Source organism: Oryzias latipes, chromosome 7, assembly GCF_053564925.1.
Source record: "Oryzias latipes strain Hd-rR chromosome 7, Olatipes_Hd-rR_3.1".
NCBI classification, from domain to species: domain Eukaryota; kingdom Metazoa; phylum Chordata; class Actinopteri; order Beloniformes; family Adrianichthyidae; genus Oryzias; species Oryzias latipes.
The window spans coordinates 10,992,076-11,136,254 of NC_136243.1; the positions used below are offsets into that span (position 1 = coordinate 10,992,076).

Consider the following 144,179-nt stretch of genomic DNA (forward strand, 5'->3'; position numbering starts at 1 on the left):
AATAAAAACCCTCTACAGCAAACAGAGAATTGTCCTATGATGTCAGAATATTGCTGTTAAATTTCTATATTTTCCTTCTTTTCAGCACTAAAATCTACTTTATTTGCTCTTAAAGGAGACAGCCTGCCGTTGAACAGACTCTCTTCCTAACTCGAGGGTATCCCAATGTAAACGTGCTATTTTGGTTGGCCTCCGTTTATGTAACATCTGCGGCTCATTGTGATGCTGCTCTCCTTTAACGTGTGCGCCTGCAATCTCCTCACTGTATACCAATTAAAGATCTGAGCCAGCGATGTGTGCACACAAAGTTCAGCCTCTCTTTCGACGCCATGCATTTCAAATCAACTTTTGTGTTTCATTTACATCTTTATTAGACAGCCTCGGCTCCCAATCACTCGTGGCTCTGGGCTGCTGTGTAACACCGGAGTCAAACAAAGGGAGACATCCTGAGCATCGGAGTGAAACCGGCCACAAAGAGATCTTCTGTTCTACACACTCTGCAAATTCTCCACATGGTAAAACTGCAACTTTGCTGTTGTGTTTACAACCATTATATGATTTTTGTAATGAAATCACTGTATGTTTTCCGCACCAGTGGACTCTTTTAATGGGACCGGCCAGCTCGCCTTTTTTTTCCATTTCAAGGTGTCCTCTAATGCAGCTTATATATCTGTAGCCGCAGCATTGACTGCAGCCAGCACTTGTGAAACGAAAATGCTTATTAGTCAAGCAGTCCCCATCGGAATAATGCCACGGTCAGCCGCTGGTGAGGGATAACTCTGCGCCGATGACACTCTGGTGCTTGTTCTTCAGGGGATCTGCTTTAGTGCGGCGCGCACAAACATGATGTATGGACACACAAGCAGAGAAGCATCATGGGACCTCGCCGTGGAGGAGATGAGTTACGGTTGCAGGAGCTCCGGCCTGCATGCGATGTACACCTCAAAACAATGACAGTGTGTTCTAGTTTCTGTTTAATGATCCGTTTGCCCCCCTCAACCTTGATCAAAACCAGCCAAAATAAAGCAAATAGAGACATACTAGGGTTTCCACCAACCAAATGTAATCCGGAAATCAATCTTAGTGTCTCTTAAATGCTGCCAAACATTCATAAAGTTAATTTTTATTGAATGTGCAACAGAAAACAATGGGTTTGCGGCCCTTCCAGTAAAAACAATAGGATCCAATACCCCAACCGTGGGGTTTGACATGAAAATGATTCAAAACTTATTCATTATTATTAATCACGCTATTTTTATTAACCATTTAACACCGGAGATGGTGCCAGCGACACCTAAATAATACACGCTCTTTGACATACCGTAACTCTTCGACCATTCTTGCAATCGACGCAAATCAGCTGGAGAAAAGTAGCCGTGCACCAACACTTTACAACTTTACCAACGTAAAGTGTTGCATGATCGCACTAAGCAGCTTAAGTTAAATGGCGTTGACTGTTAAAATGTTACGCTAGTCAAAAAAATGTCAACACTGAAATACAAGCTTTGGTGTTAAAGAGTTAAATAGCTGCTGTTGACCAACACTTTTGTGCCATAACCATGCTATCATTTCTTTTCCCAAATTTTGGAGCCACCAAGTCCCTGATGTTGCAGTTCCATTATTGGCCACCAGAGACTGGTTTTGACTACAATGTTAAAAAAAGTCAACACGTTCACAAAAAAGTCCCCCTCCGATTAAAATCGTGTTTTGCATTTTGCATTTCTGAGTTTTTCTCCTTTTGAAACGCTGTCAATCAAGCTCCTGCAAAAACACTTGGTTTGAATTAAAGTAACAGAAGTAGCGCATTGCGCAAGCTCCCTGATCTGCCCCGTCCAGCGTGCACAGCAGCTTATGTGCGGGAGATGAGAAGATGGCGCATTCCTGCATTCCTCTGTCGCGGTTTTAGTTTCTTACTTTTACTTTCTGGTTGTCTTTTGTTTTTTCATGTTTTGAGTTCACTTCCTGTTTTATTTTGTAGGGTTTCCTGTGTTATGTCGTGATTTCGAGTTTTACTTTTGGTCCCCATCTGCCCTCATTGTTTCCACCTGTGTCTCGTCAGTCCTGTATGTATTAAAGTCCCGTCTTGTCTTCCTCCTGTGCTTCTCCATAGTATTAGGTCTCCCCAGTCCTTTTGTATTTGGAATGTTTCTAGTTTCGAGTTGTCTTGCCAGCTCTGTAGTGGATTTTAGTTTCAGTATTTCTAGTTTTGTTTAAGTCAGAGGTGGGCACTGAGGGCCGCATTCCTGCATGTTTTCCAGCATACCCTGCTCTGGCATGTTTCAATTGGCTGGACACACCTGAACCAGGTAATCAAACTTGAGTAGGGCAAGATTATTGGCTGGACACACCTGAACCAGGTAATCAGCCATGAGTAGGGCAAGGATGTCTGGAAATCATGCAGACACACCGGCCCTCGAGGCCTGGAATTGCCCACCCCTGGTTTAAGTCATTAAAGACCCTTGTTCACCTGGAATTCCTGCCTCCTGCTCCTCTCTGCACCTGGGTACTTCCTTAACCCCCCTTTGTAACATCCTCGCACATATTTTAAGTGCGTCCAAGGCTGGATTTTATTGTTGGCCGCACAAATTTAAAATGAAACTTAAACTTAGAGTCTCAAAAGTAAAGTTCAGGCCCGAACCGGCTGTCCCCCCCATCACGCAGCGGGTCTCTGTCTGGCCCCCAGCTCACCTCGTGGGCATAGTGATCGCAATAACTGCAGCTCCATGGCGAGAGACTGTCCAGGGTCCACCCGCCTTCGCCCAACATTAGGGGCGATTCTGTTCAGACAGGTACCAATCTGCGGCACGCCCCTCTAATTGCGCTGCTGCCAGGCCGTGGCTTAAATCGCACTTCTGGACCTCAGATTGCGTCTGCACCATTGACTTAACATTGAATCGCGTTTGGAGTGAACGCAGCTTAACCGTGACCAATAATCCTAACCTTAACCTTCCTCGCGGTTCGTGCGGCCAAGAAAAAAGTTCAGCACTGGCCGCTAGGGGTATTACAAAAAATCGATTTGGCAATATATCGCAATAGTTAATTTGCCGATACTTGTATCGATTCAAAATGCTGTCAGGACGATATTTATTTAATTATTTCTGAGCGTCCTTCAGTGTCTGACTCTTGTTTTCCACTTCAACCTCCGACCACTAGCTGGCAGCAGAGAACACAGAGCCTCTTTGAGCAGCTCTACATGCATAAAACAAAAGGAAGACCTCAGCTAAAGGCAGCTTTTTTTGTTCCGATGAGACATGAACTACTTCGTTTTTACTTGGGATGGGTACCAAACAGAAACTCTGTGCCATGTTGATGCCAGCAACATATAAAAATACAGATTGCAGGGATTTTTAGAGGCTCAGATAAGAACCAGTGAAGCACTGCTGCTGAACAGCGGCTAATGCACTTAGCATCAGCCAAAATGCAAGGCAAGGCGGGCCAAAGTTCTGCAAAACCTCCAAGAGTTAAGCAGAGAGTCTAGATTCTAGTTTAGCGCCCCGATTGATCAGACTGATGTGCACAACGCTCTGAAAAAAGGCAGACATCGTGCGATGTCCGTTACTAGTTTACTTCCCCGTATGAGAGAGCGAGGCTGCAACAGTGCAGAGCAGACTGTCATTTAAACAAAGCATCTTTGCCACATTAATGCGCTCTCCTTCATCCTGCAGCTGCCTCATCATCACACTTTATTGTTTCTGGAAAGAATTTGTGGTTTTTTTTATTTTTTAAGCACCATTTAAGCACCATTCAGGCTTAAAAAAAGGCAAGACAAGGAACTTTTTAAAAGTACTGGAGAAGCTACATTAAGCAATATTGAAAGTAAACAGCACTTTATTAACTTAATCATACTTTTAGAACCTTATTGGTTAAAGAACATTCATTCCATTTTTTTTCTGAAACTGAAATACATTTTGTTGTAAAAATCAGACAATGTTGACAGATCCCTTTCTATATTTTAACTTACCAAAATAAAAGCACTATTAATTTGTTTGGGTAAAAGCATATGAGGTACAGTTGGAGTGCTTAACATTGTGATCATTAAATGAACTGAATTTGACAATTTTACTACAATGAAAGACGTATTGAAATTCAGGTAGAGATTTTTTCTAAATCATATTTTAAAAAAAAGAAGAAAGAAAATGTGTTCCGGTACAATATCAGGATACGTATCGTATCGCAAGACCCTTGCCAAAACACACTCCTACTGGCCGCATATATTTGGAAAATTACGTGTGAATAGTCACTTTCTTTCTGGCATTTCATTTCATTTGCTGTGCAAGTGAATTCATCAATCTGCTCGCTGGTGCAATGTAGCTTAAATTCTAATTTCATTCAAAGCATTTTCATGAACTTATCAAAGTTGTTTTTCATGTGTAACTTTCGTAACCCTAGTGCTATCCTAGACACTCTAACATTGGGAGTTGGGTCATCTAGACCCACTAGACAGTGCTCTGAACCTTTTTTCTTCAATGATTTGTGAACCTCACTGGTGTCCATGGATTACATGAAATCTTTCCACCTTTATCCGCCTTTGTCATGGTAGGGAGAACACGTCAATGCAAGGGTGGGGTCATCTAAGATAGTACAAGGGTTAAACAGCAGGATCTGGTCCAAACATTTGTTTTGCCGTTCCACACATTGTTCCAAAAGTCTCGATATAGAGCCAAAAATATTTCACTTTTCACCGTGTCTTCATCACTAAAAGATCAACTTTTGAGAATAGAGACTGTCAGTCGGTGTTGTTTGCTTTTCTCCCTGGCATTTTTCAAAGCAAATGCTAAGTAGTCATTTTTTTAACTCAATGGGACTGAAAAAAAACTACAATTTAAGGTTCAGATACACAAGAGCATGTTGTAGTTGTTTGGCTGCTGCTTACACCCGGGTTTGCCACAGCAAAGCATTTTGAACAGGGATTAGGCCGAGCTTTGACCATACGATACGAACAGAAGGTAGTGATGGAAACTGCAACATGAAAGGAAAAAATCCAAATATTCATTTAACATCTATCTATCTATCTATCTATCTATCTATCTATCTATCTGTCTGTCTGTCTGTCTGTCTGTCTGTCTGTCTGTCTGTCTGTCTGTCTGTCTGTCTGTCTGTCTGTCTGTCTGTCTGTCTGTCTGTCTGTCTGTCTGTCTGTCTGTCTGTCTGTCTGTCTGTCTGTCTGTCTGTCTGTCTGTCTGTCTGTCTGTCTGTCTGTCTGTCTGTCTGTCTGTCTGTCTGTCTGTCTGTCTGTCTGTCTGTCTGTCTGTCTGTCTGTCTGTCTGTCCCTTTATGTTTTCGTCACAGCTGTGTCGTTTTTGTTGCTCTTTCTGTATTGTACTACACAAACTTGTGCCAGATCAGCCTATATTCTGTAAATTCTTGTATGATTCTCCCCTAAAATCTTTTTCTTTTTACAGTGAATTTTTTGTCATTTCCCAAAACTTCATGTTGATGCAAAACCAACCGAAAGGCTGGTAGACTAGTAAGAACACAATTGGCTCACGTTTCTTCTTTCTTTGCAAAAAATAGTAAACTGCAGAACTAGAAGATGGCACAAATTCCAGTGGACTCAGAAAAACAAAATCTGGACTAAGCGTTACTGCGATGCAGGTGTTCCGGACGGAGCCGGCCCCAACACAGTTATATTTAGCCTGACTTTCATTGCCAAGGCCTTTCAAGTTCAATACAAATAGGTTTGTCAAAGCATCATATATTTCTGCGGAACGTTTGCTGCGTATGGGGAAGAGAAAAATCAATTTCCCACCTCCCCTGATAATTGATTTTTTTTTCTAGGTGTACAAGAAAGATGAAAAGGCAAGTCTGTTATGTGTCTGTCTGTCTGTCTTTCTATCTGTCTTTCTATCTGTCTGTCTGTCCATCCGTCCATCTGTCTATCTATTTGTGCATCCATCCGGTCATCTGTCCCAGTATGAATGGTTTCATCCAACCATCCATCCCTGTAAGTATGCATTCATCCATCCATCTATTCATCCATCCCTATATGTACTGTATGCATCCATTTGTCCGTCCCTTATGTATCATACATCTGTCTGTCCATGTATGTATGTATCCATCCATCCCTCCGTTTGTCTGTCACTGTATGCATGTATTCATCCATCCAGCCATCCATCCTTCCGGCTGTCCATTCCTTTCTATGTATGTATCCATCTGTCCATCTCTATAGGTTCGTTTATCTGTCCACGTATGAATGTATCTGTCCATCCATTTGTCCGTCCCTCTGTCTGTCTGTCTGTCTGTCTGTCTGTCTGTCTGTCTGTCTACTGTTAATTTCTCTCTCTCTCTGTCTTAGGATGTTATTCATCAGCCCTTAAACTTTCTCAGAATAAATCCAAAGTGGTAAACGTACCTCTGAAGGAATCTGATCCTTTAAAAAAGTGACAGCCACTGACCTTGAGATTTATTTTTGTCACACCCGAAACTGTCTCCCTCAGCAACGGGAGATGTGCTGCCTGTCCAGATGGTTTTGTGTGGCATCGTCTTGCTAATTGTCAGTGATGCCATCAAAGGGATGTAGCAGACCTGACAAGCTAGCTGATGAGCAATGAGCAGAGCATGAGGGGGGAAATTAAGAGTCAAAAAACATGTGACAGTTGTTGTTTTTTTGTTTTTTGTCTGCACTGTCTGTGCTTTTAGGCACGTTAAATTGTTTGGTTTCTTTTGCCTCCTGCAGTCCAGCCAAGAATAGAGTAGAACAGAGGTTCTGATATTATTAACATAACAGTAGGGGGTTCAGGACTGTCGTTTTGGTGTAATTATGACATTGAACTGCATTTAGCTGGGTGGACGCAAAGAAAAAAACAACAAAAAAGCCATCGCAGTTGTGTTGCGCAGCGATCATGTCGCGGCCTGCAGCTGGTGACTGTAAAACATGCAAGACAAAACATATGACACGAGGGATGATCCTGACCCCAGACTGACATGTGCTAAAGTGCATTATAGTCATTGCCAGGATAAAGGTCACATTGACTCCTGCTATAAATTAGACGGGACAGCTCCAGCATACGCAGAGTGTGAGGAGCACTGAAAGAAAAAAAAACTAACCAGCAGCACCTTAAAACAGGAGGTTCATCAACTTCATGTGCGTAGAAGTTTCAACGGTGGGGATCAGAGAATCGATTTCTATTCCTACGATCCAACCAGATTGATGTGTCTGAAGCAAGTTGTTCACCGAATTGAAATCGACCTAAACCATTGAAAAAATTATTTCTAAATGAGTTAAATCGATTACATCGTTTGGATTGAGACATGGTAGGTTTATTTTACTATAGCGTAAAAACAACCAAATGATCGGTCCATCATTCCTGTCCAATGTGTGTAAACACTTGGACTTTAGCAAAGACATGTGACCATACAGTGTGCTAGAATGTTCTAACAAAGTTCCCTTTGGATTATTTGGATGTGGAAAAGCAACAGTGGGCTGAACTTTATGAAACTAAGATAGGAATGGATTTGACATTTATTCTTGTTTACTTGTTTGTTTGCTTGTACACATATTTTCACACTTCCACTTGATTATCTTGCAAGAAATACAAGGAATCTGGGAAACTTTACCTGCATACTTCATTTATCTTTGATACTTGTTCTCACCGGGATAGATGGATTCATGGCTTCCACTGAAAATTGTATGTGAACGCGCATACGAGCGTTTCACGCTTCTACGTTCAAATATATTGTGTTCACACATCGATTCACTAGTTTTTCGGTTCATTATTGGGCTCTACGTACAAAACATGTGGCCGTTGAAGGTGTGTTGAAAGTTAAACCATTTTCACTTTGACCAATCAGGGACTCAGGTCTGGTAGTGACAAAGGAATGGTGTCCCTTTTAATTCACGGAAGTACTAACCATTTGAAAAATGATCATGGAGGAGAAATTAATCATTTTCATTTGAGCTCAGCCGGAATTCTATGACAGCAAGTCTTTTGTATATCGGAATGGAGCTGTGAAAGAAAAAGCCTGGAGCAAAATTCAAGAGATTTCTTTCTACCCCTTTTGTACCAAACTTCTTCCAAATGTAGGTACACGCACTAGTATCCGTAGCAACAGACCTGTGTGAACACCATATGTGTTCTTGAATACTGTAGCCTGACTCCCACTGGTTGAATCTTTGGTTAAAGATGTCCTGGATCGATTTGAAGTCAGTTAATCGGACTGTTCAAAACGAACCAATATCGACTATGAATTGGACCACAAATTATGATAAGAATCGAATCGTTGTTAAAATGAATCGTTACACCTCTACAAAGAGGTCTTCCTAACAAGAAAAAGGAAATTCCCACAAAGAACACAAAAGGACAGAGTGTTAAAACATCGACGCCGGTCATCAGAATGAGGCTGTTAGAAGGGATGAGAGGCCTTCCGTTAAAAAGCAAATCCAGCGTCAGCTATTCTGCAGCAGAAAAACGAAATATTAGCATATTCATCGGAGGCTTGATAGTCTTCTGACTAAGAATAACCTCTCTGGATCGACAGACAAGCACAGGAGTAGAGTTTTGCTTTGAGAAACAAAGAGGAAGCACTTGAAAGGAAATAAGCAAATGAATGCGCTGCCTCATTAGGCTGGTTTAGTTTGACCGTGGCCAATTAAAAGAGCATCTGTAATTTAAAACAGTCAACCTAAAAAAAGACTCAGCCAACGCGTCTCCCTCGTGGGACTCAATCCTTTGCCTTGTTTTCATTCAAATTGTTTTCCACCGGTGACATTTTCTGTTTGAGTGAATATAAATAATACACCGAGGACGCCGAGAGTTCAGAAATATGCAGATCGCAGCCTGCGGTAGGGGTTTGTGAGATGGGATGAAAAGTATGGGCTCCGCAGGGTTGGATGGAGGTCAAGGCTGCCCGCTGAGGTGTTTGGCCTCGCTCTCAGCCGGCTCTGCTGACTAGTTTTTTTTTCTTCCCTCTCTTGCTTTGTGATCGATATCCCTCCCTCCGTCTTAATCAACGACCCGTTGAGGCATTTGCAGACTGTTACCTTAACGGCACAAAACTTTGAAAACCGAGGCCAGACTGACAGCCGGCTGAGGCAAAAATCACACCTGAGCGCAGGCGAACGTGGCGCTCCGCACAAAACGAGAGGCAGATGCAAAATTGATGGGGAGAAGTAGTTACCAGGGCTTACACGTGAGTGATCTGCATCAAAAGGTTTGACCCGATCCAGATCTGGGCTGCTGTGGAAAAAAAAAAAGAAGAGGAACACCTGTACGGTGCACACCAGTTGTTAAGCATTGGAATAAAAATTTTGTGCAATATGCATAAGCAAATGCTGGAATAATGAGCCATCTGTATGTGTGGTCGCCTCCTTGGAGATGCCAAGAACGGCGCCATCTGTGATGCAGCTACCAGCTGTTTTCCTTCTTATTACATGTTTATTAAAAGCGCGAGTTGTCCTCTGGAAGAAGAGGAGAATGGGTGGTAATCCGATTGCATCCATCTCTATCAGAAAGAGTTCAGAGCTCTGTTTCCTGAAAAAAAAAGAGTTTGAACAGAACAGAGGGAGTGCTAATTAAATGCTCCTTCTTTTTCATCAGCAGGAAATTAGGAGAACAAACAGGAGACTGACAGGCAGCAGATCAGCAAACATGAAAGGCGACGAATGAATCAAATCCATCAGCGATGCCACTTTTACCCCACCTTCGCTCAGCCCTTTGGGTCTGCGTTTCAAAATCCCTCCGCGCGTTGCTTCCTTTCGCATTGTTTTTGAATTTTCAAAACCTATTAGCAAGATATCGATCGACCGCGATCGAGCATTTATGCACAGCAGGCAACCTACATCCTTCAAGTCAGAATCAGATCACATTTCCCGTAATGGAGGGTGGCAGAACTGCAGACCACCCTCTGCAACTGTCAACAAATTTCAGGGGCTCAAACTAAGACGCGTCAGGGATGAATCCCGCGCCGAGTGATGGACACCGAGAAGGAGAGCTGGAAACGTCCATCAGCATCCTCTGCCATGAGCTGAACAAGACAGGTCAGGTCTGAATAGACGCTGACAAACCCGGGGTGGACACACTGTCGACGCAGGCTAAAGCAATACCAAGGGACAAGTGACAGGCTGCTCTGATGCCTTACCTAACTGCGGCGTCTGCACAGGGTTAAGACGCCGCCGTCCACAAGCCGGGGCCCTGAAAACCGTACGGGATGACATCCCGAGTCGGCCCTCGTTAATGTGTTTGATTGGACGCAGTCTGAAACAGCCAAATTGATATTTTTGACAGCGCGTCCATTTCTGAGGTTTCACTCTGCTCAATGCTCAATAAAACAAACAAATGCCCTCCATTTCTATGTAAACAATTACCTGCCACGGACTGTAACCTTATTGGATCGAGTGGATGTTTGAAATAAATCATTAAAGGGCCTGACAGCGCATTTATCTTCACTCCTGCTTTAATGCTCCATGCACAACAGCAGCGGGTTGAGTCAGTCAAGGGTGCGGGAGTTTAAAAAAAATAAATGTATTCTTTCGTTTCAGGGCTGGCCCCAGTGTGCCTGAACGAGCACTGTTGCGTGTGTCAATCCTCCTGCACAGACGAAGCTCTTCATTCTGAACAGAGAAAAAGATGAAAAGCATGAATAATTAAGACATTTCACAAGACAGCTTTAGAGGTATTTTACATGGGAGGAAATAGGTCAAGCAAACGTACAAGAAACACTGTTTTAAAAAAAAAGAAAGAAAAAAAAGGTGGGGTCTTGTCCGTGCTCGCTTGCCATGCCCTGCTCCCTCTGCAGGGTGAGGGACTGCTGTAACTTTGAAGTCATTTTTTTGCAGAAAGAACAGCTTTTCGGACTTTATTTGATGGTTCAATTTGGGTTGTTTCACCGTGAAAATTAAGAATAGTACATAAATATACTAAGTGGCCCGGATAGGCTCCAGCAGCCCAGTGACCCCGAAAGGGAATAAATGGAAGAAGACAAATGATTGAATGAATGAAAGAATACATATATATATATATGTAAGGGTAAGGAATAAATGTTTCCAAATTTGTCAAATACCCCCCCATATTTTTCCCCATATTTTCCTGTAAGTTATCTTTTTTTTATAAAATCAGTGATGCTCATGTTTATTGAACAGCATTCAGATTACTGGTATAGCGATTCTTCTGTCTCACCACAAGGGGGAGATTACCTTTAGGGAGCAGGCCAGCAGAGCAGCGTCTACTGAGCCTGTTTAACGAGACACGAGACAGAAATTGACTGTGTGCTGTTTGTGTTCCAGGTAAGCAGAAATATGGTAAAAGAGAGACAGTAAATGAACCACCAGATCTAAGAGAATATAGGAAGTAGGCCGTTAATTATATTGTTTGTGTTGCTATTCGTTCGTGAGGCTTTCAAACGTTATGACCGAGATTGCTAGCACTTAGCAGCTAAGCTAACGGGCGAACAGGAACGAGTTAGCATTGGTGGAGTTGAAGTTCTGCAAAATGTGGTTAACACCATAATTACACGAGGATAAGAGGGGCATTACTGATGTTTGATTTTGTAAATAAATGTAAAAGAACTAGGCCAGCAGAGCAGCGTCTACTGAGCCTGTTTAACGAGACACGAGACAGAAATTGACTGTGTGCTGTTTGTGTTCCAGCTGCTCACTAAAGGCTAACTCTAAAAAAATCCACATTTGTCCGGGTCATCCTTTCAAGTGTGCAACAAAAACTGGTGTCAGAAGTGGGATCAGCTGTGCTGTTGAAGAGCGGAAATTGGAGGACAACACACAAAGATGGAGTTGGAGGAACTACAGGACCAGCTGAGTGAAGTTCTGCTGCAGCTAAAGTTGGACCAACTGCAAGAGGTGTGTCTCAAAGCCAAAATCTCAACTGAGAAAGAAACAAGAAAGCATACGCTGATCAGAGCCATTAGTGAAGCAGTTGATACTGCAATAGAAAATGAAGATGAGGAGGTAGCACGTGCATTTTTGGACCGCTTAATTAAACATGCAAATGAAGTGAAAGAAAGAGACAGCCAAATGAAAGTTAGTGATGAAACCAGTCAAGATGCAGCTGCCTTAACCAGTCTGAAAGAGCAGTATGCAGCTTTACAGCTGAGTTTTCAGGCTGCAAGCAAGAAATTAGAGGAAGAGGTTTCAAGGCTGACTAACAAAACATCCTCCCAAGCACAAAGCAGTCATTCAAGTTTTGACTTTACTGGTCCAACAGCAGTTATGCCACCTGAACTGACAATTCGCCGAGAGTTCAGGATTAATGGCCAAATAGGAGAACGAGGCCAAAAAGACAAACTTTCATATTCAAACTTGATCCACCAAATTAAAATGGGACTTAAGAGAAATCACAGTGAGGCTGAAATTATTGAAGCTGTCATCAGAGCCATCAGTCCTGGTTTAAGCCTCCGTGACATGCTAGAAATTAAAACGGACCTCACACTCCCACAGCTTCGTACCATCCTGCGAGGGCATTACAAGGAAGATAGTTCCACTGATCTGTATCATCGGCTGATAAATGTCACCCAAGAAAACAACGAGTCTCCACAGAACTTCCTGTTCCGTGCAATAGAACTAAAGGAGAGACTTCTAGCATTATCAAAGGAACCAGGCACAGATGAACAGTACAGTGCAGATCTGATACAGAAGAAATTCTTGCGAGCTGTTGCTACAGGCTTAATCAGTGACAACGTGAAATATCAGATTAAAAACTATCTAGATGATCCATCCATCACCGATGATGTCCTAATCACAAAGATAAATGAGGCAGCAAGTTTTGAATGGGAGAGACAACAAAAATTTAAGAAGAACAGGGAACCAAGAGTGAGAGAAGTAAAGGTTGAGACACCACCGGTCCATGAAACAACAATTGGTGCAGTCGGTGGACAAAGACAGCCATCTCCCACACCAACAAAGAGTAAAGCTGTAAAAACAAATTCAACATCAAGTCAAAAAGAAACTGCGCTTCTAGAGATCATCAGCCAGTTAAAGGGGGAAATTGCTGAAATTAAAGGAGCCATCCAGAATTCACACCGACCTTCCAGACCACGCCATGTGGTACGGAAACGAGGCTGCAGAGACTGTCAGGACAAAAACATTGGGGAACAATGTAACCATTGTTTTAAATGTGGACAGAGTGGACATCTGTCTAAAGGATGTAGAATGCAGAGGAGACCTTCAGACAGATCAGAGCAAATTGACATGCTGGCCAACACAGTGGCAGCCTGCCAGCCCACACCTGGTCAACAAAGCGAACTGCAACAATGCACCCACAAGATCCTCACAGACAGAATTAAACATTTGGAGACAAAAGTAGCATTTAATGCCCAAGATCAGATACACGGAACAGTCACTGTTAGCCTTCTCTCCCCAAAACGGAGGGCTCAGCTCCTGAACCTCATCGGAAAGAAGCACATAATTTCCTGTCTGCTTGATGGCATCGAAACAAAAGCATTGTGGGATACTGGATCACAGGTTTGCCTTATCAATGAAAAGTGGAGACAGCAAAACCTTCCACACACCAGTGTAAGACGTTTAAGTGAGATCATTGGACCTGGTGCACTAGATGGACGAGCTGTAAATCAGACTTCAATTCCTTTCTCTGGATGGGTTGAAGTCAAATTTGCGTTGCCCACAGCCAAACCTGCACCATTTGACTTATTGGTCCCAGTTCTTGTATCCTCAGAATGTGGCGTTGCAGAGGAGCCAATCATTGGATTCAATGTGATTGAACATCTGCTGGAAAAGGGAATAGAACCACCCCGTGTTGCTACAGAGGTCATCAGTGCTGCATTCTCCATCGACTGTAAGAAAGCAGAAGTCTTCCTGAAAGTGATGAAATCTGGAGATGATGGACTTGACGAGGGTGCAGTGAAGACAGGGAGAAAACCTATAAGTATCCCAGCTGGTAAGACGAGAGCTGTCAAGTGTAGTGTGAGAGCAGGCCCACTACCCACACGCCAAGATGCACTCTTTGAGCCTGACCAAACATCACAGCTGCTTGAGGGTCTGGAAGCACAGGAGGGTGTCATAAAGTTACAACAAGGTATGTGGTCCCGCATCATCCTCCCAGTCACAAATAACACAGCTCATGATGTTTTGTTGCCTCCAAGAACTGTAATTGGTCAAACTCAGAGGGTAAGAACAATTTATCCGGCAAACTCAAAAGTGGCAGAAACAAGACAGATTAAATCAAACCTCTTAACCACTGAACAGTCAAACACACAACAAGGTAACCTGGCATTTGATTCAAAAGATGTGGCAACTTTCAGCAGTGAAGACCCGTGGGATCCACCTGTCCCTCTCGACCATCTTCCCCCAGCACAGCAGCAACAGGTAAAGAAATTATTAAGGGAAGAATGTAGAGTCTTTGCTCGTGATGATCATGATGTTGGCACCATCCCTTCTCTGCAACTAAAAATCCGTCTCAACGACCCCACACCGGTGAGGCGAACCTATATGTCAGTCCCAAAACCACTTCACAAAGAGGTTAAAGAGTACCTGGAAGATTTGTTGAATCGAGGGTGGATAAAAAAATCTAAATCTCCCTACTCAAGCCCTATAGTATGTGTGCGGAAAAAGGATGGTAGTCTTCGTTTGTGCTGTGATTACAGGGAATTAAACATGAAATCCATACCTGATCGCCACCCGATTCCCCGCATACAAGATATGCTGAACACCCTGAAAGGAAGTTCCTGGTTCTCCGTCCTTGACCAAGGGAAAGCGTACCATCAGGGCTTTCTGGAGGAGTCCAGTCGCCCTCTCACCGCGTTCATCACACCATGGGGGCTTTATGAGTGGGTAAGAATCCCTTTTGGTTTAACATCAGCGCCGGCAGAGTTCCAGAGGTCAATGGAAGAGTGTCTTGTGGGACTGAGAGATGAGCTTTGTCTACCATATTTGGATGATAATCTTGTGCACTCTAAAACTTTTGAAGCCCACCTAAGTGATCTGAGAAAGGTTCTACAGCGCTATGAGAACCATGGAGTCAAGTTAACACCAAAAAAATGTGAGCTATTTAAAAAGCAGGTGAGGTTCTTAGGAAGGCTGGTAACTCCTGATGGGTACACCATGGACCCTGCTGACATCGCACCGGTTCAAGCTTTAAAACAGAGGAACCCGTCCACCATCGGGGAACTGAGGAAGTTGTTGGGATTCATCTCCTACTACCGCACCTACATTCCTAATTTCTCACGGATTGCCAAGCCCCTGTATGATCTGCTGTCCAGTGAGAAGGCTTCAAAGGTGAAAGATGGAAGGAAAAAGCTTGACAAAAAGACAAAAAACAAAGGAGGCCAGTTACCATCATCTCACCCAGTTGTGTGGTCAGCTGCACATCAACAGGTACTTTGTCAGTTAGTTGACTGTCTCACTCAGCCTCCAGTTCTGGGTTACCCTGATTTTGAGCAGCAGTTTATCCTACACTGTGATGCATCACAGGAAGGACTTGGAGCTGTCCTCTACCAAAGGCAGAGTGGGAAGCTAGTGGTTATTGCTTATGGGTCAAGGACTTTAACTGTTCCAGAAAAGAACTATCACCTCCATTCAGGAAAGTTGGAGTTCCTTGCCATGAAATGGGCCATATGTGAGAGGTTCAGAGATTACCTCTATTACTCGCCACCATTTGTTGTCTACACTGACAATAATCCACTCACATATGTACTCACAACAGCCAAGCTAAATGCCACCACACACAGATGGGTGGCTGAACTAGCTGATTTTCAGTTCACTATTAAGTATCGACCAGGGAGAGCCAACAGGGATGCTGATGGTCTGTCACGCATGCCTCTAGACATAGACCATTTCATCCAAAACTGCACCGAGACTGTGACACCGGAGGTAATGAACAGCGTGACTGAATCTTTGGCTGTCCAGCTGGTAGAAGGTGAGCCTTGGTTGTGCCCTCTGACCATCTCAACAGCAATAACAGAGATTCAGAAGGAGGCCTGGATGTCAGTGGTGGAGATTCCTAAAGCAGACCTTAGACTGGCACAGCAGGAGGATCCTGTAATTGGTGAGGTGCTCAAGTTTGTCACAACCAATGAGTGGCCAAAAGGTGGAACCCATGCTCACAACAAAGGAATAGGTGCTCTTACACGACAAAAGCAGAAGCTGTATGTGGACAAAGAAGGTCTACTGTATAGGAAAACATCCAACCGCTCACAGCTACTACTCCCTAAGAAATTTCACAAGCTTATTTACAAAGAATTACATGAGGACATGGGCCATTTAGGTGTCGAGAGAGTTCTGACCCTCATCCGAGACCGTTTTTACTGGCCTCGCATGCAGAAGGACATTGAGCACTATGTAACTCAGGGATGCAGCTGTCTGAAAAACAAGCGCCCCAATAAGCCAACCAGAGCGCCCCTCATCAACATTACCACCACCTACCCATTTGAACTGGTTTCTGTTGATTTCTTACATTTAGAGAAATGTAAGGGGGGATACGAATACATCCTGGTTGTGATGGACCACTTTACGCGGTTCGCTCAGGCTTACCCCTGCAGAAACAAGAGTGCCAAAACAGCGGCAGAAAAAATATTTGGAGATTTTGTCTTAAGATTTGGTTTTCCCACCCGCCTTCATCATGACCAGGGCAGGGAGTTCGAAAATAAGCTGTTTGAAAAATTACAACAACACAGTGGAGTCAAAGGATCGAGAACTACGCCATACCATCCTCAGGGGAACGGTCAGGTGGAGCGCTTTAATCGAACGCTGCTGGCCATGCTTCGAAACCTTCCCGAGATTGATAAAGCTGATTGGAAAGCATCGCTGGCAAAAGTTGTCCACGCTTACAATTGCACACACAATGAAGCAACCGGATATGCACCTTACTTCTTGTTGTTCGGAAGGAACGCCAGACTTCCAATTGACCTGATGTTTGACCTCACAGTGAAAGAACAAAGCCGTTCACACAGAGAATATGCTGAGAAGTGGCGAGCTCGCATGAGTGATGCTTACAGGCTGGCGTCAGAGACAGCACACAAAGAGGGAAGACGAGGAAAGATGCTCTATGACAAGAAGGTTCATGGTGCTGAGCTGGAGCCAGGATGTAGAGTGCTGGTCAGAAATCTCAATCAAAAAGGAGGACCGGGGAAACTGAGATCTTTCTGGGAAGACACTGTGTATGTAGTGACACAAAGACGACATCAGGACAGTCCAGTTTATGAGATCAAAGCTGAAAATGGAAGAGGTAGAGTCCGTGTGGTCCACAGAAACCTTCTCTTGCCGTGCAACTTCTTGCCGGTGGATGAAGAAACCTTAGAAGGAGACCAAAACAATAAGAAACCCAGACTCAACAAAGGACGATTTCCACAAACGGAGCAAGACGACAGTTCAGGGGATGATGATGACTGGACAGGAATCACGGGATGGCCAACAGATCATCAGAAGCGTCAGTGTGAAGTGGAACCTCCAACTGATCAAGGAAGCACTGCAGTTGAACATCAAGATGAGAATGAGCCACGAAATGAGGAGGGCGAGCTTCATGAGGACATTGAGATACAAGAAGACGAATGTTCTCAAGGTGCCAGTCTCAGTCAGCCTGAAATGGAAAGCAGTGATCAAGAAGAGGTCCAACCGTCACGTGCTGAGGAGAGAAAGTATCCTTTCAGAATGAAAAAGCCAAAGTTAAGGTTTACTTACCATCAGTTAGGACAGCCTGTTATGGCATCTGACTGAAATGTTCTGGTAAAGAGTTAAGATTAATGTGACAGCTAAGTTAGAATTATTTTGGTTCAGATGTTCATTTCCAGTAAGACAACAGATCCTTTTCTTTTGTAATGTTTAAGTGTTTTTTATATACACAAAATAGACAGTATGCCTTATTTTTTACAGTGGGGATGATTAAATGGTTATGTTAAGGTTACTGATCCATCTGTGAACTCGGAGGTATAAACTATGTTAAAGTGCCTTACTCAGAGGGAATACAGATACCCATGCGATTGATGGACGTAGCAGTGGACTGTCATCGTGCACAATGACACCATCTGCAAGCATATGGCAGAAAGGGGAGATACCTGTCGTGTGAAATACTGTGGAAGCAGTGACGTATTCTTACAAACGGTTGTTGAACTCTGACTCCTACATAGTTGTACCCTGTCCGAATGCAATGACAATTGCCACATGGGGTCAGATTTTGCCGTGTGGCAGGGACGCCATTTAATTTTTGAGGGGAGAGTGTAAGGGTAAGGAATAAATGTTTCCAAATTTGTCAAATACCCCCCCATATTTTTCCCCATATTTTCCTGTAAGTTATCTTTTTTTTATAAAATCAGTGATGCTCATGTTTATTGAACAGCATTCAGATTACTGGTATAGCGATTCTTCTGTCTCACCACAAGGGGGAGATTACCTTTAGGGAGCAGGCCAGCAGAGCAGCGTCTACTGAGCCTGTTTAACGAGACACGAGACAGAAATTGACTGTGTGCTGTTTGTGTTCCAGGTAAGCAGAAATATGGTAAAAGAGAGACAGTAAATGAACCACCAGATCTAAGAGAATATAGGAAGTAGGCCGTTAATTATATTGTTTGTGTTGCTATTCGTTCGTGAGGCTTTCAAACGTTATGACCGAGATTGCTAGCACTTAGCAGCTAAGCTAACGGGCGAACAGGAACGAGTTAGCATTGGTGGAGTTGAAGTTCTGCAAAATGTGGTTAACACCATAATTACACGAGGATAAGAGGGGCATTACTGATGTTTGATTTTGTAAATAAATGTAAAAGAACTAGGCCAGCAGAGCAGCGTCTACTGAGCCTGTTTAACGAGACACGAGACAGAAATTGACTGTGTGCTGTTTGTGTTCCAGCTGCTCACTAAAGGCTAACTCTAAAAAAATCCACATTTGTCCGGGTCATCCTTTCAAGTGTGCAACATATATATATATATATATATATTTATAAACAGAAAACAGAACCCCCCAAATGGAAAAGCCTGCAACAGAAGAGGAGAGGAGCAGATCATGAGCAGTAACAAAAGGCCTGCAGAGAACAGAGGCTGTGTCCGAATTACCGCCCTAACCCCTAACTACTAAAACCCTATATAGTGCGGCACTATATAGTTCTCTATATAGTTCTCTGAATTTTCAAAGCAATTCGGACACCCGTGCTCACTAGTTTTCTCTTTCGGGTGTTTTCAAATGGCGCTTGGCACGGAAACAAAGTGGCGCATTACTGCTACCACCTGGTCTGGAGGGGAACTACTTCTATTTAACGCGGAGAATGACACCCATTTGTCAAATTAAAAATATAATAAATATGAACATTTTATGAAGACTATTTATGAATCTGCTGAGTTCTGATCATGGAAAATGTGGCTGATTTATAAATAATAAAATTACAAACACATTGGTGTAGATTTTATGTATTAGTTGATAAATAAACCCCCATGTTATTACTCCATGGCAATATTTATTTTTGTGCCGCTGAACGATTTACGGGCTCTTGCGAGGAGGCATTTTTTTTCTGTAGTTTTCTCTTCTACCTTACTGAAAATAGCTTTAAATATGAATCTGTCCGTGTTCCTGGCAATAATTCAACCGTTTTTGATGGGATCAAACCAAAAACGAGCAGATATGCACCATCACAGGACGGCAAGGAGAAGCAGGCGTCTCAGAAGATTTCCTCTGGAAGCCCTGGCCAGACATGAACAACCTGTGAGTTAAACTTAAAGTTTTTTATTAGTTCAATTTAAGCATTTGTCACTAATTGTGCTCAAGGTTACACAGTCTGCTGGGTAAGAGTTTAAAATTCTTTTTCAACACTGGACTATTAACTGTATAGTCTAACTACATGAAACACTTGTGAGATCAAAGTTTAGTATTTTTTATTCAGAGTCAAACCATATAACTTGATTTAAACAAAAATACTTTAATTTTTAAATATTTATATAAAAATCCAAAAACCCAGCCAAAAAACACGCGATTTTCCAGCATTTATAAATACGTCATAAACTAAAATGTAAGACATTAGAATAAAATGTAACATTCAAAAAAATCAGATTTAATTTTCTCAATGAAATAATTATTTTTCTATTTTCCAGGGTCTTCCACGTCTCTACTGCTTTGCCAACATAAAGGTGTCTGTCGTGGCCCTTCACGCTGACGCTCAGTCCGACACAAAACCAGACCGGCAGACCTGCAGATCGGTTGACCCGCAGGACCATTGAGCATCTGGTGGAGCAGCTTCGGGTTCCTCACACTCTGGGGGGGGGGCACAGGAGACTGAGGTCCTGGTGTTTCTTTTCTGGCTGGCATGTGGCACATCTTACGGTGTGGTAACCAGGGCCTTTGACATGCCACGGTCCACTGTGAGCGACGTTGTCCACAGGACGGCAGACCGCATCCTCCAGCTGATGAGCAGGGTCACCCAGCATCCAGTGGGAATGAACTACCATAAGTCACCTCTGGTTTTATAGCAGCTTGCTTGGTCTTCCACCTTCCAAAAGGTCGTGGGGAGCATTGAGAGCTGCCACTGAAGAATAAAGGCCATAAAAGAAAATACAGCTTGTTATTTTAACAGGAAGCTTTTTTATTCCATTCAACTGCAGGCGACTCTAAGCCAAATTTAGAGATATTTTTGTTGGGAATCAAGTTCAAGGATCAGTCCACAGTTCACAGGTTCTACGTAAAAGCCCCATTTATGTAAATCAAACATTACCCACCTGAAGGATCCTTTTGGGTGATGGTGGGTATCCCTGCATTGCTCATCCCATCACGCTGCTGACACCCTACAGAGAACCCATGAGGAATGTGGTTCAGGCCCGTTACAACCAGAACCACTCCAGAACACGCTCTGTGGTGGAGAGAGCATTTGGCAAATGAGGAGGAGAGCAATATTTCTGGGGGCACTGGAAGTAAAACCAACCTTTGCAATGAAAATCATTGCCTGCAGTTCAGTTCTGCACAATCTGTGCATCAGCGAAGGGGACTGCTTAGCCACAGATGTTGAGCCACACCAGGAACCAGTAGGACGGGGAAAGTGGCGTCCGTCTGCGAGGACAAATCTCTGCATTCCTTTCAGCTCCAACTGTGACACACATGACTCTAGAAGACCAGGATTATTGTTAAGATGTATAAAAATAAATGTTAACATATAAAACGAAAATGTAAATATGTACATTTGATATTTATATGAAAATCCCTTTGAGATTGTTAAAAATGGCTCAGATTTAAATAATGCATTTAAATAATTCATTTTTGTTCATGCATTTATTAAACAAATTGCAAAAACAACGACGACGTTACATTTTTGAACAATATTTTAAACTCAGGTAAGCTTAACAGACTCTCCTGTCACTCTTTGTCCCTTCTTGCTCTTTCCTCCTCTCCTCTTTCAACAACAACCGTTACCCCAACATGACAACGATTACAGTTTAATGATAAATAAATACAAATCTGATCAAGTGTCTCTCACTCCCATCCGGCACGAGCTAGCCTGATAACAAACAGGCTTTCTCCATCCACAGATGGATCAGATTTTCCTCATCCTCGTCAGTCCCTACATATATAAACACATTTTAAAAATGTGTTAATAACTTATGACTACGGTTAGAACTCACTGCTTTTTGATGTACTATCAACAGCGTTTGTTTTTAGCCTTCAATGCTAATTCGCGCTAGCGTTAGCTTTAGCATTACCGAAATTGATGAGCTTCAAAACAATGTAGGTTATCGATTGAGGAATATAACATATTAAACAAGTCATCTTACGTATTTACAAATATATTTTACAACATATACAAGATACTTTTAAATATACTTACATTTTTAAGTCCTCTTTCTAGCGCAACCGTCCGCCATCTTTGAATAATTCAAACGCAGTGTATTGTGGGTCACACGCAATGCATTCTGGTATGAACGCAGTGCATTCTGGGCAATATTCGCCGATCGAGTGAGCATCGATCCACACTGGTTTTTCGTAGAGAATTCTGGGAAATTTCTAGTGCACATGATTTTTGAACTGTAGATTCGGACAGCACTACAAAATGGCGACCGCACTATATAGTGCACTATATAGGGGTTAGGGCGGTAATTCGGACACAGCCAGACAGAGGAACAACAGGCTGAAAGAGAAACAGCTGTAGGTGATTGAAGGAGGGGGGGGATGGGGGGCTGAAAACAAACTTAAACCAGCAAACTGAAAAGAAAAAAAAGGAGAGATGTGAACTCATCTGCTGGTTTTTTGAGGAAAAGGGGAAAAAAATCAGCATTTTTCTTCACAAAATTGGTTTTGATTTTTTTTAAACTTTCTCTTTTTAACCGTTTCAATATTTTTTTGAACTTTGTTGCTGTGTTTGCTGTTCGTTTCTTTATGGTTTATTGTATTTTCCACCAAAATGTAGCTCCATAAAATGTGCAAAATGACTAACACTTACAGGAAAAAAATATTTCAGCGGCAAAGAATGTTGGGTAATTACCCAACGAAAGAAAACACAACCACAACAAAATGTTTCAGTTAACCCTTGTGCTATCTTAGAAGACCCCACCCTTACTTTAACATGTTATTCCTACCATGACAAAGGTGGATAAAGGTGGAAAGATTTCATGTAATCCATGGACACCAGTGAAGATCACAAATCATTGAAGAAAAAAGGTTCAGAGCACTGTCTAGTGGGTCTAGATGACCCAACTCCCAATGTTAAAGTGTAACAAAGGTTATATAAATAAAAAGAAAAGCCTATTTTCTTGGCAGGGTTTGGCCTGAGCTGGTTTGCTAAACTGCAAATCTCCTCCATTTGGCATCAATCTGCTGCCATAATCGCCAAAAGCCCCGGAAACCCCTCCACCAGATTGCTCTGTTTGCAAACACTGTGATCCACACAGATCGGCTCGCTCATCTGACCATCGGTTGGCGCTCTGCTGAGGGCCTCCGGTTCTCAGCAGAAATGCAGAGTTCATCATCATCATCATCATCATCATCATCATCATCATCGTCATCTGTCAGGAAAAGAGGGGCTTGACACAGGTGGCTTAACATTAGCTGCAAACAACACAAGCGCATCACAGCACTGGCAGTGTCTGTTTTCTGTAAACGGTAAAAAGAAATCTTTGATTGATGCCAGAAGAGCTCCAACAGATCTCTGTCATGTGTTACATTCAGCCCTGAGGATAAACACTCCGAGTCCCACGAAGCTGCTTGAACTGAGCAACAACACATCGGGATGTTCAGACGGTTCCTGCACAGACTGGGACCGCTCAGAATCTTCTGAAAAAACGAAAACAAAACATCTTTTCCTCACTAAAGTTATTTCCAGGTGAAAAGGTGTTTTTTTTTTACCTGCTGGTTTTTTGTATTTCAGCGGTTTGAACTCTGTAACGTCCATGTTCTGGAGGTCAAACCTTCAGAACCATTTGGTGCAAGATGCTGTTTTTCGGTTCAGAATGAGGGAATTGCACCAAAAGGTTTGTTTCACCACGGGGGAATGGTTTGTGCTTTTTGCAAATCCTTCATTTTAGAAAAGCAGGAGATCAGAACAGAAGAAACTAAAAGATAAAAACTATGCGGAGTATGAATTGACACATAAACTCAGAGCTTTGAATGACAGACAGAAACAGCTGTAATGATGGCGATCTGGCGAGGAGGCAGGAAAACGGTAACCAAACTAAAGAATACAAAGCAAAACTGAACAAAAAGCTGGGAAAAATGTATTCGAATGAACCCCAAAAAAATCAAATTTAAATCACAGATGCTCACACACGAGTACAAATGTTTCCTTAAGCCTTTTTCTAACAAAAACAAAATGTAGATTTTATATTTCTGTGTTTTTCAACTGAATGTTGAATCATTTCTTATTATTATTTTTCATAACTGCCCCTACAGGTGGATATGGACTGTCTTCTTCTTTCGCTTTCAGCTTCCCCCATCAGGGGTCGCCACAGTGTAACAACTCTCCCTTGAGGATGAGTCGCATGTTAACTTGGCAATGTTTTTACGCCGGATGCCCTTCCTGATGCAACCCTCTCAATCCAACCGGGCTTGGGACTGGCACAGCAGCAGAGAAGGGAATAAGGAGCAGCCTGGATTTGAACCCTGGTTTCATGGATGGAAGGTGCTGCAAACCAGCACGAGCTAAACCGGCCCCCGGATATGGACTGTCTGTAAGTTAAAAAAAAGGTAAACCTGTACCTAGATGTCCATCGACTGCTCTGTGGAGTGAAAATGATAATGCACATTTTTTCCATTGGTCTGCTGCCGGCAACAGGTCACAGAGAACACCTAAACAACACACAACGGTAAGTAAGGGTGAAGTGGGTGAGACGCAGGCATGTCGTAAAGGCTTTTTCCTTTTCTTGTTGTTTCAACCCTCTCAAATTCCTTCACAAGGACCACACACAGTTATGTCTTTAACAGCACCAGTGATGAATGACATGCTGCCAGAAAATTTAGGAAATTAGTCGTTCAGAGTATAGTTTTGATTGGTATCTTCTCCCTTGTGCTATCCTAGGCACTTTAACATTGGGAGTGGGGTCATCTAGACCCACTAGACAGTGCGCTGAACCTTTTTTCTTCAATGATTTGTGAACCTCACTGGTGTCCATGGATTACATGAAATCCTCTTCACCTTTATCCACCTTTGTCATGGTAGGGAGAACACGTCAATGGTCATCTTGACCCCATAGGATAGCACAAGGGTTATGGGCAACCAATACAGGTACTTACATGTCACGTGCACACGTGCAATCAATCAGGAGCCAGTGCTCACACCTCACTGACAATTGGATTGCGGCAGAAGGGGCTCCTTACAACAGCATCAGAATATACTTTAGCCTCTCAAATACTTTCCGATAAATTTACCACTTGCATGATAATGTTGTGTTCCATTTACAACAAGCCTGAAGGGAACTGCAAAACACACCTGCCCTCCCCTTAACCAGGAGGTGTCCAAACCTTTTGGACAGAGGGCCAGATTTGGTGAGGTGGAAACGTGTGAGGGTCAACCGTTAGGCCTGCATTCTGTGAACCTTCATAATAACATTGTATCCAAATGAACTATTTAAAGAACCTGTTCTTGCAATTTGATATTTTTCATTTCCTCTCAAAGGACAGAAATCAATTTAAGTGAATGTTAACCCAAATTACTGTGAATGTCATATTTGAAGACCAGAAATAGAGAAATATAGACTGACCAAAAATATAAACGCAACACTTTTGTTATTGCTCCCATTTTTTATGGTATGAACTCAAAGATGTGAAACATTTTCCACATTTGTCACAGAATAACCAGTTCTCTGAAATATTGTTCACAAATCTGTCTAAATCTGTGACAGTGAGCACTTCACCGTTGCCAAAACAATCCATCCCACCTCACAGGTGTGCCATATCGAGATGCTGTTGAGACAGCATGATTATTGCACAGGTGTGCCTTAGACTGGCCACAAGAAAAGGCCACTCTGAAATCTTCAGTTTTGTTTTATTGAGGGGGTCAGGGGACTCAGACAACCAGTCAGTATCTGGTGCAATTGGCATGCTGATAGCAGGAATGTCCACCAGAGCTGTTGCTAGGGAATTGAATGTCCATTTCTCCACCATAAGCCGTCTCCAAAGGTGTTTCCGAGAATTTGGCAGCACATCCAACCGGCCTCACAACCGCAGACCACGTGTAACCACACCAGCCCAAGACCTCCACATCCAGCATGTCCACCTTTATATTTTTGGTCAGTGTAATTCTTTAAAGGATCAAGAAGCACTAAAGTGGGAAATTATTTTGTGACAAATGTGGAAAATGTTTCACATCTTTGAGTTCATACCATAAAAAATGGGAGCAATAACAAAAGTGTTGCGTTTATATTTTTGGTCAGTGTATATATACATATGTATGTATGTTTATATATATATATATATTTGATTTGGGACTTTAGATCCAGTAAAATTGACTACCATAACTTTTGAACCGTTTACGCAAACAACGTCGTTCCAGTGGATTCTGAAGTGGAGAAAAGCAACTTTGGGCAGAGATGCAACATTTTACAGTAGTGGGGTGATCAGGTGATTGATGTAAATCAGCTAATTCTGACGTGGTTCCTAAAGTGTTGCATATCAGTGAAAATCTGATACAGAAACCTGCCTTTCTTTGCTTCAGAATCAGCTGCTTCAGGTTGATCTTGCAGTACGTCAAAAAGCGTGTTATACAGGTGTTGCCAACAACATCTTCGGTGTTTCAGGGTTAAGGCGCATCTGCTCCTCTACAAGCCTCCATGGTTTCAGACAGCCCAACTACCTGCATGTGACTAAGGCTTCAACAACAAACCTCTTTGTTTTATTTGGGATTTCAAAACTTCCTCACATACTATCTTGCATAAAAAAACGTCAGCTGGAACATGAATGCCTCATAAGTCTGCATTTGTAAAATCAACGGCACATTTCATCTGAACATTAGCTGCAATAAGTGTTTGATGCGTTTATGTTCTCCATCCAGACTCTTTGCTTTGTGAGAAAAACCCGCAGCCATGGCGACTTTTAAAATCCGCCTAATGTTGATATTGGTTTGTGTCATCCTCTCTAACGTGTTTATTCGTCAAGGAAATTCTTTTTAAAGAGGATCTGTCCAACGACAGACAGTTTTATTTTTATCCACTTGTCAATCACACAACCGGGAATCTCAGTCAGGCTGCTGGATGTATCCGGGTGCTTTTAGAGCCGACTTAGGTGAGACTTAAAAAAAAATGGAATTTCATTTTTGGAGCAAAGACAGGTTGGAATTCCTGAGATGATCTCCTTCTCCTGACTGAAGCATTTTAATTAGACTCCCCATTGTGGAAAAAGGGTGTAACTAAATATTTCAGCTGCACAAGATGGATGAGGATGTTTTAAGGAGTTCCGATTTTACTTATGACCAGGGAGAAGGCACAAAAGGCTTAATGTTTTTGTTTAATGTTCTGGATTCGCGGACAGCTTGTAAATCTCCTAATGTGATCCGGTCTGTGAAGTCTCCGAGACGCCGCTCGTCTGACTCGGCTTTGAACTCGCTCTGCTCTCACTCATCTTTGTCAGAGAAACGCCGGCGTCTCCTGCATCGTTAGACAAATGATTGAGTCATTTCCCCCCAGGATCGTGTTTGCATAGAAAAGCATTATGTGTAAAATATGCAGATGTTGGGAAAATTACATTGAAGCCACCCAGCATGCCTTTTAATGAAACGAAACGTGGCGCTTTGGCAAATATTTAACTCCCAAGGAGAACGCCACGCTCAGATTTTTCAGAATCAAGCTTAAAGTGGTCGTCAACTTTAAAAAGCGCCAATCCAGCCAATTAGATGTGTTTAAAATGCTGGAGTGGGAGAGGACAGACGCTTGTGTCAGAGATGAAGAGGAAATAAAGACGCTTCGCTGAATCTTCTCTCAAAAACTAAGAAATGAAGGCTCGATTTCAGAGAAACCTGTCAGCAGAAATGAGGAGCGTGGAATGTTTTCACGTCTCTTTTGATTCCGAGGCTTAACTCTGATGACATTTTTGGTGATTTTTACCATGTTCTTGTGAATTTCTTTTCTGAAGATGGAGGATATATTTAAAAGAACAATTAGGATTCAAACTGAATTTTATGAGTATTTCTTCATACGAATTGTAAATCAGGAGCCAACAAAAAAAAAAGCTGTTTTAAGAAGAGGTTGTTGGGAGGACCACAAGTTTCCTGCTCTGCTCCATTCGGATTCATCCACTAGCAGACAAATAGATCCATGTTTGTCTTTGTTTTCCTCGTCTGAGCTGGAACCTGGATCAAAACTGGACAGCTGGATAGCTTTGATTGTGCTCACTATTTTGGTTGGATTGGTAATGTTAGGCTGGGGCTGTAAGCTAGCGGGAGAGCATGTAAACAGAACGCTCTCAGTAACAGAGAGGGTAAGGAGTAGCTTCACGCCAACAGTCAGTCACAACTCAGGGGTGAATCTCTAATGAAGTCCTGCCATTCTGAAGAGGCTGGATCTTAGATACCGAGACAGTTTTTCCATTTCGGCTAAAAACATCATACTATGTTTTTTTATGTATATGTTGCCTTTTTCTTTTTAATTTTAATTTTTTGCATTGTTTGGCCAGGGGTGGGACTTATAGTCAGTCTTATGTGATGTTTCAAAAATAGATAGCAACAACCGCTAGATGGCACTGTAGTATTTGATACTGACAGCAACAGAGAAGAATAAGTAAACATTGGGCGTTCTTGAACGCGCATTTGGTCCATGGTGTTCATGGCTAGCCGATCATAGCGCATGTCTGCCTGGTGCGAAATGTAAAATCTCAGCGGTGTAAATCTAATTTTTCTCAAGGTTTTTTTTCTTTCACAGCTCTGTTCTGATATATGAAAGACTTAGTGTCTTAGAATTCCAGCCGAACACAAATCGCAATTATTAATTTCTCCTTCATGATCAATTTAAAAAGAGTTGGCACTTCTCTGATTTGAAAATACGTCACTGTCAAACCGGAGTTCCTGATTGGTTAAAGTTCCTCTGGTTTAACTTTCAGCGCGCGTTTAATGGCTAGGTGTTTTGTACTCAGAGCCGGTAAACAGACTTTTAAACTTGCAAAGCGACGCATGAATGTGAGAGTTTTCAAATGCGCGCATACGTGTGTTAACATTGACTTTTCAATGGTCGCTTGAAGGAGCGTTTCTGAGCCTGGTGTGAACGTAGCATTAGGGTCAGGATGATTTTTGTTTTGCTCTCTTGTCGTGTTTGTGAATTTGGGAGAAAACTTTTGCATCAGCAAGTAAACAAATGAATGGACCCCGTTTCGTCTCTGCAGGTTTCAAATGTGCTGCAGTTTGCCTTTTGTCATCAGGAGAGCTGTTGCAACTTCACCGCTTGATTGCAATTGTGTTTCTAACAACCGCATGTCAATAGTCAGTCTCTGTTTAGTTCAGGTCTTTACCAGCTCGTGGGGGAAACGTGTGGCACTGCTGCAAGAGGCTTTCAACCTGCAAACTGTCTGCTGTGGAGTCCTAAAAAGACCTTTGGCTTGTAGAGTTTTGGTGTTTTTGCTTATACATAAATGAAGGAAACATAAAATGTGTAGGGTTCTACCATTGCACGGACTTCTTAACTGGTAAGATGGGAGGATGTGCTGTATACATTGGCGGAGCTAGAACATCGTAGATGGATGCAGGTGGGAGGCAGAGGCCTATGGAAATGAGAACAGCAGAGTGGAAGGCCATTGTCATAAAAACGTAATAAAAATATGTACACTATGTCGATGAGGGACTCGAGATTTTATTTAAAAAACATAGCTTTAGATATTTTTGTAATGTTTAAAGAATATTTTATTGATGATTTCTTAATCTGTGTCAATACCGAAACTAATCATGATTTAAAAATTGGGGCAGTATAAAACAATCTGCAGGAGAGTTAAATCTGCAAATTTTTCCACAGGAAACCCCTTGTTTTTTGCTTCTTCATTTGTTCGTTATCACATAGAATAAAACAAAACTTCCATAAATTTGAATTGATGTCAAAATATTTAGAAAAACAGACTGAGACACTAAAGGTTTATTAATAAGAAATGCATCTTTGGCACTTAAATTTACAATAAACCTATAAGGCCCTGGTTCAAATCCCAACTTGTTCCTTTCTGTGTGGAGTGTACATGTTATCCTCATGTATGTGTAGATTTTCTCTGGATACTCCGGTTTCCTCCTGCAGTCCAAAATCTTGCTTCATTGGTTATTTGCTAACTCTAAACTGTCCTAAAGATGTTAATATGAGTGGTTACATCTGTGATGGTTTGGCGTCACATCCAGGTTATACCCCACCTTTAACCAACAGTGGTTGAAGACCCTGGAAGGGGTTAAATGGCCTTACAAGACAGATGGATGGATGAAAGTGAGCCTTAAAATTCACAGGTGGTTTTGAGAGCCACACGATGCACAGTCAAAATGTTTCATTGGCTGTTATTGTGAATACGCTATCGTGGCTAACTCTTTGTGGCGAACTGTGTCTTTTCAATGTGTTCTTCAGTCACAGTACTTTTGTTTTAGGGGTATCAGTCTGTCTATTGTTTGGTTTTTTTAGATGAAACAAGGCCGGGAGATACTGGTATTGTGAAGATGTCAATGAAGCTAACGTTTCTAATGTGTAGCGGTGTCAGAAAGGGATTTTATGTGCTACCAACAAAGTTGGAAGTTACCGTATACATGGTAATTTTTGTTGTAGTGCTGTCAGCATGTTTTTTTATGTGTTGCAAACAAGGCTGGGAGAGACTGGTATTCTGAATATGCTAATTCAGCTAGCACTCCTAGCATTCCTAACGATTCGCAATGTCGGACTGTGTTTTCTTTTGTGTTACCAACAGGGTTGGGTGTTAGCGTAGTCACAGTAAGGTTTGTTTCAACGATATCAGTCTGGTTTTTCACATGTTGCTAACAAAGTTGAGTGTTGTGAATATGCTATCGTGGCAAACATGTAGCGGTGTCGAGCTGTGTTTCCTCTTTGTTATTAACAAGGTTGGGAGTTAGCTTAGTCACAGTAAGGTTTGTTTTAGCGGTATCAGTCCAATTCTTTTACATGTTGCAAACAAAGCTGAGAGTTCCGGGTATTTTGAATAAGCTTAAGTGGCTAACGTGTAGCGGCAGCAAACTTTATTTTTGTACATGTTAGTAACAAGGTTGAGTATTAGCGTAGCCACAGTAACTTTTATTTTAGCGCCATCAGTCATTTTTTTACGTGTTTCAAAAAATGTTGAGAGTTGCAGGTATTGTGAATTCACTGATGTGGTTAACGGTTCTAGCGACAAACGTGTAGCGTGTTACAGACAAGTTCTACAATTACTGACAGTCTGTCTGATGGACTTATTTGTGACTCTTGTCTTGCCTTTTGATTTGGTGTGCCGAAATTATGGTAATCCCATCCTAGCAACTGCTAAATTATAAGTGAGGTATAAAGGTAATCTGCGTGTCTGAATAAGCACAAGGTGAAAATTGGAACATATACATGTTAGGGAGATGTGGTGAATTGATGGGAGCTATTAAAAGACATGGTAGTTGAACAAGCTACTTTCATTCATTCATTCATTCATTCATTGAATCATTCATCTTCTTATCCGGTTTTGGCCCTGGACAGGTCGCCAGTCTGTCGCAGGCCTACTTGTCTTCATGCTTTTGTTAATGTCGTTGTCAAATCTCTGTGTCGCCCCCTAAGCAGTACTTTGGAAACTGCTCAGTTTTTTTCAGATGGTTTGGTCCATTTCAGACCTTGATTTGCCCCACAGAGGGCAGGAGGGGAAACAAACACAACCAAAGGAAGGGACAGAATGTACTAGCATTCAATTTCAACCTAAACTGAGTCCACAGGATCAAACAGCGACCTCAAGAATGACGTCAGACGTCTGGATTTTTTGCTACATCTGACTTGAAATGCAACAGTCTGCTAACAATGGTCTTTTGGGAAGACCTAAATCTAACTTAAATTCACACATTCTTCCCATTATCTGCTAGAGGAGCTCACAATTGAGGACTGAAGGTGGGAAATGTCCTGAAGCTCAGGGAAGAGCGTCTGGCAAACCCAAGCTGTGATGAACTGAGCATGCTCAGTGGGGTCTGAAGGATCTGGGTTGCAGATCATGCATGTTCTTTGAGAATTGAATGGTCTAACTTTAGAACTTGCCTGGTCATAAACCTGCTAACTTTTCTGTGTGTTTTCTCCAGAATTCTAACCTTTTAGCAGATTTAGGAGCTGCTTTTCTTTGTACACCACTGTTCCTGCTTTTGTTGTGTTTTGTGTTGACACACAAATTGGCCATAACGTTGTCTGGTTTTGATTTTTTTTTTAAATCCCACAGTAAAAAAAAATCACTTGTGGAAAATCTCCATCTGCGTACTTCTAAATCCACAGGGATCAGTTATGAAGGCTTCAACACAGGAAAAAAAAAGCATTTCTCTTCCTACATTTGCGTTTGTCACATCCTCTCACAGCCACAGAACACACCTAAGTGACATCTGCTAAAGTGATATCCTGGAAAATCCTCTAGCAGCCACTTGTGAGAACCACAGCAGTGAGGAAAAGCTCATCAAGACGTTTGGGGCTGACGGCCTCAACCATCTGCATGAGGACTTTGTGCATAAACGCGACGGGAGAAGTTCCCAACTCAGAAACTTTCCTCAGTTTGTGGTGTGGAAAGGCAGACGGAGCAGGGAGGAGGTTTGCGGGTTGGATCAGGTGCTGGTGTTTTGGTTGTCACCACCACACAGGGTGGTGGCGGCGGGACGGTGGGGGGGTAGCTGTCAGACAGGTGAAGTTCAGGCTCGATCTGAGCCGTGATTGATCGCTCAGGTTCAGGTGGAGTTCACAGGAGGTCTCCGGTGTCATCGGCGAGATGACTGACAGCCGCAAAACAGGGTGATGGAATATTATCAGGAAGCCATTTGTAACGCGGGCCGAGCCTGGATCTCGGAGGGGTGTTGTCCCTCTGAAATGAAGTCATCCATCACAAACGCTTCATATTTGATTAGACCGTGACGCAGTTGTGAAGTGCAAGCTGCCGTCCACAGCGCCACCAAAGACGACGGAAACAAACCCTCTGGAAAGGGTTTTCAGAGCAAACTGGAAAAGTCTGAGCAGTGACGCTAAACATTTAGTCAATTCTATTTGTTGTTGTTTTTTTGTCAAGCTTTAAGACAAACCAAAAAAAAGAAAATATATCTATAAGAATAATGTTCTACAACTGTTTATAAAAAGTCATAAAATTAGGAGAAAAAAGTTACAATGTTATTTGTGACTAAAGTCAGGAAATTAAGAGAAACACCTTATTTTAATCTATGTAATCATGAAGTTATGAGAAAAAAGTCAACATTTTATGAAAATAAAGTCATAAAACTATGAGAAAAATTGTAATACTTGAATTGTAATACGTCAAAATTGTACAACAACAAAGCAAATTTAGCCATGAAATTGCAAACAAAATCCAAAATTAGGACATACAATTATAAGAAAAACTTTAAGACTAAGAAAGTCAAAATTTTACCAAAAAAATTTTGAAAAAATAGAATATAAATATATATAAACATAAATATAAATTCGTTTTTAAAAAGTTGTAAAATTACATGATAAAAGCTGTTCTTTTTTTTAAGGAAAATTTACAAGAACAAAGTTTTACAAAAATGGGTCGTAGAATTATGACAAACAAGTCCAAATCTTACGAAAGTAAAGTAAAACAATAAATTCTAGTATTGTACGAGGATAAAGTAATACAATAATGAGAAAGAAGTAATAAAATTATGAAAATGGAGTCTAAATTTATGAATACAATAGTGTGGAAAAAATGTCAACATTTTACTGAAATGATATTGTACATTTAATGTTGAAAAATTGACAATTTTACAAAGAAAATGTTGTGCTTTTTCAAAAATAAAGGTGTAATTTCATGAAGGGTTATAAAATAAAGTCTGCAAAATAAAATAAACAGGTGATGTTTGATTGCCTGTTGAAACTTTTAAGAAGCTAAATTTAACATCTTCTTTTCTTTCTTCTTCCATTCCTTTTTATTGTTGAATTAAAAAAAAAAACAATCCTATGATTATTCCTCACAATTGTACGATTTTATTCTCACACATTTTGAACTCTTAATTGTTAAATTTATGACTGAAAATGTGGACTTTTTCCCCTCATATATGTACGGGTTTATTCTTATATATTTGTATATTTTTTTCCTTTTGACTCATTGTAGGAGTCAAATCAAATGTTTGTATTAAAAAGAAGCCAAACTTTGGTCTTCTCTGCTTCTCTTTCTATTAAGAACTACAGAATCCTGAATGAAACAAAAAGGAAAAAAAAATGTTTAAGAGAATTGTAAGAAGTTTTTTCTATAGCAAAAAGTAACCAAGTGGAAACATATTTTGAAATCACTTTAGTTTTAAAGAAGCAAACCTGTTATTTTTCTACTTTGGTTTATGTTTTCTGAGTTTTCTACTCAGGTTTGTCGTCACTTCACCTGACCACATCTAGAGAAGTTTTTATTCATTCATTTGCTCGAGGGTCCTCAAGTTCCTCAAGATTTTTTAGTTAAAGCTGTTTGGCTAAAGAGTGAAAACGCTGAAAATGCTAAAATCTCTCAAATTTCTTTAGGTGAGAAAAGTTGTGGTCTTTAGGGTGAAATGTTCACAGATGGATCACGAATAAACCACATTAAACCCACAGAAGAAGTAGGAATTAACGCCACAAAGAACACATAAATCAATGTAACAGCCAAATCTGACCCAAACCCAATGCGTAATTTTAACCTGATTTGTGCGCCATGTAAAAGTTATACATCGGTGGTAAATGCGTGAAAAGTCTGTAAGACATACGTGGAACGGTTGTGGAAAGCCACCAAACTGAAAATCACGCACAATTGCACAAGATTTCTGTTCAGTTGTGTATAAACTACGTAAAATACACACAGATAATTCTCAAGTTGAACAGCTTCAGACAGAATTCACGTAAAAACCCGAAACCCTTAACAGACATCTGCGCACATCAACCAATGACTAAAGCAAGAAACACGTATGAATTGCGTGTATCACGCATGTATCATGAACGACGAAAATGTCATACGTAGCAAATGCATAAAATGTCTGTAACCCTTGTGCTATCCTAGGCACTTTAACATTGGGAGTTTGGTCATCTAGACCCACTAGACAGTGCTCTGAACCTTTTTTCTTCAATGATTTGGAATCTTCACTGGTGTCCATGGATTACATGAAATCTTTCCACCTTTATTCACCTTTGTCATGGTAGGGAGAACACGTCAATGTAAGGGTGGGGTCATCTAAGATAGCACAAGGGTTAAATGAATTCCAATCATTTGGATGCTTGATGCCGTACATAGGACGGCGCTACTTTTGTTTCCATAGAGTTTAGAATTCAGAATACTTATGATCAATGTAAAATGTGTGGGCTGAGTGACACGGCCTAAAGATGCTTCAGAATTGAGGCTGCACTGAAAAGGAATGAAAAAGCTGAAAAATGTCCTAAGAAAAACATTCAAATCCTAACAGTCTGGAAAAAAGCAAATGTTTTGGGTTGTGTCAATCTTTTTTTTCATTTGTAGAGTTTGTGATGTTTAACGTCATCGCTAAATGATTAAATGTAGCAACAACAACAACAACAAAAAAAACACATTTCTGGACAAGAATATTCCTCCTAAGAGTTGCATTGAAATGTTTGCATCACACTATGGAGGAAATGTGACATTTTTGGAGTCAAAAAAGAAGATTTTTCTCTGCATTCCTGCTTTCTTTATATCTGTTGGCGGGAGAAAAAAAAGTTCCTGAAAGGAACAAAGCGGAAGTTGTTGAAGAAAACCACGCAAGGCTGCGTGAGCAGCGAGTGACAGAGAGCAGCTGCTGCAGTCTGGCTCCTTTTCTCTGGCCTCTGTTCCTTTAATAAACTCCTGCTTATCTAGTGTAACAAATGTCTCGCTACCATCATCAAGTCCAGCCGAGGAGGGAGGAGTTTTTAATGTTCAGTTTGTTCTCCGGATCGATGTCTGCTGGCATCGCCTCTCCTCCTTCCCTCCCGCGCCGTGCGTAATATCACCGCAACGCTCGCCTTTTTACGCGCATTTCCACTCCCGCACGCGGACACGACTGAGTGACGCGCGGCGATCAAACGTTACGCGGCGCTGATGGACGAAAACAGACGGTGAGGAGGGACGAGTGGCGCCCCGGAGCAGCAGGAGGAGCAGCGAGAGGAGGAGGAGGAAGAAGAAGAAGGAGGAGGTGAAGGAACGATCCAACATCCTGCCCGCCGCTCTCCAACCTTTCCTTGTTGGATTTTCTTGACAGAAGAAGTCGGAAGAGGCGAGAAGAAAGACTCACACTCTCTCTGTTTGCGCGCGCGCCGGGGTGCATGTGCGCGCGCGCCTCTGTGTGTGTGTGTTCATGGACTATCTCCCCGCGCCTTTCACCTGGACTCCGCGCTGATCTGCGACTCCTGAGCGGAGGAGGAGGAGGAGGAGGAGGAGGAGGAAGGAGACGGAGAAATGCCGCGGAGGAAGCAGCAGGCGCCCAGGCGGGCTGCGGGTAAGAACCTGACCCAAACCTATCTGTCTGTCTCCGCCAGAAAAAAGAATCCAATCAGTGCTTTATGTCTTTATTTCTGGGATGATCTGTAAAATTGACATTTTATTTTGAAAAGACAGAAAAAAGTTAAGTTTGAAAAGGAGGAGTTGAAGCTCCCCAGCTGCACTTTTAGAAACAAACAACAACAACAAAAACCAAAATAGTTTCTAAAAAAGGAAATGATGTAAAAAAAAAAAAATACATATATATATACACACACACAATCTGGTTGTGTAGTTTTCCCTGAATGAACCTGTGAGGAGTGGATCCCTCCAATCCCTGATCCGAAAGTTTCTTTAGGAAAAAAGCAAAGTGTTGGTTTGGAGAAGGATGTGCTGCTGCTGCTGCTGGAGGAGCCGATGAACTCTGCATGAACTCTTCATAATCTTATGGACAAATGGAGACAGGGTCACACACACACACATAAAGAAACACACACAGGTTTGTACTTCTCCTGTGCACAGCTGCAGGTCTGCGGGCCCTCCGCTTGTGTTTGGAAAGATGATCTCTGCTCTCCGAGGAGGCCCCGGCTGTGGCGCTCCAAGTGTCTTCTGACTTAACCCCATTGTTTCCTCCTTGATTTAAAAAAAAAAAAAACAGCGAATCCTTCTAGGGTGGATGTGTTGAGGATGCTCTCTGAGAAGTTATCAGTCTTTATTACGGCGGCGGATGTAGCAAGCAGATGGCAATTGTTCTCTGCCAATAATAGCGTCTCTTTATCCCCCCCCTCTCTCCGTTTAAGATACTGAGACCCTTATCTGCCCGCCACACTCTCCGTTTGCACACACAGGAGCTCACCGCCTCACAATAAACCTTCATTTTTTTTTCTTGGAAACAATACCCCCCCCCCCCCCCCCCGCCTTGTAGTTTTTTTTTTTTTTTTTCATATATTCCGAGAACTTTTGAGAAGATGCTTAAGTGATCCCTTTACACGCTCCCAGCTGCAACGCCTGCTAAATGTGTCAGCCCTGCAGAGAAATAAGCCTTCCAGAAGAGTTTCTTCATTGTTGAGGTAATTGTCTCCTCTCTGACAGGCACATTCATCAGTGGCTTAATGGTCAATCAAAAGTTGGCAGGCTGAGTGTTTTCATTCTTTCCTATCCACTACATTAGGAATACTTAATCAAAACGTCTCCCGGTAATGGCTGTGAAGAGTTCATGACTGACTGATCCGTTGTCTGCGCCGATGGAAAATTAACAGCTCGGCACCGGAGAGATGCGGGCCTGCAGATAAACAAATTGTGCATTAATATTTCATCTTCAAGACCTGGGGATGTGCTATCAAGCGGTGGAATATTCCTGTGCCGTGTTGTCATATATATATATATTTTTTCTCTCTCTTCCCTTCATCCCCCTGCTGTATTCTTGAAGGCTCTTTGCAGCTGTAACTCATTTCACTTGATGACTTTACTGGGGTTACAGAGAGTGACGACAAATTGATTACCTGGCAGAGCAAGAATAGAGCGAGGAGAGGCGCGGGCTGACAGTCATGTTATAATAATATGTTTAATGATGTGTGGAGGGGGGGAACAAGAACAGAGGACGATTGAAACAAGAGCATGCAAGATGCAAGAAAAAAAAATCTTTTTTTTTTTTTGGTTATGCAGGATTTTGCAAGATTGTTCTTTCAAAATAAAAAAGTAAAAAAAAAAAGTATGAGTAAAAAGACCCCCCCAGTTTTTTATTCAATATTAGTATTAGTATTAATATGAACCCTTTTTACTTTCTTATTATCCTCCAAACGTTTCCCTAAAAACCTATTATATATAATTTGGTAAATGTTTTCTGCCTTGTAGTTCATCATCATTCCACTAGGGGCAGTAAAACAGCTTTTCCTGCTCATTTCAAGATGGCTGCCTCCATGAAATCTCAAAAGCACTTTTGGCGGGAAAAGTTTAGCTAGTTTTCTGAACTTTATAGTGAGATTAAGTCATTTATTGTTTTTTTTTAAAAACATTACTTTCTGGATTGAAAAAACAAGAACATTTATGGATAAATATTTCTTTATTAAAGAGTTACACCATTTAAAAAATGTGCGGCTCAAATTTGAGAATGTGCATAAATAAGCTAACACGGTTGTGACAAAAAAAATTGCCAAATTGATCACAATTGATGATATCTATATCTCCTTAAAAATGGTGTTACTGTGTGGATAATTAAAAAAATAAATAAATCTTAATTCCCAAAAATATTATTTTCTGTCAATTCTTTAATGTAGTGGGTTTCACAGGGTTAAGAAAAAAACATCAGTATGAGCTTCTTGAAGTATTACAAAAATAAAAAAAAAGTAACATTTTTAAATGAAATTATTTTTTTTGCTAAGTAATATAATGTATTACAGAGACCGGCGGCACGCAGGTCTTTTCCTTGCAACAGCAAAAGGAAAATGTTCTTATTTTTGGAAAACGCATGAAGAAAAAAACTATTTGAAATAAGTATTTTATTTTTTATCCTTTCTGCTGTTCTCATTTGCCCCCCTCCTTATATAAAATGTTGTAGCTTCAGCATTGGCTGATCCTCTCCAGGGTGTATTCTGCCTCTTTGTTCACCTGAAGCGGCACCTGCAAAGGCCGGTTTCCTCTAAATTTACCTCCTTTACACACTCTTTAACAAGAAAAAAGAAGCCAATCACTCAGCGGGCCAGAATAGGGGCGCACTAAAGCTCTGCTTTATTACTGAGCAGAAATCACAAAGCCAGAGGCTATCAGGCTCCAGATTTCAGACTGGAATTTGTGTATCGGGTTTATATATGGTGTAAACAGCCAGCCCTATAAGTGCATGGGAGGCATTTTTAAGTGAAGGGAGCCATATGTTACTCTGCAGCCGTGGGAGCCTACGTCTCGTTGTATTTTTTTTTTTTTTTTTTTTACAATAGCTCTGTGCTTCAAACCGTTAGCCCAATTTGCTGTTAACAAGATAAATTGGAGAACAGACAAAGGCATTAAGTGTTGCAGTGCCAGCCAGTGACTGACAGCAGCTTGTGGGAATTGGCTAGCAAGGAATTCCTCCTAAGTGGTTTGTCCAGAAAACAACCTCCGATCAAGGCAGATGTTGTTTATCCAGTTTAGGTAAAAAGAAAAAAAAAACAAAAACATGGAAATGGGAGGAAAAAAGCAGCAAATGTCAGAGCTTCTTATCGCAGATTAGCTCTGCATGTCGCAGAATTTCATCCATCGTTCTCTTATCAAGTTTTATACGCCATTTTGGGCGATTTCTTCTGTAACAAATCACATCTGCTTCATACGTTTGTGCATTTTTTCCAACAATCCTTCATCTTTTAAGCCCATATGTGTAATTTTTAGCCTAATAAACTTAATTTATAAATAAGTAGGTGACATTTAATTGAGATACATTGACTTGTCTTTTAAAAACGGGCCTTAAATTTGGCAATTTTTCGTTTAATGTGCAAACTATAAAAAAATATTTACAGTAAATCTGAATGTCAGACGTGGAAAAGAGGATTTTTTGTCAATTTATATCTATGAAATGTGACTTTTTAAAGTTTTTGTGTCATAAATGATGTGAAAAAACTGAGTAAAATCTGCTTTTTTCTGCACTTCTGGCTATTCTGGTGCAAAGTTTGGCAGAAAAAGTGAAAAGTATGGCAACATTTATTTGTTTGTCATGAAATGGGAAGACTTCTCCGAATTCACGTGTGAGCAGAGCGAGCTTTTGGTGCAAAGCTTGCGATTTTTTATTTTTTTCCAACTCTCGAGCGTTCCCCACAGAGACAGCCTTTAATAACTTTTTCCTCATCAGCTGTTTTTTTTTTTCTTTTTTTTTCTGACTGAGTGTGGAGTCAGGTGCTTTATGCTGTGATGTCACCGTCTGCTGGCGTTGGGTCGCGGGAAGCTTTTGTTTGCCGGGGATGCAGACGGGGTGGTGCGGCAGCAGCAGCAGCAGTGGAGGTGATAAGAAAGCCAGACTCTCGCCGTGCCCTCCGGCGCAGCCATCTCGCTCCTCCTGCCTGCGTGGAAAAAAAACAAAAACCCAACCCTCAGCTCTGCTATGATGGGTCTCCAGGCGAGTGCCTGCGCAGTGTCGCACCTCTCCACAGCGGCTGTTCCTTCACCTCGCCTCCCCTCTGAGACCTGCGCCAGTTTCCCGGCAAAATGACACAATTTGATACGCCGTCGGGGTGATTCATGTGGATAATGTTTCCGTGTGATCATCACCGTCGAAAAGAGATGCTCGATCGTGTTTTTGCTCACAATCAGTGGAATCAGGGGAGGCAAAAAACATAAAAAATGTCCAAAGGTTTGGGTAGAAAACAGAGGAGAAACTGTTGTTTTTTTGCGGGGTGGAGGAGAAGTGGAGCTCCCAGCTGGTACAGTAGCAGCCGGGGCCTGCTATTGATTTCCCAGAGTCTGTGGTGGAAATCACTGCCACTCATGTGCTTTGGATTAGCGTAATGATATACACTCCCGCTAAAGTTTATGTCTTTGTAATTTATATCCTCAGCAGTTTTGTCAACACGTACGCGGCGTCCGTGGCGAGTCGAGAAGATTTAAGTGAAGACATCCATCTCGCAGTTGACCTACATGTGTAGTCAGTCAGAGGCCTACACGCCGGCCATATGGTCGGGAGGCTCAGAGGAACAATCACAGCCGGATCGGGTTAGCCTCACCGGAGATGCTTTTGAAAGAGTTTGCCATATCACGTTTTGGTTTGAAAGAGCTCCTTCGCATCTTTAAGAGTCGGTCGGCTCTGATTTCAGAGGTGGGGAGCAGCTGCTCCGCTTCCACCCAGAAAAAACACGTTTTTGTTGTTGTTTTTTTCTCACATTAATGCCAGTCATGTCACAGAGAAGAAAAAAAATCCTCTTTTTGTGAGCGTGAAGGCTGACTAAACGCTCATCTTTAGTTATCAGCGCTGTACCTGATTTGTTTCTTATCAAATTCTTAACGAGCTTCAATTAGGATTTATAATGCAAATTAACCCTCAGCTGCTGCCGACTGCAGGAGCAGCAGCTATGACAATATTGTGCTAATGGTGCGATCTGTAACAATTACAAAGGTAAACTGCCTTCACACCGCGTGCTCCTCGAGGCTCTGGGAGGTCAGGCTGCTGGAGGTTCGGGAAAACAGTTTATTAGGCGCATTAAGATTGCTGCGGGTAAGCTGCGTTCATTAGCTCCACTAACCCGCCACGGTTTCCGTCCCAGTCCGGGCGGAAAACGCTTGAAACCACCCAATCAAAACAGCTATCCGGGTCTCACAAGGTCTCCAACCGAAACAGCAATGATGATCGCCATGGTTACCACACAAGGTGAGGTTAGCTGTAGGGAGGAAAGGCGGCTGGGACGCCGGGCTCTCACAGTGTACCAAGTTGTGGACCTTGCACCTTCCGGGACTTCATTTAGCGGCCGGCTGATGGCTTTCTGACAGCTTTATAGCCCCCGTAGTTTATGAGGCTTCATGCGGCACAATTACACCCAACCTAATTTGATGAATCCAGTCAATGTTCCAACAAACTCCCTTCACCTTTGTGGCCCGCGCCGTCCGTCTCTCCTCAGGGGTCAGACGGAGGCTTTCCCACTTTGTACAAATCAGCCACACTCAGTCTGATATATATATATATATATATATATATATATATATATATATATATATATATATATATATATATATATATATATATATATATATATATATATATATATATATATACATATATAAATGAGAGTTATATACTAATAATAAAATAAAAACATGTGTCCACTATTCCGTGCTATAAATGCATTTTACATGTATGAGTCGAGTCTTTGTTGGGTCACTTGTTTCACTTAAGTCTTTTTATTACAAAACAACAATAACAAAACAAAACAATTCGAATTACTTTTTTAAGAAGTTAAAAGCTAAACTTTTCCTTAAATAAGAATTCTGGTTAAGGCAGTTCTCCTTACCCGTCGGCAGATTTTCTTTGCTTCTTTGCTTATTTTAAGACAATTATTTTCAATTTTAAGAATTTTTTACTTATTTCTACAGGGCCTGTTTTTGGAGTGTAATGTTTTGTAATAAAACAATAAATAATTAATCCTAAAATTTACACGTTTGATATTTGCAACGATTCCTGTTCTCACAATTCGGTTCAATGGTGTCACATAAGGTTCAGCTTTAAAACCAAGAATTAAGGTATCCCTAGTTTCCAGTCATCCAAATTCTTAAATGTCTGTATTTTCCTGTTCAATTCCAGCTTAAATTTACCTTTTACATTACTCAGCGTACGATAGTAATGTAATGCTTTATTAAGAATTTTTTATGGGTCAGAACCTTTGATGTCTGGTGAGTAGAAACCAGTTTCTGCAGAAAAAGGAATTTTTCAATATTATGACTGAAACTATGCCAGATAGCAAACCACAATCATGCAGGAAGATGTTCAAGGTGACCACGCAACATCTGACCCACTACAGTTAAGAAAGAGTCACATTTTCTAGCTGTCTGAGCAGCAGGAAAGATCTTATTTGGACTTTCAACTGATTTGGACCAATTCCTGCTTACTGACATCATCTGGCTCCAACATGGCGGTGTCCAATTCACGCCTTGCTCACTAACTACTAAAAAACTATATAGTGCTGGACTATGTAGGGCCCTGTAATTTAAAAGCAATTCGGACACCATGCTCACTACTTTATATTTTTAGCTGTGCATATGACGTCATCGATTTCATGAAAATCTCATTGATATGAACGTTTTGCGATGACCATTTATAAATCCAATGTGTTGTGAAGATAAAAATGTTGGTATTTTATTTAAACCATACATTTAAATCCAATTTTTTTGCCAAAATTGTTCAAACTCAATGCATTGTGGTGTAGATTCGCCAATCTAGTGAGCATCAATGCACACTGGTTCTTTGCAGTGACTTGATGGACATCTGATTTTGGTATTGTGGATCCAGACAGCACTACAAAATGGTGAACGCACAGCATAGTGCACTATGTAGTGAGTAGGGAAGAAATTTGGACACAGCCTTTATTTTGTTGGAGCCTTAAGTAAATCATTTTCTATGGGAGATGTCACTCTTACTCGCTCCAGTTCCCTAATATAGTCTATGATTGGGCAGAAGCCTCAAAGGTTCAAATCTTTCGTGACTCTCTCAGACCGACAGATGTTCGGGTGGGTTCATTTTCCTCTCAAACGTTTTATTGTCTGTGTCGCCTGTACCCTTTTTTTTGTCAATAAGTTGCTGCAACTTAAATTTCATTTCAAACAAAGAAACCGATTTCTCTTGTTTCTATGTTATTGTGTTGATTCATCACTCATGATTGATTCTAATTGTAATTCGAAGAAATCCGTGAAGCTCAAGCTCCACTTGGAAATATTCCCATTCAGCACTTGTTGCATTCCGATTGTTTCAGTTTTTATGATAAAATTGTTTTACGTAAAGTAGCAATGTTATTGGCTTTAATAAAAATAATGCGTTCTTGTGATGTATTGATTGTATACAAAACGAATACTGCAAAAGCACAAGTAAGTTCAACTTTTTGCAAGAAAAAAAAATGTTTTCTATGAAAAACGTGTTTTAGCTCCATTATTGATGAATTTCGAAATAACGTAACTCTTTAGCTGTTAACGTAATTAAGGTAAACCAAATGATTCTGATGCGGAGAAAAGCAGCTTTGCGTTGATATGCAACACCAGTGATTCTGATGTAGAGCTTTAGAATCTGCCCGAATTACGTCAATTGCATAAACGGTTGAAGAGTTACGACGTTTTTTTGTTGTCTCCGGTATTAAAGGGTTAATCTTCAGTAACTTCGGAATAAATGTCAAACTTCAACAATAAACAACAGATTTTTAAAGTTCTTTTTTGTGATTGTAGCGTTAAAATGCTAAAAAGTACATCTCTGAATTGGACACTAGGGGGCAGTAATCCAAACTAAAGGCAAAAAGCGGAAGCTAGCTTGGTTGAAAAATATAAAAGTAATAATCCTCCATTCTGATGCATCACCTCTGACAGTTGTGTTGACTCCATTCCTTGTTCGTTTTTTTGCAAATATCAAACGTGTAAATTTTAGGAATAATTATTTATTGTTTTATTACAGTACATTACAATGCTAGGTTTTACAGATGTGACGTGTTGATCTCTAACCCACCACGGCGCTGCCCACTCCTCCACAGCCTGAGGCTTGTTTCCACACAGCTGTATGTGGATAAATATCCAATCGTCTAACAATGTATTTTACCTTTACCGTGCTTTAAACAAATCCTAGAACAATGCTTAACAGGCTCCATGCATCGTTAAAGTCCTGCATGTTTTTCTCGGTGAGAAACACTCGTTTCAGAGCGCAGAACCTCCCACTTTCTAATTAGCCGGGCTTTGAGTCGTTTGATGTTTTTTGTCGCCATCAAAGCCGTCTTAATTTCAGACCAAAAGCTGAATGACAAGAACAAAGAGTTTCCTGGGGGTGGAGGAGGGGGGAGTCCAGGGGATCACAGACCACTTTTCCTCAGCTGTGTGACACTTTGAGGCTGGAAGGAGTGTGGAGCCTCGGATGCTGGGGTTTGGGGGTTCAATGTTCACCCTAAATTGCTCACTTTTGATGCATTGAGCAAACCCAACAGAGTTACATGAACCTGAAAGAACATCTTGTTTGTACTTCCCCACTTTTGCACTTTTTCCCTGCTTCATTAGACGTGAGAACAATAAGCGAAATGGATGTTGTTGGTTGCAACCATTGACTGTATATGAGAACTGGACTGAGTGAACAGGAAACAGGAAGTACCTGCTGGTTCTAAAAACCTAAAATCCAATAGACGTCTATAGAGAAATAAATAGCTGTTACTCTGTCATTCTATTTGTCAGAATAACCATTCTTGTTCTGATACCTGTTTAAACATGTTCTTGCCAACTCTATTTTTTATGATTTTATTTTCTGTAGTACAACTTATTCAAGTTTTATTCTATGATCTGGGTGAATACTCAATTCTGATTGGCTCCAGGGTGTAGATTAAAAAGTGATAATCACAGCTAAAAGAGAAATACCGGTCACATAGCCCAAATGTCCTGTACTACTGCACTGGCCTTAACAAGTTAGTAACCATAGTAACTAAGGTGAACTGATTGGATGCTATAACTTCTGATGTCTAGCATACCACTTTCCTTTGCTACTGCAGTGCAAGTTCGGTGTGGGCTCTGTAGCCGTTACCATCACAATGCGTTGTACCTTGTATGGAATAGTTCGCTATTAAACCCCAAGAAATAACAAGATTCAAGTTCTAAAAAAATGACTGAATACTTATTTTTTGTAAGTTTACTTGGTGTAGGCCATAGGTGGGCACTGAGGGCCGCATTCCTGCGTGTTGTCCAACATACCCTGCTCTGGCATGTACTGATTGGCTGGACACACCTGAGCCAGATAATCAGCCATGAGTAGGGCATAATATCTGAAAATCATGCAGACACACTAGGCCTTGAGGCCTGGAATTGCCCACCACTGGTGTTGGCCTAAGCAAGATAAAATAATGCCCTTTAAAGGCATTATTAAAGGCATTATTTTGTATTTTCAAAAATGAACTAACTTCACGGAAGCAACAGTCCTAAATTAAGCAGATGACGGTTCAGGCTTTTGAATTGTCCGATAACACACACCTTGGTAGCCGTTATCGCTTACATGAACCAACCAATTAGGTGCCTCAATAAAAGTATGTGGCGTAACACTGAATGTTTGAACCGTTTTACTGACATAGTTTGTGCAGCTAACTCTCAAGTGGTTGGAGTGTGACCTTCCACTTCCGGTTGGCTGGAATGGTAGACACAGACAGACTCGGACCAATAAGTGCTAATATGGTGATGTCCAAAATGAGAAAAGAATGGAGCTGGAAGTAAAGGCCGCGTAACACGTCATTCATGAATGTTTCTTGCGTTCGTCATTTGTCGATTTTTTCACATGGATTTGGTTTTGATGCGTTCAGAAGTTTTGATTGGCGGACAATTGCGCAGTTTTTGCATATTTTACGTAGTTTATACGCATTTGTTATGTTGATCTGTTTGAAGCAATTGTGCAGGATTTTTGGGAGATGCATATGCAAATTTGTGGTTTAACGACTGTTCCACATATGTCTTACAGATTTTTCATGTATGTATCACTGATATATAGCTTCTATTTTGAGTATACAGCGCACATATCACATTCATATCCAGTTTTCAATTAAGCACGGTTCATGTTCTACATAGATTGATAGATAGAATAGATAGATTGTTCTTTGTGTGGTTTATTGGTACCTCTTCCGTTTTAACATGGTTCATTCAATTCATGAGATAGCTGTAAAATTTTCACGTAAAGACCACAACTTCTCTCACTTTTTCCACGTATATTTATGTATGACCAATTTTCCTCCGTGCAATATGTGCAAAATGTACATAGTGGCTGTGTGACACGGCTTTAAGCTGTCATTGACGTCATTCGTTCCATTTGTCATGTACAGTCAGTGGTTACGACGGTTGCCGTGAACCCCGCCTAGCGCCTTCCCGGCTTCAGCGTTCACATCACACCTGGATTAGGGGCAGAGCCACTGTGTGTTGGGAAGCGTCTCCTCGGGGTCCGCCCTGCCTGTTTGTGTCTGCTAGAAGTGCTGAGCTAGTCTGTTGAAACAGCTTAATTGATACTCATTAAACGGCAGTGACAGCCTCGGTGTCCGTGATGAATGCAGAATAATTCTGTTGTGCTTACAGCTTGATTAGGGGGAAAGGCACAAACATGGCAGCGTTGCGGCCTGCGGCTCGGACTGGGAGTTCCCAGCAGCCACCTGGACGTCAACCTGACGTCTGCTTTTTTTCTATTTTTAAATAAAGTTTTCAAACGCTAACCTACAGAGCGTTAGCTTGAGGATTGAATCCCGCTTTTAGTGTCATTGACTTTGATGGTAATAGCCTGTGTGAGGAGTTCAACACCTTGCAGTAAAGTGCGTCTGAGAGTGAAAACTATGATTACTTTTCTTTGGGTGTGCTCAGCCACAGTATGGAGTTTTTTTTCATACAATAATAAAGCCGATGGATGTCAGGCGGATGAAAAATGCGCATCCCGCATTGTTTCAGTTAGAAATTAGAGGCAATTGAAATTGGTTTCAAATTGACTGTCTTTGTAATGAGTGCATGACAAATGGTATAATTTAGAGGAGAAAATGAATGCTGGGAACCAAAAATATTATTCTGCAGCTCTTTATGTGTCGTAATTTTCCGTGACGATGAACTAATTTCTTTAAAATAAAAAAATAAAAAAAACATTAAATGTACAAAGTTTTTTCCTCTGAAGAGTGGTTCAGACAGTAGAAGTCACAGTTGTTTCAGTGGAGGGGGGGGGGGGGGGGGTCTAAAAAGTTACTCTAAAATCCAAATTTGAAAGCTGAAGGAGGTCTGGGGAGCAGACTAAATCCCGTTCTCAGGCCTGAGAATATTTGACAGAAGGGGAATTTCCACCCAGGATGGATTTACAACTTTATCCTCACATGATTGATAATACACAGGGAGGTCTTTGTACAGGAAGCGGCATGTCTAATTATGGTCCGACTGCATCTTGACTGAGAACAAACATTATGTCAAAGGCTGGATGTGGGGTGATGTCATCCTCACTCCGGTTTGGCGGCGGAGCAGAAGTTGTAGCCTCAAACGTGAAGCCACAAGCTCGCCAAATGACTTCAAGGGACTTCTCTAGTAAATCCCGCTGCGGAAATACTTCTCTTTGTTCCAAGGTTACGCACGTCTGCACCATAATGACCTCGGCGATGATAACTACAGCTCGTCCGCGTTTGCTAAGAGCAGATGCAGATCCATCACCCTCCCTCCCTTTACAAGAATCTCAGGGACTCCGCGTCCTCCCACGCCTGTGCATCGTATATATATCTCATCCCAGACATTCAGGGGGGTTGCTGGCCCGGCCGGCCATAAGTCACGCTGTCGATCAAGGCGGGACGCCTCGATTTTCACCTGTTACTTGTAAACAGCATTTTTCAGAGGAGCTAAGTGACAGGGAGGCCTCTAAAAGCAGAGTGAAATGGAACGACATGCTACAGCCATTTTTTATGGGTTTCAGAGTGTTTGTAGGCAGATTAAGGGCCTGCACTTTAAGATACATTCACACCGGACATGTGTGGTGAGTTTAGCCAATGGTGTTCACACTGGACAAGCAGGGAGGGGCTTCTACTTCTTCTTTTTCTACTGTTTACTAGTGCATGCCCACCTATAGTTGGCGGAGAAGAAGAAGAAGTCAAAGCAGTGCAAATCTTGCTCCCGGCTTTTTTTTTCACCACTCTATTTATGAAAGACTTTGGCCGAATGCATTCCATACCCCTTTTAGGTTCTCCCTACCCCTACAATGGAAAAAATAGTGTCTTCATATTCGGATGTTACTATCGGTTGATGACGTCATCAATAGTCACCGGTCATCTAAGTTAGTGCGTAGCTGCCAGCGCTCTGAAAATACATAACATCGGTTTTATAATTCATGTAAGAACAAAAACTCAATACTTCCATTTAAATTTAAACTTCTATGCTTCAGAGCGTTTCTCCTCCTCCTCCTTCTGTTGTGACGCGGATCACCCTACCGGCGGAGGGATAGCCAACCCTAAATCTCTACTGTTCCGCCTTAGAAAAAAAACTTTCGGACACCACTACAGCTTTAAATGCCACTACAATTGGAGCAATAGGGAGGATCCAGAGGGTTAGGGAAGCAATTTGGATTTGGCCACGGTGTCATAGAATGCCGGTCAGGCCCAAAACACAGGTACTAAAGTCTGCTTCATGATCAATTTTCAAACGGTTGGCACGTCACTACCAAATCCGAGTCCCTGATTGGTCAAAGTTCAACCGGGGTTAACTTTCAACAGGTGTTCAACGTACGCGCACTTTGTATTTGCGTAGCGGAAACCTGAAACACATGTGTATGGGCATTTACATAGACTTTAAATTGGAAGTGGCCGATGAGGGCGGTGTGAAAGTAGTTTTAGGAAGTCAGGGAAATGTTTGTGTTTCTGCCCCCCCCCCTCCCCACAAGCCTAATAAAACAGAAGATTTTCCCGGCAGTTCTTTTCTCTCTTTCTCTGAGGCTGGCTTTGTGCACCTTTCTTTGAAGGATGGGGGTCTTGAAGTGTCGGCGCGCCTCCCCCCTTCTTCTCCAATGTCACTGATACAGAACAAACTGTCAAAATAAGCTGCGTTAAATCCAAAACCTCTTCAGGTGTCAAGGACACATTTCCGTCCCCTCCCCATATCCTGACAAATATTGAGTCAGCGATTGTCTGCTGCATTTTCTGCGCTGGTATCTCCTGCTAACCCTCGGGCCATTTGGAAGTTGTAGAAAGTGGTGGTTTTGCCTGTGTGTCAGGAGGAGGTCAGTGTTGTTGCAGTCAGCAAAGCTCTGCAGTTAGACGCAGAGTCTGCTGGGAACCTTAAAGACGTTTTGTTCGGGGCGGCGTGCTCTCTGTCTGTCAGGCCTCGCTCCCTCCATGCTAAAGCGTGTCGTGATCACTTCCAGATCCACCTTCTTTTTTTTTTTGTTGCTTTTTTTCTGACACACCTAAAACCACAAAGCTTTTCAAATTCTTTCATTTTGCTGGCGTGTATTATGGAAAATGTCCGTTTGCAGCCCCTCCTCCCCTCTTCTGCTTTCCCTTGTCCTTCTGTCAGAGTAGTTATTGTCGATTTTGACTCACTCTAAATATCCACCTGTCCTTCAGGTCTCAGCCTCACTCTCCATGTCACTCAGTGACATGTCCTCTCTGTATCGTGTATCCAAGGAAACAGTCGCCCGAGGCCCCTTCAGCCCTCCTCTCTAACAGAGGTCACTGACAAAGGCCTCGCATTAACACAGAGTGACCTGGCACTGCTGCTCTGGTCAGACCTGCGCTGTACTTTTTAAGTTTGCTTCTCAGAATGCAAATCATTTTTCAAAGGAGTCAGAATCTGGAAATCAGACAGAAGTTGGTGGAACCAGACCCTGTGGGCCATGATTGGAACCTGATTAGAATCATATTTAGCAAAAATATTTGACCCAAAAACTAACTGAAGTTACAATATCTCTTTAAGTTCTCTTTTTTTTTTTGTCTGAATATAATACATTTCCCAGATTCAAAGGAGTCATGAAGTATTTGCACGTGTTTCATATTTTATCCTAAGATCCTATGCAGCTTAGCTTAAGAAGTATAAAAAGTAAAACGAATGAGAGAAGACTTTTGAGGTTTGGAAACCAATTTGACCAAATGCTGGATAATAATCAAACATTTTTAGATGAAAAAAAGATGAACCCAAATTCTGCAATAAAAATCCAAGACTCTGTCAGTGTCCGATTTGAGGCTTGGTGAACATGAAGGACCCAAAATGCAGACGGTTCCACACGGTAGCTGCTCTTTTCCTCAAATAACTGGAGTCGCTCTGCTGCCACGCAGCAGTTACATACTGGCTTCCAAGCTAAACTATGCTAATTCAATGAAAACCAAACTCACTGAGGTAAACAGGCAAACAGAGCGGACAGACAGGGAAATGATGGTATGGACCAGAACAAGAGGAAGGCAGAGACAAGACTTAAATACAAACAGGACTGACAAGACACAGGTGAACATGATCAGGAGAGATTGGGACGTAACACTCAAAACCATGTCATAACAGGAAACCTTTCAAAATAAAACAGGAAGCAAAAACGAATGCAAAAAACGCAAACCATGACAGTCAGATTCAGTTTCTGCCCTCTGCAAAACCTAAATCCTAAAGGCCGTGTCACTGGATTTCCTGCATATAGCACAGATGAATACTGGTGAACATACGTGGAAAAAGTGAGAAAAGTTGTGGTCTTTACGTGAAATGCGTGATGTATACGCGATATAAAAGTCATACATCGGTGGTACAAGCGTGAAAAGCCCGTAAAACATACGTGGAAAGATTTCTGTAATAGTTGTGTAATTCTCAGCCAACCGAAATCTTTGAAAAGACATCTGTGCACATCTACGAATGACAAACGCAATAAACACTTACGTATATCACGTATGTATCACGAAAGACCGAAATTTCATACATAGAAAATGCACAAAATGTGCACATATCACACATGACTAATTTTCATTCGTGAAAATGCGTAAAATGTACATAGGAGCTGAGTCTGGCTTTTGGCTAATATTTTACACAAATGGCTACATTTTTGTGGTTTTATCTAGAAATAAAGTCTCAGTCTGCAGTTGTCTGTATCTGTTAAGAAAACGCCTTAAATCGAAGCGTCTCTCCTTAATTAACTTTAAAGTTCAGGACGTCAGCCGTCGTCTTAATGAAGCTGCTGACAGCTCCGACTCTGCCTTTAGCTCGGCGGCTAACGCCGGCACATTAGCTAATGCTGTGATGCAGGCTGACAGGACGAGCTGCTGCTCTTCTCCTTAAATAACTGGAGTCGCTCTGCAGCCACGCAGCAGTTACATACTGGCTTCCAAGCTAAACTATGCTAATTCAATGAAAATGTTGTAGTGCTGCTGTTTCAAGTTTGATGAAAACGGCTCCTGGAGTGTTGTCTGCTTACAGCTGCTTACATTCCTTATAGCTGCTTTTATGTCAAATGATGTGCACATGGCTAACCTGGTTGTTAGCAGCGTTTGTGCGGTCTGTTTCCCTTCAGAGCTGCAGCTCGGGCTTTCTTCCTGGGAAGCCTGTTATAATCCCCTAACCCTGATTGAGTTCTTGAAGTGATCCGTTGTTCTCCACCCTCAGGCGGGCTCTCCGGCTTCGCTGCTAGCTCGCCACGTCCAACCGGGTTTTGGGTTTTGAGCCTCCCACGCCACTGTGAGCCAAACTTGCGTGGCGTTTGCCCCTTCGCAGGTTGCCTCCAACAGACATGTGTGACATGTCTCTTCAGAGACCCACTCTGATGAAACTGTGTTTTGAACATGTTTTGGTGGCATTTTTCTTTTTATGAGACATTAGTTAGAACAATAAGGCACCAATTTACATTTCTATTCAAATCCTTGTGAATCAGTAGCAGACAAAAAAATGCTGTTTGAAAAAAGAGCGTAATTGTGAAAATACCCTGGGTGGGCCACAGGCTCCCTGCTCTGCTACATTCTGATGCATCCTCTTACAGACAAACACATCCATGGACGTCTTTGTTTTCCTCGTCTCAGCTGGCATTCAGCTCCCAAACTGACTGGACAGCTCTAATATTGCTTGCCATTTATGTGGCACCTCCATTGTTAGGTTGGGGGTGTGAGCTAGCTGCAGTTAACAGTGACCTCTCAGTTGTGGGTGATGGGAAAGGGGACCGGGATTGCTCAATTTCTAATGAAAAAAAAACAAAAAAAAAATGCATAATCATAATGAAAAGACTGGGAACACTTTTCAAATAACTCATAAGATGATCAGAGCAGGTTGGGGTGCTTTTATTTTGAAATTGTTGCTTTGTAGTTTATTCCGTCTGTTATCTGGGTTGATAAAATCCTTTAAAAAATACTCCATATATCCAGCCACAGGTTTTTCTGTTTATCTTCTTGTGGTGTTTTAAAATTTTTTTCCCCTGCATGTGTTTCTTACATGCTCCAGGACAGGCCTTGCGCCCTGGCAGCGACCCAGCTTAAAAAGTTCCGGTACTGTCCAGACGCATCCTTTGGGGACCTCATCAGCCCCTGAAATCCCCCCCCCCCATCCCCCCTCCCTACATCCCCGCCTGAGGGCATCCATATTCATTTCCTCCTCTGATTTTAGGGCGGGGGGGGGGGGGGGGATGATGAAAAGACTGGCCTTTTTCCCAATCTCTTATTTCCTGCCAAGGTTGCCTGCATTTCAATGCGACGTAAATCTGCAAAGACCTGCAAACTCGCATTTGAACATGACCAGCTCTGCCTAACCTACATCTCAGCCGGTCCGCAAAGAAAAAGGAAGAACAAAGTGGCAAAAACTTAGGGGTAGTTCACAGTACTGGAGGATAATCCCACTTCTGATAAATGGTGGGGAACAGTTTTTACTCCAGTCTGTATTTACTTCTCATCTCACCCACTGTTAAGTTATGAGGGCTGGATGATGGAGATAGCTGCACTGGTTTGAAATCAACCTATAATTACACTGGTGGGTGGCTATTTACTCGTACCGGAGACAGGAAATGAATGTTAATGAAAAAAGCAGTCAAATACAGCAATAACCCAACTCTGTAATTATTGGCAGCTTTGATGATGCCATGCACACACACACACACACACACACACACACACATGTGCGCCCGCTTAACCAGACCTCAGGTAGACGATTAGATCCGCCAGCGGGATCCTGCCCTCCGTGGCAGAGCGGCGCTCCAGGCGGGGACGACCGCGCCTGGAGAAGGAGCTGGGGCCTTGGCTGCCGTGGCAACGCCAAACACAGGCGTACACAAAAAAAAGAAAAAGGGAGGAACCCCCCCGCTCCATTCTCGTTGCCTCCAGAGAGGATCATTCGCACCTCTGAGCGTCGGAATGCGCTCATCCCACCCTGATCATTATTCATGACGCAGCGTTGGACTTCCAGCTGGAAGATGACGATCAGTTTTTTTTTTCTTTTGTGTTTGTGTTCAGCAGCCAAGCGCCTCCACAAAAACCACGAAACGCTGAGAGCCAAAACGCGGGTATTCCACACGACTGCGCTGACATGCATTATTTAGGAAATCTGCAGAAACTTTGCATCGGATACAGTACCTGCTGTTTCCGCCAAGGCCGGATAAAGGAATGAGCAAGGGGGGGGCTAATGCACCCCTAAATTACGTACCTACCTACCCCCCCCCCCAAATGTGATGGCCCACAAGAATACACAATAAAATAAACACACAATAAATCAAAAACAAACAAAAAAATTAAGGCAAAAAAAAATGAAAGAAAGGATGGATGGACTGAAAGACAAATAGACAGACGTAATAAAAAAGAGTGATTTTTTTGCTATTATTCCAAGAGCAAAACTCACTGTTTTAAGAATTTAAACATTTTGTCTGCTCATAAAAATTATTTGGCACTTGAAACAGAGAAATTCACTTAAAATTTCTAAATATGTGCAAACAAAACAATATTTACTTGTGAGAAATTCTCTCTCTTTTTGGACTGAAAACAGAGCACCACATTACAAATGTGTCACAAAGCCAATCACAGGCATGGACATGAAGGTGGATGCTGATTGGTCCAAAATTCTTCCATAAAGGCTTGTAGGTTGGATTAGGTTTGTGCGTGATTGGATTTCTGACCAATCAGCATCAACCCTCTGAAGAGAGAGAATTTCTCGAGTGAAAAATGTGAGTAAAATTGTTTCGTTTGCATGTAATTGTTTGTTTTTCTTTCAAGAGCTAAATAATTTTTATTAACAAAAAATGTATTAATATAAGTTTTATCCTTACAAAAAATGAATGTCGCATTTGAAATAATGGCGCAAAAATCACTCTATAGCGTTCAAGCAGACACTTTGAATATAAAGTCTATGTAAACACTCGTTTATGCGTGTTTCAGGCTTCCGTGCTCAAAACTCTCGTGTTCACGCGTCGCTACACACGTTTCTACGAATGTTTTTGGCACCTATGTACAAAACGTGCGACCGTTGGGCACGCATTGATAGTTTAACCGGGTCGAACTCTGTCCAGTCAGGGACTTGGATTTGGTAGAGACGTATGGATGGCGTCGTTTTTACATTCCCAATGTGCCAATTGTTTAAAAATTGATCACGGAGGAGGAAATTATTAATTGAGGTTTGTGTTCGGCCTGAAACCAATGACACCAAGTCTTTCATGTATCAGAATGGAGCTGTGAAAGGAAAAGATGGCGGACATGCGCAGGTAAACAGTAGGAAAACAAAAGAAGAAGGAAAAGAAGCCCCTCCCTGCTTTCTAGTGTGACCGCTATGGGGTAAACACGCGTTTAAGAATGTTTGAATGTTGCATAAAACTCAGAAGACAATTCAAATAGATAAACTGATTTGATGGTTTTCTTAAGATTTTCGGGGGTCGGATTGCAATAAACTCTCAACTCACTCCGACTTATCGCCCCCTACAATTCTTCCTGCCCCACATAGTGCAGCCGGTTGAATCAAAGGCCTTGTTTCCCCACTTAGACCCCCAAACGATCCGCCCCCCCGTCCTCTTTTACACCAGTGATTAGGCCTGCGCAATAAATCGCAAATTTATTATCGCGATATCAAGCTGTGCATATTGCAAAATACGGCGAAAATCGCATTAAACGGTAACTTAAAATGCTCTAAAACAATCTTAGGCAGCTTAAGGTATTTAGTGAGTCAAATAAATCTCTTTCTGCATTTGACCAATCGGATGGACGCCTTCACATTGTTGACTAACAGGATGGAGCTTTTATGTTAGACGTTTAACTCCCATGTAGACTTGTTTCATTTGGAGAATATTTTAAGATATGTTGACTCTTATTTAAGATAAAACTGCAGTGAAATGGAAAGGATGTTTTTTGGTTGTTTTGCTATTTGTTCATGTATGGCAAGTTATATCGCCATCGCAATATTGATCACAAACATCGCGAGTTTTCCCCATATCGTGCAGCACCTACCAGTGATTTTCTAAAACTATGAAGTTGCATTGTTTGCCTGTAAATCTGGCCCACATGTGATAACAGAATTATCCCACTCCACTGTAAGCACGCGGCCGCTCATGCGACCGTCTGTCATCCGACGTCCGCAGGATGCAAAGCAGCTCGTGGCTGCCGGCGTCCGATAGGCCTCCGTCTCGGCTTAGAGTCTGCGCCGAGCGCGCGCGGGCGTGTATCACTCTGACCCAAACATGCTTTTTTTTTTTTTTCCTTTCCTGCTGACTGCCTTCCGATCACGAGTGCAGGGTTTGCCCCCACCCGTGCATTTATATGCAGCGATTTCTGAAAATAAATGCGGCTCGTGAAGCTGCAGAGGACGATTAGTCAGGACTGTAAAGTCTGGCGGCTTTTTTCCCCCACCAGCCTCCTTCAGATCCATAAAGCTCTGAGCTCTGCAGGTCAAGTTGCACCGTAAAGGAGCTACATGTGAGGCCATCTGGAAAATTCCGTTTTTTTTCTTTTTTAAAGAGCCTGAGTAAAACTCAAACAGTGCAGGGTGCAATTCCACTAATTGTAAACAGCTGCAGGTGATATCACCCCTTCAGAGTATGGAGGGGGCATCAAGTCCAACCAACGTTACATGGAAACATCTAAATTTTCTGATCTGACAACGAATTACGTCCTCCAGGAACAAAAGCCCCTCTGTCCGTGGTCATGAGGTAGCGCCGCTTCACGCCACGGGCAGAAAATATCTGCTGAATCGCTCATTATCATCAAATGGATTTCAAATCCTGCCAAGTCTGCGCATGTGAGAAGCACGGCGGGCCGCAGAAGAGTGTCAGGGTCAAACGGGTCCTGTGGAGGCTCTGTCTGCGGCTCATGGGAAAGCGCCGAGCGGTGGAAAGGGAAGGAACACATTTAGATTGTGTCTGTTCGTCGAAAAACCGTTAAAGCAGCTGTGCAGGCGCGTCTGCACGGCAGCCGCCTGCGGCGCAGACGTAGAGGTGGGTCCTCTCAGATCTGGAGTGGGCTGAGTTATGGAGTCTGTGGGGTAAAGCGGCTGAGTGACAGCGGCGTAATTCAGCCTAAAAGTCTGCAGCGACAGCGCGACGAGCTGACTGTCCTCGCTGAATATATGGCTGCAATTTTCCAAATAGGCTTATAGCAGTTCCTGAGAGAGCTCTGTGAGATATTACTGACTTTATCACAGCAGCTGGAGCTGCACCTCTGGATCTCTATCCCTCCTCTGAGGAGCACCGGAACACGAGGAAGAGGAGGCGCTGAAGGTGCAGCGAAGGACAGGGAAAGATGTCACCCAGCAGATCCTGCACTGGGACGATGATGGGCATTAAAAACACTGATATGTTGATTGGAAATGTTGATCAATTTAGGAAAAAAAGATGCTTTTTCAGTATGATTTTGCTGTTGGGATAAATCATTTTGAATTGTGAAAATAAAAATACAGTTTTGAAATGATGCGAGGAAAAACAAATCAGCATCATCTTAAAGCGAATGACATTGGTAAATAAATGAATCAATAAATATATTTTGAAAAAAGTTTTTTTTTACTCAAAAGTACACATTAAAAGAAAGGAAAACAAATTGAAAAACTTGACACAAAAAAAAAGAAAATTAAAGAAATACTGAAAATCTAAAATTGTTACCAAATATTTTTGTTTTCCATTTTTCTATTTTGCTTTGAACTCTGCTCAGTGTCTTTGAATTTCCTGAAAGGCGCTTTTTTAAAGAAAAACAATGAATATGAAATGAAAAAAACTTTTCTTTGTAACAGCTGCTGTTTTGTAATTGTAATTTTTTTTTGTTTTTGGCCAATTTTTTCATTGATAATACTCTTCCAAAGTTTCCTAGGAGGCCACATGAGAAGAGGCGGAGCCAACAGCAGATTTTTATAATAGACGTGACGTCAGTGACGACTTTTGCATCTTCTCACTTCCGTTCAGATATTTCATGAATGTTATTTTATTTTTTTAATAATTTTTCATATATTTGCTTTCGTCTGAAATGAAATATGAAATAATTGTTTTTCAAATTTACAATTTTATTTATACTTTTTACGTTTTAATTTTTAATGTGTTTTTTTCTTTCCTTTTAAGGTGTTTCTGATTTGACCCCATACACACACTTTGATACTGAAAATACAAACCACTTTATTTATTTATTTTTTCAGTTTTTTAAAAGATCCACAGGTACCTGATAGCCTTTTTTAACTTGGGGGGGGGGGGGGGGGGGGGGGGGGGGGCGCTGTGAGTTCTGCACTCGACTTTATCAACATAAAGTAGTTAAATTTGTGTAACACAGTGAGGCTCAGGGCTTTTTTTAGAACTTTTTTTTCATTTACATTCACAATAACATGAGGTTTTACTGGATAATTTAATGAAAACATTTTGAACTTTTCACTGTATTTTACAGCGGTTTTTTTTTTATAGTATCTGGAATTAACCTTAGTTAGTGTTATGGCAAGATTTTTTTTAAGTAATCTGAAATTCCAGATTATTTTCAGAAAAAAGGACAAACTGCAAATTTTTTACAGGTAAAGATTCATTATTATTATTATTATTACAGCAAAATGTAACTTTTAACCTTTTTTTAATATATTTTTTTAATCTTTTGGATTCTATCGATCTTTGTTAATAAATATAACTTTAGGGAAAAACAGCCAAATTGAAAAGAGTGTGAATCATCTGTCATTCATGGAACTCAGTCCAACTTTTGTTGATCAGCATGAATGTGCTTCATCGCTTTCATCGTCTTCATCGTCTGTATTTATGACTGCAGGAAAAAGGAAGCAGGTGACTCCAGCTTTCATCCCCCGGGTGGCATTGAGTCCGGGGGTCGCCATGGTGACGTCACAGCTTGTGACAGAAGCAGCACTTTTTTTTTTTTATGTAAACGAGTTGCACTTTTGTTGGTGAAGGACTCAATTTCGGACAAAAGCATTTATTTGCACTTTGTATTTCAAAATGTCTGCATCAGTATCATTATTTTCTATGCAGGAAGCCTTTTTATCACCCAGAAGTGCAGAAAACCCCACACCAACAGAGTGCACAGAGTGAAGCATTTATAAAATAGTCAGTTATCAGTTTTTGCACGAAAATCAAAGTTATGAAGCCTAACCCCCCCCCCCCCCCCCCCCACACACACACACACACACACACACCTTGACAGCAACCTATTGAGATAGAGGAGATGAAAACAAACTGAAACTCAATATTAGGATTGTTAGCAGCTGCACCTTTAAACCTGATGACCTTCCTGCATTTCATTTTAGGAAGTTCTTGTTTTTGTTTTTGTTTTGTTTGTTTAAATAAAGTTTTATTGGAAATGGGAGAACTGACGTGAACCTGTGTGAATCCAACGTCCTGCACCCCGCTGAGAGTGTCCCATAAATTAATTTTGACCCAAGCTTTGAACAAAAGGAACTCTGTTGCGTTGCCATCCACGGCTGAAGCCCCTCCCCCTTTGGCTCGGCCTGAATGCTCTCCTTTAATCTTCGGGTAGTTGGCCGAGGGGGGGAAAGGGGGGAAAAAAAGGCTTTTTTTTTTCTTTTTTAGATGGTGGAGGAGAGGTGGGCAGAGCGAGGATGGGATTCCTCTGACTGGCAGCGATCAATCACTCTGTGAGGGGAAGTTAATGAAGCAGGCTTTGGTTTATTAAAGGGTTAGCAGAGAGGAGATTAGTGAGGGGCCCCGGCTTCCCAGAAGCTTGTGAAGGGAGGATCCAGGGCACCTCCAGAGGTCTGAGGCAAGTCCTAAATCAATCAAGGTGTTTACTCTGAGCTGGCTTTCAGCGTTTGGTTTGGGCGTGAATGCTTAATCTGTCATGCAAAAAAGAAATTCCTCCAAAAAATAATACAAAAATAAGCCTCCACTGAGCATGCAGACGTTTGCTGATGTCCAGCATGAGCAAGAACCTGCAGCGGAACATCCGCTAAGGGAACCACATTTTGAAGAAAAAGCCGCCAGACAAACGAGTGGCAGGGGAGTGAAAAATGCAAAGCAGATGTTTTTTTCCTCGCAGTTTTTAACGGCAGCAAGACGTCACCGATGTCATTAGAGAACTTTTTACAGCTTCTTTTAATTCCCCAGCATGCCCCAGGAGAAAGAAACCCCTGGTGGAGTTGAAGTAGCCTCTTTGCTCGACTACAACAATTTGAGCCCATTTCCTGCTCGTTTGCTTAATCTGCCATGAGCATTTTTTTCTTCCTCCCCGGTAATTATTCAGCCCTGGAATCAAAGGTAAAGAGGCATCGGCGCACACCTTATGTGTAAACATGTGGCTCGCCTCACTCTGTGTTGCCGTGACACCATCCATCCATCTTAAAACCCAATGAATACCCTTTTTGGAGTTGCTGGAGCCTATTCCAGTAAGTGTCAGTTAAAGGTGGGGTACGCCCTGGACAGGTCACCAGTCCGTTGCAGGGACACACAATCACACACATACACAATGCTCTGTTCACACCAGGCTTGTGGCGTGCCTTCATGAACGGGCTTTAGCAGTTAGAAGAGTCTTGTTGTGAAAATGGCGAAGCGGCGAAAATCTCGTAAACCGTGCTCCAGGCTTTTTTCTTTCACAGCTCTATTATAACAGGTCTTCGATTCATATAATCTCCACAAATCACAATTATTTATTTCTCCTTCACGATCGATTTTTAAACAAGTTGATGCTTCTGTGAAGACGTCACTACCAAGTGTGAGTCTCTGAATAATCATAGTTTGGCCTGGTTTAACGTTCAACGGACGCGCATTTTATATACAGGTGCGTAGCTAGCTACAATATGTGTGAACGCAAGAGTTTTGAATGAGGAATCCCGAAATGTGCAAATGCGTGTGCTTTTCCAATGTTCAAGCAACATTAGAAATTGTTGCTTGAACGTGCGTTGCATCGGGCGGTGTGAACGTATCTTATAAACCATTTAGAGTCACCTTTGAACCTATGAAGGTTGTTTTTGGACTGTGGGAGGAAACCGGAGAGCCTGAAAAAACGATCACGCGCCACATGCAAACTCAACACTGAGGCGGCAAAACATGCCACCGTGTTTTTTTTTGGCATCTTAAATTTTTCGGGTTTTCAAACAGACAATAAGGCCTTAGTCACATGGGGGGTTGACCCGTATGGGTGCTGCAGGTTTCTGGGTTGTCCAGGGCTGTAGAGGGTTGTAGACAGTAGGGAGCGCAGGCGTATCATGCAGTTCCATTAACCCTCCTGTTATGTTCATTTGTGAGGCGGGTCAATTTGACCCGGTGCATGTTTAATTATTCAAAAGATGTGTGAACCCAAAAAAATCCTAACAAGCAGTGTGAATATTTTATCACTGCGGTTTCTTGTTTCACTACTTTATTACTTTTAAAAGACCAACATATAAAATACAATAGTTTTACATAACATTGAAACATAAAATTGATTTTTTGTTTTCCATACGTTCACTGTGAACCAGAAATGTGTTTGTGTGTGTGTATGTGTGTGATTGGGGTGAAACATGTGTCACAGCTGCAAAAAAAGAAATACTCCGACATTTCTGACACCCTTGCACCTCTAGTTTGACTGCTGGGTCATATTGACCCGAACAGTATCAATGTGGTATAAACATGCAGCGGGTGGTTGCAAATATGTGAGATGAACTATTTTCATATTATTTGTTGATTACACTAATTAAGGCAAGCAGAAGAAGTTTCATACTGAAAAAATACTTTTAACTATTTTTCCTAGAATGTTCAAATTTTAAAACGAGTCAATTTCACCGGTAACATAACAGGAGGGTTAAGGGTTAAGGGGCGTCGTGAAAATGGAACGTAGAATTGTTGTGTGTGTGGTGAGAGTATTGTTAAGTAATTGTAAGGATAATGCAAGTTGAACACACTTATGGTGATGATGTCATACTGTGATCTTAAGGCACACTTTAGTCATTGGTAAGGGAGGAGTTCTGGTCCTTTGCTGACCGCATGTGTGGGGTGTCAAGGTAATTCATAACTTGCTACAGGACACCTGTAGGATGTCCAGACAAACAACACCCTGTTTGTCTAATTTCCTAAACTCTTAGTCAGGCTGCACACATGGAGCCCCGTACTTGGGCAGGTTTTGAGGGTTAACAAAATAAAATATCTGTACGACCTGCGTCTTACCTACTTTTTAACCCATATGTGTTGAATAAGTGTTCACTACAACCTGTGGCATATTTTTGCTCTACGGCTTCACTGGGCGATCTACGACCTTGATATTTCAAGCGGGCCAGCTGCGTGTTCCATTCAGATTTGCCCATTTTTCACCCGCATCCACCTCTATCTGTAATCAAATTAAACTTTATCTATATAGCACTTTTCCTATAAAACATGAGACAAAGTCCTTTATTAGCAGTTGTGACTAAGGCATAATGAGATCCAGTATCAGGGGTCAAAGTGTCTGCCTAGTCTGAGTCAGACATGTAAAGCTCAGACTCAGAGGAGGACGGCTCCATCCTACAGTTCAGCTGACTGTTTATCAACTCAACTACAGGCATGTGTGCATGTGCGTGTGTGTGTGTGTGTGTGTGTGTGAATACTCGACCCATAAATATCCACTCGAACCCCTCCGCCCCCGTCTCATCACCCTAAAGGAGCCCCTCTGCTGGTGATGGCGAGAGGATGTCGCTGTCTGGGTGATGGAGCGCGGCTGCTCCCGCCTTGGGGCCCTTGCCCGCTCCAAGAGCCTGGGATGTGGGGGGTGGGTGGTGGTGGTGGTGGTGGGGGGCATATTTGTGCACCCAACCTCTCAAAAGTCCCTGTCATCCCCATCACTCAAATATGAAACAATCAAGGCACAGTAATTAGCCTCACTTGCCGCTTTGTAATTGGGGGCAGACGGAGGTTGCCCAATCTAAACCCCTCCACCACCCGGTTTGGTAATTGCACATTGTACACCCCCCCCCCCCCCCCCCCCCCTTTTGATTTCTTTTTTCTTTATTATAAATCCTCCTAAGCTGGTTCCCATGGATACCGCTGTTGTTGTGTCTTTCATCCGTCATCAGAAGCTTCCAGAGTTTCCAGCGAGAGTTCATCTCGGAAACCCGCCGTCTCATTTCCCTTTTTGGGCTTTGGTGCCGTCGGCCTTCCCACCGGCAGATCCCCGACACTGTCCAGGTCCGTCCTACTTGGCAGGAGGCAGAGCCGCAGAGAAAGGCCGAGTTTATTTCCTGTTCTTGTGAATCATATATCAGGACAATTCCCCTCTGTGCTGTTTGGCAACGGCGGAATGACGGGTGTCATTTATCATACGGCCTGAAAGAGGCTGTGGGAAAAGGGATTTGAATTCTTCTGGAAGTGTGTGGACTCTCCTTAGCGGTGAATCATTAAACGGAGGAGTTTTTTCAGCAGGGACATGAGAACGCCACTGTCCCCCCCTCCCCCCCTGTTCCAATGGCTGGATCGCTCATTAAAAGCCTCAAAAATAAGATTTGACTGCGTGAATTGTGAAGACACACAGAAGGATTGTGTCCTGCTGAATCCATTAGGTCTGACGGGATCCGGATCCCTGTAAGAATCCCATCTAAGCCCGACTGAAAGTACAAACCTGATTAAGTTTTCACAAATCTGCGATCACAAATGCAAAACCTAAAGGCTATAGAGATGGAACCCCCACCCCAAGGATCTACCTACTGTAAACCTGCTGCAACCATTGACTGTATATGGGAACTGGACTGAGCGGATGTTACATCACCCAGAAAAAATTTATTACTTTTGGCTCCAACTAAATGACAGTTATCTTAGTCATTTCATTAGCCATTTTTTTGGTTTACGGACATCACAGTATTGGAGGCAGACATCGTGAGTAGGCAGTGATTGGTTCAAGGCGGTCTTAGTCATTGTTTTTAGGGTAACCACTTTTGCTAACCAGGACTGAGATTGTTGGAAGGCCACACCCCTTCCACTTGAAAGCAGGCTTGGGTGAATCTGTCAAACATTTCGAACGTTCGGCCTGAGACCACATACTTTTATCGAGGCATCTGATTGGTCAGCTAATAACTTGAAAAATGCGCAAAAAATGTGTGTAACTTGACAAATGGAAGGACTGAGTAATCGCTATTTATTCACTATAGAAGTCTATGGAATTTTGGCTTCTTGGAACCAGCAGGTACTGTATTTTTCGCATCACATTATAATGCGCATCGTCAATAAACGTATGTCATATATAAGGCGCACCGAACTATGAGGCGCATTAAGCGACACAAAAGAGTCCATGATAAGTCTGTCAGTTAAATTTTATTGACTGCGTTCGCAGTTACTGTTGAACTTGTCTGTAACACGCTACAGGCATGCTAGAGACGTTAGATAAGTGTATTTATATCTGTAACGCCCAACTAGGCCTGCGCAATTAATTGCAAATTTATCGTTATCGGGATTTTAAGCTGTGCAATATCCACATCGCAATAGTCGGCATAAAATGGCAACAAATGGTAAACCTTAAATGTGCTAAAACAATCTTATGGCAATTTGAACTATTTAATAAATTGGAAAAATTCCTTTATGCATTTGACCAATCAGATGGAGCCCTTCATGTTGTTGACCAATCGGATGGAGCTTTCATGTAATATGTTGCCCTCCTAATAAAACGAGGGTCATTTGAAAAATAATTTAAGGTATTTTGATTTCACCTGCTTTGTTACAGGTGGTTATAGGTTGGTGCCAGTTTTAGGCAGCATAGCTGCCATCAGTGTGTGAATTTGTTTGTACAATAGTGAATGGAAGTGTGACTGTAAAGCCCTTTTGGCCTTTTAAGAAGGTAATACCTTTTAAGAAGGTATTAAAGCGCTTTTAAAGTACACACAGTCTGATGGAGCTGCATAATTGTGGCATTGGCGTATTCACAATAACACCCAACCTTTTTTCCAACTTGTGAAAAACACACTGATACCGCTAAAGCAAATGTTACTGTGACTACGCTAACTCCTAACCTTTTTAGTAACACGTAAAAAAACCACAGTCAGACAGCGTTACACATTAGCCGCTTAGTGTATTCACAATAAAACAAACTTGCAACTTATAAAAACAAACAGATAACGCTAATGCGCTAATGCGCTGTGACCATGCTATCTTTCAACCTTGTTAGTCACAAATAAAAAAAAAACAGTCCAACACCGCTACACATGAGCTACGTTAGCGTATTCACTTTAACACCCAATCTTTTTCCAACTTGTAAAAAACGCACTGATACGTTAACTCCTAACCATTTTACTAAAATGTGAAAAAAAATAACGAGTCCAGCAAAACTACATGTCAATCTTGTTAGCTTATTTACAATAATACCCAACGGGGTTGGGTATTATTGTAAAAAAAACAACTGATAGCTAAACAAATATTACTGTGACTACGTTTACGCCCCGCCTTGTTAGTAACATATAAAAAAAAAAAACACAGTCCGACACCGATTTACAGTAGCCACATTAGCTATGTTAGCGCATATCAACGTAAAAAAAAACGCCATTTGGATAGAGTGCTGTTCTCAATCAAAAATTCAACATACATAAACACATCAAGAATAATCCATTAATAAGATGCACTGTGGTCTTTTTAATTAAATGATGGCTTTTGAGCGTGCCTTCAGTATTTCCTATTTGGAAGGCGAGGGAAGAAGAGACACACAGTCCAGTTCTCATATACAGTCAGTGGCTGCAAGTCAGTTCCCACTTTGTGAAGTTCTCCTACCCATCATGCCTACATTTCCCTCCACTTGAATTTCCTGAAACGTGTCAATAAGGGAGTGTTCGGGAGAATAGGTGCTGGTGTGTTTGAGCTGTCAGCAGCTGTTAGTTGTCTCTCATGTACGGATCACAAAGTTAAATGTGCTGTCAGCAAGTCCTCAGCTAGAAATAGACGTGTTGAGGTGAGTCTGAGCAACGGCGGCGGCGGCGCCCCACGCTGCCCAGCAAACAGCACATCCGCGTGAGCCCACGTCAAGTTTGAGGCGTAGTGAAGCGCGTAATCCAGGCTCCCGGATGTTGCAATCTGCCATCAAAACATCTTCTGGTGTTTCTGATGTTCGGCGCCACAGAAAGGGGGTTTTGGACCGCCCGCTGATGTGCGGAGTTGATGTTTTCTGAACCTACGCTCTTGGGTGTCTGACCTCTCCCGGAGTCTGATATCCTGACATGTTAGCCTGCCACCGCCTGCTAAAGAAGGGTGGGGGTGCCCCTGAGGGAAATAGGAAAAAGAAGCAAAAAAACTCTGTCCTTGCCAGCCCCGTTCACGTCTCAGCCGGGCCACAGGAGCTGGCAGGTGACACGTGTAACCAGGAGAACCGGAAGCTGCGCTCGTGGCCTACTTCTGTCCTTCCGCAGAGGCCGCAGGAGCGCAGGGGAGGGGTTCTGGTGCAAAGGCTGACCTGAAATTCAGGCTCGTCCTTTTATATCTGCAGATCTCCTTCTCTTATGTTCTGGTGTCAAATTCAAGGTGTTGAAAATACTGTTTCTCATATTTCAACATACACAATTACCTGATCACCCAGAGAGACAAAACCTTTTTTTTTTTTATTCTTCAGCTAATACAAAAAAAAACCAACAGTTTTGTCGTGGCTTTAGCTTCTTGTTTAATGTGAGGATCCTCTGTAGTTCTGGAGGATAACACTGCAGCTCACTGGGTTATTAAATCAGAGGGAATAGCAGGCCAAGTTCTGGCCATTCTAGTGATTGATGAGCCGAGCTTTATTTGCTGAGGCGGTGTGTTTGTTCCTGTGTAATTGTCTACCAGATGGCTTAGCTAACTGTTCTTAAATGCCTTCAGACCTGCAGGGGTCTCGGGTCTTAACATTTTCCCCGCTAATGACATTATGCCTGCAAACATCTCCGACTATTATCCCTCCCTTTTCTTTGCTCTCTCATCTCTGATGTTGAGGATCAAAACGGCTATTTGAGGTATTTAGTCTCCGTTATTTCCTCTCTGCGACTCTGTTTTTAATTTGTTCAAAGCAGATGTTTTTGAAGAACATTTTTTCTGAAAGTAGATCTGGAAGGAGAGCGGAGCGGGACTGCGCTCCTACCTGCGAGGAGTCAGATTGGAGGAGAAAATGGATCTAGGTGGCAGCCCGAGTCATCAATCACGGGCCCTCAAGGGGAGCTGCAGCTAAAGCTGCTCTGAAGTACTATCTGTCAGCTGCTCCCATCCTGCCGAAGGGTGGGTGGGTGGGTATGTGTGTGTGTGTGTGTGTGTGTTGGATGGGGGTTGGGGGTTGTATCGCCACCCATCAGCTCATACCGGCACACAACTGCCATGTAAACATGTGCAGGTGCAACCGTCAACACCAGCCCATGTTCTTTGTGGGGTTTTCTTAGGGATGCGAGTCCGGGGGTGTTAGCGGAGGTGGGCGGTTTATCGTGATTAAGGAACAAATGTGCCAATCGGCGCCGCTTTCCCCTTTCGCCCCTCCCAGCGCGGCCCCCGAATAAAGCCACCAAGCGCTTCTCCACACACGTCAGGCCGCATCTGTCGATTCCTCTTAAGATGGATAGTTGTTCTGCGTGCTTATTGATTGGGCCCAGGCCAGAGATATAAGTATCATTTGTCATTTCTGGAATTATTTGGAGTCCTAGTTAAAACCCAGAGTGGGAGGGTGGATGTCCATGCCTTTGGCAGGAAGGTGGTGGCAGTGGGGGGTTTAGTTTTGTGGGGGAGTAGCAACCTGTCTGGGCTTTGATGAATTGCTGCATGGGTTTTTGGTTTTTACTGCGAGCGCCTGGGCCCTTTAGCTGCTATTTGCTTTCACCACGGTCCAAGAAAAACAATGCGATGGGTCCAAGGACTGAGCAGCGCCGTCCTGTCAGGCAGGGTGGTCCGGGGGCAGAGGAGTCAAGGGGAGGGTGGGCCTCAGACGGAAAAAAAAAAAAAAAAAAGGCCCTAGCCGGTCGGAGAGCGGGCCGCTGCCGGGCGCCCCCCAGCTGACGGCCTGGAAGCACATGCGCTGAATTTGAATATGGAGGATTCCACAATGACAAACAGATTTTTGTGTTGAGTGGGAGAGCAGGGGGGATGCGGCGGGGTCGGCGCATCCCCCCTGCGGCTTTGATTATGTCCCGGTTCGGGCATGGGGCCAGCAGGCAGAGCTGGCTTCATTACTGTATGGATCATCTTTTAAGACCATTTAAGATCAACGAGAGCCATTGTCCGTTAATGACAGAGACTCCAAGGAGTTCATTATGCGCCGAGCATTTGATTCATTCAGCCAAAGAGGCGGTCAGGAGCCAACGCAGACCTTCAGATTGTTGCTCCTCCGTTTCCGGCACAGTTTCGGAGTTGTGCGAAACAAAAGTGTTTAACAGAGGAGCATGTTTAACAGCATCAAAAGAGGCAAGACGAGAACCCCCACCCCTCTGACACATGAGTGACAAGTAATTATTTCCTCTGTCCATCAAACTGTGTTTTGATGCAAGGATGCGATCAAACATGATATGAACAATTTCAAGCCTTCAAGTGAGAAGGATACTGGAATGGGGCAAAGCTGTTTTCTTTTTTCTCGCTCTCTCTATGTTGCGACATGAATCATTCATCGACATGCACACTCATGAACACGGATCGTCTCCACGAATTTCCGTTTCTGGCTGGACCTGAACAGAGCGGGGCAAGGCTGAGATCTTAAGCCTTAGTCCCAACTGCCTTAGCGGGTGGATATGGACTGTCTGTGGGTGAAAAATGGGCAAATCTGTACAAGAGCACAAAGGCGGCCCGTAAGGAAACATCAAGACCATTTGGTGAGCCAGTCGAGCGAAGATGTTCTCACACATTTTTAGTCAACCGTCTTTCCGGAGACGTTAGGTCGTAGTGGACACTTCAACAACACATAAGGGTAAATTGGGGGAAGTAGGTGAGACAAAGGCGGTTCATACAGATTTAACATCAGGAAAACGTGCACTCTGCCAAGAACCCGTTAGTGCTGTTCCCGTAATCAGTGCGTGCTCCTTGCATGCATCCTGATTTTTAAAATTCAGACATTAGACAATCAAAGCGTAGTTTGTGTGGGATTCGCACACGCATTCTGTGGGCTCTTATGCATCATGTGGGTGCAGCACTTGCACGCGGTCATCAAGGGTTCAGGACTCGCACCTTACTAACGTCTAAAGTGCAGCATAAGGGCATCATACAACAGTCTCGATCGTATGTACCCTTGACTATACATGACGATGCATTTGCCACACGCACAACAACCTTTTTCACGACGTTCGTTGAGGTGTTCGTACAAGCATGAAGGTAACTGCAGAACACACCCGGGCTCCATTTTAACCTTTAATACCAGAGGTGTCGCTGGCCACACCTAAATAACACACCCTCCTTGACATAGTGTCATTTTTGGACTGATTTTGGACGATCAACGTGAATCCATTGATTCCGCCGCAGCTTTTCATATCGGCTTCACTTGTCGCAAGGCTGCTTTTCTCCACGACAGAATCAACGGGTTTATGCTGTTTGCGTAGACACGTCACTACTGTAAAATGTTGCATATCAACGCAAGGAAACTTTTCCCTGCTTCAAAATCCGCTGGAATGATCTAAATTGCGTAAACTGTTGAAGGGTTTGTGGAAAGCATGTCATCACAGGAGCTAAAGTTCCGGTGTGAAAGCTGATCCTCTTTACGACCCTCAACTCACCTGGACAACCCAAAATCTTGCAACCCCTGTACTAGTGCATTTGACTAAAGGCCCGTTCACACCGGGACGAATATTCGCCAGGCGTTATTCGCCAGTGTTTTTCGCCACGTTTTTTGTGTTCACACCCAGGCGATTTTCGCTGACGATGAGCCGAGTGAACATGCAATTTCATTCCCTGACATTAGATGGCGCTTAATATAAAACAGAAATACTCCTGTACACAAGGTGGCGCTGCGCAACTTTACGCTTCTTAAAGTCGCTTTTCACTCAGAAGAAGAGAGCAAGTATTTACGCGCTTGTCAGAATCAAACAAAGAAAACATGAATATTTCAAGCACCAGTAGCTCCAACTGGTGCTTGGTTCGGGGATATTTTAAAATGTCCGTCATTATTTCGTCGTGGCAGTGTAGACGCTACTTGGCATTTATCTTCTTCGCTGGTATGTGTGCTCAGAAAGGCAGTTTTGTGTTTGAGCGCCCCCAAGTTGTGTTTTACTGTAACTTCAGAGGCTCCAGACATGTGTGCAAAAGCGCTGTTCTCATTGGTCGCATAGTTTTCGACGCGGCGCGTCACATTGGTGCCCTTTGTTTAGTCACGAATCGTTAAAAACGTCGGCGAAAAATCACGGGCGAAATTCGTCCCGGTGTGAACAGGCCTTAAGGCTTTAGCAGCTGTAAAGCTTCAAAGGCAGCTTTCCTCTGTACTGTGACTCACCTGCATGCTCAGGTGAGGTGAAGGGACAGGGGTTGTACCCAGAATTCTACGTAAAATCTTGTTGGCCCTTCAGTTAAATGAAGTTGAGATTGGAGGCCTCCGATGGAATAACCATAACTGAATCACACAAGCTCAACTTATTTAGTCAAAACGGCTTTATTGCCACAACAAATACTTGGTTTATAGTTTATTCTGCTTTATCCAGCACCTTTACAAACACTTTAGGTGTAAAGTGGAACTTTTTAAATAAATCAAACTGCCTGATTTAGTTTCTTTGTTGGTTGGACAAGTGTTTTGCCTTAAGTCGCTGCTCTACTGCAGGTCAGGGAGCATTAAAGTCCGTCTCCGATCATCTCTATCTATTTTCAATGCGTTTCCAGTGTTCTTTTGATCATGATTATGCCATTTTACCAAAAAACAAAACAAAAGAACAACAACCTGTGTGGTCTTCTATGACATAAAAAGTAAAATGTTCATATAATAGTTCATTTTAATTCAAATGTAATGCTAGTAAAATGATTAAAATAATTTTTCTCACACATTTTTACCTCGCCAAATTTGACCCTTGCTGCTAAAAGTTTGGACACCCCTGGTCTAAGGGCAGGCATGTTCAGTTTAGCTTAGTCTGTTTAGTGTAGTTTAGTTTAGTTTAGCCATTTCCTATTAAATTCTGTGACTTCATGGTCTTTATGGTTCATGTTTCTAACACAACTACTGGTTAGAAGCCCATTGAGACGACTATTGTTGTAATATTGGGCTATATAAATAAAAATGAATTGAATTGAAAACACGTCATTCCCGAGCGTTTCTTGCGTTGTCACTCATCGATGTCCGTCTTTTTGTGGTTTAGTCGTACTTCTTCTGTGGTTTTAATGCGGTTCATTCGTGATCCATCAGTGAAAATGTTCACATAAAGACAACTTTTCTCACATGACCAATGTTCATCCGTGCAATATGCATAAAACGTCTGTCGTGGTTGTGTGACACGGCCTTAAACAAGGTAGAAATGAGCTGCATTGCACTAAGATTTGCCTAATTGTAATGAGAAAGGACATTTCTGCATTTGCATGTTGTTTTCCAGCGATAGGGGGGGGGGGGGGCAGCCGAGGCCCCTGCTTTAATCTCCTTTGGAGAACCGGTGCATGAATTGATATATTTTCCTCTCTGCCTCTTGCTAATGTCTTTCCTAGAACTTGAACAAACAGCCTGTGCGTGTAGAACACATAAGACAGATGTTTAGGATTACTTTCACCTCATTGCTCTATTGTGTGCTCTTTGAGGGAGCTCAGCTGACGTGCGGTGCCACTCATCTGGGCTCTGTGCTCCTGCAGGGCTCCTCCTGCTTATCAAAGTGCCATCTGCACTCGAGGCAGAACAACACTATTTTCAAGAGTGGGATGTGGGAGGACGAATTCAGTTCCCTCTTTGCTGCTCTGAAAGCTTTAACAAAAACAAGGAGAAGAAAAAAAATCTCAGAACTATTGACCCTCCTTTACTGGCGCTTGCACAGATGTAGAAACAAATGAGGCAGAATGGCATTGAAGCTGTTGAGGGGGGGGGGGCATTATCTTTTCGCAGGGCTCTTATCTAATCTGGCTGCTGTTGTGAGCTGGAGGAAGCTAGCTGTGGGACATGGGCCGGGGATGCGGCATCTTTAATTACCACTGATATTGCCGAAGAGATGAGAGGGGATGGAGGAGCCGGGTGAGAGGAGGGGGAGAGGACCCCAGCTCACTTTTTAATTAAGGCTCCGTAGTGTAACTCGTCAATGTACATTATTGGAAGAATGAACGTCAATGCCATTGCTTTTTCTCCCCCTCCTTTATCTCTGTCAATGATTCAAAGACATGATTTATGGTTCGTCTCCGTCTTTCAGGATCATCCATCAAGCGCCGGCTCTGCCGCAGCGCCACCCGTTGTAAATCATTCTGAAAGCCTGTCACTCATTTCCATTAACCGTTCCTCTGTCGCCCTGGTCTCCGCCCCCCCTCCTCCTGCTTCCCGTCTCCTCCCCCCTTCCCCTCGGTGCCCAACCTACAGCCACGCTGGGTATCAGTTCCGTTCCGCTGCTTCGTCCGCCTACCTTCTTTTCAATAAATTAACCACTTTTCCCCCCACATGCGATGAATAAAAAGGCTGTGCACTCCTCTTCCATTGTGGCTGAACACCTTACAAATGTCACGGCGCCGGCTGGCGTGGAGGGTAAATGAGGATATGGGGCACGGGAAAATGTTTTAGTTGAAGCGACTTTTTTCCAGAGGCCATATTTGAACAGCTTTGATATGTTTGCTGCCGGGTGAAAGACAGACACATGCGCCACACAAACAGCACGAACGCATCAATGAGTGTGCTTTTTTTTAATTAAAAATCCTTCACCTGAACGCAACTCTGCTCTCATCTGGACCAACCGCTTTCCTGCTTATCATTAATAATCATTTCAGGTGCATCACCAACTGTTTTTTCTCTAGCTAAATAGACGTGGAACAACCAATCTTCTCACTGTGGATTAAACAGATCCATTAAATAGAAGTATACATTATGAATATCATTATTAAAAAGAAAAGCAAAAACGTATAAATTACAATATTTTCAAACATTTCTTATGTAGTTCTTAAATGCAGGAATCTCGGCTGTCAGCTTTTAAAGTGTACTTTTTTCAATTTGCAAATAGTGTTGTCTAAAATCCACGATAACTTCCAAAGGTGTTGAACAATTGATTGTCTGTTCTAGTGTTCTCAGAACTATTTCAACCTGTTCTTTCTCTTTGTAAGCTCTACTTTCTGTTAATTTTTTCAAAATTTTCTTATGCGAATGAACACAAACCAACTCACACAATATTCATTTGAAAAAAACACGGATGTGAACTTTGATTTACAGCAGATGCATTCAAATTTCTGTCTGTGTATATCTCCTTACAGTGCATGCATAATCCGGTTGATTTATTTTAAAGCGCTCTACCAAAACAACGGTGATCCCGTCTCCACGTCTCGGTTCATGAGATCATTCAGAGTCTCTCCCGGTGCGATGAGCTTCACTCCTGCTGGAAAAGCCGGTTTCCGCCACTACTTCTGTGCCTCTGTGACCCGCTTTAGTTTAAGAGGGGAAAAAGAAAAACATGACTCAAACTAAAGGATGTATTTATTATTGTCTGGATGAAAATAAGAAAAAAAATCATAATATTTAGAAGGCCGGAGAAGGCTGTTTCCCTTTCTTGCAGCAGTTCTCCTGTCCAGAATGTATCCCCCATTCGCCCAACAGTAGCCAGAACAAGTCTCTGGCAACCCAGCGCTGGTTAACCGCTATCCTAGGCACTTTAATATTGGGAGTTGGGTCATATAGACCCACTATACAGTGCTCCGAACCTTTTTTCTTCAATGATTTGTGATCTTCACTGGTGTCCATGGATTACATGAAATCTTTCCACCTTTATTCCACCTTTGTCATGGTAGGGAGAACACGTCAATGCAAGGGTGGGGTCATCTAAGATAGCACAAGGGTTAAGGAAATGGATGCAAACTGACTACCCGTGCAGACCTGTTGGTCATGTGACCCATTTAATCCGAAAAATGTGTTTCCATTGGAGTTTTGCAAAGTGTGTCCATTTCGATTTGCCTAAAAAAATCACCTCGTCCAAGCGCAACATTTTTTCCCCCGATAAATGCAAGTTTTGTTTTTGTTTTGTTTTTTATTATCGTCAATGGAAACGCAGCTATTGTGACGATGAGCACTGCGCAGTTCCAGAAGTTTGGACTTTTGAGGGATAACGACGGACCCCCTCATCATTTTGCAGATGACACTTTAATTTCCCAAAGAAATGAACGGAGATAAGAAGCTGTTTTGATGCGGTTCTCTCTTTCCTGCTGTTTGGCGCTTTGCACCCTTACCTAAACTTCCTGTGCCATCATCGTTGAGCCACTGAATCACGCTGTAGAGTCACTTGAAAAAGTGTCAATCTTCTATTAATAGAGTAAGAAAAAAAAAATAGAAACTCCCTTTGTGCTCGAGGAAGTAGAGCTGGAAGTCCTCCAGAGTGTAATGAAAGGTTCACACAGATGTAGAGTGGATGGGAAGAGTTGCTCAAAAGGCAGATTGTTTTTAGGAGGAGACATGGCGTCCTCCTCCAGCTGCTCTGTCGGAGTCGTGGAGGCCTGACCTTGATGGAGGACCCGTGTTGTTTTGCGGGCGGCCAGCGTTTAGGGTTCATGCAAAGTTTATGATGCGGGCCCTCTGCATACATCCACCGCCTCCTTAGGGGATTGGAGCACGGCTAAGTACGTGCAGCCGGCCGCCTTTGTCAAACGTGGTACGGTGAAGTTTTCAGGCACGCTTCGATGCAGAGTTTTAGACAAAGAGAAAAAAACAGAACTGAAGGATTATGCATGTGTGTATTGAAGATCATAAAGACTGTAGTGGAGTCTTTGGTTGTGAGGAAAAACAAACTGCACACGGGGGGCCATGTGCAGACGACCGCAGGCAGTCATACCTTTCACTCAGTGTCTCATAAAAGCAGCACAAAGGCCTTATGTGTTGGAGGCAGTGGCCCTTTAAACGACGTCCTCCATGCTGCCACGCAAACATTCCTGACTGACATTCAATCAGGGAAATTTGAACCGAAGCAAGATGGTCTTTTATTAGCGCCGCCCCCGTTTGCTCGACTGGTCAGCTCCAATATGCGAAACGCTTTGAGTGGCGTGCTGTTAAGATGATGGTTGGGCTCTCTGATAAGGGTGAATGAGGGGTAAACTGCTACTCTGCAGAAAGGAACTATCAGACCTCATCATGTTGTTCCTGGAGAGCCGTGTCACAGGCTCCTCAGAAACCAACTGACAGAGCAGCGCCGCTACAACCCCCCCATCACTACCTCCTTTTTTTACTCTTACCGGTTTATAAAACAAAAAACTAAGGGCACCCGGCCGTTGCTCCAGATACTTTCAGACATCCATGAGATTATCCTGAATTTTAGCCTTTTCAGGAGCAAAACAAGCCGGCTATGTCTGTCAACAAACCACACGAACGATCAAAAGTTTCTATTGAATGTTAAAACGAAACTTTTAACATTTATCATTGTTACCATCATTGCTTGTGAGGCTCTCGTATCATGTAATATCTCCAGTTTTAAAGCGTGATTCTTAATTTTTATTAAAACGAAGCTAACTGGTTGTTTTGGAGGATTTTATTTGAGAACGTTCTGTGTATTCTAACTACACCACACACGAAAGGTTATATGGGACTCAATTATAAGAACAATTCCACAGGTTTATCTTTTACCTACACTCGACAACTTTAATGTTTTGTATCTCAAAAGATTTTACTTTAGCTGAAAAAAATATGCAGTTGACCCATTGGTTCATTAAACGTTTTTTTAATTATTGGGTAAAAAAAAATGTCATCTTAATCCAAAAATTAGAGGAGCCACCCATTAGGAATGGGTACCAAAACTATGTGCCAAGTTAGTATCGACATGTACAGTGAGGCAAAAAAGTATTTAGTCAGCCACTAATTGTGCAAGTTTTCCCCCCTAAAAAGATGAGAAAGGCCTGTGATTTACATCATATGTAGATCTTAACTATGAGAGACAAAATAGGATTAAAAAAATCCAGAAAATCAGAATACGTATTTGTATATTTACTGTATGGTGGAAAATAAGTATTTGGTCAATAATAAAAGTTAAGCTCAATACTTTGTTGGCAATGACGGCAGTCAAATGTTTTCTCCAAGTTTTCACAAGGTTTTCACAAACTGTTCCTGAGATTTTGGCCCATTCCTCCATGCAGATCTCCTCTAGAGCAGTGATGTTTTGGGGCTGTCGATGGGCAACACGGACTTTCAACGCCCTCCAAAGATTTTCTACGGGGTTAAGATCTGGAGACTGGCTAGAACCTCCAGGGCCTTGAAATGCTTCTTATGAAGCCACTCCTTTGTTAACCCGGCAGTGTGTTTGGGATCAATGTCACGCTGAAAGACCCAGCCATTTTTCCTCTTCAATGCCCTTGATGATGGAAGGAGGATTTCACACAATATCTGATCATACATGGTCCCATTCATTCTTTCCTTTACACAGATCAATCGTCCTGGTCCCTTTGCTGAGAAACAGCCCCAAAGCATGATGTTTCCACCCCCGTGCTTTACAGTAGGCATGGTGTTCTTTGGATGCAACTCAGAATTCTTTCTCCTCCAAGCACAGTTCTTACCAAAAACTTTTGTTTTGGTTTCATCTGACCATAGGACATTCTCCCAATCCTCGTCAAGTAGTTTTAACTCACCTGTGGTTTGTCCCTGTGTCAGATGCAAGAGGGGGTGAGCTGGGTTGCCGTATTTTTTGTTGACCACTTTTTATCGCTTTTGTACTTTTTGTTGATTCTTTGCTTTTTTTCTCTTTTTTGATCACGTTATAATAAGTGGAATTAATGACCTTTTTCACTATTAAAAGTTCAAAATACGAACTTTGTTATGCTTCTTGATTTGTTTGAGCGCTTCATTCAATAACCGGACCCAGCGTCAGCCTCTCAGCGATTCTTTCTTTTATTTTGAAATTGAAGGCTGTTTCCCGGCTGGATTTTTTTTTTTTTTTTTTTACGAAAAGAAAGTTTCCAAATTTTTTGTTTTTTTTTGTTAACTTTGCTAGCTCGAGGCTTTCAACTTAGCGGTCGGTGCAGCCACTTTAGGAAATTTGCGGATGGATTTTTGACCGACAGACTTAGACATGTGGTCAAGTGGATGTGGTGGAGAATCCAGTAATTTTCCAAAGTAAAACTTCCTTCAGCATCAGATTATAAAGAGAACAGAAAAACTGTCCCAACTGTCCCACGGACAGCTACTGGGGGTATAGGGAACCACTGCTTTAGGTCTTTGAGAATAGAGAAATGTTGTGAGTTTTTGTCACATTCTCCTAAAAAAGTCTCGGGCCTTTCTATGATAGTCAACAGGAACGCTTGGATTGTCTCTTTGAAAGTCGATGAGAAACCCTTCAGAAGTAAGATGTCTGTTTTTCCATCTCCCATCGCGCTGTTCTGGTCTTTTATAGACTGAAGAGTCTTCAACCTCAGCAGCCTCCATTGGTGATGTCATGCAGTCATGCTCTGCAGACCGGTACAGCCACAAAAAAAAGGCAAAAGCTTTATTTTTTCTGTTTTTTACTGTTGTGCTGGTGTATGAAAATGCACCACTGGAACTCCAAGCACTGGCTGCAGTAGTTGTTTGCTTCAGTCCTCTCTGTGTTTTCAGTCCACAGAATGTTGGTTGTGAAAACATTTTTGATTAATTGCCATAATTATTGTGATCATTTTTGCCCAAATGAACAGCCAGATGGCAGGATATGGTGTCATATTTGCGATCCTCTCATATTAATCTGGCTCTCGGTCCGTCTGAGCACATTGTACCATTTGTTGTCTCCACAATCTGTCCTCGAGTAGTCCGTGCCTTCTTTGGAGCCGCGATGGTTTTTTATTTGATTATACTATTAAATATTAAAGGCGCGGCTGTAGGAAAGCGAGGCATTTATCTGCATGGATGGCTTGTGTTTAGTGAAGTACGTAATGCGCTTTAAGTAACATCGCCTTCATGCATACAAAGATTAACTGTGAGTGTTTCCATCTCTTGGTTTTGTACTCAAAACCCCAGAAAGATCTGGAAAAATCACTGGGTGGGGTTGCAGACTTCAGGGGGGGGGGGGGGGGGGGGGGGTTGTGGTTGCTTTCAACCCACCTCACATTAATCTGTGTTATTTTTGCCAGATTGTTGTACCACAGTTGATAATCTGATGCAGGGTTTTTGAAGTGGTATAATGGGTCACATGGGATCTCATGACAAACTCCTGTTTAAAGGCAAGTCAGAAACTATTTCTTTCTGCGATTTCAATTAACCCCCAGACAAATTTCATCAGGAGGAGCAGCGTTGGAGTGATCGTCTCGTCTTTACTCTGCAGTGTCCTTGGGCTCTGGGAGGCTGTTTCCTGACAGGGAACAATGAGAAGTGAGGTGTTTACAGATCTTTACAAATGGCTCCGGGGCGCCGAATGAGGTCTTCGCCGTTTTCTCAAGCGGTTGGGTTCAGAATTAACTTCAGACACGTCATCAAGGTGATCATCAGCGTGTCTGACAATGTGTCTGTTTGATCGTGACGTGCACTTCTCGCTGCGTTAGTCAGATATCGCTGTCAAATATTAAACCGGCTCATTCTAATGATAGCTCACAGATGAAATCACATCAGGGGTGACTTTTTGAAACGACACTGCGAGAAAAAAAAAAAAAAGTCTTCACAACTTTGATTAGAATGATGTTTTGCACGCCAGGTACTTTTTGACTGACATTTCACACCTATTTATAACAACAGATGAGTGTCTGTATGTACAAGCACAATTACCGAGGTGCATTTGAAAAAGAAAGAATAAAAAAAAAAAAAAAAAAAAAGAGTCAGTCTGTATGTCGATCCGGCAGGGCCTCTTTTTTTTCTCTCCTTTCGTCTTCTTCTTATGGCATAAATCCAGGAGATGAAAATGTCATGGAGCGGGTTCATTTTGCGGAGAGGTTTTGATTGCCATGTGCGTGTAATTGATTGTTCCAAGGACAGGGGGAAATCTAGAAATGTCATAACAGTCCTGCTTAGGTTGGTCCCACCGCCAGGCAATCAATGAGAAGTAAAAAGAGATATTGATTTGTGAGCTGCAAAAAGTGTAGCTTGAGACAACCGGAGAGTGGCGGCGGCGGCATTGCTGGGTGGAGGGAAGTGGCACAGACCTGTCAACGGCGCCTACGAATTACCCAATCTCCTCTGAAGATAGCGTCACCATCGGGTCCCGGCAAACTCCGGAGTCGCGGATTGCAGGCAGTCCATTTGCGGAAGCTTGGCGGGCCGCTAATTCCTTATCGGGATTAACGAAGGAAATGTTGACCTTCCAACAAATAAATGCTCTTGCCGTTCCAGAAAGTTCCTGCTGGAGGCCTTCGCAGCTGTCTGAGACAATCGGCACGTATCGAATGGCGCAGGAGGGTCCCGCGAGGATGTTAACGCTCGCGATTGAAGCATAAAGATGTTGTTATGTAAGCCTTTAGCACCATTCCAGTTGGCAAGCGCGGCCGTGAACATGATCCGCCGTTTTCTATGCCTTTGCTGAATGTAAAAAGTGTGTGTGTGTGTGTGTGGCGGGGGGGGGGGGGTCTTCTGGGCTCCAGAACGGGCCGCTGCTTCTGTAAATCCAGGCCTCGCTGTGCCAAGAGTCTGCTCCAACGGATAAAGGTTATAAACACTTCAACTGCCTGATTTATGATGGACACCTCAGGTTTTTTGACCTTTGCATATCTATGTCTAAAGAGATAAATTTGTTGTGACACCGATTGGAGGCTTTACGCCGCTTTATGACACGCTAAATCACATGCAAGACATGCCGGGTTCTTGTTTTGAATGGCGGCTCAGGGTTGGGGTTTGTCTGAATTGGTTTCCTTTTTTTCCTGTTAGTGCACAAATATGCAGTTTTGGGTGTGATGACGAGCTTGGAATGGCGGGCGCACGGTTCAGATCAGGGCCTGCCAACAGTTCAGATCAGGAGCTGGCGAAGCCCTGTTATAAATGGAGAGCGAAGCCGAGTCAGGCATGCGGGTATCTTGGAGCGATCCCTTCCAGAAGGTTAATTGGCGCCTCTGGATGTCGGCGACTTGGGGCATCTGATAGAACGGCACAGAACAGCAGGAAGGGCAGCTGTTCATCGCTGTCGGCTCCAACCTCAAATACAGAGATAAGGACAAACATTCAAATTAAAACTCATGGAACTTTAAAGGAGGACTTTTGTTTAAAACCTATACCCTTAAAGTAAAGATACACCCCATAATAACAGCTCAAAATGACCGTTTCGTCTCTTTTTCTTTTTGTTTTGTGGATTCTCTGATGGCTTACGTCAGAGTTCTACCAGATCTATGAATCTTTTACACTTTTAGACTTTTTTATCCTTTTTAAGCAAAGTTGCTGGTCCATTGTCTTGTGCTTTGTTCACACCATCCTCGGGAACGCGCGTTCAGGTGACCACTTCCAATGAAAACTTTATTTAAACTCATGTAAAGACGCATTTCAGACTTCAAAACTCTCGCATTCACACATCTCTATGCAAGTTTCTAAGATCATTTTCAAGCTCTATGTACAAAACGTGGGGCCATTGAACGCACATTGAAGGTTAAACCAGGTTGAACTTTGACCTATAAGGGACTTTGATTTGGTAGTGACTTTTGGATGGCATCATTTTTCATTCACAGACTGTTTAAAAATCAATTATAAAAGAGAAATGAATAATAGGCTCCGTGCACGAAAGTAAGGAGTTCTACTTCCGCCGCCTTGAGTGTGAGGCCGACCATTTCCGGTTTGCGACTTCTATAGCAGCGACACGGCAGATTTTGATTGCGAAAGATGGTATATTTCACCCGTTTTCTACAAGGTCTCCCGAAAATCGACGTGAACGACATCTACAGGATTGTCGACCAGTGCGTGGTTACATGGGCAAAATATCGTGTCTAAAATATATAGTGTCGAGAATACCGAAAGGAAATGAGTCCCGTTGTAAACAAACCTGTGCTGTCACATATTTATGCAACAGCTCGGTAATATACGAGGCGATCTTCCAAACGTGCTTTTATTAATTTTATGAATATTATGAAGTGCCTGTTCGCTTATCATTTTATATTTAATCCGTGTGGTCAGTGCTTTTTTTGTGGAAGAAGAACAGAAGTGAAGAACAACCCAGTGTTAGGAGAGGCTAACAACACGGGCTAACAACATTAGCCTTTTGATGGAGACAAAATCCAGGACAAACCATGCGGGAAACGCTGCAATCTGCATCCTGGCTGCACGTAAATGATCAGCCTTTATTTGTCGGGGCACAATTAGAAACATAATTCCATGTGTCGTGATTTTTTTTGAACAGTTTCTAAGGACTGAGCGGCATTTCTGCTCTAAGCTCACACACACTGTGTGCTCTGCTCTGTCCTCGCGAGCCCGGCAGCCGCTAACCCAGAGCGGCGGTTCGGCTCGCAGTCCGAATTCTCACACATAACAAAACGCACACGTAACAAAGCACCCTCCCCTCAAACACATTAATAAATCCGGCTGCTCTGCTCAGAGAGGTTCACTCGGTCCACTGGCACCGGAGCCCGAACGCAGAGCTCGGATGGCGGGTCCAGACCTCAGTCAGTGGACACGCATCCCCCCCGCATCTCCCTCGTGAGGGGTGAAAGAGAGGGGAGACCCAGCGGGGCGATAGCGGAGCGGCGCTTTTCACGGGGCGTCCGCAGAGCCGCTGGTCGGTCCTGTATGCGCTCCAAAGCTTTCTCTCAGCGAAACACCGTCTATGCATGACGTAACCCAGAGCAGTAGTGACACACGATCGGAATGACCGTTTACAGGAACAACGATCGGTATAACCCAGCTATCTCGATCGGAAAGAAATTTTGATCCGAACGAATCTGACCGGGGCAAAGTATTACGAACGGCGTGTTTACATGACGCATTTTCTTTCCGATTGCTGCAAATACGAAACACGACTCGTCTTGTTTGGGGTGAAGTCCTCCCGTCGTGCTCACCATCCATTCGGCTCTCACCGACACATATACTGGAAAGCTATGAAAGCTTATATTAGTACTGTTGTACTTTGACAAATTCGCACACGGGTACAAAACAATGTTGTGATGTCTTTGTCACGCGTTGAAACACCAAACGCCTTTCTTTTACCCGAAATCCGCTCCTATTTACTCAAAACTAGCAACTCAACAAAACTCCCCACAACAATAACACGACCAACAGGAAGTTGTCGGCCTCACACTCGAAACACGGAAGTTAACCGGAAGTTCTATCGTGCACGTAGGCTATTGCGATTATAACTATTTGAATTCTATGACACAAGTCTTGCATATATCTGAACTGTGCCGTGAAAGAAAAGTCCTGGAGCAAGATTCACGAGATTTGCACCACTTCAGCATTTCACACAAAGCATCTTCCAAATACATGCGCTGGTATCCGGTAGTGACAGACCAGTGGGAACACTCTTGTATTTTCAAAGTTAGTTTTAGACTCCATCAGAAGAATCTCTAAAACAGTAAAATGCAAAAAATCCCTTCTGTAATTTGACATCTGATAATCTAACAATTGCTTTTAGCGATAACATCACTCCATGCCAGTGCAGGACATCAATGGATGCTTAGTGGTCTCCATCACCTACCCAACCTTGGTTCTGTATTCGGATGTTCTGTCATTCCCGGATGAGTCATAGGTTTAAATTCAGTTCAGATATTTATTTATTTTTAATTCATAACATTGAACCTCCAAATTAACTGTAGAAAGTATCAAGACAAGGAATTACAATCTAGATACCAGACAGAGGAATGTTCTGAACTAAGTCAGATCAGTTCCCGTTAATTGGCGGTAGGTCGTTACGACAAAAGAAAGCTCCAAGAAAGCGGCTCTATTCCTCTTTGCCGCCCGCAATTTTCTCTCAAACAACAGTAAACGCTTTGGATATATGAAGTACCAAAAAGCTAAGTGGGACAAAAATGAACATTGTTATTGTTGATAGCTTCACCCCACATGAGCCGTGACGGTCCAACTTTGAGTAGAAATGCTCACCTGAATTGTCGGATCATTCTAAACCGAACCGAACTGTACTGCTCAGTGGAAACAAGGCTAGATTGTGTCTGAGGCCGCCTCCTCTGTTTAGGGAGGGGTTATTAACTTCTACATGTATTGCTTCTCTGACCCCTCTTTCAAACGATGTCTTCTCTGTCAAGAATCTGTACCTTTTCGTCTCAAATGAGTTCTGAAGTACCAACACAGAAGAAAGACCTCAGGACGCCACAATTCTTAGTTGAAAACCAAACTGCATGTTTTCCCCATTGAACCTAGCAGCATCCCTACAGCATACCAAGTTTCTAACGTTTAAGAAGGATTTATACTTTATTGTTTCATTACATTACACCAGGCTTAGTATGAGCCAACCAGGGGCGGGGCTACAACATTTTTTTATGGAGACGGAGGAAGAAGATTTTTGAATGGTTGCAAAACACCAGAGTGTACGGCCGTTCCAAAGGAATTGGTCAAAAATATGTATTTCTAGCAGTTTTATCATTATTATCGTTTTATTTCATTAAAATACATTTTTTAGGTTATTGTTGGTCAAAGTAGCTTGTCTTGATGATTTCTTAATCTTGAATAATGATACTAATAATGACTCAAAAGCTGCCTCCCCCATAGCTCCGCCCCTGGAGCCAACTGTAAAGTTCTTCTTTAAAGTTACTTACTTATCAGCAAATTAAAAAATGACTTTTTTTTGTTTTTTTTCTTTTCCTAATACACAAATCATATATCAAACTGAAACAACACTCTGACTCAAAAATCAAGGTTTGATCCAAATGCTTGTGTTCTTTTTCTTTTAGTCTGCACAGTCCACATGCATTCACACTGCTACCGAACCGCACCAGGAGTCACTTGCAGCTGAATATTTTCCTACTGGCAGACACATGTTTTTATCCACATCAAAGCTCCGTTCACACCTGCCAAATGAGGTTCTGTACCAAATTGGCCAGTGTGAATGCACTGACAGGAAACAGATGTCACTATTTGTCTGACAATCTGTTCTTGACTAAAAAAAGATGGATTTGATTGCTAAAAAAATACATATTTTGTGATTTTACTTTAACAGATTGTATATGTATGTGTTTTTTTTTTCACAAAGCCCTTCAGTTCACTCGTTCAGACCATCACGGCTCTCTGCTCAGGATGTTCAAAGGATCCTAAATAAAACATATCTTTGCTCCCCTCAGCATCAGAGGAATTTTGGGAGCCATCGTGTATCTCAGATGGTCAATCAAACCAAAGTCTGCATGTGTGTGCACGTGTGTGTGCGCAGGTTTTATTGGGCATGTTTGTTTGGAAAGTCCAAATTTTCCATCTCCGTCCATTAACTGGCGAGCAGTTCATCTGCTGGCTTTCTCTGGAGGCGCTTGTGAAATATTGATACGCAAAAAGTCTTCTTTTCAGGAGGCGAAAGCCGATGAAGACGCTCTACAGGCTGCCGAGTGTGGGACGCCTGAGTGCTAGGCTGCAGCCACCCACCCCCACCCCTCCACCACCACCACCCTCACGAAGTGCCTTCTATTCAGAAGAGAAATATTAACCACATGAAATGCAGAAGTGCCTGGCCTGGGCTCTTAGGTCCTATTCATATTTAACACAGAGCACATCTGCCACATCTCTCCCAAAATGCACTTTTTTCCCCCTTTTTTTCCAGCCTGACTGCGAGGTGGAAAATATCTAAAAGATATATGACAACTCTGACAAACTGCATTTATAGCAGGACATCTTCCAAAGATATAAAACCATCTGTGCTGTACTCCTGACGTGGGAAAATGATGGATGGATTTAAAATAATCTGACAGCAACGCTGTTAAAATGGTTAACAAAGGCCTGCAGCTGCATGAAATTCCTGCGATGCTGAATCAGTTTCCTCTAATTGGAAGATGGGAAATGTGTCAATTAGAAATTCTGTTGTTTAATTATCTGTTAATTGAAGCAATAATGTTTGTGCTCTGCGAGTTGAGAGAACAAACAGGTGAATAATGAGACTGTCAGGGAAAATATTATGACGTGACAGAGTGCCGCTATTATTTTGAAAGAGTCGCTGTTCCTATCAGGGTTTTCTTTATGCGTATTTACACTTTTAAACAAGTTTTAGTTATATCTTTTTTTGTTTTACCCTCTCAATTTTAATCTTAAACATTAAATTATTGCAGATTTGTAATAGCAGAAAAGCATCCTCTGCTGTCTTTTTTTTCCTTTCTAGTTCTTTCCAGATTGATTGCGGACGCGGCGATCTCCGTATTTCCTTTATTGCACTTCTCGCATGCGACTGTGTTGAATCAAAGGGCTCGCATTTTCATAGGAGTTCCCAAGCATCCGTAATCACTGTGGAATAGGTCATTTGCAATAACGCTTAACAGGCAGCAGAGGAATCAATTTCCTTTTGTCACTCAGTGACCAACGACTGTAGTAAACATCTCAACTTGAGGCCAAGAAACTCCTGCACACAGCATTAAGTCAATGGCCTGTCGTGAATCAAATTGTACTGTTAGCCCCAACAGCCCCCTGTTAGGAAAAGTCCCCAAAATATTTGCTATTCTCAAGCTTTACTCTTCGAATTAGAGACCCACTCCAATGAAAATGGTGTTTAGGTGTTTCTGATGATGGAGGACGTGTATAATGAAAATTAAGCCCTACAAATGGCATTTCTGAGTATTTTCTATTCAAATTGCTGTGAATCAGGAGCAGACGAGAAAAGGGACCTGGCTCAAAACTGTACGGCTGGATAGCTCCAATATTGCTCGCCATTTTTGTTGCACAATGTGTGGTTGGGGTTGTGAAGGGCTGTAAGCTAGCAGGAGGGAGTGTAAACAGATGGGAAGTGTGGGCAGGCTTACTCTTCGCCAATGGTCTCGCCCACAACTCACCGATGAATTTTTAATAAACTACAGCCGCTCTGCAGAAACTGTGTCCTACAAAATGAGACAGAGTTTTATAGTTTGGCTAAAGTCGGCATAATTATTATTTAAAGACCAGTGGAAACGTTTCTACTATAGATGATCAGAGAGGGTCATTAAACCAGTATACAAAGTAGTTCCTGTGTTCTAATGTCCTTTTTTTGTGTCTGTTTTCCAGTGTACGTGCCCGATGAAGACACCGCTCTGCAGGACTCCATCAACGAGGAAGATGGAGAGAATGAGCCTCAAACTGAGGAGGAATGCTTGGAAAAGACTAGTCCCAAACTATGCGAGGACAGGGAGCTGGACAACAAGAGCACCAACACCTTCAGCAACCAGAACTCGCCCGTCAGCGTCCTCTCCAATCAGGAGGCCGAGCTGGAATCGCGCCTCAGCGACAGCAGCGACCGGCTGTCCGACTTCAAGACCTCATCGCCGCCCGAGAGCCAAAGGGACGAGGAAAGCCGCAGCTCGAAGCATAAAGAGGAGACGAGCAGCAGCCTGGAGAAAATGAGGGCGGCCTATGCAAACTTTCTGTCCGATTCCTACTGGACAGGGATCGGAATGGACTTAAAAATGGGCAAAACCACCAGCAAAGCCAACTGTGACAGCACCAATGGGAGCGCCAAGAGTGAGTTTGACTGGCACCAGGATGCCCTCTCCAAAACCCTGCAGCAGACGCTCTCTCCAAAGCCTGCGTCCAAACCCAATCTGTTCAGCTCCGTGCACCTGTACAGGCAAACAACCAAACCCTGCGGCTCAGTGTTCACAGGAGCCAGCCGATTCCGCTGCAAGGACTGCAGCGCCGCCTACGACACACTGGTGGAGCTGACCGTACACATGAACAAAACAGGACACTACCAAGACAACAACCACAGCAAGCAGAGCAACTCCTCCGCCTCGTCCTCCAAGTCTCGCAAGCGAAACCTGCAGGAGATGGAGGGAAAGGAGGACGCGCAGAAAGTTTTGAAGTGCATGTTCTGCGGTCATTCCTTCGACTCGTTGCAGGATTTGAGCGTGCACATGATCAAGACGAAGCATTACCAAAAAGTGCCTTTGAAAGAGCCAATACCGGTCATAACGCCCAAATTACTGCCGCCAGCGAAAAAGCGGGCCTTTGAAAGCACGCGACCGTGCTCCCCGGACTCCACAACCGGCGTGTCCGGCTTCACGGAGGCTCAGCGGGCTGCCATTTCCAGCGCCAACAACAATCGCCACGGATATCAAAACGGAGCCAGTTACACGTGGCAGTTCGAGACGTGCAAGTCGCAGATTCTGAAGTGCATGGAGTGTGGCAGCTCCCACGACACCCTTCAGCAGCTCACCACACACATGATGGTAACTGGACACTTCATCAAGGTCACAAACTCTGCCTCCAAAAAGGGCAAACAACTGGCCCTCGACCCCCTGGCTGTAGAGAAGATCCAGGGCTTAGCTGATCCACCTACAGGTGACGCGGACGCAGAAAAGGGATCTCCAAAAACCTTGTCGCCTGGGGGCAGCGAAAAGGAAAGCCAAGGGGAACAAATGTCGGACAAACCGGAAGAAACTGACACAAAAGACGACAAGCAAGATGGCGAGGATAAAAAGGCAGGCGATGGGAATTTTAAGTATCCCTATTTACGCGAAGAAGATCTAGAGCAAGACTCTAATGGCGGAGGGGACATCCTGAAATCCTTGGCCAATACAGTAGCCTCCGCCATCAACAAAGCTCAAACAGGGACGCCGAGCTGGAGCGCCTATCCGAGCATTCACGCCGCCTACCAGCTCTCCAGCATCATCAAAAGCGCCCCTCTGTCTGCATCGCCCCCCGTTCAGCTGAAGCAGACGTTCAACCACAAGCTGCGGCCAATCGCCCCAAAGGCGAAGCTGTACCCCGATGATGATGCTCCCAACTTGGACATCAAAAAGGAAAAGGCTGGCATTAGCGATGGTAAAGAGAGTCAGAATATAAAGTTTGACCTGGCGGAGAACGATGACAGCGACTGTCAGGATGACGCCTCCACCTCTTCAAAGCTGGATGCCGACTGTGTGACTGAAGTGAGTGAGGCCATCAAAGGGAAGCTGAGCCCAGATTTCTCCGACAGAGGCAAGACGCCGAGCCCCGCTGCCAGCAACGGACGCAGCACGGCTTCAGAGCCACTCAGTGACACGTCCGATATAGTCGGCGTAAACCCCCTCAGCGCTCTGCAGTCGGTTTTGAACAATCATTTGGGCAAAGCAAATAAGCCTAATAACTCCAGAGCAGACAAACTATCGTCTCACACGCAGAACATTTTTGCCGAGATTAATCGCAGCAGCGAGAAACTGCTCGGAAGCCCCGTCAGAAAAAGACCTCCTAACAGCTTTCTCTTCGTTGGTGACGACCAGCCCATAGACCTGACCAAATCAAAGAGCAAATCGAGTTCCTTGCTGTTGCAGCCCTCTACCCCATTGCCTCATAAATACGCCCTGTCTGATATCGCAGACATGGTTAAGGTTCTTCCCAAGGCCACCACGCCAAAACCCTCTGTGCCGTCGAGGTTTCCAACCACCAAACTGGAATCGGACGTCAGGCGCTTTGAGGACGTGTCCGCTGAGGTGTACTCGGTCCACAAGCGCAAAGGCCGACAGTCAAACTGGAACCCTCGGCATCTGCTCATTCTCCAAGCTCAGTTCGCCTCCAGCCTCTTCCAAACCTCGGAGGGAAAGTACTTGCTCTCGGATCTAGGCCCTCAGGAACGGATGCACATTTCCAAATTCACCGGATTGTCTATGACCACCATAAGCCATTGGTTAGCCAACGTCAAATACCAGCTGAGAAAAACAGGCGGGACAAAATTCCTGAAAAACATGGACACGGGTCACCCCGTCTTCTACTGCAACGACTGCGCTTCCCAGTTTCGCTCTCCATCCACGTTCATTTCCCACCTGGAATCCCACCTCGGCTTCCAGATCAAAGACATGTGCAAAATGCCGGTGGAGCACCAGACAAAGGTGGAGGAGCCGGAGCTGTCGAGGCCCCTCGGCATCAGAGCCGCCGAGGCTCTGGCCGTCGAGGAGGACGTGGACTCAAAGTTCAAGTGTAAACTCTGCTGTCGGACATTTGCCAGCAACCACGCGGTGAAACTCCACCTGAGTAAAACTCACAGCAAATCCCCGGACAACCATTCACAGTATGTGGAGATGGACAAGGAGTAGCCGCCACATCATCCCCCCACTTTTTGTCTTCTTACTTTGAGTTTATCACATGGATCAGACATCGCAACCATTTCCCAACGGCGTCCCGATGACTCTGGAGAACAACAGAGACACACTGGTTCAAAGCTGTGTACGGAAACACGAAAATACTTTTGCACCCTGCTCAAAATGCACCACCAGTAATGAAATGTATTACTGCTTGAAGAAATAAAAGTGCTGATGTTTGCATGCAATAGCCTTGGCTATGACTACTATTTATTTGTATAATATGTCAAGTTTCAATTGTATTTCAAAGGCAAATTAATGAGCTAATTGAACAGCAGCCTCTGTGATGCAGAACACGTGCACTAAAGTGCAGATGTAGCCTATCATCACACACACGCACACGCACACACACACACACAGGCTTGTACAGTTTAATGCTTTGTAAAGATGTTTTGTGTTGCAATGACAGAAGAAAAAGAAGAAGAAAAATAAAAGCACTTTAATAAATGTTTAATCACCAGTTTAGATGCAGATTCTGTACATGACTCAAATAAACATTAGATGGTTTGGAAAACAAGGAGATTTCACATGTAAATAGATTTTAGGAGGATAAAAAAAGTAAGTTTCATGCAACAATGTTAACAAGACAGATGATACCTGTGATACCTGCACCATTTTTTACCTATTCAAATAAAGAGTTAACATTTATTGTTGGCTTGGATGCTTTGTGTTTTGTTCCTGGATTTCTCCTACTGATCCATTTGAAGCTAAAACCAAGAACCCATACAGAACTGGTTTATATAGAACTGCTTAGTTTGACTTCTTTCCACAATTTTCATTCTAATCTTTTTTCAGTATTTTTTTTCTTCTATCTTTTTTCTGTAGTTTTTCTTTTAATTTCTCTTTTTTTCCATATTTTTCTTTCTATAATTTTTCTGTATTTTTATGTTTACATTTTTTTCTTTTAATACTTGCAAAAACAATAAACTGCAAACTAACCTCGTCTGCTCATGAAAACTATAAGATGAGCTGCAATTACAAGTAGAAAAGCCACAAAGTGTCCGTGTCACAGACATGATATGTTTTGTTGATGTGTTTGTGACGACATCCCCGGCCTGTTCTTCCTACTTTATCCACAAACATTAAAGAATAAAACATTCGATGTAGTTTTATTGACCAGCATGAACGGTTTCTTTTTGTCTGTGGTGATGCAGAAAACGAGTTGCAGCCGGAGTTTGGCTTAAGCTGCAGAGGCAGGCAGGGACCGTCAATAAAGTAGATGAAAACACCAAACAAAAAATAGCAGTTTGTCAGTAACTCACCCTAAATAATCTCTAAAACATCACAAGAACTCAATATTGTTAAAGCAAACTCCACAGAAATCCATAATATTATTACTCGTTCTCCTAGAGCAGGGGTGTCAAACTCATTTTAACCGGGGGCCACATCAGCATAGTGGCTGTCCTCAAAGGGCCAGATATGACTAATACATGTAACTAAATGTAATGAAAACAAATGTAACTACTCCTTAATGTTAAATAACTCATTATTTATTTATTATTACTTTTTAAAGTGACAATTACAGTTGCATAGAAAACATATGTTTGCTTGTTACTTAAATGCTTTTACATTTTATTCTGTCAGGTCAGGTTATATGGATGGTGTTTAAATCCTAATGTATAGTTGCCCAATCCGATATTTCAAGTCCGATTCCCCCTAGATATGAATAAATACACACCAATTTTTAATTTTTTTATTTTAAGAAATTTAAAACTTTTATGCTTTTGAGGGCCACATAAAATGACATGGAGGGCCACATTTGTAGTAATGCATGTTGTAGACGTGTCCTTATTGCAAACTATTGAAAAAACAGAAAACATTTTCTAGAAATGTAAGAAAAAACATCTTAAAAGAAGAAAAGATTGTATCAAAGATCATTAAAGAGTATCTTGGAAAAACAGACAGTCCCACATCATGAGCATCCAGCAGGTCAACCTGCCTGATATTGTCGACAGGATTAACACAAAAACAACAGTCCATGCTGGTCAATGTTTAATACTTTCCCAGTGTTTTTAACTCTACTCTTGTGGATAAAGGAGGAAGAACAGGCCGGTGATGTTGTGACGAACACATCAACAAAAACATATCATGTCTGTGATATGTGTGTGTTTGTAGTTCCTATGCTTTTATAGCTATTATAAAAAAATTAGAACAAAAAAAAATTAGATGGCAAAACATCCTGCAAAACAGTTTTTTTTAATACACAAAAAAGTTAGAATGAAGTTTATTGTTTTTTTTTCCCAGTTGAATGGAACAGACGTGATTGAATGCGTTGGCCGTTTCCATGTTCATTCATTGTAAATAAAGGGGCTTTAGGATATGTTTTGGCCTTCACATGTTGTTAGGAGAAATTTCACTTTTTACTTTTAGATTTTTGACTATTTCTAGCCACCGGTTACTAACAAAAGGCCTGAAACCTAAGAATCAGTAGGAAGTTTAGAGGAAGTCAGTTCCACTTGTACGTTTTACTGAAATATTGATCAGGAATGAGCCGTCACTCCCAAATTTCTGAATCCAAATTTTTTTTTAAATTCAATTTGATTTTTGATTCAATTCATATTCATCTCTACTTTTTAAAAGTAATTACAAAACCCAATTTTGTTTGGCTATCAAACGTTAATTTGAAAAGTCTAAAGTTTGAAAATACAAGTATGCTTTTATTCGATCACACTAAAGCTTTACATTAAACAGGGTTATGTAAGACTCTCATCACCGATAGCGTTAGGTTGAACTTCTGCCCCAATTTCAATTCGAATCTCGTGTTAAGCTTTTTTTTTTTATATATATTATTTGCATCCAAAAGGCTTATGACTTTTCCAAAACTTTACAGAAGATTTTGTTTTTCACAAACTTTTCAAGGACCTAGAATTTGCATTTTCATTTTCCAAAACCTTTTCAGGGTTTCCATGATTTTCCATGAATTCTATGATTTCTTGCAGTAGAAAAAAAATAAAAAAAACACTTAAATCTGTTAAAGATTTCCAGTTATAAATTGGTTGTAAAATAAAGAAAATAAAAAAAGCTGGGGGTAATCAATCTTTTTGACATTACAATTATTACAAATCATAAATAGACATATTTGCAATTAGTACATGACTAATTGAATATATTAAGAGTGTTAAATAAAGTTTGATTATTTGCTTTTTTTGGTTTTCATAGGTTTTTTTGTACATAATCCAGTTCTTAAAGTTTAATAGAGTTACTACAATTTTTTTGTTCAGGTACAGAATTTCTATCAAGTAACAAAAACGTGTAAGAGGATGTTTAGTAGTGCCTATTGATTTTCTTCACAAGACAAAACATGGAGAAATCATTTCTACATGTCAGACCCCTAAAAGAGTTTAAGAAATGTCCTCAAATGTGTGGTGCCATGAACTGGTGTGATTAGAAGTTCTTTAGAGCTGACAGAAACGTTTAAACACAGCTGTTATTTTGAAATGTAACAATGCATGATGTAAACAATCTTTCTATAGATGGATGCGTGTATTTGTGGATGTGGCTGCTGTTAGTTTTGCTTTACAGGCGAGTTATTGATTTCCTTTTTTGATTCCTTTTGTCAATTTCATAAGAATATCACATTCATAACTAGGGGTGCGTATTGGCAAGAGTCTGCCGATACGATCCGTATCTCGATTCATCTTGTTTTGGTGCAATGTGAGCTGCTCAAATCTCAGTGTGCGGTGCTGCCAACTAGTGGTCAGGGGCTTGAATGGAAAACAGGACACTCAAAAATAATCAAATAAATATTGCCTAGACAACATTCTTACTTGATACAAGTATCACTAAATCACACATCGTGACATATCGCTGAATGTTTCCCTACATTCCTTTTATTAAACACACAATATGCTTTCAATGCATCTTCAAAATTGGACTTTCAAATGTTTATATTATATATATATTATATATATATGCTTTTTTACTTAATTTTAACCCTAGAACGCTTTCGCTATAAAGAGTTGCACCATCATTTTTGCCTGGTAATTTTTATCCTATATAATATACCCAACAAAAAGAACTTGTCCTAAAAAATCTAAACATGACAACACATGATACATTAGAGTGGTTTTCTTTTATTTTCAAATGTGGTCTGTGTAACAAAAACATAATTAAAAATTACAGAAAAATTAGGAATTTGAGAAAAAAAGATCCTAACAAATAATCAAATGATACTAGAAACTTTGGTCCATCCATCCCTTGGACAAGTGAGACTTTCCTGGTGAAGGAACAGACACTTTGACACACAACATATTGAAATTCATGTAAATAGTTTTGCCCGGGTGAAAATCAACCGGCAATATTGCTCTAGAGTTATTAAAAAAAACAAAATTTAAATAGGAATATAGCAAGTTTACTTCAATTTCAGTAGTCATCAATTCAGGATCATAGTGCATAAGGGACAAAATCCCTATTTCCAAATTTCTTGAGTTTTTATGAGAATATGTTATAAATATTTTTTGTTTCTTTTTTTTTTTTTTTTTAAATATTTATACAACCCTTTAAAACTTGTTGAGCATTCAACGATTAGTCTGTTTAAAGAAACAAAAGCACCTTTTTAGCCCTTACATATCTGGGTTAAACGCTAAATTATTAATCATTTATAGCTTTTCTATTTTGATTAAGACTCACAAGCTCCACTCACCCATGCACACACACATTCACACACAGATGGCGACTCAAAGAGCCAGTCTGTGACCACCAGCGTGAGTTTCCGCATTATGCTCAAGCACAGGGTGGGCGGGGCGGCTGACCGCTGCTCCACAGTTTGACGTGTCAACATAACTGAACACGTTTTTTTAACACAAAGTGATGACAACTCCTAACCTAAAAAAACATTAAACATTTCAAATTATTGTAAAAGCTTTAAGGATTTTTTTTCATAGGAAAAGTGAAAAGACAACATCGCCAAACTCTGGATGCGTGTGAAATAATCCCAATATCTGATAATAGGCTCCTCCCCCAAAAGGGGGAGATTTAGTCGTAGGTGCAAATTACTCTCATGTGCAAATTATATGTGATTAAAAAAATAAAGACATAAATATGCTTATATGTTTGCTTTTTTCCCACTAACAATCATTAGAGGGCAATGTACTTGTATGTATCAGTGTTTGCTACTGACAGCACCGAAGAAGAAGACGCACCTCTCAGTCTTAAGGGTGTGTCACACAGCCACACAACCACACTTAGCGCATTGTGCAAAGAGGAAAATTGGTCATCCGTGAATATCAGTGACGTGCAGTCAGGAGAGGCAGGTGAGGCTGTGCCTGTCATTATGGGAAGAAAAGAGAAAAAATAAATTCAATTATTATATTTAATCAGTAATTTGTGCTTTGCAGTCATTTTCCATTTAAATGTACCATTTTTGTGTGTTTTGTCTTTTCAAAATCGCTGAATTTCCGCATTTGCCGTTCAGATACTAAGTGACGTGCGATGAGGCTCCAGCCCGCTCAGCCTCACCTTGGATTGCACAATACCTATGCAGTCAGACGGTACTGCTGTCTCTCTGTATGTCACTTGTACTATATGAGCTGAGTTTACATAATTTAGCAGATGTATATGATGTACAGTGTTTGTTTTTTTATAAATAACTGTATGTGAGGGACGTGTTTCTTGTGCTGAGCGCTAAACGCCGGCAAAAAAGCTGCTGGGTGAGGCCAGCAGTTCTCGTGCCTCATGTTAGGGGGCGCCGGTGAGCCCTGAGATTATGACGCTAAAAAATACTAGAAGTAGTGATAGCAAGCCGCAAGTCATTTTCTTCAGAAGGAGCGGCGTATGGACTTTATTTACAAGTAAAGGTAAGACGATAATAACGTTTGTGCCCTTTTCTATGCTGCAGTTTGTATATGGAAAAAACATGTTGCATTGATATTTTAAACAAAACACGTTAACTGTTGTCAATCAAATGGTGAATAAGTTACTCAGTATGGTTCATATGTTTGTAAATCTGACTGATGAGGTCAGTGCCTCACCAGCCATTAACCTCACCGCACGTCACTGGTGAATATGCATGAAAAAAGTGAGAAAATAGACATTTTCGGATGTATCATGAATAAAACACATTAAAACTACAGAAATGGTACAAATAAACCACGAAAAAAAACACTTAAATACATCTAAACATCAAATCTGGACGAAATGTGTCCAACAGTTACGTAGTTTAAAGGTGGTATGTGCGCAATATGAGATATTAAAGTTATACATTGGTGCTACATCTGTTAAAAGTCTGTTAGACGTACATGGAACGGTCGTGGAAAGCCACAAATTTGTGTATCGCAAAAATCACACACAATTTGGTTAGATTTATGTAATAATTGCAAGCTGGTCAGGTTGAACATGACCTGTTTTAATTAATAAGACAATGCCTGACTCCAGAATGTTCTTGGATATTTTTAAACTCTATGATCTTCTCCCACCTGTGTTATGGAATCACCGTTTGGTCTCAATCAGACCTCAAACCTGTGGAGAGGCTTTCTAATCTGGCACTAAAGATATTTGACATAAAAAACAATTAAGTATCACCACTGTCAAATTAAAAAAACAAAAACAACATCTTAACTTTTACTGATTGTATTAATTGACGTTCTTTAAAATGATCTTCAAATGTCTCCATGACCTGGCAGCTACTCCTTTCAGGACTTTCATCTGTAAATTAGAGACTTGCAGCTGATCAAGCCGAGACTTCTCCAGTGGAAATTGTGAGAACCCTTTTTGCAAAACTTGTTTTGCTGAGACGGCCCTCTGGGTGAAAGGGGCAAGACTTTGGAACTCACTTCCCACTGATTTGAAGTCTGTGACCAGTTTTAGTCTCTTTAAAACCAAAGTCTTGGTTGCATCAGCATTTCTGCCTGCTTGTTTTCACAGGCTGATGTGGTGTTTGTTTTTTATCATTTTGATGTGATAAACTGGTTTAATGTCATTTTAACAATGACTATTTTCAGTTTTACTTACGAGATTTTATTCTCATTTTTTGTAATTGTAAAGCAAAAAAAAAAGCCCAGCTCAGGACAAATGCTGCAAACTAGCTTCTGCTGAAAGCATTATTATATGAGCATGGGATTGCTGTTTGTAGTATTTTCTTATATCTCTGTCCCTATGCAATAAATAAATTCAATTCAACACACATAAACTGCATAATTCCCAACTGACCAAAAGTTTTGAACTGCTCAAAACCGAATTCATGTAACTTTTTACTTAATAATTTATATATTTTAAAAAAGGGGGGATCACATGTTTACAGTTGACCACATATTTACAGTTGATTACTTATTTACAGTTGATCACATGTTTACAGTTGATCACATGTTTAAAGTTGATCACATGTTTACAGTGGATCACATGTTCACAGTTGATCACATGTTCACAGTTGATCACATGTTTGCAGTTGATCACATCTTTACAGTCGATCGAATTTTTACAGATGATCAAATGTTCACAGTTGATCACATGTTCACAGTTGATCACATGTTTGCAGTTGATCAAATGTTCACAGTTGATCACATGTTCACAGTTGATCACATGTTCACAGTTGATCACATGTTTGCAGTTGATCACATATTCACAGTTGATCACATGTTTAAAGTTGATCACATGTTTACAGGTGACCACATATTTACAGTTGATTACTTATTTACAGTTGATCACATGTTTACAGTTGATCACATGTTCACAGTTGATCACATGTTTGCAGTTGATCATATATTTACAGTTCATCACATGTTTACAGTTGATCACATCTTTACAGTCGATCGAATTTTTACAGATGATCAAATGTTCACAGTTGATCACATGTTTGCAGTTGATCACATATTCACAGTTGATCACATGTTTACAGTGGATCACATGTTCACAGTTGATCACATGTTTGCAGTTGATCACATGTTCACAGTTGATCACATGTTTGCAGTTGATCAAATGTTCACAGTTGATCACATGTTCACAGTTGATCACATGTTTGCAGTTGATCATATATTTACAGTTCATCACATGTTTACAGTTGATCACATCTTTACAGTCGATCGAATTTTTACAGATGATCAAATGTTCACAGTTGATCACATGTTCACAGTTGATCACATGTTTGCAGTTGATCACATATTCACAGTTGATCACATGTTTAAAGTTGATCACATGTTTACAGTGGATCACATGTTCACAGTTGATCACATGTTTGCAGTTGATCACATGTTCACAGTTGATCACATGTTTGCAGTTGATCACATGTTCACAGTTGATCACATGTTCACAGTTGATCACATGTTCACAGTTGAACACATGTTTACAGTTGATCACGTTTGCAACTGTATTTATTTAGTTTGAGTGTCATTTTTGATTTCCTTTTTGCTGTCATTTCCGAATGTCCTTCTTGCTGCATCAGATACGTGAATTTCCCCATCGTGGGATGAATAAAGTTATCTAAAAAAAGAAAAGACCCGTCAGCTGAAATCCTCACCAGACATCCAGGAATGACCAACGCAAGAAACACTTGAATTTTTATTTCTGTACGCATGTATCATGAAAGACCAAAATTTTAGACGCGGATAATGCGCAAAATTATACTCCAGTGCAACTTGGACATTTTCACTTTGTTTCTGCTCCGAATTCAACTCTGGAGCGACTTCTAGTGCGAAAAAGGTCATATTTTTATCGATTGACAGATGCATTGCATAATTCAAGTGCCTCCTTGAATTCAGTGTCGTGCCTCTTGTGTCACATGTTTCCTCTCCTGAAGGACTTGATGGTTTATGGAAAAAGGGGGGCAGATCCTTTAACAGCAGCAGTGCACGATGTCCTCTGCTCACCTTATGACTCTTAGATACAACCCAAAGATAGATCCTCCCGTCAGGCTTTTATTGCCTTCCTGCGAAACGCCGCTGCCGTTGCTGCAAGATACTATCATAACAATTAAACATATTTCCTCCAGCTCTATTATTTCAAGGCTATTAAAAATAATTGCCTCCCAAATTCATAAACATTTTATGCATTTCATCTCTTTTCAGGCAATCAAGTCCCTCAATTACCTCCACCCATCAAATCTCCGTCTTAACGGCCAAGTGACATTTGATGGTAAATGGGAAAAAGCACATGGGCACTGTGCTGATTTGAATGCTGTGACACCAACTTGCCCCCTATTGTTGGAAATGAGCAGGCAATCACGTTGTTCATCAGATGACTCCTAATGCAGTTAAAGTATTCAGCTATAATTTCTTCCTGCATTTATAATTACTGTCAAAGACCACACACCTCAGTGAGCAGATTAAAGCTATAAATTATTTAGAGCCTTTCTTCTTCGCCGACGGATCTCTGATTCGTCTGTGGGGGCCATTATGCTTTAGAGGGGGCAACTTATTTAGAGATTGTGGCGAGCTATTGTTCTTAAGCTGCAGCAGAACGCCACGCAGAGGAGAGGGTAATTTTATTTGTCCCATTTCGAAAGGGGTGGCCAAAAAAAAGATGGGGATGCAACCATTTTGTTTGACAATGGCTGTTTAATACGATGGCCCTGAAATGCAAATCATATGCAAAAACATGTTAAAGATCCTAAGGAAAACAGCAAAAAATAATAATAAAAAATAACATTACATTTTAAAAATCAAAAGAAAATTCCCCCCAAAAAATGTGGTGAGAAAGAATAATATCTACAATTAAAAATGAGATGAAAAAAAATGAAACACAATGAGGAACTGGAAAAGGTAGGTATGTGACGTCAATGGATGATGACGCTTGTTCACCTTTTCAATCATTATTTGGCATGACGATGGCCATCCCTAACTGCTCAAAAACCACATAGTGTGGGACTATCTAGTGCCCTGGATTTTAAAAGCAATTCAGACACCATGATAACTACTTTTTTTTTTTTTTAATGGCCAACATGACGTAACGGAATGTGATGAAACAAAAACTTAATAAATGCAAAAATTTTACGAAGACTGTGTTCTGATGGTGACAACATTGATGGTTTATTTAAAAAAATCTATTAAAATACGTTTTTCCCCCCAAAAAATGTTCTATGGCTAAGGCATTGTGATATGTAGTCGCACACGGGTTTTTTGCAAAGATTTCTGGGAAATTTCTAGGGCACTTGATTCTGGAATTGTAGATTCAGACAGCACTGCAAAATGGCAAACGTCCCATATGGTGCACTATATAGTGAGTAGGGAAGGAATTCAAACACAAACTTACACTTCCGACAAACAATATTTCTTTAAGCTTCTGGCCACGCCCACTGGTAAAGTCCAATGATTGCTCTATCAACTAATTACCAAAGTTTGGGTTAAACATCCCTCTGCTTTCCCTCTGCTTCAAAACCTCAGTCTCCCATCAGTGATGTCTGACAATACCTCACATTTTTTTTCTTTCTTTCTTAATTTGTTCAATTTTTGTAACATTTCAATTTGATTCTGGAAATTACCTTTGTTTTTTCTAAATGTGTTGTGTTCGCCTTGTTATTGTTTTTTAGTGCCTTTTTAATTGTAATCTTTAATTTTTTTGCATTGAGTGATTAAAAAAAGAAAAAATTTGCACTTTAGGACCACCGTAGTTGAGTGCGCTAATGTCCGTCAATTTTCACTGTTACATTTGCATCAATGTATTTTACAATTTTTATTTTCTTCTTAAAATACGTATACTTAGACCATTTTTCTTACCTCATCGCCCAAATTGTTTTTTGCTAATTTTATAAAAAATCTTTTTAACCTTTTAGAATTTTTGACTTATTTCTACAGAGCCTGTTTTTACAGTGTATGCTGACCCACCAAAAAAGAAAGTTAGTATTTGGCTATTTTTTTTTTTCTTCCAGGAGGAATCCAAACCACTTAGATTTTAAACTGTAACACATGGATTTATGATTTAAGGTTAGCATGTAGCTTTTTTTAAAGCACAAATCATTCGGCTATTTTTATCTGAATTCATGTGACTAAAGATCACTGATGATTAGTAGGAAGAAGGCCATAGATCTCTGCGCGCCTTGTATTAATTGATTTAGGATGTTTGCATATTAACACTGTTAATTGCACCGTTTATATAGCATGTCACCACTAATTACTAAACACAGCCAGCTTCCGTAGCGTGCACACATACGCAGGGATGCATGGGCGCCACGCATATCAATCCCGGGCATATGCAGCTTGGAGTAAACAGTAAGTAAATGAATGTATGGAAGGGAACAAATGTTTGCAGCCCCGTTGGCGCGGCACAGATTGCGCAATGATAAAGCCAGGCTCTGGCTGGCCTCGGTGAATTCACAGAGGCCTGCGTGCTGCACCGGGAGTGTTGACTATGTCACCAAGCGTGGCTGCAAAACGCGTATTTAATATAAAAAAAACACATATCAAAACACAAGAATGCTGAGGTCACGCTATGCAATCGAAAGAAAATCCAGCAGGACTTCAGCTGGCCTCCCCAAAACCCACGCCGACTCGCGTCTGCAAAGCCTTTGTCAATCTGTCATTAAAAATACTATCAAATAATGATAAGTGTACGCTCTTGTGCTTGCACTGGCGTGCATCTGCGTGACGCTGATGTGCTGTAATAGGGCAAATGTGCATCCGGCTTTGCCTGCTTGGATACACACAAACACATTTGCACTGAGCTTTGCTCTGCTGCGCCAGCAGAGCGCCCGTTCACTGCATCATCTGGCCTGCAACGCAGAGGTGGAGCGGGAGGCAGGGGGGGTTTCAGAGACGTTCATCACACAGCAGCAGCAGCAGCAGGGTAATGACTACTAGCTCATGTGTTTAATGAAGGGCTTTAGAACTTATAGCCATAATGACCCATATCCTCACTCCCTTTTCTATAATCTATTCTCCGCCAAAGTCCCCAGGTCATGACGGCCCTCTGAGAAACGCGTTCTCATTTTCAGCGGAACAACTGCAGGATGGGAAGGCTTTATTTTATTTACGCAGATGTGTCCGATTTTGCGTAAATTTCCGTTTCTGAAAAATAAAAATAAAATAAGAGTAACAGACAAAGAGTCCTGCACGACCGTCTGCTCTGCTGCATACATCACATCTTCCAAATAGCCCATAGTCCTCCCTTGTTAATGGTGTTGCTTTGAATATGCTAATTAAGCAAAAATAAGTGATGAATGGAATACATTTGATCAATCAAGTAGACCTAAGCCCCTGGTGCTGCATATTCATTGTACATCATGAATATGAAACCAAAGCCATTTATCAAAAATCAGTTGCACATTTGTATCTTATTAATCATAGACGCCAAAACTTCTGTCTTGTCAGGAGAGCCGAAGGTTGATGAAGCACTTGCAGGAATGATTAAAGTTGGGAAGTCGGGGTTAGCGTGTCTGGAAACTTCCAGAATCTTAAACAGACTGTCCAGGCTCGAAGCCTATCATGTGACTCTTGCCATTTGTCCTCTGACCTTTAGTTAGGTTGGATAGACTTTGATTCTTCTGAAATAGTGGAGCCGGTTATTAAAATAACCGTGCATTTTGTGGTACAAGCACCAAATTTGGCATGGTTGTAACCTTAGGATCGCATCTTTTAGAAAATTCAATTCAATTTCATTTATACAACCCAATATTTACAACAATAGTAATCTCAATGGACTTCATACCGGTAATTGTGTAATAAAGATGAATCATACAGAACATAAAGTTATAGAATTCAATGGCCGATTGCTTAACTAAACTAAACAGACTACACTAACCTTGGCATCCCCAGAAAAGCACAATAAGCACGAGAAAATCCAGGGTTTTAAATATATAATATACATATAAAGGTTTTCTGTAGGAACCCCTCAAGTTTAAAAACTCCATTATGTGCGTGAACAGCTTATTTTGTTGAGATTGGGGCAAATAGACGTTACATATGTTTCTAACAATTGAGTGTATGGCAGCCATCTTTACAAATGGTCGCCATTTTGGAATTTTCTCGTGGGTAACATGATTTTCTGATGGTACATCCATGCTATATTTGGTGCTTGTACCACCAAATTTGGACTTTGATTTGGAAATGTTTTTTTTTCAAGCAATCAAAGCAGAAATAATACAAAAACAAGATGAACGACAGAAATGTATATCTTTACAAAGATTTCAAACATAGGATAGTTAGTCATAAACTTGATAGGAAAATATACATACTTGTACCACGATTTGAAAAACAACCTTATCGGCTGCGCTAAAACTCCAAATGGTAAATGGCGGATACTTGTATAGTGCTTTCCTACCTTCCTCAGTCACAATCCCATTCACACACACATTCACACGCTGATGGCGTTGCCAAACACTGGCGCCAACGTTCCACCAGAGGCACGGTGGGGTTCGTCTAAATCTTCATGCAAAATGTAATTGAATCCATGTTTTTTCGGTGTCTTGTCATCAATGCTTGAAAGCCATAAATAGTGGAGTCAGTTATTAAAATTATTGTGCATTTTGTGCCCATGGACACTTCGACGTATGGGAGGGCAAGGCGATAATTGAACCTGCACTCTTCTAATCAGAGATCAACCACCCTCCAGTATCACTGCACTGCAGCCACCTTCAGTAAACACATGAATGTTTGACGACTTAGTTGTTTTGGATATAAGCTCAACCAACATGAAACCACTGATTTCAATGTTGTTTTCACTGATAAAATAGGTAAGAAAGTAAAATCAGCCCCATTATGCCTCTAACACAACAGCCCTCTATGGTCATTGTTCTCTGGTTAAAAACAGGTTTGCCTTTCTTTTTTCATAGTAAACATCTATACATCTCAGTGAGATGCAGGCAAGTCGTTGGATTTTTATTTTATTTTATATAATTATGTGCTCCTTGCAGGCTTCTTGTGTGAAGCAGCCCGACTATTAGAGATGAGGGCATTAGCCAAAGCGTAGTTTGTGTGGATGTTCTCTCGGTGTTCTATGTATCATCTCCAAGACCGTGCACGCAGCCTTTGTGCTCGGTCAGTAAAGAGCCAGAACTGGCATCTTTCTATGGACATTGTACGACAGCATCATCTGCATATCGTAAGTGCGGGTAACTTCCATTATCCTTTAAAAAAGTTCACAATACACTCACCACAGGTACAACAACGGGACATTCCATTTTCTTTGTGCCACAAGAGAACTGTAAAACACACCTGCACTCCACTTAAGATGCAGCTGCTCCTCTCCACAACCCTCCATGGGCCCGGACAACCCACAAACCTGCAGCACCTGTACAGGTGCATACCTGATGTGATCAAATGCAGCTGCTTTGACAACAGTTCTCTATTATTTTCTGTTTTTTTACTTTGAAAAAGCAGTAAAACCTCAATATTGAAATGAACTTTCAATCTGACAGGTTTTAACCACTAATCCTCCCTGATCAGATCAAAACAAACAGCCCGACTCCTCATTTCTGTGCCAGAAACAGATCTTTTTTTTCATTTTATAAAACTGGATTGATTTTCAACGAGGTTTTGAACTTCGAGAGATGAAACAACAGAGAAAGGTGTGAAAATTTTCCTGTCTGCCTGAAAAAAATGGATAAAGTGTTTAGTGAGGAGTTCAACAACCGTAATAGATTGAGAATTATCTATAAAACAAAACATAACTATTTTAACTAATAATTAAGAGATAACTTCACTGTAACTTCACAAGCTACATTTCCATTGACTATAAAATCAAGCAAAATGGATTTGGAATAATAAATTTGCCTTTTTAAAATAAATAAATCCAATCTACAAAAAGCCAACATCTCCTGCATGCACTGTAATGAGATATACATAGACAGAAATTTAGTGTATCAGCTGTAAAACAAAGTACTGTTCACATCTGTGTTTTTGAAGGACCAAGGTGAGTTGGTTTTTGTTTTTTCGCATAATTATGATTCAATAGAAATGGTATGATCGCAGAATTGTGTTTTTTTTTTCTTATTTCAAGAATTTTGATAAAGTTTCGGGCAATCGAGTAATTAAAACACAGCTACTGGAGGAGTAACTGAGGCCCATCAAATTTACGGCTCGGTTCTGAACAGATTCTGCAATTAGGCCCAACAGTCTAAATAACTCTGAGATGTAGAGTTCATGACAAAGTTGAACTGGATCACATTAGACTGTACAGATTTAGTTATTAAAAATCCAATTAGAATTAGGATATCATCATTTTAGTTTATTTGTGTTATTATTTCAACCTGATTCATTAGAAAAATATATTTAAAAAAAGGAAAGACATCCAATCATTTTTTGATTTGATTTGAAATGGTTTATTTCAAGCAATCAAATAGAAATAATACACAAAAAACAATCCAATCGTCAGTTATACATTCATACAATAACTAATCAAACTTAGTATAATTAGACTTATAATTAAGTATTGCTTGAAAGGGAGTGGAAGGAAGCGAATTTATATAATCCCACCCCTGTTCTACTGTAACCGTTTTATTACATGATTTATCAATATCCGGTTCCTAGAAGGCACATGACAAAGATGAAATACTTAAATTATTTTGTAAAAAATAAGGTAGGGAGCCGGTTTAGCTCGTGCTGGTTTGCGGCGCCTTCCATCTGTGAAAACCAGGGTTCGACTCCGGGCTGCTCCCTGTTCCCTTCTCTACTTCTGTGCCGGTCCCAAGCCCGGTTGCTTTGAGAAGGTTGCGTCAGGAAGGGCATCCGGCGTAAAACATTGCCAAGTTTACCATGCGACTCATTCGCTGTGGCGACCCCTGATGGGAAAAGCCAAAAGGGAAACAACATTTTGTAAAAAATAACTTTTAGAAATCAGCATGGCAATGAAGTAACCAAAATATATGCAGATTGTGTTACTTATAAAAGTCATTGATATGATTAAAAAATAATACTGTATCAGCAAAATAGACAAAACACTGTTTCAGGAATTTTCATAGAAAAATTTGGTCAAGTATCGAAAGTTAATAATATGTGCAAAATTATGTTTCATTAGGAAAAAATCATGAATCAGCTTATCAATTTGTTTGAAACAATTGAAGTAATATCATTAAAAGTCAATCAGTTTGACAATTTTCAATAAATGATTCATTGTTATGATCAAAAAAAATAATAATACTGTATCAGTAAAATAGACAAAACACTTTCAGGAATTTTCATAGAAAAATTTGGTCAAGTATCAAAAGCTAATATGTACAAAATTATGTTTCATTAGGAAAAATTCATGAATCAGCTTATCAATTTTTTTTTGAAACAAGTAATATAATTAAAATCATGAGTTTTTTGCTGTCCAGAAATTTCTTTTTCTAAATTCTTCGAGACTCATTTGGCTTGCAAACCAAGGCCATGTCTGAATTACGTCCCCAACCCTTAAAAGAGTATATGGGCTGGGACTATCTAGTGCCCTGGATTTTAACGCAATTCCGACACATTCTAACTACTTTTTCTGTAGCAACACCGAAGTAAAAACCTAATAAATATGAACATTTTACAAAGACTATTTATCATTGCACTGTGTTCTGATGATGCAAACTTGGAGGATTTATAAAAAAAACATTTACAAACATTTTTTTAATCATAAATTGTTCAAATGCAATGCATTGTGGTCTGTCTTACCAATCTAGTGAGCATCATTGCACACAGAGCTTCTGCGAATTTTTCTAGACACTGGATCTAGGAATTATAGATTCAAAAGTCCTGAAAAATGGCGAAGGCCCTCTTTAGCATACTAAGTAGTTAGAAGGACTTTGGACACAAACATTTGGTGTTTTACAATTTTTCTAACGAGTTTTATAATAGGAATCAATGAAAAAGCTAAATTCCTTAAAATGGAAAGAGTCTCAGTGGGGTACTGACTTTATAGCAATCGCAGTAGTTGATAAGATTAGTTTTCTTTTTTATAGACTGCAACATTGAAATGTGTAATAAAGCAATATCAATGTTTGCCATCTTGTGCACAGAAATGCTAAACTAAGACGCAAACCGTTCTCTAATTCCTGTAAGTGGTTACTTCAGCATACAAAAATCCCACGCTTTCCATTACAGCAGATGCTCGTGGCGAAAACAAAAATGAAAAACTGATTCATGGCAAAATAAATGAAGAAAAGATCACTGCACACATCCACTCGTCTCCCTTTCTAACTGATGTGTGTTATTAAATTAAACTAAAATGATGTCAAACCTCTGTTTAACAACGTGAGGAGGTTTTCGCCGCTGCTACTGCACGCTGGATGGGGGAACTAGCACTTGATTGCCAGCAGTTCATCAGTGAATCCTTCATATTTGTCACCCAGCCCGCCTGGAGGCAAGCGTGCTAGCTCAAATTGAAGCTGACGTCTTCCAAATATGAAAGCAACAAATCACACATTTTTATTGGGCTTAATCTCAGGCCCAGCCCCTTGCCGACGTCAGCACAATCACACGCGCTGCTCTAATTCTTGCCGACTGGCTGCTTGTGCCTCCCGAGCATCTCCGCACTGGGAGGAGAGGCGACATGGCCACACGGCAGAGACGGCGGTGACACCTCCGTCTATTAGGACGCTTAATATGTTGGTAACATGCAGCTCATTTGATCTGCTTTGAATAATCGGGGGGGAGGGGGGCTGCACATATAGGTTTTATATTTAGAAAAATTGAAGGCAAAGGGATCAGAGTCAACCATTGTATCCTATAAACAATGAAAGAAAGGCAAAAAATACGCAAAAAGAAGCAAATTTTGAGGCTCAAATCTAAAGCTACGTTCAAGAACGCACATTTAGCCCATGATATTCACACTACACAAGCAGGGAGGGGCCTCTTGTTCTTTTTCTTTTTCTACTGTTTACTAGAACGTGTCCCCCACCGATAGTTGGAGGAGGCTTTGTGTGAAACGGTGCAAATCTGGCACTGGCATCATTAATAATCATGGTTTGTGAATTTATATGAAACTAAGTCCTCAATAAATGAGCTGTGAAAGAAAAAGTTTGAAGGAGGATTTGTCTGATTTTTACCACTTTAACACGTCACACCAAGCCCCTTCCAACTGTAGGTGTGCTAGCAGAACAAAAAGAAAATGAAGAAGAAGAGGAAGCCCCTCCCTGTGTGTCCAGTGTGAACACCACGAGCTAAATGCAAGTACAAGAACACGTGTTTGGCGTGTTCTTGAACGTGTGTCACATGCCAGGTGTGACTGTAGCTTCAGATGCAAAAAAGGCTAAAAAAAAACATCTCTGATGTCAGCAAAATTAAGTTTAAAAGGACGAAACTAAAGTTTGCTGCACCAAATAATGACCAATTTGACGGATCAAAGTAGATTTTTGTTGGGTCAACACATTGGTCCACCCACCTGCCAATCAAAGAAGTTGACCTTTATTAAAAAATATTGAAGTGGTTAATCCTGCCCACCCTTATCTTAAACGAATTTAATACGGATTAGATATATTTATTTTTTAGCTTAAATTTTGACATTTGAAGCTCATGGAAAAAGCAAATTAACTCAACTTCAACTAAACTTATAGTTTACCCAATTCCTCACTGTAGTGTCCAAAAGTGCTTTTTTTCTTTTGATGCATCTAATGCACAATCAACTGAAGATTTTTTGCAACTCATTTGTGATGGTAAATAAGCCCCCCCCCCCCCTTATCTGCAGTGAAAACAGGTGCAGCAGCATCTGTGCCAAGCAGACTGAACCAGTGTTGATTAAATGATGATTTTCCAAACCTCATCCTAAAACTCAGAATCACCGACATCATTTCGCCATTTCAAGCCTGAATTCACCTCAGAAAACCGGGAGATCGCTGTTAAAAAACAAGGAGGAGGGGCCGCCACTTCTGACCTGAGACTTACAAGGTCAGCAGGTTATGGAGCTTTAGTGTCAGTAATGATGCAATGTGCTCATTAATTTCACAGATCAAAATAAGTTAGTGTGGGGTAAACAGCATTTTCATCCATGATGGGGGCAGCATGAAACAGTACATACCAGAACCGTGTTTGTTGTTTTAATGACTTCATTACTGGTTTCACTACAGCACATCATTGTAACAGATTCTTAAATTAATAAATAAACAGACGGGACCAAGTGGCATTCCATATTGAAAACAGCTCAAATAAAACTATACTCTACAGTGTGGTGTTTTAAAGTTATTTCTCTCTTCTTTAGAAAGCTGGTGTTTGTCTAAGGCCGCATTTACACTGCATGGTTCAAGTGACCCAATTACGATTTTTTTTCTCTAATGTGGCACAGATGGGATTTGACCGGTGAACGTGTAAGCAGGAAAAAAACGCATGGATTCCGATTTTCTCAGATCGGATTCAGGCCTCATTCATATGTGGAAATAAATCGGATACGAATCGGAAACGTGCTATTGATGTGATATTCCCCAGTAAATGCGAGTCGTACATCAGTGACGTCAACTCAGGACACCACCAACTGAGATCACATGACTTATTAAGGTGTTTTTGTGCGCTGATTTTGCTGTCGAGGACAACTGGAGCCCCATCAGCGTGTTACCTTTCAGCCTCAGACCTTGTTATTTCCAGTCCAGTCCCGTTCGGGACGCAAACGGTAACCGATCAAGCGGGACACCGTTGCTCTGGAACAGGCTAGAAGCCGTTTATTTCTTTGCTTGGATCAAACTGTTAGTACAGCACAACGTCTGCAAACACTTCCTCGTTCAGAGAGAGCACATAAGCCGGCCGAGCAGCCCTCCTTTTTCCTCTCCCGCGCATCCCCTCTCGTACGCCTGCCTCATCCTGGAGCGCCCAAGGCAACGCCTCCTTCCGTCGCTGCGTTGCCTCCATGACAACCGCAGTCACACAAAAGTCCGAAGGTCGTCCGCGGAAGGCGGAAATGCTGCTACGTAGTCCTCAGAATGTCTACGTTTGATATTCAGTATTGTATAGTGTAAATACAAACATCGGATACGGGTCACTTTTAAAGGATGATGTAAGCGGGTCGTCAAAAAAAATCAGATATAGTCGGAAAATCGTATTGTGCAGCCTAAAAGATGATGTGCCAGTGCAACATTATATGGCAATTGGGAACAGAGCCTTTGGACTGGCAGACCAGGATAAGATGTCCTTCTTTTTAAGAAAAAGAACCAGAGGGTCTAACCTGACTACATGGGGCATCACACCACTCTTCCTCTCTGGGAAATTCTACTCCAGGGTTCTGGAAATGAGAATTTGGCTGATAATCAACCCTTTGATTTAGAAGCTTTTGTTGCAGTCGTGGAAAGGAGGATCAGGTGACCTCACGTAAAGTGCCTGAGGTTTGCCCATCCAATCCACATGAGCTCAGTAGATTTTAAAAGAAAAACTATTGTAAGGACCAGGCTGGATGGATCAAAAACAGCAGACAGCAGACTGAGGGATTAAAATTTACTGAGAGCTTGGAGATGGGCTGAGAAGCAGACATGCAGGCAGAATCAGACAACGGTTTTTGGAGCCAACACGTCCAAATGGGTTAACTGGAGTCAGTAAGAGGATAATCTGGCACAGAGTGGCTGGAGGAACTGGACTTCTTACTGTTGCCCTGACGTGGGAAGTGGCTCCAGCTGAGAAGGGGGAGGAGCAAGAGAGTCCATCTGGACATTGTCTGACATAAGATCATTTGTGATGTAGAAAACACGTTGGGCGGACCACAAGCTCCCTGCTCCAAGCTGTAAGCGGCCAGGGAGGGGAAAAAGGGGCGGGGTTGCTCCATGTCAACAGTCCCGCAACAACAAATCAGAGGGAAATTTCTGATAAACTACTGCCAGTCTGCAGTGGTTATGGCTAAAACTGCCGTCATCATCATTAAAAGACAACAGGGAACGCTTTTACAATAATCAAAAGATGATCAGAGTGGGACTTAAAAGGGTTACATAATATTATTTTTTGACGTTCTCGGTTTCTTAGTCACAAACAAGTCAATTTAAGAAATGACCAGATTGTCCACATATACAGCTTTCTATTGGAAGGTAATGGTCTGTTTTCCCAACAGGAGCGTCTTTCCTAATTGTTCGTTTTAAAAGATTTTCTTAAGTAAATGAGCTGGTGGGGAGAAAACCACTCATAAAAAAACTTTCCAGACAGGAACACATGAAGAACCCGTAAAGGTTTTGTGTGAGAGGTCCCAGCATTTGGCAGCAATCCTCATAAATGTGAGGAACTTTGTTTTTTTATAAACGGGGCTTGCTTGTTCTGTGTTCTGGCATCAGATACCTGAATTCTTTATGTACGCAGATTAAAGCCAGGAAACAAACTTCCTGAATGTCTCACATGAGCCCAATAGGAACAGTCAGTTTTCCTCTTTATGAGCCACAAACAAAATATCATCCATGACTGATCTCACTCTGACAGCACTTTGAAACTGATCTAGCTGCTGCTCTGTGAATGCAATCAGAACAACACTGATTGGTCCAGAGGGAAATTACTCTTCAAAACAATGACACGTCTGCCGCTCAGATGGAGCTGTTACTTTGTTTTATCTAAAATGCACTTTTAGAGGACACATTTTTCTCAAACATCAGAATCATTCCTCCTTTTATCAACATTAACCCCTAGTAGTCCGGGGCCTTTTGAGCTTTTCTTTCTGTCAACGTATCGTTAAAACTGTTGTTTGTGGCAATGTTTGATACATTAAAACAACTTCAGCTTAATTTTTAACAGCTATGTTTCAATGTACTACCCAATAATTCCACAGTGAACCTCAAACTGTCCAAAAAACCCAATTCTGAGTAGGATATTTTTCATTTTTTTCCTTATTAAAAAAAATAATAAGGCTCCGCCTCTGTGGTGGGGGTCCGCTGCACGTGAGGGTGGTGGCTCCCTGGTCTTTGTCTGGCGGTGGGGCTCTTGGATGCCTGAATCAGCCGTGCTGCTGTGGCGTCTACCCCTAGCTCTGGGGTGTGGGTTGCCGGGCCTTCTGCCTTTGCTCTACCATTCAATGTGATCAAGGTACACTCTAAGAAGCACACATCCGTGCTTATTTACTTTTGCAAAAATATAGCCATGGGAACTGTTTTTACACCCCTCGTCAGGAGTATTGGTAATGTGAATCTTGTGTGCACAAAAACAACAAACACAAAAACAAAAAAAGCATGCCTCACTCCGCTTCCAAAGGGGTACTGGCTAAACTGTAGACTCCATGCCAGCGCACCGTCCTTGTGCGTGTGCAGAGAAGAAGGAAAGGAAAAGAAAATGACGTGCTTCACTGAACAAGGAAGTTGGTGGGCATGTCACAGTGCCATATCAGGAAGCAGATTGGAGGAAGAATCGAGTTAAACTACAATGCAGACGTACAAAAGAAAATTTTCTGTCATTTACAAGCTTCACGTTAAATAATGAATGAAAACGACACTATTAGGGAGGTTGATGTCACTACTACCTCATTGTAAACAGGCGATGTGATTGACAAACTCCCCGGTGAGTTCAGAGACTGCTGAACTGTTTCCCATTCCTGGTGAAGTGGAGCATTTATGTAAAAAAAAATCCAGTAAATGATGTAGGAGGAGATCTGATTATCCATGACTGTAAAGAAACGGAATGGGAAAGGAGGCCCTGCATTATTCTGGAGCCAGCACTCAAAAAGACCACATGCTTAAAGACTGGTACACGCTTTAATTTTGTTACCCCCCCCCCCCCCCCTCTTTTGGTTTCACAAGAACCAAGCGTTGTTCACACCTTCCTATTATTAGATCACTTCCTGACTTGCAGCCCTGCTGGCCCTCTAAGACAGAAAATACTTATCCCTGACTTGACTGGAATTTAATTAAGGCCATGCAGGAAGCAGTGGCCTTTCTGACAAACAATTTTACAATCTGCTGGTTCTGACCCAGTTTCAGTTCCAGCAGCCGTTCAAACGCAAAACCTTGAATGCAACACGTGAGCCAAACGCCCGTTCTCAGCAGTAAATGTTCTCGCTTTTGCCGTGTCTATCAGTCACGGAGGTGGCCAGGAGGGGGATGGGTTGATGGATGGATGGATGGAGAGTGCTGTGTGTGGGGCGGCGGATTGGGCGTTCCTCCACCTCTTGCCCTCCTCTGCGGTCATCGGTTGCCCCCCGCAGCAGTCCAGAGGTTGTTGCCGCTTTGCTCGCTTGTAATCCGTCTCACTGTCTGGCTGCCGGCTCCCGGGTCACCTGCCACTCAGTTTGACGGGAATCAGCATTGACGCCAGCAGATTTAAGCTGTTTCTCTCAGTGGGTAAACAGAGCATGAGTCCGGGGGCCTCGAGCACTGTGAAAATCAAAACGGCCCCCTCCTTCCACCTCGGTACCGCATGTCATCTAATCACCAACAAAAACACGAGAGGCTGCAAAAGAATCCCGGATAGGCATATTTTAGGGATTGAAAGGGGGGGGCTGGGGGTATTCCCCTCACTAACTGACAATCATTGATGTTAATGTGACAGGACTTCCTTCCGCTGCTCACTTTCAAGCCACAAACAGAGGAAACATTACCCCCCTACGTTCTGACAAAGCATCAAGCACTTCCAGGAAGTTCACCTGTTTTTACCCAGGCGTCCCTCCCAACACACGTCAGTCAGAGGAGGACCTATAGGCTGACCTGTGTTGTCTGTAAGTGAAGACAAAAAAACTTTTCTCTGAACATCAGAAGAGGGAAACAGAGAGGAAGCCTGGAAGCTTTTCAGGTCTTGAAGCTTATTTCCATGTTTGGTTGTCACAAAATATTCATATCAACACCTGGTTATTGTCAGGAAACACATGTCTAACATCTGTGGAATGTGTCAAGGGCTTCTGCACTATAAATAACCGCGCCTTATAATCCAGAACGCCTTATAAATGGATTTATTCTGGTCATGATTACTGGTGGTAACCCTATCCTAGGCACTTTAACATTGGGAGTTGGGTCATCTAGACCCACTAGACAGTGCACTGAACCTTTTTTCTTCAATGATTTGTGATCTTCACTGGTGTCCATGGATTACATGAAATCTTTCCACCTTTATCCACCTTTGTCATGGTAGGGAGAACACGTCAATGTAAGGGTGGGGTCATCTAAGATAGCACAAGGGTTACAGCGATTTTGGGAGGCCCACGGTGCTGGGTCAAAATGTTCGGTTGGGTGTTATTGTGTGGCTAACATGTACCGCTGTTGGACTCTATTTTTACATTTTACTAAAAAGGTTGGGAGTTAGCGTCGTCACTGTAACATTTGTATCAGTCTGGTGTTAGATTTTGTTGTAAATACACTAACGCAGCTAAAGTTTTGCGGTATTGAACTGTATTTTTTAGCATCGTCACATCAACGTTTGTTGTTGCTGGTTTTTACGTTTTGCAAACAAGATTGGGAGTTACAGCCGTAGTGAATACAAAGCAAATGTGTTACATGTTAACATGTGTTACGAACAAATTCTAGAAGCTAGAGTGAATGCCGGTAACGCCTTATAGTTTGATGTGTGACATAACTTAGAAATTAGAGCATTTGTTGACGGTGTGCGATAGTGCACCTTGTACAGAAGACACGGTCGATTCAAAAATAAACACAATGTTGACCATGTACTTTGAGGAAAATTCAATCATTTTCTAATGCACTCGGGATGGTCTTGAAGCAAAACCGCACAGAAGGTGACAAAGATTCTTAATTCAAACTAAAGGACTTAGTGTTGACATGCATCAACTTGAATATCATGTAAACCGTCCTGTATTCAGCCGTAATACGGTTTGTCTTCAGACGAAAAATGGGCAAATCTGTACAGGGCACCTAGGCGACCTCCTTAAAACATTAAGGTCGTAGACCTTGGTGAGCCTGTAGATTGATAATTCACGCTCAAGGAGCCTGTTAATGCTGGTAAGTAACTAAGAACATAAATAAATAAATAAATTCCAATAACACTGGGAATGCTTAAAATGCTGGACGTGTGCAGCCTGACTGTCAATAAATACAGTTTAAATTGAAAACACAATACTTTTACAGGTGAGCTTTGAGATCAGTTTGAACTTTAGCTTCTCTGAGAATTATGACTTTAAATGATGATATTCTTAGACTCATAATTAAAATTGTTAAGTAGTTAATAAAAGAATAAATAAATGTAGACTCCAATTTTTTGATTTGCTATGAATTTATAAACTAAGATATCGCATTTTAGTTATCAATCTAGATCTCATTGAGTTTAAAACAACTCAGATCATTTTATAAACATCAAACATGAATCATGCTGAGTGGATTAGTGAAGTGACACATGGTGACCAGTTGAGGATTATCTTGTTCTATAGCAGAAATTTGAAAAATGTGTAACAGTTTTATGTATTATGGCAAATATGCTAAAAGAAAGAGGAGAAAATTGCAATTATTCCAAAAACACATCAGGTTTAAACATCATAACATAAAAACATTTCAGAGGCTTCATTCACTTTATGAGCAAGCGTTTATGGGTTCACTTCATTCTGGGTTATTTTCAGTGGATAATTCTTTCTAAAGCTCTCCCATAAACTCCCTGATGTGACTGAGGGGTTTGATTTCAACTTTTCTGACTCAGCAGGAAGAGGACAGCCTGAGTAAAGTCTCCGCATCACTGACTGTGGGTGGAGGAATGGTGGAGCATCTGCAGGAATGGAGCGTATCTTTATGCTGCAAAAGATAAAATACCTTAAAGGAAGTGTTATCTTGTGTTCTGAATGATCGCAAACATCTTTTTTTCTTTTTTCTTTGGTGTTGTTGCCCCGCCTAAAGGAACATTTGTGTTTGAAATACCAGACAAGCAGGCGAACTCGTTAGAACAGCAAAGGGCGCATTTGATGCTGAGCAAAACTGGTCAATATTTTAGTGTCTTGATAATAAAAAATAAGCAGATAGCTATGACTTCAAATATGAATCTTGAATTTCTAGAGTCTGTCTATATCCTTTGTGCACTCTTAGATGACCCCTAACCCTTACATTGACGTGTTCTCCCTACCATGACAAAGGTGGATAAAGGTGGAAAGATTTCATGTAATCCATGGACACCAGTGAAGATCACAAATCATTGAAGAAAAAAGGTTCAGAGCACTGTCTAGTGGGTCTAGATGACCCAACTCCCAATGTTAAAGTGCCTAGGATAGCACAAGGGTTAAAAGCAGCTATGACTGCATTAAGGTTTATTTTTTTTACTTGTTGCAAATCTGCTTTATCCAAAGGCAAAGAGAGTCTGAGGATCATCTGGATAAAAGCTGTGACGTTCCGGCGAAGTGGTGGAGGTCTGAAAACCTCCAGATATGAAAACCTTTAGTTAATTGAAATAGTGACAGAGTTTTCTAAAAAAAAAAAAAAAGAAAAGAAAACAGATAATTAGGAGCGTAACGGGCAGTCGTGGTGCTGAGGTAGAGCGGCGGACCTCTGATGGGAAGATTGCTGGTTTGGTTTTAACCCGGCCCGCCCATGTGTCGAAGTGTCCTTGGGCAAGACAATGAACCCCACATGGCTTCTGGTGGTTTTAGGCTAGAATCAGAGCCTCCATCCATGTGTGAATGTGTGTGTGCATGGGACTGTGAACGTCCACTTTGGGCCTCTATAATAGTAGTAAAGTGTTGTATAAGTAAACACCATTTACTATTCCTACAAACACAGCTTTTTGCATATTTCTCCAAAAGAATATTTCTTTCCAAACAGTTTTCTTCCCATAAAGTGCTCACTTGCTCGAGTAAAAGCGTAGGTTCAAACTTAAACACCTGTAGAATGGAGGCTAAAGAAAGTATTCTACTACTTTTCAAGTCCCCATTATTTTAATTTTAAAAAGGGCATAAAATAGTTGTTTGTGCCATCAGTACAATTTCTATCAGGAAAAAAGACTTTAACAGTCACTTTAATTACTTAGAAATAATAAAATAAATAACAAAGGCTCTAAAAAAGTGGCCTAAAAAAAATCAGGCCTCCACTTTTGGTTGACTGATGATACGGTCGTGTTACACTGCCACTATGTACATTTTGACCCAAATAAATTGGTCATACGTGAAAATAAGTGGAAGAAGTGAGAAAAGTTGTGGTCTTTCCGTGAAATTTTCACAGATGTATCATGAATGAACCACGTTAAAACCAGACGTATGAAAAAAAATCACACAAAGAACACGTAAATTAACATATACATGAACCGTGCGTGATTATTGTGCTGTTTATATGCAATTTATTAGTAATTTGTGCATCACTCACATAATTTTGACGTGATATAAAATGATTGACGTGTGGGCTGTTTACGCCGTTTGAAATTTATACATCAGTGGAGGATGTGGGAAATGTCTGTTAGACACACATGGAACGGTCGTGGAAATTGAGTATGCATCTGACAAAAATCTCAATTGTGTATGAATTATGTAATAATTGCATATAAACTACACAAAAAAGGGGAAAACTGCGTAATCTTCAACCCACCCAAATTTTTAACAACTTATAACCAAATTCCCATAAAGCACATCGACAAATGAAGAACGTAAGAAACACTTTAAACATACATCATGCACAAATCATAAAAGGCCAAAATGTCTCACATGGCAAATGCACAAAATGTATCCCAGAATCCCTTGCGGTGCCGACCTAAAAGAGGTGTGACACGACCTGTAGAATTAAACATTTACTTACACATATTTAGTTTTTGTTTATTAATTTTTTTCCAATTTAAGCTTTTTTATGTTACTATTAGCTGTAGATCTTTCTGAAATTATCTTAAAAGAACCCAAAACACATGTGAGACTCATCCGTTTCTATAATCAGTTAATTTCCAAAGTGACGACAGTGACTTCCTGTTTGCATTGACATTGGGCTTTTTTCCTTTTTCAAACTACAAAAGCAGCAACATTTCATTTGTCAGAAACCTGACATCCGTTTGAAAACACTTGCTGACAGATCGCACTCTGGATGACTCACCCTGATCCACTTCAGTGTTTGGTTTCACTCTGGAGTTTGTTGTTTTTCCCCAAGAAAAACAGCAAAGCGCTTCGGTTTTCTGAGCTGGGATTAAAGGTCACTTCAAGGTCGGTGAAGGCTCCTGGAAGTGCCGCATCAAGCAGTCATTACAGTGAACAACCCTCAATTTTTTACTTTAACACCACAAAACAAATGATTAGCTTCAGAACCGATGCAACTCTGCACATTTGAAAGCACATTAGAATAGATTTTAAAGCCGTCACAGACAGCAAAGCTATTCTCTTGTTGGATTATGACCCGTCTCAGTTTTGCTGTTGGGAATAAAATCCACTTTTATCTTAAAGATTTGCAGAATTAACATGCAAAGGCAGTTTTTATTGATTCAACTGCAAATCTGAGGCTTTATTTTTCATCTAAAATGCTGTTTTGTGATTCAGAATTTGAGAATGTTTATGCAAACAATGACTTTTATGCGCTGGCGATAAGACTCCTTCAGCCTGGACTGAATGTAGGAAGGAGGTCAGAGCTGTTTCTCACTTTGATTTGGTTGGTTTAGCTGTCAAGTTCACACAGCTTCTCCCTTCAGAGCCCAAAACACTGAAAAAAAAACGAACTAAAATGAAGCAAGGAGGAAGACAACCGGTTTGCTCTGCTTTGTTTGTGTTTATCTCCCCACTAATCGTGTATCAGGACCATGTCTACTTGTTGTTGGTTGAAATTTGGAAGTTGTTTTTTTCTTGGTATTCTAAATGCATAACTTTTATCAATTACTTACCCCTCGGTTGCTCATCAGTCATCAGATTGAAACCCCTTTTTCAGGTGGACCAGACTGTGGTAAACTGCACCAGAGTTCACTTGCAGGGGAGACAGAACACAGTTGAAGACAGACTAAAGTTCTTTTGTTTGTTCCCAGCAGACTGCGAATGTGTTTTCTAACCGCAAGCAGATTTTCGAACCAACTAAACTTGGTTCTGAACTAAAAAGTCAACATTAGAGTCAGCCAATCAAAGACCAGGGAGGAGGAGACCTGTTTGAAAGAATGGCCAGTTCACTGTAAACTGTCATGGATGTTGCTGGAAGAGATGTGGAGAGCTTTGATGAGGAACCACTCCAAACACATGAAGAGTCACCGGTTGGTTCAGTGTCACCAGGATGAAGATGTCGATCCTCATGAGAGGTCAACTCTGCTTAGAAGCTTTGGATGAAAAGACCGTCTGTGAAGGCAGCTCCACTTGTGAAATGGAGAAATGGAGAGATGTGGTGTGGCAACTTTTCTGTTGCCAGGTTTCCTGAACTCTTTAGCCTTTGTAATCTCCAGCTTCCTGTTGAACAGATTCCTTTCTGCTGAATTTAGATGAACAGGAGTCATTTGCCAAAAAACTGAATAGAGACTGGCTAAACTGTGGAGGAGCAAATGCACATTCCTAGTAATTTTGTGTTCTACTTGTGTCTTTTCCATCTGCCAGTAAATAAATAAAAACAAAAAAATAAATGTAAAACATTTACATAAAAAAGCCAGGTTCTTCTGCTTGTTCCTGCTATTTCTAAATGACTAAATTAAATAAATAAATAAATAATAAACAAATATATAAAATTAAAACATTTACCATAAAAAAGTTTGGTTCTTCTGCTTGTCTCTGCTATCTCTAGATCAATGAATGAATCAATGCAGAAACAAACAAACATATAGATAAATGAAGAAAAACGTTTTTTTTTAAAAATCAAGGTCGTCTGCTTGTCTCTGCCATTTATAAAAATGAAGAATGCAAAAATAAACACAATTAAAAACAATTAATTTACCTAAATTAAAAGGTTTAGTTTTTTGGCAAAAATAAATGAATAAAATAAAACAGTTACATTAAAAAATTAGATTCCTCTGCTGCTTTTAAATTAATAAAAAAAAACAAATAAATAGATGACTGAACAAAGAATTCAATATAAAACATTAAAAAAAAGATTAAAATAAAAAAATAAATGTCTCTGCCAAATATTCCCTATTCCTGCAATGTCATGTTTTGGATTTTTGTCTCGTCATGCTTTTGTTTAGGTTTTTCTTTTCTTTTTTATGTGTTTTTCAATTCTTCTTTAATGCTATGTCACTGGGGCATGTCTATATATATTCCTGATATTTGAAGAAGACCAAATCTTGACAAAAAAACAATTTTATCCAATTCTTTTCAGAACTATGTGTAGTTCTGAAAAACTATTGGTCCGGGTAAATACTCGATTCTGATTGGCTGCTGGGTGTGCAAGCAATAATCCACAGTGATAATACACGCCTAATGAAGAAGGTCCGGTCACATAGCTTAAATGTCCTATATCACTGCGCTGGCTTCTTTAAAACAAACTTCAGCTTCATCATCTGGACAAAAACGAGCGGTAAGAGGTGAACTTTCTCTCTGAATCTTTGCTTTATTTAACCTATGGTGACGATTAGTTTACATATCGCTTTCCTTTGCCACTGCAGTTGAGATCGGTGCCGGCATGTTGCCACGGTGACATGACAATGCACCCCACTTCTTAACAAATACTGAAAAAAAAAGGAAAAAAACAATAAATGAAGTACTATAAACTGATTTAATTTTTATTTCTTTTGTGAGTGACCATGGTGTAAGCAGGTTAGTGGCCTTGGAAGTGTGCATTATCAGAAATTAATGCACTTTGCGGAAGCAACCATCCATCGGTTAATTTCAGATATGCACACTTCGTCAGCCATTAACCCTTTCCTAAATGGCACATTAAAACTGTGTGTTGAACTGCTTCTTTAATGATGGATCTGATGAACTTCCATGAGCTCTGCCTCTTTTGTCTGGCTCATAACATCTGGAAAGGTAAAGATCTTCACTAATAAACTGAGTTTCCTAACACTGGACAGAACTTCAACACCAACAAACAAAAGAGTTGATTTGAGGAGAGAAGGTGTATTCTGAGGTGAGCAGGAAGCTGTCACTGCCTCCCAGATTCAGACATGCACATGTGCAGTCTGAAGATGCCAGCCGCTGTGCAGACAGCAGAATCAATACAGTATTTTGTTATCTATCTCTATCTTGCAACTTAAAAGAGAAGGATTATATGTCATAGAGTGAACCCCGGCAGACTTCAGCGGAGATCTATCATAGTTGAGTCGCGGGCCTTTTCCTGTGTAAATAATGTGTCACACGGACAGCGAGTTCATTCTCCGGCCATGGAATACGCTTAGGCCCCGGACCCCGGCTTCCATTTTTCACGTTTGATCGAGCGCTTCCCTGCAGTGCCGGCCGAACCTGTAAGTAGATTATTTTCTAACATGACGCTTTCATTGTTCGTTTAGTTATTGACTCCAGTATGAGATAAAACACAGGAAGGAGAGAAAAAAAGGTTTAAAAAAAAAAAAGTCTGGCTCCTTTCAAAGAAGTGATTGATACATTTTAATTACTCCACTTCTCCCAGGAACGCCGCCGTCAAAGCTGCCAAGGTTTTTTAATGTAGCTGAGGCTCGGCAGCAAAGGCGAGGTAGGAAAACGGCCCACCTGTGGCAAAGTTATGCTCAAACGGAATTTTTCCCTCCTGAGCAGTCCGTCTTCCTCGTGCCGGAGCCTTCACGGTATCTCCATGAAGTGGGGCGATGGCTGGGATGGTGAAGGATGGGAGTTAAAGACATACTCCCATAAAAATCCAGTTTTTAACATGTAATTGTGACATTTTTTTCTGATGATAGAGGACATAAAAAAATTAGGCTCAAAAATTGATCGTCTTTATTAAACTCAGTGTGAATCATGAGCAGATAAAATAATGCTGTTGTGACGTAGAAAATACACTGAGCGGACCACAAGGTTGTTAGGTTGAGGGTGTGAGCGGCTCTGAGCCAGCAGGAGAGCTTGTAAACAGAGAACTCTCAGCAACGAGGAAGGAAAATGGGGCGGGGTTGCTTGGCGCCAAGAGTCCCACAACTCGAATTTCTTAAGGCTGTGTCACACAGCCATTATGTACATTTTACACATCTGAAATTTCTGTCTTTTGTAATTCATGCATGATTTATGTAATTCATACGTGTTTCTTGCGTTCGCCATTCATCGATTTGCGCAGATATCCGTCGAGGGTTTCAGCTGACGGGTCTTTGTGTGAATTCAGTTTTGAGTTGTTCAAAATTATTTGATTGATTATTATGCAGTTTATGCCTAATTTACGTAGTTTATTCGCAGTTATTATGTAAATCATAAGCAATTATTTGTGATTTTTGAGAGATGCATATGCAAATTTCCATGACGGTTTCACATATCTATAACAAACTTTTCACGCATGTACTACCATGTATAATTTTGATATTGTGTATAAGGCGCACATGTCACTTTTTTTTACTAATAATCATGCATGGTTCATGTTCTACATGGATTTACGTGTTCTTTGTGTGGTTTATTCATACTTCTTCTGTGGTTTTAACGTGGTTCATTCCCGATACATCTGTGAAAATTTCAACTTGCGTAGTGGCACAAACAACACTGTATTTTTTTTATTTTAGCCAATAGCAGCATCATCATAATTAAAAAACCACTTGGAACACTTTTGAAATAGATCAAAAGATGATGGGAGTTGGACTTTTACCGGACCCTCGTCCTTGTGAAAGAGCCGTGTCATGTGTGGAACTTCCTGCTGACCCTGCAAGGACAATTGAAAGATTTTTGGACTTTAAAAGGGCAGAAAAAGAAAGAAAGTCTGCAATAAAATAAAAAAAAGAAGAAATGTTGATCATGATTTAAGAAACCCAGGCGGTGAATGACTTTAAATTAATGGCTGTTTTAGAGTCGACCATAAAGATGTAAGGACACATAAGAAATTGATCCCCAGCTCCTCCAGTCCCACCTCCCTCGCCCTCTCACGCCTGCCAGAGAAGGTTAATCTTGTGGTGTATCGCTCCTGATTTCTATTTTACAGGTACTGTATATTCACAAGTGTGGGCACAAAGACACACCAGCAAGTAGTCACTCATTCCAGACATCTATATTACATCTGTGGGATGGGGTCTTCCAGAAACAATCATTCCTGCCGAGCCGGAGAATCATCTTCTGTCATGAACGTGTGCGAGTGCTCAAACTGTCAGACGGCTCCCACTTTCCAGCTCTCGCCGCACTTTCCTGGAGTATTTCTGTTTCATTTTAGTGTACCGGGGAGTGTTTTCATTTTTCTCTTAATGAAGTTTTCTAAAAGTTGGTTGATGTGGGAGGTTATCTGCTGCCCGGCAACACCCAGCCCCTGCTGTGTGCGTAAATGAAATCACCTGCACAACAAAGGTAAACCAGACATGGGATTACTTCCTGTTATCGGATTTTTGTGAGCATGTAAACAATCTCAATGACAGTGGGTCCATTGACTGTTTAGGAGAACTAGACTGACCCCTCCCCCCTGACATTCCAAACAAAGTGCCCATCAGAATAGCTACTCTGTTACCTTTTTGTAAGATGTTCATGCTAATCCTTGTTTTTTTGTTATATTTTTTTCTTTTCCATGTCCCAAAAGTCAAGTTCTATGACCGAGGTTTGGGCTGCCCACCCGGCCCCTTTTGAGCTTTCCTGCAGGTGGTGGGCCCACAGGAGAGGGATCCCACATCGTTTCTTTGAGAGTTCCTACGCAACGGGGACCCACGGGAAGAGCCCCAGCCACCAGGCGCTTGCCTGCGAACTCCAACCTCAGGCCTGGCTCCAGGGTGGGGTCCCAGTGACGCCAATCCGGGCATCACAGAGGAGTGCTCCTGCCCCAGGTGGAGGAGTTCAAGTGTCTTGCAATCTACGTTTACGAGTTTACGATTAAGGGGAAAGTCAATTGACAGAGATTGACAGGTGGATTGGAGCGGCGTCCGTCATTGTGTGGTCGCTGTACTGGTCCGTTCTGGTGACGAGAGAGCTGAGCCAGAAAGCAAAGCTCCCAATTTACCGGTCAATCTTTGTTCCAGTCCTCACTTATGAGTCATGACCGAAAGAACGAAGTCCCAAATACATGAATTTCCTCAGTAGTGTGGCTGGGCACTCCATTAGAGATAGAGTGAGAATCTCTGTCACCCAGAGAGAGCTTGGAGTGGAACCGCTTCTCCTCCACATCGAGATGAGCCAGTAAAGGTGGCTCAGCCATCTGGTTTGGATGCCTCCTGGACGCCTCCCTGGGAAGGTGTTTCAGGCATATTCCAATGGGCGGAGGCCCCAGCGAAAATCCACGACACGCTGGAGAGACTATGTCTCTCGGCTGGCCTGGGAACGACTCGGGGTCCCCCCAGAGGAGCTGGAGGAAGTCCCCTGGGAAAGGGAAATCTGGGCATATTTGCTTAGACTACAGCCCCCGTGACCCAGTCTTGGACAAGTGGAAGAAGATGGATGGATTTTTTTTCTGTAGTGCAAGTTATTTAAGATGCAAACTGACCACTTAGGCTACGTTCACACTCCAGGGCTTAATGCTCAATTCCGATTTTTTGGGAAAAAAAAAAGGATTTTTTTGCAAGGCTGTTCACATTTCCAATTGAATGCAAACTTTTGTGATCTCCTGTGTGAATGTGAAATGACCCAGAAGTGACCCGCATGCGCAGTAGAGTTCTCAACGGTGAACAACGTCACTCGTTGTTTGGGGGAGTAGCGTTAACAATGGATGTCAACAACGCTGGGCTTATCCCCCAAAATGTGGTCCAGCACTTTGTAAAATGGACAGGTGATACGTTGACGACCATTTCGTTTGTTCCTGTCTTTAATCTCCTTGTATTTGGCTCGGAGGCTTTTTATTTTTTGCTGGCGTTGGAGCCAGGATCATCTGTACCCACGCTCGGCCATTTCGCTGGAATTTTTTCAAAAACCGCCCGGTTGCGGTAAGAACCCTCGAGTTTGGCCTGAATAGAGCTGTCACCCCCAAATATTAATCAAATCGGTGAGCTCGCTTCCCTTCCACTGACTGGTCTCAGCAGCATCGTCCGCCATGGTTGATGTTTATGTTCTCGTTCCCGCCTACTTCAAAGAAGAATTATGACGTTTGTAGCATATCGATGACGTACGTGTCGGATTCATGTGGCCTGGCTGTTCAGACGGAGGTCACATTTCAAAAGATCGGATACGTATCGGATTCAGGACCACATACCCAAGTGGCCTGGGTCACATTTGAAAAGATCGGATCTGTGTCGGTCAGAATGTCATGAAAAGATCAGATACAGGTGTCATGGGGCAAAAAAAATCGGAATTGGGTCATTTCAGCCTGAAATGTAAACGAAGCCTTAGATGCCTCAATAAAGTATGCGGTCTCACGCTAAATGATCAAAGTGTTTCATTGACTGATTATCCTGAGCCTGCTTTTAAGTGGTTGGGGGATCAAGTTTACTTCTGATTGGGGAGAGTGGTTGCCAAAGAAATGATGGCTCAGACCAATCACTGCTTAAGCTGTGTTCACACCCAGCGTGATTAATGCGTCAGGGCATCCAGTTTCAATGTTAAGTCAATGTAGAGACGCGGTCAGAGTTTCCTGGGAGCGGTGAGCATAGAGAGATTAAAAAAATCTATACATTGTTGAAGAATTTGCGTCACGCCAACCAATCAGGGACTCAGATTTGGCACACGACATGTTGATGGAGTGATCAGCAGGTGGAGTCCAAAAACAACATGGAGGGGAATCTGATCGCTCATCCCCTGAACCTTATGATATTTTTCTTATTTCTTTTGCCCTCTGACTAATGCCGGACAGCAAGTTATCAAACAGGATCAGTTTGAGACAGAAGTTCCGCTGAGAGTGGTTGCTATTCAGACGCAGCTCGTGCAGAAGATGGTGGGAGAGTCTCTGAATGATCTCACGAACCCAGACACGAAGACTTGTTTGCTAATGTTTTTGTTGAACTCTTCAAAATAAATAAACCTGATATCTCATAACCATCTGTGTCTTCTGTGATGTAGCGATGAGGCTCATAACCTTAGGCGCTAACTCTTCCCAGATTCACCTTGAGCGTCTAGTTTAACATTTCTGGCCCAGCGTCCAGCAGCAAATCTGACACGCGTCGAAAGAAAGGCATCTGACACGAATCGTGTTTGGGGTGATCACAGCTTTACTGACATCGTTGGCTCCAACATGGCAGCATCTGGATCATGAAAACTTGAGGTAAAACCTATTAAAACTTAAGTTTAATAGGTTATATGTCACACTCACTCGGTCCGGCTCTCAGACACAGTCAGTGGCGAAGACGCTTTGAAGCCCCCTCCTGTCTGTCTACGGCATTTTGACATATTTCTTCTAAAAACTCCTTTTTTTCACCCCTCTCTGTGCTTTGTAAAGCTTGCGGTTTTTAAAGGGTTACTTCACCTCGAAGGTGTCGTCTTGCGAGATTGTAACAGACGCAGAAGCGCAGCAGGGTGAACTCCTAAGCAGCTATCGCATCAATTCCCATATTTAGGGTTGAGCAAACAGGAGGACTTACGGGAAATAAGAGGAAAAAACAGAACCTTGAAGGTAAAATTGTGATTGAACGGGTTTTTACAAATAGTCGGCACTCAGACTGACTTCATTTTTAAAATGGGGGCCATGGAGATTGAAGTTAGGGGGTGCAGAGAACAGGACAGCTGTCACTCAGCTGATCCTCCCTTTTCTCTGTAATGTTCCAAATGCTCAGATCAGTCGTCATAGTTTTAGTTTTGGAGATCATTTCAATGGTAAGTTGTGCTTTGAATGACGACTGTTTTCCACGTCTTCATTATTGCCTTTAGGGTTACTTCACACTGACTGAATACTTTCTCATTCACTCACAGTCAAACCAGCTTTCTTAATAAACAGAACATTTCTGGAACAGTCATACTTTTCTATTTGCTCAGCTTTAGTTGGATAGAAAATCTATCTATCTAAAGAAATGTACTTCAAAACAATATCATTTAGTAAACTATCTATCTATCTATCTACCTACCTACCTACCTACCTACCTACCTACCTACCTACCTACCTACCTACCTACCTACCTACCTACCTACCTACCTACCCACCCACCCATCCATACATCCACCAATCTTCCATCAATCTATGTATCCATCTATCCCTTCATTCATCCATCCCTTCCTCCCCTCCATCCATCTATACATCTATCCGTCCACTTACCTATCTATTTGGAATATTTGTTGTTTTAGTCAAAATTTTAACCCCCCCAGTCATGTGATCAATTTGATTTTCCCTTTCTGTTCTCCTCATCCTCTGCAGGTTTTTCATCTCAGAGAGAGACACAAGATCGCATGACACAAAGATGCGCTAAATGTCGTCTTCCACGCAAAAACAATGAACTGTTTGGTCCGATGACGCGGCATTGTGCCGGCGGATTCAAACAAAGAACTGAACCTCAGAAGAAATCTGCTCCGATACGTAGAATGGTCCAAGCTGCCACTTCAGAATGAGAGAGAAAAAGGCCTAACATTTGAAAGCCTAAAGGCTTAAACTAATACAAAAAGTCTAATCAGACTAGCAATCCCTGATGTTAATGAAGGTGTCACACATTGCACAAAGAAAGTTGTGCCTGGCAATCTTCCATTTTTCGGGTGCCTACACCAGTGACATTTCATCTCACATTCAAAGAGCGCCGAGGCCCCTTAATGAAATGCATAATTAACATATTCTAATTGTGCTGAGCACAGTGATGGTTTTGACAGAGCTCACTTTCCATGTCTAATTCAATGCTAATTTAATCTGTTCTTTTCCCGCCGACATGACCTTTCCTGATTGAGTTTCACCGCAAAAATTTTTTTTTGATGGATTGATTTATCAACCTCTTGGAATGCAACTAAAGTGCCAGTTTTAGGCAGATAGGAGAGGGGGGGGAGGCGCAGATGAAACGGGGATGACTGCGGAGGAAAACAATCCTGATATTTCAGAGTGAAATGAAGCCAGACGAGCTGTAAAGAGTCACGTCCCGTGATGCATTGTGGCGCCGAGTCAGTCCTGCGCGGAACGCGGCGCGTTGAACGCTGCAGGTCTAATGGCATCATTTCTCACTGGCGAGCAGAACATTGCTTAAGCTGCTTCAGCTGGCGTTACCTTTTTACACGAGGATTAAGAGGAATCGAAAGGGGACTTTGTGACAGAAGGAGCAGAAGATGCCGGCGCCATTCATGAATCTTCTTAATCTGAGTATTTACCAAAGGTTGATGCTGAGTAGGCAGCTAAGAGCATCTCGGCCCACTCAGCTGCTAAAATTCCCATTCTTCTCTAATGGGGAAGAAGGAAATGATTTGCAACAGAGGAGGAGATGCTGACATAACGTACCGGAGAGATTGTTTAGCTTTGAGCTCCGGGTCACAAATTGTACGAAAATGGTTTCTTTTTCTCAAGCAGTCCCAAAATAATTTCTGCATTCACGTTCTTTTTTGCCTCTCCGATGTGTGATTCCCTACCTCTGAGTGAGGCAGAACATAGGTAGTGAAATTAGCGGTGGAAAAAAAGGCTGACGATGAGGAGGAATGTGGAGCTGTCAGTCAGTCCGTCAGTCGGAAGGGGGATTATGCAGAGCTCAGTGCAGTAATTGAACACCGTCGGGCCCGCCCTCATTTACATCTCAGCCTTCTGCAGGCTTTGATTGGCAGCTGTACATGAAATGCCACATCAGTTGAAAGTATGTTGTGAGCTGGCACTAACAATCCTGTGGCTCCGGGGAGACCTGCCATATTGTAATTTGGTTATCAGGCATGAAGGAAATAATTCTAAGTGCCAGGAAATGTGAGGCAGAATAAATGCTTCATTGCTGCAAGTTGCCCTGGGTGACAGTTCTTATTTAATGTACAAGAGCGTCCTGTTGCCTGTAGATTTGGAGAGCAGAGGAAAGGGGGTTTTCACTAAGAAAAAACACCCTCTGTGGTTACAAAATACTGACTATTTGTGACAAAAATTGTACTTTTTGGATTAAAACCTTTGTTTTTTTTGTGCTTAATGCCTATTTTTGTGCAGCACATTTCCAGACAAAAATGCAGAAGGAATGCATATTTGCGCACAGAGTTGCCTCATTTGCTTGACGTGCAAGGAAAATGGGTCCTGAGCGCAACTACTTCTCTTAAGTGGCTCAACCCTTATTTGTTTTGATGCACTGTTTTTGCACGGGGAGTCTTCCCTCTTGAGACGGAGCTGTCATGTTGTAAGAGGAAGCCCCCGATGCTGGCAGCAGCCCCCGGGCAAAATGAAAACAAGTAAGTGGCATAGATAAATCATGCCAGCCAACGTCTTGTTGATGAATCAGAGGAGACCAGAGCATCTCAGGAACGCTGGGCTTAATGGAGGTCCCTGTGGCAGCTGTGGGTGGGTTTATAATGACTGCTGAGTGTTTCCTCTGTCGCCCTGCAATTATAGCACAAGCACAGAGATAGATAGATAGATAGATAGATAGATAGATAGATAGATAGATAGATAGATAGATAGATAGATAGATAGATAGATAGATAGATAGATAGATAGATAGATAGATAGATAGATAGATAGATAGATAGATAGATAGATAGATAGATAGATAGATAGATAGATAGATAGATAGATAGATAGATAGATAGATAGATAGATAGATAGATAGATAGATAGATAGATTTTTTACTGAATTATATTGCTTTGAAGTACATTTCTTTTCTGTTTTACCGGTTACTTTGTTTTTTTGTCTGGAAGAGTCGAGTGCTAAAAATAGGTAACTGCCACATTATCACCCTTCTACCACCTTGCCTCAGAGCTGCCATGTAGTTTTTGCAGCCTGCTATTGGTGTTGTGAAGGGAGGGTTCTGCTTTTGTGAAAGTTGTAGCTAATCCTTTTGAAAGTTTTTTGTTTGTGGTTTATTGAATGCACAGCCAGTTTAAATTTCATTGTTTTTATAGAGTAAATTTTCACATCGCACGGAAAGTTTCCCTGTTCATGCTCACATAGTCGCTATGTAGCTCCACTGAAACAGTTATTGGGACTTGCTCAAAGCTACAACAGGGAGGTGACGTGTGATTTGGAAAAACACTCCTGAGCTTCCATCTCACCCAGCTTTATCTCAGCTGGACTTGAGTAGCCACTAGTTTACAACAGTTTTGTCTGTACGTTTGAATCAGTGAATGGTCCCCAGTTATTCAGCTCTTATATCAGATTTCTTTGTGGAAAGTCAAGGACTAAAATGTCATGTTGACATGGACATATCCAACAGAAGCAGCTCTTACTTCCCTAAAATCCCAGCATGGCAAGCAAGGCCCATGGGAGCTTCAAGTTAAAAAAAAAATCAGTTCCTCCAAGAATCTGAGATTATTTGTGCTTCAATTGCAGCATAAACTACAATATTTTTCTGTTAAGTAAAATTAAATGGTGACAGAAACTCCCGACTTTCTTAAACTTAGAAGCAAGGAGCCCAAGTTTGTCACAATGGATTATCAAAACCAATGCATTTGGGCTCAATTTTTTTCTACCTGCAGGAACTGGTTGACTTGTTAAAAATGATTTTTATTCATTTTTTTTATTATTGCCCCGGTGTGTGACATAAAGCTTTTTCCCATTTTCTCTGTTTAGAGTACAATCTGACCATACTGGGACATTCCTGACAACACTGGCACTATACACCTAAAATAATTTGTTCAGATTTTGCATTCATTATTGTTAGAAAATTAGCTTTCTTAAGTTTCTGAACTTCTTCTCTGAGATCATCACTGAGGTTGTTCCTGCTGCATAATGTTTAACCCGAGTGCTCCAGAGACGCTAACATTTAGTGATGATCAGTTAATTATGTGCATTGATTAGTAATCAACCATAAACAAGGTGTCTTCATCTTTTAGCATTTTCCACGCAACATTCTTACCCATAAAGTTCAACTATCACAACCTGTAAAAAAGGTTCATCTTTAAGCTAGGTATTGCACTTGATGTTCCCATAAAAGGCACCGGGCTCACCATCTAACCTCAGTGACTAACGGGAAAACAAGTGTTTTATCACTGATGGAGGCCCTTCACTGCTACAGATTCTGTGAGTTCAGAGTCTCAGAAACGGAGAAAAACTCCAGGTGTGTTTTTCTAAAAGTGCTAGCTTCACAAAATTAGCATGATATTAGCTACAAACAAATATGGTGTTCTGGAGAGCAGTCAAAGCACCAAAGACTACACCCAATGTGATGAACAAGATCTGTTTTTTATTTGATAAAAGTTATCATAATTCTTGTCAGAGCATAGGCTCTGCTGGATGGCTTTGGAAGGTTGCTGCTCCTCCCCAAATGTTCCTCCAAAAAATGGCCCCCTTCACAGGGGCAACAAAGAGGCTTCATTTAGGCCTGATTCTTAAAGAGCAATGTTGCGACAAACAAAACTGCTCTACAAAACACAATTTTTTCTTCTTTTTGTTGCTAACTTTAGACGGATATTTGACGCCGCAGAGCTAATTATTCACAAACAAATGGGGTGAGGAGAAAGTGCCCTCTGCTGTCATCTCTCATGTGAACAGAGTGACTGAGAGCCGTGGTGGCTGACATCTCCCCGGCAGAGTGCAGATCATTTGTCCGCAGCAGCGGGGGCTGCTCGGTTCCAAATGCCTCGGTGTGTGGTGCCCAGACAATGGGCTCAATGCTGGGCTATTATCCCCTGTGTCAGCAGGGATCGGCCTCCAGTTTGAAGACGTCCACTCGTCTGCATCCATGCCACTTTGAGGAGCATCATTAGGTGGGCCTGTCAATTTCCAAACCTAATGTTGTCTGGATGCTATAAATACCGTGCATCATTCCTCCTCATATTTGCCTTCGCACTGCAGCTGCGTAGATAGACCGAGTAGATGGTCTGCCTGGTGCCAAATGATCTCTGCCATTTGTTGTTAATAAAAATGGATGCCATTGCCATTATATGACTACCGCACAACAATTCCATCTCATTAGACATCAGTGTGCATTCAGTTCCTCCGACTTGTGTCACTCTTTCAGCAATCTTCTCAGGTTTATTTTCTTCTAAGCGCGCGCTTTGGCACTGACAGTTGACAGGGGGGGGAAAGGGGGGGTGTTCTGTTGGTAGAATCGACATCAGACTGACTACCATTCGTGTGTTGATCATCTGCCGATGGGATTGACACCTGTAAGGTGGCTGATTGTACGCATCGCTCTAGATTTCTGCCACATTTGATCAGAAGGACTCCAGAAGGACCAAGACATGCCTGGACCATCATTAGCCGGTGTGAGATTGTACACCAGAGGCAGCAATCCCAGCTCATGGCCAAATTGGCTGGATGTCAATCCGTCCATGTCTAGCGAGGAGTTGAGAGGCCTAATGATGCATGTTTAGGTGTATGTTGTTTGCTCTTCCACTGTTTGGATACATTACAAGTACATAGAAAATTATTTATTTCATATTGTTTTTGACAACTTAATGATCATAAAGATTATTCTAATAATTTTCAAGAAAGTTACATGGAATGTCAGCTGTACCACAGAAATAAAAAAAACACATATCTAAAAATAAAATAAACAAAACATGAACAAATCACCTGATTTTTATTCATCATACATTTTGAAATTCTTAATTATATAATACATAATTATATGGATTTATGCTTGATACTGTACATCTTTCAGGAATTCAGAAAAAGTTTTTTTATCTTAAATTCCTACAATGATTTTGCTTGATCTTAAAAAAATAAAAAGAGACTTGTTTTAAGATCTATAAACATTTTTTTGTCTTGCAAGAAATTTTGATACATAAATTTGATCTATTGAAGATTTTTCAAAATAAACATATAGAACACATATACATAAACAACATAACAGTTTGAGAAAAGTGTTTTTTTAATTAAGAATTTTATTCTAAACCATTGGATATTTTTTTAAAAATATATATTTTGTATTTTAGGAATTTTTGACGAATTTCTAAGGAGGCTGAATTCAGTGTATTAATAAACCTCCATAAACATATTCTAAATAATGTATCCATTCATCCTATGTTCCTGCTTAATCCTGTGTGGGGTTACAGGGATTACTGGAGCCTATCCCAGCTGTTTAAGGGCAAAGGTGGGGTACACGGTCAATCACACATATAAACACATAGACAATTTAGAGTCACCAAATAACATATGATGCATGTTTTGGGTCTTTAGGAAGAATCCAGAGTACCCAGTTTTTAACCAGGGCCTTCACACTCTGAGTTGAAGGCGCTAACCACTATGCCATACAAGAATTAAACTTGAAAGGTGGGAAGAAAAAAAATAGAAAAGCCCAAAGGATGAGTTTGAAATTTGCCCTAAAAATTTTCAATCAGTTCATATATATTCATATAATATATGAATATTAATTAAAAACTGAAACAAACACGAGAAGTGCCAAAGTAAAAACAACTAAATTTGATTGAGATTATGCACACAATTCTAAATAATTTCAATTTTGCCATTCTGATCCAAGACTTGATGAGCTTCCAGGATGTGAATCAGAATTTGATGCTGCATTTTTATTATCAAAGATTCTCCTGTCGCATTTCTTACTGCTTTTCTAAGTTCATCTCTGAAAGAGCCTTTATGTGCTATTATTAAGCCTTTCAAAGTATATATATCTATATATGTATATATATGATAATATATTACCGTTGGGACACTAAAACATTTTTTTTTATGAAAATTCTTTTATTTTTGCAGTTCACTTTCCCATCTAAAGATGACTCAATCTCTGAGGCTCCGCCTTTCATTCCGTGTGGGTGCCGCCCATTTCCGTACATCAACACAGAGGTGGTCTCTGCAGCGTGTCTGTGTTTCACCCACAAAAACAAACATCCGAACTTTTGCAAAGATGGGCAGATTGTGCATAGAACAGGAATCCTTTTTACCCATCACCGCTAGCTCCACGGAGAAAGCGTGTGTGTGTGTGTGTGTGTATGCCTGTGCGAAAACATGGGGGCAGTGCTGGCAGCTCAGACTCTTCCTGGAAAGGGCGGTTCCCCACTTTATGATGTCACAATGTGAGATATAAAGAGGAATACTCAAAAATGCGTGAACGGATCAAAATACCGTTTTGGGGAGGATTTTTGTGAAATCAGAGCTATCCAGTTGTTCCAGTTTTGATCCAGATTCCAGTTCAGATGAAGGAAAACAAAGACGTTCGTGGATCTATTCACCTACAAGTGGATGCATCAGAATGGAGCGGAGCAGGGAGCTCATGCCCCGCCCAGCGTATTTTCTACGTCACAAATTTAATCTTTTTCAAACGTCTCTTTTGATCTGGATAAAGATATACTCAGAAATACAATTTCAAGCGTAATTTTCTTTATATATGTCCTCCATCATCAGAAAAATGCTAAGAACATGTTAAAAACACCAAAAACACAATTTTCATCGGTGTGGGTCTTTAACCCCCTCCCCCCCTCACTTTAGCATCGCCACGCCAACTTACATGGATTGAAAGTGATGTCGTGGAAGCACTCAAAATACCCCCAGAGGATTGGACTGTAAACCATCATTAGCAAGCGCAGAAGTGTTAAATCCTTCAAACATTACATCCAGCTGACGCGCCGCTCTCCCCATATCCTCAGCGATTACCAAAACATCGAAAAACTGCAGATAATTATACTGATACTGTAAAATCCAATTAACCCCTTTCTATAATTACATTATAAAGTACACAAGGCAGCTGGATTTTAATCTAAATGCTACTCGAGAGTTAAAAATTGACATTTTTAATGTTAACTTTGATGCATCTGCAGGGATTTTTCCTCCCAACAGACGTGAGAGCTTTTTTTTTTTTACCATTGTTTTATTTTATGGACATAAAAAAATGGCAAGACTTTTGATGCAGTCAGGGCAAGACAGAATTTCATATTTAAGTTTGACATCTTTGACAATTGGGGGAGAAAGGCAACCTTCACAACTTTCAAGCGCACATAAAACTTAGATCAGTTGCAGTTTTGCAAGTGATCTGAGTGCAAAGGGAAGTCACCACGCTCAAGTGCATCAACATTTCAAAGTCTTCATGGAGCCCTTGACTTTTGTGGCAGATCACAGAGGACTGGATTGGCAAGGCTCATTTACATTGTTCAGAAATCGGAGACTGGTCTGTCTTGAAAAGGAAAATACCCTTCGTATGGCTTAAAGTTAACCTTTTGTCTCCTTTATGTGCAAAAAAAAAAAAAGAAGAAAAAAAACAACAGCCAAATAAAAAGAGATGCTTTTATTTTGTCGCCTGAAGAACAATTCATTTAAACTTCACAGGTTTTTACTTATTGGCAGCCTTTTCTTCAGATTACAATTAAAAGAATGATCCAAAATAAAAATATACTTTGCATTTGTACTAATTTATGAGCGCAGATTTAAAAAAATTAATGACGAAAAAAACAAACGCTCATTAAAAAAGTTCAAACAAAGCACTTGATAAAATTCGGAGAACAAGCAACTTAATTTTCACAATATTTTAATGTGGCTAAAAGTGTGTGAGTGACTCTTTTTAGGGAGCCTGATCTGTGGTCCTGTCAGTTGATTAGTCGTCTTGATTACCATTTCTAAGAGGCTCCAGTGCTCTATTATTTGCGCTCCCATTTAGCCGTGATTTTGCAGAGGGCACACTGTGATTAAACTTGTCATAGGGCCTGATTGACGGGGTCAAATCCCCACATTCCCCTCTGCTGCAACAAGAAAAATAACAAGTAAAGCAGGCAGGCAGGAGATGCGCCAGCTTTATTTTCCATTTCCCCTCCCTGAGCTCAGCAAACTCCTCCTCGCCTCGCGTTCACACCAGTCTCGGCTGAGAATGTTTTCCATTTTAGGGGTAGATTCTGCCCGTCAGTTCGGACCGGACAAGCTCGAAACCCCCCCCAAAAAAGAAAAAGTGCTGGAACAAAGAGGGAAAGAGTTCTCTTTATTGGACAGATTTAATTACACTGAATCGAGATTAAGGCTGGTTATCCACTGAGGTGTGAAATTAACCCTTGATTACGGATGAAGCTTCCCACAGGGGCTGAAAACAACTGACCGTTTGCTAGCGGCGATGGATCCACACATGGCTTTTGTGTTTTTAAGGGTCTGGATAGGTGAGGCCACGGAGAAATTCCTTATTAACCAGCCTGAAAATGCTACCAGAGGCAGACCTGACATCATCTGAAAACTATCAGCTTGCTTGCATCAGAGATTACTAACGTTTCTGTTCGACTGCCCTCCGCCACCCCCCAGGAACAGAGCAACGCTAACCCAAAGAAAACAAATAGAAATGCAGAAATAAGTTGATGTAATCGGCTCCATCTATATGATGCTGCAGACTTCCTACTCAGATAAAATCTCAAATTTAGCCCCGAGCGAAAAGTGGACAACTGTGAATTTGGATGTCAAAAAGTGAGAGTTCTGTTCCACTCTAGATTTACCTCCATGTGTGTCAATTCCAATTCTGATTCAAGCAGCAAAGTTAATTTCTTATTTCACAGGGTTTTGCCAAAAGTGAGATGGATTCACAAGTCTAGTCATAACACACAAGAAAAATGTCTATGTTTTCTTTGATGGTTCAATGAATTTAAGCAAAATGGAAGGCCCTCTGGTGCTTTAATGCAAATGTATCATGCAAAATCATTAGCTTTTAAGTGTATTATAATGTTTATTCCTCACAATAAACAACCCCAAAGCGGTATTTGGATCCATTTACACATTTCTTGGTATTCTTCTAAAAACCTGTGCACTAATCAGCAGCCCATCCCATTCACGAAAACTAGCGAGTTTCACATTTTGGAACCGCCCCTTCCAGGAAGAGTCTGTGCTGCGAGCACTACCCCCAGGCAAACACACACACACACACACACACACACACACACACACACACACACACACACACACACACACTCTGCATGGTGCAAGCGGTGATCAGCTAAACACTTACCTTTTATTTGCACAATATGCACATCCGACTTTGCAAAAGTTTCGATGTCGCTTGTTTTCATGAGAGAAAAGCCGCTCTAGGTTGACGTCATGAAATGGGCGACACCCACACGGAGCAAAAGGCGGAGCCTCAGAGATTGAGTCATCTTACGTCCGAGTAAGAAAATGAACTGCGAAAATATATATATATATATTTTTTTTTATTCTTTAGTGTGCCAAAGGTAATATATTATAACAAATATGAATATAGTTTCCTTTTAAAGGCTTAAGAAAAGCAGGATATAGGCCCCTTAAAGAAAACTCTTCCTTGTTGTCCATTCTATTTATGACTTTATAATGCAGTTAATGATTTTGTGCTAAAAAAAACAAACAACAAGTACTGTTGTTATTTTTCTTTTGTTTGATCCAAAGTAAGTGGGAGGAGCTGCAAGTCTTTAGAGGACTACTCAGAGCGTGAACGGATCAGAATACTGCTTTGGGTTGTTTTTTTGTGAGGAATGAACTTTATAATACACGTAAAAGCTCAAAAAGTTGATTCTGTGTGATATAAACCCTTTACGTAAATTTCTTCTCTGCCAAATTAGGTGATGACAGATTAGTAATCTGGTACCTGGTCATCTGGTATTGACAGAAGCTCATTGGTAGATCAGGGTTTCTATCACTATAGGTCACTAGTCGCTAGCAACTCCCAAAACACCACTTTTGTCATGCATTTGCAGTTCAGATCCCTGACATCAAAAGATGAGTCAACTCTGTGAAAGGTTGCTATGATTATGCTGGAACAGTTGGTCTGTGATCTACACCACAATTTGTTTTGTTGACCACAAATAGTAAATGATTTGTGTGCAGTGATCCCCCTGGTGCCCTCATCTGTGCATCGAGCCCCTGGCTTGTCCTACGACACGCACAAAAAGCAACCTTCTCCGGATGTGGGACATTTCCTGGGAGTTTAATGGTTCTCATGGTCCATCCACACCACCCTCGGCAATGTGCATACATGCGGCCAATTTCAGCCATGTAAATTTGTGTTTCGGGCTTCTGCGTTCAAAACTTCTTGTGACATTTTTCTGATGATGGATGACATATGTAAAGGATATTAAGCTCAAAATTGTATTTCTGAGTGTTTCTTTGTTCAAATTGTTATGAAGCAGGAGCAGACAGAAAAACGTTGTTTGAAAAAGATTGTGGCTGTGATGTAGAAGCTAAAATTGGCAGGCCACAAGCTTCCTGCTCTGCTCCATTCTGATGCATCCACTTACAGCCAAATAGATCCATGAACGTCTTAGTTTTCCTCGTCTGAGCTGGAATCTGGATCTAAACTGTACGACTGGATAGCAGCAATACTGCTCACCATTTTTGTTGCTCCACTAATGTTAGGTTGGAGGTGTGAGGGGTTGTAAGCTAGTGGGAGAGAGTCTAAACAAAGGTATGATGGGAAGTGGGGGTGGGCTTAACCCTTGTGCTATCTTAGATGACCCCACCCTTACATTGACGTGTTATCCCTACTATGACAAAGGTGGATAAAGGTGGAAAGATTTCATGTAATCCATGGACACCAGTGAAGATCACAAATCATTGAAGAAAAAAGGTTCAGAGCACTGTCTAGTGGGTCTAGATGACCCAACTCCCAATGGTAAAGTGCCTAGGATAGCACAAGCGTTAATTTGCGCCAACAGACCGCAACTCAGAGATGAATTTCTTATGATTTACTGCTGCTCTGCAGAAACTATGTCCTGTAAAAAAAAAAAACACAGTTTCTTTATTTAGGCTAAAAACGTCAATATCATAATAAATTAAAAAAACAATGGGAACACTTTTACAATAGATCAAATGATGATCAGCGTGGGAATTTGAACTTAAATAAAATTCAAAATTAAACCAACTAGTTTAATCTCTGTGGTTGTCAGGCAGCTTTTCATTTGAGAACAGGGTTTTTTCTCGAGTTTAGGCTCACACAAACTCCAGACAAAGCTAGATGCTCGCATAATTAGCAGTAATTAATGAACACACACAAAAAAGACTCGTTTGTATTTTAAATTATCTTAAATGATCCCATTAACGGTTGTCATAGGCCTGTGCAGTAAACAGCGTGAGTTTAATTAGATTTTAGTCATATTATACAGGGTTTCGTGATGCCACTTCTGCTGGGGGTTTTTTCCCTGTGTTTTAATTGTCAGCAAGATGGGTCTAACAGATGTTTCATGGGGCCTGTGAGCTGCGATCGTGTGCAGTGGGCAGCGTTCCTCGCATTGCCTCAGAGAAATGTGCAGCATCGGGCAGTTAGGCCGGAGCTCCACCCCCTCCTGATCCCTCAGTGTGCGTGCGTGACAGCACGCATGCATTAAAATATGTACCCTGTCTTGTACGTTTCGTTCCTGGTGCTGAACAGACAAGGAAGGAGGACAGAGAAGAGAAATAAAGTGCCATAATGAATCTAAAAGGCATAATTCATTCTGATCAAATGCACTCAGGGATGAGTCATGCTCCGGTGAACCCCTCTGACCACGGATGGCTCCTCAGCAGACGAGTCGGGATTGACGAGCACACATAAATTCTAATTATTCCCAACGCATGCGATTTTGCAAATGGCTTGCACTACATCCAACTCTCCAAATGTCCCCTCAGACTTTTTGTTTTTCCTTTTTTTTTGTTTTTTTCCTGTAGAGTTGTGGCTGTAAAGCTGGGAGAGGAGCTGTGAAGCAGAAGGACTGAAAGCAGTGGTATGTTAATAATAAAAAAGTGTAAAAAAAAACAATGTTGCAGGGTAGAGAAAAAAGGTACGACGATCAATTAATCCCGGCAGTAATTGGATGAGCGTGTGTATGGAAAGCGGTAATGCTGTAATGAAAGTCATCCATTGTGCACATTCTCTTTCTGGCCGGTGAACCATCCCCCTCATCATCCTTTGGATCTCAGGTGCTTAGCCATGCAAATCTGTCTGACAGCCCAGTACATCTCTGTCTGCCTAATTGGACAGTATAGAGTTGTTTATGGATATTGCAGACATTTAGGACTCGGTTGGGGGCTGCTCAGAAATCATTAGTAAACGGCCCCTGAAACTGGACTGTCAGCCTCATTTCACCAACGTCAAAGCTGTGCGATATAAAAAAGAAAGAAAAAAAAAGAAATGTTTATCTCTGTCAACAACAGGGATAGCCTCATTTTAAGTGGAACACTGTACTAACTGTGCACTCAAACATGCAAGTATTTGAATTCTGCCAGCCTGTTCTTTCACTTACACCACACTGGCTGTGGCTGTGAGAGCAAGGAAGTGCCTGTGTTAACCCTTGTGCTATCCTAGGCACTTTAACATTGGGAGTTGGGTCATCTAGACCCACTAGACAGTGCACTGAACCTTTTTTCTTCAATAATTTGTGAACCTCACTGGTGTCCATGGATTACATGAAATCTTTCCACCTTTATCCACCTTTGTCATGGTAGGGAGAACACGTCAATGTAAGGGTGGGGTCATCTAAGATAGCACAAGAGTTAATTAGAACAACGCTCCATCTGGGCCCTCATAGGTATACTTATGATGGGACGTTTTAAAAAGAATTTAAGTTTCTTTCATCAACACTAGAATGTCTTTGGGAGAAGTTGATTTCTGTGACAAAACTTCTAGGCGTTATGTTTCTGGAGATTTACCTTCATTTTTTTACAGTACAGACCAAAAGTTTGGACACACCTTCTCGTTCAAATGAATGGGAAGGTGTGTCCAAACCTTTGGTCTGTACTGTATCTAGCTACGGAATCATTTTGATTTTTTTTATGGTGTCCTGTCTTACGATCCACTGAGATTATCCCAATGTGGCTCAAGTGGAATGGGAAAGCTGAGAAATGATAAGTTGCAGACCTTGATTTGTTTCAAACACTTAAATTGTCCAAACTGTGGGGTAAAAATCGTGCACTTGGAGGTTTGGCGCGTTGGGGTCTCCGCTGAGACAATCGATGGTTGCCCCAGCTGGCCGGCTGCCTCGGTCTTGTCGAGACCTGACCAGAGTTCTCCCGAGGCAGGGGCGGGACTCTGAATTTTAGCATGTCAAAAAAACGAAAAATTGGACTCACCCAAAGTATCAATATCTGATGCGAAGGGGGGGGTCCCTGTCCATACATCCATATATGTGATGTTGGGGTGAGAATGTGATGGTAGCTAGGGTCTGGCAGCAAAAGTGCAACAAAATAGGCTGCTAATTAGAGGCCACAAAATAATTAAAATGTGTGAACGTAATAGGCTACTAATAAATCCTATTAACACAATTTGTGGGCTGTTGGGTAAGAAAATTATGGACAGAGACGGTAGGATTTAGTTTTATTTTAGGCAGGGAATGAGCTCCCAATGCATTCTGAAAAGTATGACCTTGCAAGAAATCATCACTTCAGAGACATTTGAACAGGTTGCTTTACCAGCAAAGGTGTGCTCAATTTATTTACCCAGCTGGTTAGGTTTCGTGTTAACATCATTATTGGTATTTTTTAGCTGCAAATTAGTTTTTGATTCTACAATTCTACTATTTTGTATTTTGTTCTAACAATTTAACCCATTAGCATCAGAGCTACAGCTGTTACCGTTCTTTGAATTACACAACTCTTTGAAAATGTATATAACTCCAACGGATTCTAAAAGCTGGGAAAAGCAGCTTTGTGCTTACATACAACACTTAACTACCATAAAGAGCATCTGTTGGAATTACGTGAAATGCGCAAACCGTCAAAGAGTTAACTAAAAAAGTTATTTCCTGTCACCAGGGACAGCTCAGGTGTTTTTTAAGGCCGCAAATCAGAATTTTGTTTGTACAGTTGAACTGTTTTGTGGCCACATTCTATTTATGTTTTGTAGTGTGTCATCAGACGGGCTCTGTATTTTAAAAACTGGGGACTGATAAGCTAGCTAACCACATCTTGTGTTTCGGAAGGCTGGACTTTCAGGTATTTTTTAATTTGTGTTATAAATAATGTCTATTGTCTCCTTAAACTTTATACAAATAAAGTGCTTTCATTCAGTAAATTCATCTAGAGTACACATAATTTAAGGCATGTTTGAAACCAACGAGTTATATGGGATAAAGTCGGCCATGATGGATAGGTCAAGATGCCGGCTCTCTGCTGTGTTGCAATTGCACAAACAGAGCTGAAAAAACAAGGATGTGATTTTTCTAAAGTAAATTAATACTGTCAGCTAATAAAGGAGAACTTCTAGAAAACATCTTAGGACGACCTGAGTGAGTGTGCAGTTTGCACATATAACTAGCTAGCACAGCAACTTTAGCCCATTTAACTCATTGGTTGGCATGTAGCACATTTGCTACGGTGCTAAAGCCAACAATAATATTAGCACTGTGCTAATGCAACTTGGCTCATGCTAATGTTCGCATTAGCCCGGTGGCAGTGCTAATTTTAGCTAACCCATCAGAAAAATGAAAGTTTTGGCCTAAAAATTGAGTGTTAGCACAGTTTACATCGACATTTCTGAAAGGTAAACAAACTTCTGATGAGTGAAAGTATTTTATGAAGTTTTGTGCTGTGGATTTAGTCTTGTTTCCACATTAGCCCCCGGCTCCACCCACGAGCTGCACATTTGGTGAATGTTCAGTCTGAAGGCTCTGCGATTTGCATGACTGAACATGGAGAGGCCGGGGAACAGGTCAGAGAGACTCCAGACACTAAGCTTTTAGACAAGGCTATGCCAGACTGCGCAGGGGTGATGTGCTTACTGCACTGACTTGACCTTACATACAGCGAACAAAAGAGGAGCCGAGAGCTCTGCCCTGTAAAATGCTGCAGAATCTGCAATGCTCATTGGTCAGAGTTATATATTAAGGTTCATTAACACAAAGCCATTTTAAAGACGAAACGTCAGGCGGTGGTATTAGCGATGTCATCAAGCGGTTTGCCCATTTGATCAGAGCACTTCCTTCTGCTGGGATGCAAATGTAGCAGGCGATTGATTGATCAGTGACCACAGAGAAAGGCTTCACATCAAAGCTGGTGTTGCAGCAACTCAGAAGGTGGTGCTGAGGCTGACTTGTTCCTGTTCCCCCTGTAACCTTTTCTTTTTTATCCTCCTCTCTTTAGGCCATTCTATCTTTATAGCCAAACTAATCAATGGCAAACCAGTGTCTATTGTCTGTTCTGTGCTCAGGCCACTGCCCTCTTCCTGCACCTCCCCATTACAGAAATGTTTCTTCCCATCAGTGCCTTTACTTATCACTTCCCGGGTGACATTGAACTTCCTATGCCCCGGCTGCTGAGACACATCTCTGAACTCACACAATTACTCTTCATCCCCACTAACAATTTAGTAATGAAGTATTGATTTCCAGATTCCTCTCTTATGGATGATATTAGATTTTGTTTGATAAACTGTGCCTGGGCCTCTAATCTGCACTGTCCCTTTTCCCACCGTCTGTAAAACAAAGTGCCACTGGAGAGATAATGACCAGGGAACATCGATGAACTCATTTCATCAATTTGTAACACTTGACAATGAAAAAGGGCAGGCATTTTTCACGCAGCAATGTCAAAGTTTATTGCTCTGGGTGTGCTCTCATTGGAAGTCCGACATCTTGAGCAGCATTCAGTTGTAATTTATGGGCCCCAATGTGCCAGTTACTTTTAAAGGAAATGTTTGGATTCTGGGGGGATATTAGTGTTGCACCTGGGTTGTCTGATTCTCAGGGCCACCGGGGATACATGCGTCATGCACGAAAATACCAAAACAGCAGAGGAGTCTTGCACTTGCAATGCAGGAAGCCGCCGCTCGGCGCACAAATCATGGTGAGATGTTGCATGCGTGTCACTCGAGGATGGATTCAAGGCCCGCATAAATGCTGGAATTTTAATGCTGCAGCTTAAACTGTTTACTCCGAATATTTAATGCAGCGTTAAAAGGAAAAGAAACAGCAACAAATAAACTGAAAGTAATGTTGAGAGCGTGTGGTGCATTGAGGCTCTCGGATTTAAATCTCTGGTGAATTTTCGGTCTTTACTAACTGTAAATCTATAGGGTTAAGGTCAGGGTTGTTTTTTCAATAAATTCTCTTAAAACCAACAGGCTTAAACTAAGTCGTCATGGAAACGTTGGCTGTTTCTCCTTCTTAAGTAAAAGCCGTTCCTGCACAGTTGAGGGCTGGAAACTGCCACTCGTGTAAATCCAAAAGCTCCGTTTCCTTTTAGTCAAATATCTGAAAGGAAATGAAAAAAGGCAAATTATGGCCTTAGGAGAAGGAAACAAGGTGTCGGATGTGACCTCTGGCGTGAAAACGGCAGGGTGTTTAGACTTCCCAAAGTCTGAAAGCGGCATTTTAGGAACCCTTTGCCAACAGGCACGCTGCGATAATAGAACAGTTCTTTTGTACCCTCTGTTGAGAAAATATGTCTGAAAATAAAAGAATTGTCATAGCACAACTGCAGTTGCTGAGAGTGTATGCTACAGCCTTAGAACTATACTGTAGCATCAGGTATCAAGATAATCTTTCTACTTTTTCACCAAATATAATACCTCTGTGTTACATACTTTGTGTATTTTGCACACACACACAAAAAAAGGCAGATGTGCTTTTCTAAACTTTTGAGAAATCAGCTTTAAAGCTGCACAACTTTCCAGAGCCCTTGGTGTGGCTGCAAAGCAGTCTTATTAGATTTGGATCAGTATGGTGCCATTGGCTGTGAGTTGACTTTATGAAACAGATTAATCCTGGTTGAGTTTGTTAGGCTCGCTCAGGACAGGTTGCCACACAATAAGCGCTGTTTTCTGAGCCACCTTTATGAAACACTCCAACACCCCTCTGGTCATCCATCCGTGACAACAGATCCGTCTTTGTTGTCCAATAAAACTCCCAGTTGCTGGTCTTGTTTGCAGCCACTCGCTCCAGCTTTTTGGTTTTTACAGACAGCTCTCATTAGGAACGATTCCCCTTAAAGATCTGCAGATTTTTCCAACTTTTATTCGAAACATGTGAGGATGCTGCATGTCTGTATCCTGAAATAGCCGGCAACGCTTCCTGTTCCTGTGAGCTTCTGTGCGAGACTATTTATCTGTGCAAAGTCAAATCATTCATTTCCCCTCATTCATCCTGTTAGAATGAGAGACCCTAGGAAGAACAGCCAATTTAGACTGAAAATCCCAGTTCAGCTCAAGGTAATCAGATTTTTCTGCTCCTCAGAAATCTACATATAGTGCTTATCAACTGGATTACTGGCAGGTAGGAAGAATAACCCAATTTGAGGTTACTTGTTTCTCTGTGTGTAGTATTCAGTGTCACGTCGCATTAGAAAAAGGAGTGCTATTGCTTTGTAACTTCCCTGCTCCCCCTTTCACAGATCTGGCAGCGCATTTGCTGGCATGTTTTGTTTCTTTATGTAAATCAGATAATGGCTTTAAGGGATGGATTTTGGAAGGGAAAAAGAAAATAAAAACATGATCTTTTCAAGCTCTTATTTCTCATCCATGGAAAACATCACCGTTTTTTTAATTGAAATTCTTGCCAAGAATGGTGGAAGATGAAACAGTCACAGGATCTGAGTCATTTTCTGTGTGATGCCCCTCCAAATCCTCACATAAGGAACCTGACATGTCTGGTTATTATGGTGTTTAAGCATTATTTACTGCTTTATGCACGTTTAAAGAGAATGGATCTTTGCCAGGACATTGTCATGGTCCAGAGGACTTGGTTCGATTTGCAGCACAGGGATGAAAAAGGCTTACCTTTATTTGGCTTGGAATGCTTTCACACTGCACTTTTGAGAGAGGATCAAAGCTGGATAACAGCTGTTTTGGGGGAGGCTAAAGAAACACTGACCAGACAAGCAGACAATGTTTTAAAAAAGTCCAGATGAACCTTTTAAAAACACTTTCCTGCTGTGGACCCATAATGGATTAGTCCTTACAGATCTTGGCCACAAAAGAAGAAGAAAAGAACAAATCCCAACAATTTCCCAAATATTTAGGAGTATGAGTCGTAATTCTTTTGTATGGTTTGACTGGGGGTGCAACTTATACTTGGATGCGACTTATATGTGATTTAAAAAAAAAAGTAATAGTAACAGCTCCTACAGGGCACTGTAGGTGTGTATATTAGTGTTTGCTACTGAAAGCAACACAGAAGAAGAAGCGCTGGGTTTGGCGGAATTGTTCTACAGTGACACACACGATGAAGAATTCCACGGATTTTGTGATTCGAAGTGATATCAAGGTTTTAGTTGACTTGTTAGCAAGTT

At 41.6% G+C, this 144,179-nt stretch overlaps 1 protein-coding gene and 2 long non-coding RNA genes across 3 annotated transcripts; 2 read left to right on the forward strand and 1 right to left on the reverse strand.

Annotated features, from left to right (window-relative positions):
• Positions 1 to 20,271: 20,271 nt before the first annotated feature.
• LOC144994038 (uncharacterized) lies at positions 20,272 to 21,825 on the reverse strand. The gene is made up of 4 exons (XR_013657414.1): positions 21,697 to 21,825; positions 20,800 to 20,978; positions 20,597 to 20,727; positions 20,272 to 20,406 (listed from the first exon to the last, which is right to left on the reverse strand). It is a non-coding gene; the product is annotated as an uncharacterized LOC144994038 (long non-coding RNA).
• A 13,299-nt stretch (positions 21,826 to 35,124) lies between these two features.
• tshz2 (teashirt zinc finger homeobox 2) lies at positions 35,125 to 89,133 on the forward strand. Its single transcript, XM_004070997.5, has 2 exons — positions 35,125 to 35,913; positions 85,439 to 89,133. Exons 1-2 carry the CDS (start codon positions 35,874 to 35,876, stop codon positions 88,438 to 88,440), a joined length of 3,042 nt encoding a protein of 1,013 aa, XP_004071045.1. The 5' UTR covers positions 35,125 to 35,873; the 3' UTR covers positions 88,441 to 89,133.
• LOC144993901 (uncharacterized) lies at positions 36,814 to 39,044 on the forward strand. The gene is made up of 2 exons (XR_013657196.1): positions 36,814 to 36,964; positions 37,066 to 39,044. It is a non-coding gene; the product is annotated as an uncharacterized LOC144993901 (long non-coding RNA).
• Positions 89,134 to 144,179: the final 55,046 nt, after the last annotated feature.

What these genes read in the sequence shown, in the direction of transcription:
- tshz2 (XM_004070997.5), top strand. Translation starts at nt 35,874, where the DNA reads ATGCCGCGGAGGAAGCAGCAGGCGCCCAGGCGGGCTGCGG. An exon ending in GGCGCCCAGGCGGGCTGCGG is followed by an intron (nt 35,914 to 85,438) that starts GTAAGAACCTGA and finishes TCTGTTTTCCAG; the next exon opens with TGTACGTGCCCGATGAAGAC.